Here is a 121,301-nt window from a genome sequence, read left to right as displayed (position 1 = left end):
AAATTTTTTGGACTGCTGCACGTTTCATCTGAAACGCTTTTAGCATCTGCATTTTATTGAATTTTTAACATCTCTCTTTGCAAATACTGTTTCCTTTGGCTAAATAAATAAATATTATTTTTATATTTTATTTATTATGAACAGCAGATGTACAGTAGTGTGATACAGAACCAGGGCAGCAAATATGTACAAAATACATTTGCACAATGAGACAATCTTGCAACATTTTAAATTTTAATCTGAATTTTTAACATCAGAAATTAAATTTTGAGTGATATTTTTATTAGAAGCAATGTACAATAGTATAAACCACAGCATATGACAAAATACATTTAATGTACATCTTCCATTTTAAATTTAACAAGAAAGAAAGAGAACAAGGGAGAAAGAGAGAGTGAAATAAATAGTGACGTGTAAACCCATAGACTACCAGATAATGCAGTCCAGGAGTGAATGAGTAAAAGCCTACAGAAGAATAAGAAGACAAAAGCCAAAAATAATAAAGAACAATAAAAAAGTGACCTTTGCATGTTGATATACCTGCTTCATTTCTCACCACACCCATGACCCTGTCCGTGAATCGGTTTATTTCCAGAGTTGTGTTGCACCATACTGTACTTGTAATGAATCAATGAAAGGAGACCATATCTTTAAAAATGGCTGATTTTCGAATCATGATTTAAAAGTATTTAACATTGATTCAGTTTCCCAGCCGATAAGAAGGGCATTCGGCTTGTTGTGTCCAGTTGAAAAAAAGGTTACACCTTCCAACAATTGATCTACAGCCCTGCCATTTACAATTCTCTAAGTGCCAATGGATTGGAATGTGATGAACATTTCTACCTCCACCACTTTTGCAGGCGGTCGGCTACTGTCATTACCAGCCTTTTACGGTGCAAATATTTTAAAGGCCTTGACAGAATTGAAATGAGGAGAATGAACTTTTGTTAAAAGGAGATGAACTTTTGGAATTCTCTTCCTTTGGGCGGCTGCAGAGCCAAGTTATTGATTTCATTCATAAGTGGTAGTTAGATCGTAGTGGAATCAAATTGTCTGCGGATAGGACAGGAAATGGTGTAGAGACAGAAGATTAATTAGACGTTGAATGGAAGAACAGGCTCAGGAGGCTGAATGGTCGGCAATTCCGTTAGATTGTTAAGAACATTTTGTTGCAATTTTACACGAAGGGGAAAATATGTCTCCAAAGTAGGGGATGCACTCAAGTTTCTCACTCCCTGACAAACCTTGCGATTTCTTCTTCTGATGTCTTGAATATTGTAATCAGAATAGTGCATATTACTGCTAAACTTTGCCTAAGCATTCTCGACAAATTAAAACATCAGAAATATTAGATTCCTCCTTCAAAGTTCACGAAGATCATCACCTGTAAGTGAATAGCACTAAACTCTGTTTAACTCGTGTTGTTCTGGCATCCTTCGAATTCACCTATTGAAGCGATGAGAGGCACGTCATTTCCTTCGTTCAGTAGCCGTGGGTAGCCGGCTGCAGCTGTGGAGTTGGCTGTTGTTTGCTGCGGATGGGAAGGAGTAATCTTTGCATAGTAAAGTTTGGAGGTTGCTGGCGATCATTGCGCTAGAATAAGGGGGTTTGGAGAGCGGCGGGTGTGATTGACGGCTGCTGAGAGCGCTCCTTTGTCCCGGGCAGACGCGGTGTTGCATTTGTGGGGCTCACGTGGCGGGCCCAGCGCAAGCGGCAGACACTCGGCGCAGGGAGAAGTTGCACGCTGCACGACAGAGGATGCCAGGCAAAGTTGCAGTTGAAGAAATGGCTCGGCTTTATTTGGAAGACGGCACTTCTTTTGAAGGCAGGCTTTTCGGCGCAAGTGCCGACGTCTCTGGCGAAGTGGGTAAGTGCACCGAGAGCAATACGGCTTTTAATCCACGAACACCAACGTGGAGGACTTAAATCGGTGCTGCAGATACGCAGATGTTACTGTACCCAGGGCAGGTTACGTTAGGTGTTAACGTTTTCCATGATATCTCGGTGCGCATTAGATTTAAAATCACTGTTTAGCTTAATAGGATTTTTAAATCTTTAAATTTAATGTCTATGTCTATGTTAGATAGAGCCTATGTCTATGTTAGATAGAGCTCTAGAGGCTGGTGGAATCAAGGGATATGGGGAGAAGGCAGGCACAGGGTACTGATTGGGGACGATCAGCCATGATCACAATGAATGGCGGTGCTGGCTCGAAGGGCCGAATGGCTTCCTCCTACACCTATATTCTATGTCTATGTAGTCTATAAATTGTTCTGTATCAATCGATTTTGAATAACAAATATCGAAGCTGCAAGATAAGGGCGGCTCTGCATCTTAGAAATATATTGCTGCTGTTTTTGGAAAGGTCAGTGTGAAGCTGAAATACATTTTTGTGCTTCATGAAAATGATACATCGGCATTTTTCCTTAAACCTACAATATTAATAAAATCATGGGCATGCAATACAGAAACAAGCCCAACCTGTCCATGTCGCCCAAGATTGCCAATCTGAGCTATGGGGGGGGTTGCACGTAAGGCCATCGGGTCAAAGGGTGTCACGCACGGAGCAGTTCAATCCATGTGGACACACACTGTTGATAGGGAGGTTGTGCGGCAGTCGGGTCACGACCCATGACCCGTACTGTTGCTACGCTGCGCCAAGTGGAGTACACTCGATGAACTGCAGGTAAGCACTGACACTCGTTTCCAGCGTAGCGGGCCTGTTAAAACCCGCCAAAATGGTCAATATTTGCGCTGTAAATAATTATGGAAATCGGGATAAGCGTGAGAGCCTACTTCAGAATTCCAAAAGTGAGGAGAAATTATGGTAGATAGAAGTGAGAGCTGAAGGGACAACAACAGCCAGAGTGCTTGCCGAACATTGGCCGTTTGCTCACTGCATTTCATCAACTAAGGCATTAATTGTGTTTTTTTCTTGATTCCTTTGGCATCTAAAAAGTTTCAGAAGTGATAAATCTGGCTGTAAGATTTTTAAATCGCCCATGGTTCTCAAGTGGGTTTTTACATACAAAAAGAAAACGCCTCTGAAGCCAGATTTAGCACTTCTGAGACTTTTTAGATACCAAAGGAATCAAGAAAAACTACAAATAATGCCTTACTGTTGATGAAATGCAGTGAGCAAACGCAATAATTTATAATATTTTTAATTCCGATATCTGCAAGGCCAATGTTCGCCAAGCACTTTAGCTGTTGTTGTCCCTTCGGCTCTCGCTTGTCTTTACCTTCATTTCGCTTCACTTTTGGAATTCTGAAGTTGGGTACATGTCTCTCACACTTACCCCGACTTCCACAATTTTTACAGCGCAAACATTCAACATTTTGGCGGTTTTTAGCAGGTAGGAAGGTACGTGTTTCTTGCATTAAGAACATATACCGGAAGTTACGGATGTCCTCCAGATGGATTGAGCGGCTCCGTGCGTCAAGCCCTATGACCCAGTGACCTTACGTGCACACCCCCTATACACAGAACGCATACCTTCTTACCTGTTAAAAACTGCCGAAATTGTAATTCTTTGTGCTATAAATATTTGTGGATTCTGTCATTGAAAGCGGGAAGGTATGATCTGAACCCGAGCACCAAGGTGTAAGCGGCCGAAGGAGCACATCCCTCAGGACAGCCCCCACTCTCCCCCCGCAGTCAGCGCTGTCCGGCCAGGCCGCCCTCCGCCCCGCCTCCCCCTGTGGGCCGCACTGTCACGGGTTGTGGGTCGGCAGCGCACATGTGGGGTTGGGGCGGATCGGGTCCCGGTGCGGGGGGGGGCGGGCAAGGGGCTGGGGGGGCGAGGGGCCGGGGCTGGGTGGTGCGAAGGTCCGCGGCCGGGGGAAGGAGGGTCCGGGGCCGGGGCGAAGAAAGGCCGGGGCCGGGGGGAGAGGGGCAGGGGCGAAGAAGGGCTGGGGGGAGGGGCGAGGGGCAGGGATCTTCCATCACCCCACGGTCAAATTGCTGCGTTGAGGTGATTGAGGTTCCCGATGTTGAAGCCCCCACCGGGCGATGGAAGTTCCTGAGGCCGGTTTTATGCCGCGCAGGGCGATGAAAGGTCCCGCGAACGGGCTGATTGAAGCACCACGATTCGGGGCGGACGAAGCTGCTGTTGCTGCAGTTCGGAGTCGGTCACCAACCAGGTCAGCTCCCAATGTTATCATCCATAGGGCTGAAGCCTCGCGTGTGTGTGCGCGTGTGCGGCCACCACAAAATGGTGGTTCTTCTCCCCCCCCCCCTTCCCCAATGTTTTGATAATGATTTCTGCCCCTGATCTGCTCTACAACACACCCCAGGGCTCTACTCTTCACTGAAGGTCCTGCCCTGGTTCAACATGGGACCTTGCAACACCTTACACTTATCTGAATTAAACCCAATTAGTCATTTCTCTGCCTACTTGTTCAGCTCTTGCTGCAATTTTTGATAACCATCTTCTTTACCTAGTTTGGTATCTTCTGCAAACTTGTTTCTTACCATGAAGTCAATTCCAAGTTCAGTTAGTTAGCTCTCCATAGATCCACGCAATTATAATCTTTCAGAGCAACCTACCATGCAAAAGTTTAGTAAAGGCCTTGCTGCAAATCATAAACACTGCATCTACACCCCTCCCCTCGTCAAGGGTGAAGTCTGTGATTCATGGACATCACCAGATGCTGGGTGTCTTTTTTGGTGATGCTCTGCCAGGCCTATAAATGATGGATCTTTGTACCAAACATTATGGAGGGCACTGTATATTTCTGCAGTATCTCTTAATAACCTTTCATGCTACCCACAACTCTTCCAATATTCTGGTTGTTAGAAAACTTACTAATCAGCCTACCTACATATATATTGTAGAGGTCCCAACACTTGAGGAACTCGCTGATCAAAAACCTCTAGTTAAAGAATCATCCTTTCACCACTTTCCTCTGTTTTGGGATTGTAATGTCCTATTTATTCCAGAATAATTTTGTTTTAATGGTGCATTGTTTTTGCTGCTAAATAACCTCTCTGAATTTGGACCACAAATTTTACATATCTAATCTCATTCCAGCAGTTCCCCCCCCCCCCCCCCCCCCCCCCCCCCCCAAATTTAGGTGATTTCTAATTAAATATTAGTTTTGTTTTTAATGTTTTGTTTAGATTTGTATGCTTCCTTGTCTTTATTTTGATCTGTGTAAGATTAATTATTATTCCATTTTAAAAAATGTTTGTGTTCATGTTTGAAAATTCTGTACAGTTGATCCATTACCAACCTTGTAGCTTGGATTCCATACGACCAAAGTGAAAATGATATCTGTCCTAAAACCATTTCAGCAGCTATTTTTCACACAGAGAGTTGTGAGTGTGGAATTTTCTACCTCAGAGGGCAGTGGAGACCAGTTCTCTGGATACTTTCTAGAGAGAGCTAGATAGGGCTCTTAAAGATAGCGGAGTCGGGATATGGGGAGAAGGCAGGAACGGGATACTGATCGGGGATGATCAGCCATGATCACATTGAATGGTGGTGCTGGCTCGAAGGGCCGAATGGCCTACTCCTGCACCTATTGTCTATTGTCTATTTCTAGATTACCGGCAAATTATGATTTTGCCACTTTTAGCAATTGTAAAATCCTTATGCACTTTCATTAATAAATGATGAGTTTCTGGACCAAATACATTAAAGTATATTGAGCTGTAGCATTGTTACACATTGGCAAACTCTGTATGGAGGGGAAAGTAAGTTTCTCATCGCAATTATTTTGTCATTATCATATATTAAACTCCGACAAGGTGCTTTCTAATGTGGGAAATGAAAGTTTAAAAGGTTGTGGCAGGAAATTGTCCAGCAAATACATTTGTAGAGCTGCAGATTTAGTGGAAAATTAAATGAAATTGAAATATGCCTGGTGATTAAATATGCTTGTAACAGAATCAAGATATTTGACTGTAACACTTGTCATTTCATCCATTTATCCTTGACATATTTTGTTAGTTTTCCAGACGGGAATGGTCGGTTACCCTGAAGCTTTGACTGATCCATCTTATTATTCCCAAATACTTGTCCTTACCTATCCATTAATCGGGAACTATGGTGTACCAAAGGATGAAGTTGATGAACATGGGCTCAGTAAGGTATGTAACATGGGATAAGCTAATTTGCACCCTGATGCTTAAATGAGTGTAATTATTGGTCTGTAATTATCATAATCAATTTCCTTTGATATAGGTAATCTGATCATGAAATTGATGTTTTCTTTTACTCAATCATGTTGAAATGTACGACAGTGTTAAGGAATTGGTTTTGTATTATGCCTGAAATGTGGTTATTGCATCTATGTCAATATTTCAATCCCTTGTCCAAGAGGCAAAATGGAGTTCTCGTATTTGAATTCACTAGGTTTAATTGACCTTTTATTTTTAGTGGTTTGAATCTTCCAAAATTCATGCTGCTGCACTGGTGATCGGTGAACATTCACAGAATCCAAGTCACTGGAGTTCAGTTCGTTCATTGGGCCAGTGGCTGAAAGACCAAGGAATTCCAGCATTGGAGGGTAAGTATCCTATTTTTATGCTGCCATTGCTGAATGGCAGGCTGGATTGAACTGAAGTGAAGGAGAGGAGTGGAAAGGGACAGAAGTGGAGTGGGATCACGGGCACATAGATTGGGGCAGACGCACAAAAAATCAAATTACGGGCAAGTTACGTACAATTCTTTCATAAAATAAAGATATTAGTGCAGAGACAAAATTAGAAGCAAAAACAAGTCTACAGTGGTGCAAGCGGTTTGTAGTATTCTGTTGTCAAGGTTGAATTAGGGATAGCGTGAGGGTTGGTTCAAGAACTAGATAATTATAGGAAAGCCGCTCTTCCAAAACCTGGTGGTGTCGGACAATGGTAGCAGTGAGAAGAGGATATGGCCTTGACGGTGGGGAATCTTGATGATAGTTACCACCTCCCTGAGGCAGCACCAAGGACTAGGCTAACTCCACCACCCTCTGCAGCCTCTTGCGTTCTTGTTCATTAGAATTGCCATCCCAGGCCATGATGCAACCAGTCAGGATATTTTGTCTGGACAAGGGTCTCGACCCGAAACGTCACCCATTCCTTCTCTGCAGAGATGCTGCTTGTCCCGCCGAGTTAGTCCAGCTTTTTGTGCCTTTATTCAGGATATTTTCTACAATACATCTGTAAATGTTTGTTAGAGTATTCTGAGACGTATACCAAATCACTTAAATTCTAAGAAAGTAAACCTTCTTTGTAATTGCATCAATGTGCTTGGCCCTGGACAGGCAATCCAGGATGTTAACATTCTACGCCACTGACTCATCAATAAATACTTGTATGTGGTTTCCAGACTTTCCTTTTCTGAAATCAACAATCAGTTCCTTCATTGATGTTGAGCAAGAGGTTGTTGTGGCAGTATCACTCAACCAAGTGTCCAACTCCACTCCTGGACACTGACTCGTCATCATTAGAAATTCGGCCAACCACATTGGTGTTGTCGGGTATTTATATTTGGCATTGGTACAGTGTTTAATCATGGGATATATGGCTGTGTTCTTAGCCACCTGGTCCGAGATGCATCTGTGTTGATAGTCAATGAGGAGATGTTGCTACTTATCTGCACTGATTGAAGTCTGCTGATGAGGAAGTCGAAGATCCAACTGTAAAGCGTCGTGCAAAGCTCCAGAAGAGCAGTGATACAATGCCCCATTGAGTGATTGACGCGACAGGCCTGCAGGGGTAGCTCCACAAAACATACAGTATCTCAAGATATGGGTATGATTTTAACATTTCTGCAAGAGGGCGAAACACTCATTGGCATTAAAAAAAATCATGTCACGCCAAATTGGGGAGAAATCAATTTGTATTCTGTGACTGGAATACAATTTTAAATTTTCTACCGGTGACTGAAAAGTTTTCCCTTGTCCTTTCTGCCCAAATACAGTTTTTAGGACCAATTGGAAGCCATAGTCCTTAAACTTCACAGTTTTTGTCACTCTAGGAAACAACGTACCTCGGAAGCCATAGTCCCCCCCCCCCCCCCCCCCCCCCCCCCCCCGAACTTCAACGTGATATGACTTTCAGGGAGATGCAAAGCATTTCGTTGTCTCTGTACTGTACACTGACAATGACAATTTGTGAAGATTAGTTGCAAAGTTTCTTGTTCTCTTTGTGCAGATTATGTGTGCTATTAAAATTGATTGCAGCAGCAGCAGCTCAGGTTATCTGCCAGCACTTCTTCCTCTAAAGCCTTTTGCTCCTCTAGGGAGCATAGGCCATTGACAAATGTCCTCCATATCACTCAGTTGTTGGCAGTTCTTTCAAGATATCTCCAGTTGAGCCCACTCTCAGACATTTCTGTCTGGACACTTCTTTTCCAGCTGTTCCAGGGGTGACCTCTTTTCCCTTTTTCCTTGGGGGTTCCATTTCAGGGCTTGCCGGGTGATGTTTGTGGCAGGTTTCCTGAGAGTGTGTCCAATCCAACTCCATTTTCTCCTTCAAATTTGTAAGTCAATGGACTCCTGGCTTGTTCTTTTCCACATTGCCTACTTTGTCTCTCCACCAGATGTTAAGTATTCTCCCAAGGCAGGTGTTAATTAATGTTTGCAGCCTGTTTGTAGTGTGTTTTGTTTTCCATGTCTCTGATCAATACAGCATCACCTGGTTCACATTTGAGTTAAAGATGCGTATTTTTGGGGTTAATTGAGATATGTTTTGAGCTCCAGATCTTCCTGAGCACCCTAGCCTTATTGATTCTTCTTTTTATGTCTGCCTCTGCCCCTCTGGTGATATCCACAACACTGCCTAGGTTTATACTAGGCTGGACTAGCACTGGTAAACCTTCCTGCCAGGATATTGTTTCCTCTCTGTGTACCAATGCACGTCCTGTGTTCATCCACCTTACCTGACCTCTTGCATTGAAATAAATGTAATTTAAACCAACTGTACTTCCTGGCTCCTTGCTGTGCTATCATTCTCCAGGTTTAGAATCCCCGTCAATATAATGGAGTCCTTAGGAATCTGACTGATGTATTTCAGAGTGGTGGATTACCCAGTGTATTATGAGGAAATTGCTGCAAGACTTTCTCTGCCATTGGACTACCTGTGGAGATGAGTGAAGGAGCACAGTGACAGACTGTCATCTGACAGTCAGCTGGTCCTAGACTGACAGCAGATCTATGCAAGTCTCAGATCTACAGAGGAACAGCCGAATGCCAGTGGTTCCTTTTGGAATTATCAGTATAGGAACCACATTTTGTTTGTATATCTTTGCATAAGTACATTTTAAGACATAGTTACTTCAACCAGCTGGTTGTTGTGAGATGTGTAGAATTTTTTTGTTCGAGAATTTTGTTGATGGTGATTTTGGTAGTCCAATACATTTTCTCAATGTTTAGAATGTTAGTTCTTGTCGAGTCTAATTAGATATATAGACTATACTGACTTAATTCTGTGAGATTGCGGTGGTGGGAATGTACCCACATGATGCCCTCCAGGATATGACCTAAACTATATTATAAACTAATGATATAACTTTCTTAAACATACAGGAATAGATACTAGATGTCTAACAAAGAGGATACGGGAGAAAGGCACAATGTTAGGGAAGATTGTGATAAATGGGACTGATCCGAATTCGCTTCCTTATCATGATCCGAACAAACAACATTTGGTGAAGGAGGTTTCTATCAAGGTAAATGTCAGAAATGTGATAGGTTGTTCATGGAGTGTGCTTGCTATTTTTTATCTTCTTTGTGTACTAGCTCCAACTTTTTCCCGATGAATGCTAAATAACTATTTTTTTTTCAACTTAATTTTATTTCCTGAATTAGGCAAGACTACCAAAGTATAGCTGATATTTGCATGTCAACTTAAAAGTGGACAACATCCCATTTGTAATCAAATGGAAAAACAAATCTTATTCAATTGCTTTTGAGTTTATAACCATGCCCCTTATTGTGAACACAACTCTTTACAATTTACACAACCTATTATGTCATTAATTCTGCTGCATTCTAAAATACCATTTCCATTCCTCTCTTCAAAGATGTTGTCAAACCTGCTGAGTTTTTCTAGCATTTTATATTATTTCAAAAAATCACTTGCTGTATTTACTTTTTTGATCTGCTTATTTGAACCCATTTTCACCATTTTGTTCTCAGTCATCTGTACCAGGCTGGTTGTGAGCTGACTCTTCAAGTGCCAGTGAGATTTGGCTAGATGGGATGTGTACTGTCATAGATGCTAAGATGGGCACGGGTAGCTGATTTTCCGGACAGTGGAATATTAAAATTAGCTTTAATGAAGTTGTACATTTTTAACACAGTGAGTGGTAGTGACTTGGATCCTTTCAACATGATGAAATTGGAGATGAGGAATTATTTCAGAAGGCAGTTGAGTAGACACTTGAGAGAAATAAATGTGAATGCCCTGCTCTTATCTGTGATAAGAGTAGGGGCATGGGGCAGATTAGTTTATGGTACAGGGAGCAGGGCATAAGCTGAGTGGAATCCTATGTTGTGTTCTCTAGGACATATATCTGTGCTCCCTGCTCTCAGGAGGTTCAAAAGAGCTGTGTCTGCCGCCATAGTAAAAAAACAATGACTTATTGGAGCTTGGTGGTGGTGGTGGTTGGCGTGGTGGTTCTTTGGCAGGGGGAGGGGAAAGTGAGATAGAAATAATACAAAAATAAATGAAATCGTTTTTGGAATACCTGATGCTTTGATTATGCATGTGACTGAATTTCTGTCGCCCTCTTTTATCAGTATACATTTATGGAGGCTGTTTCCGTTGTAAAAAAAATGTTGAAACACAGTGAGTGATGTGTACAAAGTAGAAATTTTATTTCTTCTAAACTGTCCCAAATGTGGCACATGTGTCTGTCTGTGTCTGTCTATCTTTGACCGGTTTTGGCCATCTGTGCTGCGATTTCTGAGAGAACGCCGCCACCTACGGCCGTCATTTTTGGCCACCTCGCTCAGAGCCCCCCCCCCCCCCCCCCCAATAAAGAGATATTAATGATTTTACAAAATTCCCCATTCTCTCTGCTGCCCCTGCTGGCGGCAGGGGGGATGGACTATAAAACCAGGAAGTGGTGTGCCTCAATTAGCCTGCAAGCTGGAGGAAGGCAGAGGGTCATGTTTCTCTGAGCTGTGAATAACACTGAACACATGTCCACACAACTGTGAGTAAGTACCCTTAATGTGGTTTGAAAATGAAAATATGGTTAAAGTAAAAAAGCACTGCCTGCAAATGGTTGTTTGGGGGGTTTGGGTTGAAATAAAAAGGCACTCTCCCCCCCCCTCCTCTCTCGGTTATGGGGTCAAAAGGAGCCTCCCTTTCTCCTCCTCGCCACCCCCTCTCTCCTCTTGCCCCTCTCTCTGTGTCTCTGCCCTAATACTGCAAGTTGGGAGCTAGTAGATATAATATATTAATATAATATCAAGGGGGTTAATTAGCATGAGTGCCGGGTGGGGGGGGATAGTTAGTGTGTGTGAAGCTGCATGCCGCCCCCCCCCCCAACCGCACGTTGGGGGAACAGACCCAACGGGTCTGCACGTGGTCTAGTATATATATAAAACTGTGTGTGGCTGTGTGTGTTTCTGACTTGTGGCTGCCAGCCTTTGATTCGTTGCCACGACAACACCCGACCCACAAACGCCCTGATTTTTTCCATTACGGTAGAGATTTCTACCATTATGGTGGACTTTTCATTCCAAGTATCCATTCCTCATTAAATTTTGTCGTGTTTATGTACAAATCCTTCTCCCCCTCCCACTCACTCATTTTGTCGCCTCCTGCTGGCCAGCGACCATAACGGCTTCTGGCGCCTGCACCTCGCCTCAAAGACGCCATTTAAAAACAGCCGCACTGCTGATTCCTGAGCAGCTTGAGTTGGAGGACCACGTCTCCCGTGGGGGCTACGGGTAGGGAACGGCTGCGTTGGGGGAGCAGACCTGCACTGTTGGGGTCTGCACTTGGTCTAGTATTCATTAATACTTGCACATTTCTGCTGCTATTTCTTAACTTGATTTATGTGGATGTGTGCAATGAAATTTCATCCAGGTTTTTATTCTTGCAAGAAAATATTTTCATGGTTTTGTTAAAGTTATGCAAGTAAAAGAGAACTTACCAGTGAGCCAACATATTGTGTTTATAAAAGTGGATTACTTTTTTTTTCCCTATCTCACCACCAGGAGCCCAAAGTTTACAATCCCTCTGGAAGTGTGAAAATTATGGCAGTGGACTGTGGGATGAAGTATAACCAAATCAGGTGCTTATGTAAGAGAGGAGCTTCCGTAATTGTGGTGCCATGGGATTATCCTTTTAATAGTAAAGGTGAGTGTAAGCTGAGAACAGTTTATGCCTTTAGAATTCGGGAGCACCAGGAAACAATTATTTTTCTAATGTTGTTGCAGCTTTATAAAGCACTCACTCTTCAATTAGGAACTGAAAATCTAATTGTTAAATTGAAATATTTTTCATTGCATTTTCTGTGTTTCGTGAACATTTTTGTGGTTTGTTGTGATTGATTTTCAGACACCTGCAGAATTTTTTTAATCTACAGAATTTTAATGTTCATGAAGTTGATTTTTTCCCTTCTGTTTAATAAAGACCACGTACTCATTTTGTTCACCACTGCATAAGTTATAAACCATTAAAGTAAAAATCCACATCTCATCATAATCATATTTTATTGGCCAAGCATGTTTTGCAACATACGAAGAATTTGATTTGCCATAGAGTCATACGAATAAAAAGGAACAGAACACACAAAATACATTTTAACATGAACATCCACCACAGTGACTCCTCCGCATTCCTCACTGAGATGGAAAGCAAAAAAAGTTCAATCTCTCAGTTTTTTGTTCTGCCGCGGTCGGGGGCCTCTAAACTTCTGTTGATGGAACGATCTTACTCCCGTAACCAGCGGTGAGCCACCTCGTCAGGGCGATCAAGTTCCTGCATCGGGGAGGAAGAATTTCAGCTCCCCGCAGCAGGTGATCTCCCCTGGCTGGGGCTAGTCAAACGTCGTGTGGCTTTTGGAGCTTCCCGACGACTGTCTCAACCCGAGACTGAGCTCCTTGATGTTAAAGCCTGCAGGCCACGGTTGGAGCGACGATCCCAGGCAAGGATTCGGCTCCGATGGTAAGTCCACACCCCACGGTGGGGCTCAAAGTTGGTCCCGAGCAAGGCCTCCAGCTCCACGATGTTAGGCCACAGAGCGACCGGAAGTACGATCCAGAAAACAATCGTATCTCAGGCAAGGTAAGAAATTGAAAAGAAGTTTTCTCTGAGCCCCCCCCCTCTGCCCACCCACCACATAAAACAAACCAGAGAATATTAACACATACTTTTTAAACACACTCAAAATAACAAAAAAAAGACGAACAGGACAGACAGACTGTAGGCGAGGCTGTCATCGAAACGCCACCCGGTGGAATCTTAGATAATGAATTCTGTGTAGAGGCGAGAAATGAAACAACCTTCACTCAATATATATATTTCGAGTCATGTCTATGTCTGTCTCACTTGTGGAAAATGATGAATGATTGTTGGAAATATACAGTGTTTTTGTTTTTTCCATTTTAGAGTTTGATGGTTTATTTATTACCAATGGCCCAGGAGATCCTGAGTATTGTCAAGAAACAATTAACAATGTCAAAAAAATAATTGCTGAAGAAAAGCCAAAGCCGTTATTTGGAATTTGTATGGGACATCAGATTCTTTCATTGGCAGTTGGACTAAAGACTTACAAAATGAAGTGAGTGAGCTGCAAACGAGATTTGCGTAGGAGGTTGAATTTGTATGTGTTATTTTGTGTTATTTTGTTATAACATATCTTTTACTAGGAATTGAATCACAAGTACTTTCTTCAGTGATCGTGCTGGTAAAGTAACTGTCTGCTTCTACACTTAGAAGCAACAACCAGGTTCTGGAATAGCTACTTCCCCTTTAGCTACTATGTTCTGTGTGCTAAGCAAAGCAAGAATTTAATTGTCCTATCAGGGACACATGACAATAAACTCACTTGAACTTGAACTAGATCAAATCGACGTGACTGCCTATCTTTGTGCGGACAATCGCCTCTAACCTTTGCTTCATGAGGCAAAGATTGTGAGGCAAGGATCACATTATTAATTTGCAGTGAGGATAAGGTTTAAAAACGATGTGAAATGTACTATAGCCACTTCAATTCCTTTCCCATCCTTCACTGATGTGCTTCCCCTGCCTCTGCTTTCCACCACACTGGTGTCATTATTCATTGGACATCATCTACCATTTTATGCCACTTCTATTGTGATGCAGACATCCGATTTATCTTCTCCCTTTTCTGAAAGATAATTCTCCCTGGAATACTTTGTTCCTACTTTGTGAACACCACCCCTGGCCTTGCCACAACATTTTTGCATTATAACATAGAAGAAGTAATGCCGATACTTTCATTACTTTACAATATCCAGCCCCACAAATACTTCATCCCAGTGCACTGACATTAAATTGTTTTTAATTTAACATGCTATATTCACCATTCACAATATAATATATATTATAATATATAGGATAAAGGATCAAGGACAATAAAGGATCTAAAGGATCTATATATCTATCTATCTATATGCATTGAGGAGACCAAATGCAAGCTGGGTTATTGATCAGCAGAGCATCTTTGTTTCTTGTATATCCATGTTCTAATTCCCCAACTTTAGTTTCCATTTCTTCCTGTGACTACTCTGTCCTTGGCCTTTACCCTCAACCATTAAAGCACCTTTCGGCTTGGGCAATGCTATCTTCTCTGTTAGAGATTTGGGCAATATTCACCATTCCAAATATTAGAGTTCAACAGTTTAAGATAACGATAGTCAGTCTTTTATTACCACATCTAAACCCACTAATTGCTTTCTGCTTGCTTGTTTAACCTTGGACCATCATCCCTTTTGACATGTGATTTTTTTTTGCCACCTTGTCACAGAATATCAGTTTTGTCCTTTCCTTGCTTCAATACTTGTTTAAAATCTCAGCCAATAAGAACACTTTTCCCTTTCTAAGGCTCATTCACTTGAAACACTGATGCTGCTTCATTTTGTGGCTGCTCTCTGATCTCCCAAGTAGCTCCGAAATTTACTATTTTCCTCATTCTGATCAGTAAGTGCGTGGCATATGAAACATTGTTTTGTGTGGCATATGAAACATTGAGCAAACTACCTGAGCATTGCCAAGACTAGTGAGTGTGTACCCCAGTATAAGAGTTGGCATAAAGTGGGAAAGGTGGTGTTGAAAGATGTAGAAGTGTTCTGAGTGTTTTTATTACCTTAGACGAATTTGTATGCATAATATACATTACTGATCCTAAAACCAAGCAAGACTTCATTACGTAACAAGTAAAATATTGCATATTAAAATATTGTAGGTAAAATAAGTCCATGTGTATGCAACAGTTAAACAGCAGGTTGAATGTGTCATAACTTGGGTTATGCTCTAAACAAGACAAGTATTAAATATTTTTGGCCGATTATTTTGATAATGTCATTCAGTCTCCGATCCACATGTTAACCAAGTGATTGAAATTACAGCTGCAAAAGTAAACCTTGTGAATTAAAAATTGTAGTAGAATTAATTAAGGAATGTTGATCTTTGTGTGGCATATGATGAGATGTTTCTCTATTCCCTTTGGAGATGAGACTTCCCCACTCCATCAATATTGGAGAACAAAACAGCTACACACTTCATTTGTAAATTACTTTAATTTGTGAAAGTGCTTTTCAAGTATTCCATGATCTCAAAGGCTCAAAGTGATAAGAAACATAAGCCTGCACTTTTCTGGTAAATGCCAACGGTTCCAGGCTGATGGAAAGCAATTGTCCTAATTACAGTGCCCTCCATAATGTTGGGGGAGTCCAGAACCAGGGGCCACAGTTTAAGATTAAGGGGTAACCCATTTAGAATGGAGATGAGGAAAAACCTTTTCACACAGAGGTTAGTGAATCTGTGGAATTCTCTGCCTCAGAAGGCAATGGAGGTCAATTCTCTGGATGCTTTCAAGAGAGTTAGATAGAGCTCTTAAGGATAGCGGAGTCAGGGGATATGGCGAGAAGGCAGGTATGGGGTACTGATTGTGGATGATCAGCTATGATCATATTGAATGGCGGTGCTGGCATCTGCACCTATTGTCTATTGACCCATCATTTATTTATTTGCCTAGGTACTCCACAATTTGAGATTTCTAATAGAAAAAATCGCATAGAGTGCACATTGTCAGATTTTATTAAAGGGCATTTTTATACATTTTGGTTTCACCATGTAGAAATTACTGCAGTGTTTATACATAGTCCCCCCATTTCAGGGCACCATAATGTTTGGGACACATGGCTTCACAGGCATTTGTAATTGCTCAGGTGTGTTTAATTGCCTCCTTAATGCAGGTATAAGAGAGCTCACAGCACCTCGTCTTTCCTCCAGTATTTCCATCACCTTTGAAAATTTTAATTTCTGTTTATCCACATGAGGACCAAAGTTGTGTCAATGAAAGTCAAAGAAGCCATTACTGAGAAACAAGAATAAAACTGTTAGAGACATCAGCCAAGTATTAACAAGACAAGCTTTAGGCTTACCAAAATCAACTGTTTGGAACTTCATTAAGAAGAAAGAGAGCAATGGTGAGCTTACTAATCGCAAAGGGACTAGCAGGCCAAGGAAGACCTCCACAGCTGATGACAGAAGAATTCTCTCCATAAAAAAGAAAAAACCCTGTCCGACAGATCAGAAACACTCTTCAGGAGTCAGGTGTGGATTTGTCACACCTGTGTGGATGACCACTGTCCGCAGAAGACTTAATGAACAGAAATACAGAGGCTACACTGCAAGATGCAAACCACTGGTTATCCACAAATGGGATGGCCCGGTTACAGTTTGCCAAGAAGTACTTAAAAGAGCAACCACAGTTCTGGAAAAAGGTCTTGTGGACAGATGAGACGAAGATTAACTTGTATCAGAGTGATGGTAGGAGCAAAGTATGGAGGAGAGAAGGAACTGCCTAAGATCCAACGCATACAACCTCATTTATGAAACACGAGGGTGGGGATGTTGTGGCCTTGGCATGTATGGCTGCTGAAGGAACTGACTTACTTATCTTCATTGATGATACAACTGCTAATGGTAGTAGCATAATGAATTCTGAAGTGTATAGACACATCCTATCTGCTCAAGTTCAAACAAATGTCTCAAAACTCATTGGCCGGCGGTTCATTCTACAGCAAAATAATGATCCTGCTAAAGCAACAAAGAAGTTTTTCAAAGTTAAAAAATGGTAAATTCTTGAATGGCCAAGTCAATCACCCGATTTGAACCCAATGGAGCATGCCTTTTATATGCTGAAGAGAAAGCTGAAGGGGACTAGCCCCCAAAACAAGCATAAGGTAAAGATGGCTGCAATACAGGCCTGGCAGAGCATCACCAGAGAAGACACCCAGCAACTGGTGTTGTCCATGAATTGCAGACGTCAAGCAGTCATTGCATGCAAAGGATATGCCACAAAATACTAAACATGACTACTTTCATTTACATGACATTGCTGTGTCCCAACATTATGGTGCCATGAAATGGGAGGCCTAAGTATAAACATTGCTGTAATTTCTACATGGTGAAGCCAAAATGTATCACAATGGTCTTTATTAAAATCCGACAATGTGCACTTTAACCACATGTGATATTTTTCTATTACAAATCTCAAATTGTGGAGCACAGAGGCAAATAAATTAATGATGGGTCTTTGTCCCAAGCATTATGGAGGGCACTGTATCTCCCTGTGAAGAAGAGTACTGGTACAGGCTTGACTCATATTGTTTTATTCTTGTGATTGTGATTGTGAACCTTCAACTATTTGGATTTTCTTCCAAAATTTCTAAATTCTTTTCGTCTTGAAATCAGGTTTTAGTTGTGGATTCTGATGAATTACACAGGCATTTATTTGGATTTTAAAGTAAATTCCATATTGACCACCATCATGCAAAAAATGTACACATTGGTTTTTCATGGAATTTGGAAGAATGATTTAATCTACAAAAACAGTTTTATAATTTTTGCAGCTTTCTCACTGTATTAGGAGGTAGCTCGAATGTCGGTGTAGCATCACTCCCTGACGAGCTCAATGCGTTTTACGCACGCTTTGATAGGGAGAACACTGATGTGCCTTCTCTAGCCCCCATTCGCTGTGATGGTATTTCAGTCACAGTCACAGAGGCCGATGTCAGAAAATCCTTCAGAAGGGTGAATCCTCGAAAAGCGCCTGGACCTGATGGTATACCCGGTCGTGTTCTAAAAACCTGTGCGGACCACACTGGCTGGACATTTTACGGACATTTTCAACCTCTCACTTCTGAGGTCCCCACCTGCTTCAAAAGGGCATTAATTATACCGGTGCCCTAGAAGAGCAAGGTGACGTGCCTCAATGACTATCGACCAGTGGAACTAACATCGGTGGTAATGAAGTGCTTTGAGAGGTTGATCATGGAGCAAATCAACTCCTATCTCGACAAAAACCTGGACCTACTGCAGTCCGCCTACCACCAAACCAGATCAACGGTGGATGCCATCTCGCTGGCTCTCCACTCCGCTCGACCACTTGGACAACAAAAACTCATATGTCAAGCTGTTATTCGTTGATTACAGCTCGGAATTTAATACAATCATCCCCTCCAAACACCGTAGAACTGGGGCTCTGCGCATCCCTCTGCAATTGGATCCTCGACTTCCTCATTCACAGACTGTTCGAATTGGTGGAAAGGTGTCAACCTCGATAACAATCAGCACGGGAGCACCGCAAGGCTGCGTGCTCAGCCCCCTGCTGTACTCTATACTCATGACTGCGTAGCCGGTATAGTGCGAACACCATCATCAAGTTCGCTGACGACACAACAGTTGTATCACTTGTGGGGACGAGTCAGAATATAGAAGAGAGATCGACCGACTGACCAAATGGTGCTAGCACAATAACCTGGCCCTTTCTGACCGACATACACTATAAACCTTCTGACCGACATACACTATAAACCCACTGACTCCCATGGCTATTTGGACTACACTTCTTCCCACCCTGCTTCCTGTAAGGACTCCATCCCCTACTCCCAATTCCTCCGTCTACGCCGCATCTGCTCCACGGATGAGGCGTTCCACACCAGGACATCTGAAATGTCCTCACTATTCAGGGAACGGGGGTTCCCCTCCTCCACCATAAATGAGGCTCGCACCAGGGTCTCCTCCATACCCCGCAACACTGCTCTCTCTCCCCATCCCCGCACTCGCAACAAGGGCCGAGTCCCCCTAGTCCTCACCTTTCACCCCACCAGCCGTCACATACAAAAAGTAATCCTCCGTCAGTTTCGCCACCTCCAACGTGACCCCACCACTCGCCACATCTTCCCATCTCCCCCCATATCTGCCTTCCGCAAAGACCGCTCCCTCCATAACTCCCTTGTCAATTCTTCCCTTCCCTCTCGGTCCACCCCCCCCCCGGGCACTTTCCCTTGCAACCGCAAGAGATGCAACACTTGTCCCTTTACCTCCCCCCTCGACTCCGTTCAAGGACCCAAGCAATCGTTCCAGGTGCGACAGAGGTTTACCTGCATCTCTTCCAACCTCATCTATTGCGTCCGCTGCTCTAGATGTCAGCAGATCTATATCGGTGAGACCAAGCGGAGGTTGGGCGATCGTTTCGCCGAACACCTCCGCTCGGTCCGCAATAACCAAGCTGACCTCCCGGTGGCTCAGCACTTCAACTCCCCCTCCCACTCCGTCTCCGACCTCTCTGTCCTGGGTCTCCTCCATGGCCACAGCGAGCAGCACTGGAAATTGGAGGAACAGCACCTCATATTCCGTTTGGGGAGTCTGCACCCCGGGGGCATGAACATCGAATTCTCCCAATTTTGTTAGTCCTTGCTGTCTCCTACCCTCCCTCAGCCCCCCTGCTGTCTCCTCCCATCCCCCAGCCTTCGGGCTACTCCTCCTTTTCCCTTTCTTGTCCCCACCCACCCCCGCCCCCGATCAGTCTGAAGAAGGGTTTCGGCCCGAAACGTTGCCTATTTCCTTCGCTCCATAGATGCTGCTGCACCCGCTGAGTTTCTCCAGCTTTTTTGTGTAACCTGGCCCTCAACACCAGCAAAGCCAAGGAACTGATTGTGGACTTTGGAAGGGGTAGGATGGGGACCCACAGTCCCGTTTATATCAACAATGGTGGAAAGGGTCAAGAGCTTCAAATTCCTGGACGTGCACATCTCTGAAGATCTCTCCTGGTCAGAGAACACCGATGCAATTATAAAGAAAGCACATAGAAACATAGAACTTAGGTGTAGGAGTAGGCCATTCGACCCTTCGAGCCTGCACCGCCATTCAATATGATCATGGCTTATCATCCAACTCAGTATCTTGTACCTGCCTTCTCTCCATACCCCCTGATCCCTTTAGCCGCAAGGGCCACATCTAACTCCCTCTTAAATATAGCCAATGAACTGGCCTCAACTACCTTCTGTGGCAGAGAGTTCCAGAGATTCACCACTCTCTGTGTGAAAAATGTTTTTCTCATCTAGGTCCGAAAAGATTTCCTTCTTATCCTTAAACTGTGACCCCTTGTTCTGGACTTCCCCAACATCGGGAACAATCTTCCTGCATCTAGCCTGTCCAACCTCTTAAGAATTTTGTAAGTTTCTATAAGATCCCCCCTCAATCTTCTAATTCCTAGCGAGTACAAGCCAAGTCTATCCAGTCTTTCTTCATATGAAAGTACTGACATCCCAGGAATCAGTCTGGTGAACCTTCTCTGTACTCCCTCTGTGGCAAGAATGTCTTTTCTCAGATTAGGAGACCAACATCAGCGCCTCTACCTCCTGAGAAGATTACAGAGAGTCGGTATGTCAAGGAGGACTCTCTAACTTCTACAGGTGCACAGTAGAGAGCATGCTGACCGGTTGCATCGAGGCTTGATTCGGTAGCTTGAGTGCCCAGGAGCGGAAAAGACTACAAAAAGTAGTAAACACTGCCTCGTTCATCATCGGCTCTGACCTCCCTACCTTCGAGGGGATCTATCGCAGTCGTTGCCTCGAAAAGGATGGCAGCATCATCGACCCACACCATCCTGGCCACACACTCATCTCCCCGCTACCTTCAGGTAGAAGGTACAGGAACCTGAAGACTGCAACGTCCAGGTTCAGGAATAGCTACTTCCCCACAGCCATCAGGCTATTAAACTCAACTCAAAACAAAATTCTGAACATTAATAGCCCATTATCTGTTTATATGCACTTTATCTGTTTATTCATTCATGTGTGTATATATCTATATAATGGTATATGGACACACTGATCTGTTCTGTGTTCATGCCTACCATATTCTGTTGTGCTGAAGCAAAACAAGAATTTCATTGTCCTATCTGGGACACCAGGGCTCGAAATTAGCGGTTGCCCGGTTGCCATTGACCACCCAAAGTGCCGCGGGGCAACCTAAACGGCGACTCATTTTGCCCGGCTTGGCACGCAGATACTGGTTTATACCGATAGACACAAAAAACTGGAGTAACTCAGCGGGTCAGGCAGCATCTCTGGAGAATAGGAACGTGACGTTTCATGTCGGCGATGGCTGTATTGTGGGGCAAAGATACTTGGTGCATGGTGATGAAGGGTCGGAGCGAATGACGGGCGTCGAACAGCGGCAGCAGCGGCCGCGACAGCGGCTCCACCGCCGCATCCTCCTGCACCGTGCGAGAGGGGTTGTTTTGAAAGCGCCGTTGGCGGATTTGCAAGCAGCGGCCGTTATCAGGGCGATAGTGGCCGCTGCTTGCAAATCCGCCAACGGCGCTTTCAAAACAACCCCTCTCGCACGCCGAGGCCAGGAGGAGAGAGAGGGAGAGGGAGGTCTCCTTCGGCTCTCTGAAGCAGCTGCACCAAAGATCCTATAGCTATAGGATCTTTGAGCTGCACCACTCGGCCCCTGCAGCTTCCTGTCGGCTGGCGGAGGAGTGGCGGCGGTGGCGAGGATATCCCAACCGCCTCCCCCTTTGGCTGCGGCAATTTGGCGTTGGACAGGGACGGCCAAGGCAGCAGGGCGATGTTGTCCGAGGAGCGCTGACTTTCCTTCCTCCCCACCTCCTCTGCCCCTCTCCCCCTCTCCCTCCCCCTCTTTCCCCCTCTTCCTCTCAACACCTTTAAACATATTACAAAAAGAACATTTGCTGCAGTTATGTCCTTTGGCCATCTCTTTTCAGTTAGTGTAATGTTTAACCTGTCAGATGGGTATAATTGGTTTTAACAGCTATTATCATAAAATGCCTTTAGAAATTTCCTTGCAACCTGTATATTTTATGGATAAATTATGTGGGAAGCCAGAGTGTTTCTGTGCCAATAGCAATAACGACCCATGCTATGGCCATGTCATGGTAATTTTTGGTCCTTCACAGAAAACATGCTTGCATCAATCTGTAGTGTGCATTGTTAAGCATATATGTTACCATGGTCCAGGATTTATTGACACAGGTTGATCATATGCTGAATAATCTAACCACAGTTTTGTTTGGAAGTGGAAAGAACTAATAGAAATTGCATTAATTGCAATGTGTAAAAAGAGTTGAGATATTGTATTATAATTTTGCTGCATGTCATTGTGGGATATATTATGTCTTGATTGATGAATATGTTGAGTTTGTGAGTTATTTGAAACAGAAATAATATGTGAATGTAGACAAAAGTGCTGGAGAAACTCAGCGGATGCGGCAGCATCTATGGAGCGAAGGAAATAGGCAACGTTTCGGGCCGAAAACCCTTCTTCAGACTGATGGGTTTTGGCCAGAAACGTTGCCCATTTCCTTCGCTCCATAGATGCTGCTGCACCCGCTGAGTTTCTCCAGCACTTTTGTCTACCTTCGATTTTCCAGCATGTGCAGTTCCTTCTTGAACATAGTATGTGAATGCTTCATTGAGCATAATTCCAACTGGTAACTACATACTTCGTCCGAGCACATTATCGCACGCGTCATGCAAACTGTCTTAAATGACCACCTAAACTGTCATTTGGCAACCTAAAAAGCTGTCGAGGTTGCCTGACTGGCAACAGGGAAAAAAGGTTAAGTGAGAGCCCTGGACACATGACAATAAACTCACTTGAATCTTGAATCTTGTATTGGTGTTTTGAGGAATGTAACACTTGTAGAAAGGTGTTGTGTCATTGGTATTGTTTTGATTGTACATGCACATTGATAGATGGATACTGAAACTTTCTCTGATTATCTATGCAATTAAGCAACTTTGCAAAATTAAGTTTTTGGTTGGTGCAGCGGATGCTCCATTTATTTGTTTTTGATGCTGGAAATGTGGAGTTTGTGCATTATCCCTGTAACTACATGGGTTTCCCCCTGTATATACTCAGTTTCTTCTACTTACAAAGATGTGCTGGTTGATGAGTTATTTGGGTACTGTAAATGTAGGTGACATTCGGAGCACAGTGAGGATGGAGTCTGTTGATGGCAATGTGAAAAGGAAATTTGAATTAATGTTGTTGCGTACATGATGGAAGGTTCAGTTGCGGTGGGCCAAGTGTTTCAATGCGGTATGACCCAGGCTCTGCAGGTACACAAACACTTTATTTTGCCATTTCCTTTTGAAAGAAAGGCATGATGATGTGTTGTAAATTGTGGGTGTGACCTTCCTTCCTTGCGCTCTGGAGAATACATTTTTTTTTCTCATCTGAATCAATCCAGCAAAAGTTCAAAGGATTTTAGTTCCAATTTTCTCCATTAAATTGTTTTATAAATGTGTTGCTGAAATTCTTCTATCTTAATAATTTATTGGAGAGTTGTGTCTTTCTCATCCTTTTACTAATCTTCAGATTGGATTTATTTTCTCAGTTCAAAAACAAAATCATGTCTATCTTAAGTGATAGGAGTAGAATCAGGCCATTCGGCCCTTAAGTCGACTCCGCCTTTCAATCTTGGCTGATTTATCTTTCCCTCTCAACCCCATTCTCTTGTCTTTTCCACCATAACCCCTGACACCCGTACTAATCATGAATTGCATAGAATCACCACCCTCTGACAAAATAAATTCCTCAGCTCCGCCCACAAGTAACAACATGACGTACAGTGACAGTTACGAATGACTCGGAAAACACTAAACATTAATGATAATAATAAGACATTAATGATAAAACACCATTGATCAATCATGTGAACCAACAAAATACCAGATCAAAGAGAGGCTACAGATTTTTGGCTGTTGAATAGAGCAACTACTCGTGGATAAAAACTATTTTTATGTCTGGCTGTGGCAGCTTTGACAATCCGGAGTCGCCTTCCAGAGGGAAGTGATTCAAAGAGTTTGTGGCCAAGGTGAGAGGGGTCAGAGATGATCTTGCCCGCTTGCTTCCTGGCCCTTGCAGTGTACAGTTCATCAATGAAGGGAAGGTTGTAGCCATTCTTCTCTGCTGATCGGACAATTCGCTGCAGCCTCCAGGTGTCGTGCTTGGTGGCTGAGCCAAACCAGACCATGATGGAGAAGGTGAGAACAGACTCTACGATTATCGTGTAGAATTGGACCATCATTGCCTGTGGCAGATTGTGCTTCCTCAGCTGCCGCAGGAAGTACATCCTCTGTTGTGCCTTTTTGACTGTGGAGTCGATGGTAGCCCCCCACTTAAGGCCCTTGGAGATGATGGTTCCCAGGAACTTAAAAGACCCCACAGATGTGACTGTGGTGTTGTTGATAGTGAGTGGGGTGAGGGGAGGGGGAGCTCTCCTAAAGTCGACAATCAATTCCACTGTCTTAAGAGCATTGAGCTCTAGGTTGTTGCTACGGCAGCAGGACGCCAACTGTGACACTTCTTGTCTGTAGGCAGATTACTCCCCATCCTGGATCAGTCCAATCAGGGTTGTGTCTATCCAGGCCTTTCACTATTCTTCAATGAGATCCCTCCCCTCAACCGTCTAAACTTCAGTGAACACAGGCACAGTGCCGTCAAACGCTCTTCAAATGCTTACCCAATCATCTCTGGGATCATTCTTCTAAAAAAAAAACGCCTCTGAACCCTCTCCAGAGCCAGCACATACGTCATCTGATATGGGGGCCCAAAATTGCTCACAATACTCCAAATGCAGTCTGACCAGTGCCTTATAAAGCCTCTGCATTATATTCTTGTCTTTATATTCTAGTTCTCTTGAAATAAATGTCAGCATTGCATTTGCCTTCCTTACTACTGATTTGATTTGCAAATTAACTTTCTAGGAATCCTGTACCAGCACTCCTAAGTCCCTTTGCATTGCCAATTTCTGAATTCTCCCATTTAGAAAATAATCTATACCTTTATTCATACTACCAAAATGCATGATGTATTCCATCTGCCCCTTTCCCAATCTGTCCAAGTCCTTCTGCAGTGTCCTTTCTTTCGCTACAATACCTGCCCCCCCCCCCCCCCCTTTCTTTGTATCCATCCATCTATCTGACTGAACTTTATTGCCTACCATCACAGTGGTGGATGTTTATGTGATGTTATCATTTCTTTTAATTGTGTTGTGTTCTTTTAATTGTATGACTCAAATATCACTGTACCTTAATTGGTGCAAGTGACAATAAATGTGATTCTGAATCTATTTCTTGATATTTCAAAATATTAGATCACAGCATGTAGAAATTTTATCAATGGTTGTGAAGAAATGTATAACTCCTGGATACTTTTATGACTAGTTGGGGATAGGTTAAATTTGTTGGGCTATTGCTGTACTTGCTGAACATTTCCTGAATGGAATACATTTGATTTTGTTTTTCTTTTGATAGGTATGGAAATCGCGGGCATAACCAGCCTTGTATTCATGAAGATACGCAACGTTGCTTCATTACATCCCAGAATCATGGTTTTGCTGTTGAGACCAGTTTTCTTCCAAACGATTGGTCTGTTCTGTTCACCAATGCTAATGACAAATCTAATGAAGGAATAATTCATAATACTAAACCAATTTTCAGGTAAGTACTTTGAAAGGCAACATGAATTAAACCTGTTAGTTTTCAATTCTTATTACATCATCGGCATGACACTTGCATTGTGCTATTATTGTAGTAAATTGTCTCTGGATAATTTAGAGATGATTCATTGAACTTTAATATGGGGTGACGGAGGAGCATTCTCAGGAGATGTCATCGACAAAAAATTGAGCAGGTTGCCTGGGCCAAAGAGGCCATTTTGGAGAAGCAGAGGATCTTTGTAGTATTGATTGGATTGAAAGATTTGCTCTGGGTCAGATCATTACAAATAATCATTAACATTTCTTAAAAGTGGAAAGTTCAATTGGATTCCTTTCCTTAATATAGTAGTCATGAACAGATAAGGTTGAGTATTTTTAATTGATTTAAAATACAATATTAGTATTTTGTAGCTCAAAATTAAAAAAAAAAATTATTTCATCCTTTCAAGAAAGATCCACGCAACTGAGTTGATTATATGATTTAAAAACAGAATGCAATATTCTGCATACATAGTCTCACGTGTGGGCGGCGCATGATGTAGGAAAATAGCCAATATGTCATAAATTGCTTATAATCTGTTTATCCTTGTTTTCAGTGTGCAGTTTCACCCGGAGCATATGGCAGGACCAACAGACTTAGTGGATCTTTTTGATATATTTTTGGAGTGTGTGAGCGACACGAAGTTAGGTGTTAATTTAGATATAACTGGTAAGAACCTTGATGTCGGCATCTGAGTGCCTATCATGATGGCATTTAACAGACTGTAATGCACTCAAAATCAAAACTTTCTGAACCATAACGTGATTTTTTTTTAAAAATGCAGTGATTTCTCATGTATTACATGCAAATATTGCCAACCTGTTTCTGGCTGAAAACCCAACATATGTAAATCGCCGATGCATTTGCAGGTGTATTTTTTTTTTGTGTTCTGAGGAATTGCAGCGTGCCGGAGGAAAATATTCTACAAGGAGTAGCAATGTTACAAAATTTTGAGATTTAAAAAATCAAGTCTGCAATTTATCCCATCAGATAAAGCATAACAATAAGTTTAATTTGACACCTAATTCACTTTCATATCTCAAGTAATAAAAAAGTTATGGCCATTTTCATACTCGGAAATTAGCATCTTGTTCCCTATTGATTTTCTATGGACATAACAAAAAAGCTGTGATCGTGGACAGTCAAAAGCCCATAACCTTCTTAAAAATTAAGAGAACTGAATGAAATTTTCAGTTATCATAGATTGAAGCATTCTGAAACAAATATAAAATAATCTTACTTGGATGACCTGAAATTAAAGCATATAATTAGTTAGTTACCCAATTGTAGCTAATTTCAAACTTCAATTACCGAACTAAACATCTATCCATTTCTTAATAAATGATTAACATTTTTAAATAGCCCAAGTGTCCAAATAATATTCACAAATAATTCATAATAAAACATGATTTTTTAAATCTCATTTACATCAATTTATAGGCCAAATGGAAGGAATTTAGTGTTCATTTGCTGTAAATTAAAGTCAATTTAAATCGGCTTTCTAGTGTGTTCCTGTGAACGCGCTGGTTTAGAACGTTCACATTGCGCTGGATTTGTGCCCTCAAGTGCCCAGAAAAATACTGCGGGATATAAAGATCCCAAAATGAGCTACTCGCTATAGAAAACTTTATATACAGAGTTATATACAAGCCCCATTTAATGTAAAAATAAGGTACATACCTTTAATTGTTTGCTTTATAAAACCCTGGGGCTGCGAGAGGTTGCGGAGCGAGAGAGTGATTTTTAAACTACTATAAATATTATACAAGGCCATAAAAATTAATAATACCTTTTACGACGGGGTCTTTCAGCGATTTTCCGTTAATGATTTACTAGGCTGAACATTTTCGATTGGAACAGCCTAGTAAAAATCGCGTTTTAAACCCGCCCCCTCTAAACAGCGCCAAAATCGCGTACACGGGGTAGGGCAGATGCTCAGCCACGATTCTGGTAGGTTTTATAACATACCTACAAGGAGCTTTGTCATAATCATATGAATCATTAAATCCTTCACATTTATTCATTGGGTTCATTATCTTTTTGTATACTGTTAAATCCTGTTGTTGATAATAATGTGCAAAAAGAAAACAAACTTGACAGGTCAAGGAGCATGTTTTTGGGGTGTGGGGGGAGAAGAACAGACGACATTTGGAGTTGAGACCCTTCTTCAGACTGAAGAAGTTGGGGGAGAAAGCTCAAAAGAGAGCTTGGCTTAGGGCAAAATCTGGCAAATGATAGGTGGATACAGATGAGGAATGATTTTCATTGGCAAATGGGTAGAGATAGTGACAAAGGCTAAAGGTGAAAAGGAGACAACATGATACAGAGTAAGGAAAGAAAAGGAGTGAAATGTAAAGCTAGAGGGAGGAATATGGGTGTTGGATGGAAAGAGGAGATATAAGGAAATTGGGGATTGGCCCCAGTTTCTTGTGTCGTGATTATCATGTATTCAACAGCAGGGGTATTTAAATTTTTATGGGAGATTAGTTGTAAACCTTTTGCAACTTGTTCAAATTGAGTTTTACATATTTTCAAAGTACTATTATCTTACTCTAATCAACGGTTATAATTAACTTGTTCATGTTTAAGTATGTATCCAAAAAGTAAATTCTATCCGTTCTGATTCCTAGTCCCGTAATGCAAGGACAAGGTCCGCTTGATACACTGTTACATTAGGGCAATGCAACTTCTAATGCATACCGACCGGCAGGGCCTTCACCCAAAACATCGACATTTCCTTTCCTCCCACACATGCTGCTCTACCTGAGTTCTTCTGGCAGTTTGTTTTGCTTCAACTTATTTCATCTTTCTGCTGAGCTTTAAGGGTTTTACATTTATTCTGGTGCATTCAAAAAATGCTTGGAGCCCAGACAAATTATGATATTGTTGTTTTGCAGTAATAGTTGCAAAAAGAAAATTCTGATTTCTGAGTTTAAAAAAAATACTCGTGTTTCAAATGCACTGGGATAGCTATCTAGTCTACAAATTGTGGGTTTTTTGGTGTAGTCTTTGTACACCAAGGAACATTGTATTGACTATTTGATTTGTGTCATGTTGGGGCTTCTTTGTCAGTCAAATTAAATAGTTGTACCCCTCAAAATCCTTCATGATATTGAACACCAATGAAATATCCTATAAGATTTTTTAGGGAAACAACAAGAGCTATGAATATTTATGATACCTTGCGCAACATTGGGATTTACGGAAGTACTTTATAGTCAAGGAGGTACTTTGAAGTCTTTGTTATAACTGAAGAAATGAGGTAGACAATTTGTGCACAGTAACCTTCAACTGAAAGCAATTGTTAATGACCAGATAACCTTCAACGTTAAAAATAATAATTAAGTATACTCCAAGGAATAACTACTCTGCATTTTGATATGCCTTTATAATTTTTTTTAAAGTCATCTGAGAGGACAGACAAAACCTCTGGTTTGCATCTGATTTGAAATGTGGTGACATCTCATTTGAAAGGTGGTACAAGTGCAGTGCTTCGTTGCCACCAAATGGTAGCTTGCATTTTTGTGCTCAAGAGATGGATGGTGGCACAACATTCCTACTCGGGTGAGAGAGTTACCTGTTGAGTCACAGCTTGTACTCGTCCAGGCCCCTTCTTGCCATTGGAGTGCTAATAAATCTCTTGTTTGCTGCCTCCATGAATATCAGTTTTATGATGATTGTGGTGTAGGAATACCAGTAACTAGGCCTGGTGATGATGAATGCTCAGTGAATAATTCCAAGTAATGATTTTGTATGACTTGGAGAGAAACTGATTTTCTCAGCCTGCCCTACCACCTTCTGAGATTGGAATATTTGCACACCAGCTCTCTAATTCTGTACTGTTTAAGCATTGGCCATGTCACTTTTATTTTTTTAATTTAATTTTTATTTTGCAGCATGTGTCTTGATTGCTGTCTCTTTGTGATTGTAACATTTTACTTGGTATAATTTTACATATCAGCCCAAGTACTTTTAGGAACATCATTTTACTTTTCTTGCAATCTTCAAAAGTGTGTACCACCCCACCAAGTTTTTTTTGTTTATTTATTTTTTGTCAAAGTTACTTTTGCACCCAAGATGCCACCAGCTCTTTTAATTTTACCATGTGACCGTGCCTGTTTAGTAGTATTTGTCTGAAGCCTGTATAAAGGGTATATTCATGGCAGCACTATTTTCCCCAACTCTCCTTTTCATCAAGCTTAATCATTCAATCCTGATACATGATTTTCTTATTAAGCACATCACTCTTGTACCCTCTACAACCAAAATGTGCTGTAAGCTCTCATCCACGGAGAATTTGTTTCAGCAGCTCCAACACGAGTTTGGTCACCAGATAAGAGAAGTGATTTATAGTCTCCAACAGTTTGGACTTCATTTGATCATAGCAATGAGAGGGAAGTAGGCTAATACACTTTTTTATCTTCAAAGTACTTTATATGAAACGCGCTTTGCTTTGTTAACGTGTTTGTAAAATTATATAGAGGGATAATTTTCTTTTTATGACTATTCTTTAATAACATTAGAAAACAAAATGTATAATTTGGAATTGATGTACAATTAAGAGCAATTATAAAACCTAATTTTGTAATTTATGACAAATTAATATTGTAAATTAAACCTCGCTCTTGTTCTTCAGTTAAAGAACGTGTAAATTCGCATTATACATACAAAACTGGAACGGAGGAGAGTATATCTCCATCTGGAAGGCTGCAATCTCATAAGATCCTTATTCTTGGATCCGGTGGATTGTCCATTGGTCAAGCTGGGGAGTTTGATTACTCAGGTTCTCAGGTAAGTTGAAGAAGGGATTCGAGGCAATTTTGTAATGATATAACATGATAAAGGATAAAGCAAATGAGTGCAACAGAAAATACAGTGTTCTCTTTGCATATTAATTCTTTGGCTGTTTGCAAGAATCTATAAGAGACTTCAAGGAAGTTAGCCGTGCTGCAATAAATTACTATATTTCTGTTCTAAATATGTGTCTCAATGTATTTGTTTTGATGAGATATGTGTTTCTCATATTCAAGTTATGGTTCTATTTCAGGCAATTAAAGCTCTGAAAGAGGAGAATGTTCAATCAGTCCTTATCAATCCAAATATTGCAACGGTACAGACATCTAAAGGACTGGCAGACAAAGTCTATTTTCTACCAATAACCGCAGAATATGTTACACAGGTATAGTCTCTTTCAAAACTAACATTACAATATTTAGTGCCTGTTTTGCTGGACAAACCACAGCAATTAGTTGTTGGGATTATTACTTGTTACATTAGTATTGTGCATGCAGAATAGGAAATTACAAGGATTGGTACTTCTTTTGGGGAAGGTGGGACCTGTACAGAAAGGATGGGTTGCACTTGAACCCGAGGGGGACCAATATCCTGGCGGGGAAATTTGCAAAGGCAACTGGGGAGACTTTAAACTAGAATGGTTGGGGCGAGGGACTCAAATAGAGAAAGCTAGTAGACAGAATGGGAGGCAGGAAGCAGAAAAGGGAAGCACTCGGACACAAGAGGAGAAAGAAAAAAAAGGAAATAAACAGAGAAGAAGAGACGGTTTCTTAAATGTGCATATTTTAATGCTAGAAGCATTGTAAGAAAGGTGGATGAGCTTAGAGTCTGGATAGACACCTGGAAGTATGATGTTGTGGCGATCAGTGAAACATGGTTGCAGGAGGGCTGTGATTGGAAACTAAATATTCCAGGATTTCGTTGCTTCAGGTGTGATAGAATTGGAGGGGCAAGAGGTGGAGGTGTTGCATTGCTAGTCAGGGAAGATATTACAGCAGTGCTTTGGCAGGATAGATTGGAGGGCTCATCTAGGGAGGCTATTTGGGTGGAACTGAGAAGTGGGAAAGGTGTAGCAACACTTATGGGGGTGTATTATAGACCGCCGAGTGGGGAACGAGAATTGGAAGAGCAAATATGTAAGGAGATAGCAGATATTAGTAGTAAGCACAAGGTGGTGATTGTGGGAGATTTCAACTTTCCACACATAGACTGGGAAACACATTCTGTAAATGGGCTGGATGGGTTGGAGTTTGTAAAATGTGTGCAGGATAGTTTTTTGCAGCAATACATAGAGGTACCTACTAGAGGAGGGGCAGTGCTGGACCTCATGTTAGGAAATGAGACGGGATAGGTGGCGGAGGTATGCGTTGGGGAGCACTTTGGGTCCAGTGATCACAATACCATTAGTTTCAATATAATTATGGAGAAGGTCAGAACTGGACCTAGGGTTGAGATTTTTGATTGGAGAAAGGCTAACTTTGATGAGATGCGAGATGATTTAAAAGGAGTGAACTGGGACATTTTGTTTTATGGGAAAGATGTTGAAGAGAAATGGAGGACATTTAAAGGGGAAATTTTAAGAGTACAGAATCTTTATGTTCCTGTTCGGTTGAAAGGAAACAGTAAAAATTGGAAAGAGCCCTGGTTTTCAAGGGAAATTGGACATCTTGTTCGGAAAAAGAGGGAGATCTACAATAATTATAGGCAGCATGAAGTAAATGAGGTGCTTGAGGAGTATAAGGAATGTAAAAAGAATCTTAAGAAAGAAATTAGAAAAGCTAAAAGAAGATATGAGGTTGCTTTGGCAAGTAAGGTGAAAGTAAATCCAAAGAGTTTCTACAGCTATATTAATAGCAAAAGGATAACGAAGGATAAAATTGGTCCATAGGAGAGACAGAGTGGGCAGCTATCTGCAGAGCCAAAAGAGATGGGGGAGATATTGAACAATTTCTTTTCTTCGGTATTCACCAAGGAGAAGGATATTGAATTATGTGAGGTAAGGGAATCGAGTAGAGTAGCTATGGATACTATGAGTTTCAAAGTAAAAGAAGTACTGACCATTTTGAAAAATATAAAAGTGGATAAGTCTCCAGGTCCTGACAGGATATTCCCTAGGACATTGAGGGAAGTTAGTGTAGAAATAGCCGGGGCTATGACAGAAATATTTCAAATGTCATTAGAAACGGGAATAGTCCCCGAGGATTGGCGTACTACGCATGTTGTTCCATTGTTTAAAAAGGGTTCTAAGAGTAAACCTAGCAATTATAGACCTGTTAGTTTGACTTCAGTGGTGGGCAAATGAATGGAAAAGATACTTAGAGATAATATATATAAGCATCTGGATAAACAGGGTCTGATTAGGAACAGTCAACATGGATTTGTGCCTGGAAGGTCATGTTTGACTAATCTTCTTGAATATTTTGAAGAGGTTACTAGGGAAATTGACGAGGGTAAAGCAGTGGATGTTGTCTATATGGACTTTAGTAAGGCCTTTGACAAGGTTCCTCATGGAAGGTTGGTTAAGATAGTTAAACTGTTGGGTATAAATGCCGGAATAGCAAGATGGATTCAACAGTGGCTGAATGGGAGAAGCCAGAGGGTAATGGTGGATGGCTGTTTGTCGGGTTGGAGGCAGGTGACTAGTGGGGTGCCTCAGGGATCTGTGTTGGGTCCTTTGTTGTTTGTCATGTACATCAATGATCTGGATGAAGGGGTATTGGATTAGTAAGACCAGGATGAAGGTAGTGGGTGTTGTGGATAATGGAGGATTTCCAAAGTCTACAGAGTATGCAGGCCATTGATACCTGAAAGATGGCAGGGAGTTTTGCTGATAAATGTGAGGTGCTACACCTTGGCAGGACAAATCAAAATAGGACGTACATGGTAAATGGTAGGGAATTGAAGAATACAGTTGAACAGAGGGATCTAGGTATAACCGTGCATAGTTCCTTGAAGGTGGAATCTCATATAGATAGGGTGGTAAAGAAAGCTTTTTGTATGCTAGCCTTTATAAATCAGAGCATTGAGTATAGAAGCTGGGATGTAATGTTAAAATTGTACAAGGCATTGGTGAGACCAAATCTGGAGTATGGTGTACAATTTTGGTTGCCCAATTATAGGAAGGATGTCAACAAAATAGAGAGAGTACAGAGGAGATTTACTAGAATGTTGCCTGGGTTTCAGCAACTAAGTTACAGAGATAGGTTGAATAAGTTAGGTCTTTATTCTCTGGAGCACAGAAGGTTAAGGGGGGACTTGATAGAGGTCTTTAAAATGATGAGAGGGATAGACAGAGTTGAGGTGGACAAGCTTTTCCCTTTGAGAATAGGGAAGATTCAAACAAGAGGACATGACTTCAGAATTAAGGGACAGAAGTTTAGGGGTAACATGAGGGGGAACTTCTTTACTCAGAGAGTGGTAGCAGTGTGGAATGAGCTTCCAGTGGAAGTGATGTCGGCAGGTTCATTGGTATCATTTAAAAATAAATTGGATAGGCATATGGATGTGAAGGGAATGGAGGGTTATGGTATGAGTGCAGGCAGGTGGGACTAAGGGAAAAACGTTGTTCGGCACGGACTTGTAGGGCCGAGATGGCCTGTTTCCGTGCTGTAATTGTTATGTGGTTATATGGTATAGACATGGATAAAGGATGGGATGCATACTGTATGAAACGGGCATTGGATGAAATCTACAATGGGGCAAATCTTCCAATAGCCTGAATTTGCCCAGTTGTCTGCATCCCTACTTCTTCCAACATGGTCCAGGGCAACGTCTTCCACAGTGCAACCTCATTTACTGCTATTTAAATTGGATAAATTGTGAGTGGTTTTGTTATTCATACGCAATTGCAATGGATTAGGACCTGTCAAAAATGAATGTCAAAATGAATATAGAATTAATACATTCATGTTAAAGTAAAACACACTTTTCTCACTCATCCCCTCGTTTAGTTTATTGTCACGTGTACCTAGGTACTGTGAACAGCTTTTGTTGCGTGCTATCCAGTCAGCAGAAAGACAATACATGATTACAAAGCCAGCACGATAAGGGAATAATGTTTAGTGCAATGTAAAGCCAGCAAACACCAATTAAGGATAGCCCTAGGGTTACCAAAGAGGTAGATAGTAGTTCAGCACTGCTCTCTGTTTGTGGTAGGATGATTCAGTTGCCTGATAACAGCTGGGAAGAAACTGTTCCTGAATTTGGAGGTGTGCGTTCTATACCTTTTGCCGGATGGAAGAGGGAGTGAGCAGGGTGTGACTCGTCCTTGATTATGCTGCTGGCTTTGCTGAGGCAGCGTGAGGTATAAATGGGGTTAATAGAAGGGAGGTTGGTTTGTGTGATGGTCTGAGTTGCATCCACAATTTGCTGCAATTTCTTGTGGAGTTGGATGGAGCTGTTCCCAAACCAAGCTGTGATGCATCCTGATAAAATACTTTGTAGAAATCGGTGAGAGTTGTAGGGAACGTGCCAAACTTCCTTAGCCTTCTAAGGAAGTAGAGGCGTTGGTGTGCATTCTTAATCGTTGCTTCAATATGGGTGATCCAGGAGAAGTTGTTGGTGATATTGACTCCTAGGAATTTGAAGTTTTCAATCAACTCTGCTTCGGCACGGTCAATGCAAATTGGGATATGTGTACCACTTCACTGCCTGGAGTCGATCACTATCTCCTTTGTCTTGCTGACTTTGAGAGAGAGGTTGACAAAAAAGCTTGAGGAACTCAGCGGGTGAGGCAGCATCTATGGAGCGAAGGAATAGGCGACGTTTCGGGTCGAGACCCTTCTTCGGACTGATGTCGGGGGGGAGGAAGGCGGGAAAAAGAAAGGAAGAGGCAGAGACAGTAGGCTGTGGGTGAGCTGGGAATGGGAGGGGAAGGAGGGAGAAAGCACGGACTACCTGAAATTGGAGAAGTCAATGTTCATACCGCTGGGGTGTAATTTACCCAAGTTAAATGAGGTGCTGCTCCCCCAATTTGCGGTGGGACTCACTCTGGCCATGGAGGAGGCCCAGGACAGAAAGGCTGGATTCGGAATGGGAGGGGGAGTTGAAGTACTGAGCCACCGGGAGATCAGGTTGGTTATTGCAAACGGAGCGGAAGTGTTGGGCGAAGCGATCGCCAAGTCTCACCGATGTATAGAAGTTGAAACCTGGAACAGCGGATACAATAGATGAGGTTGAAGGAGGTGCAGGTGAACCTCTGCCTCACCAGGAAAGAAGGCTTGGGTACTTGGATGGAGTCGAGTAGGGAGGTAAAGCGATAAGTGTAGCATTTCTTGTGATTGCCAGGGAAAGTACCAGGGGAGGAGATGCGGAAAGCAGAAAGGGGAGGAGATGGGAAAATGTGGCCTGTGGTGGGATCCTGTTGGAGGTGGCGAAAATGTTGGTGGATTATATGTTGACTGAGAACAAATCCTTACGGTGCACCAGTGTTGAGGATTATCGTAGAGGATGATTTGTCCCTTATCCTCACTAACTGGGGGCTGTTGGTCAGGAAGTCGACGATCCAGTTGCAGATATGGTCATATGGACAGATGTTCTTTTCCAAAACAATTAAAACTTTCAAAGTAAATCAAATCAAATTTTTTTTTTTTTTAACTTTCTTCCCTGTTGCTGATTTCTGTGATTTATATTGGTTGCTGTGCTTGCAGCTATTGAGTTCCCATCCTGTTGACTGGACCTGAGCAATGCAGAAGAATTGCCCTTGATAAATGCTGTGGAGGATAAAGGCTGGCTGCACTACAGCGATTTTGTGCCAATTGGCCAAGTTATTGCTGATCCCCTCAAAACAGTCCTTCTCAGAAATCGTGTTTAATCCTCAGGAAACTGCATTATGCATCTGAATGAAATTCTGCACACAAGTGTCTGCACCAGTTAGAGGATCAGGGTGGAGTGAACTGCATATGTAGGAAGGAACTGCAGAAACACAAAGCTGGATTAACACAGCCGGTCAGGCAGCATCTCTAGAGAAAAGGAATGGGTGATGTTTCGGGACGAGACCCTTCAGACTGCAGATGCAGATGCTGGTTTACACAAAAGAAGAAGGGTCTCAACCTGAAACATCACCCATTCCTTCTCTCCAGAGATGCTGCCTGTCCTGCTGAGTTACTCCAGCATTTTGTGTCTATCTTTGGGGTGAACTGCAGTTTGAAAGGGAAAAGAAAAATAATTGTGATTTTATATGTGCACAATAACTGACTGCCCATATTTGTTATTCTGTAGCAATTAGATAATTTAAAGGCAAATAAATTCTGTATTTATTCTCTTCATATCCCTTTGTGGCAATATAATCATTTCAAAGAATAACCACTGCAGTTTTGATGGACAAGGGGCAATCAGTTTGTGTACAGTTTGCAAGAGTTTGTGAAATTCTTATACTTTGCTGGTGATTGGCACATGGTTGGCTCAGAAGTTTCTTGCTCTTCACTAGCTGTGAAATGTTTAATGCATATCTGAACCTGTAAATGAGATTGTGATTAATGAATCAATTGAAATCTAGTTTCTTTTGAATGCTGGACCGATGTGTCGGATGTGCTTATGTGCCCAAATACTGAAGTAGGATTTGAACTTGTGCTCTTGGAGGAGAAAGTGCAGCTGCTGAACATGGGGTAGTTAATTAGTAGCTTATATAACACATCTATGTTTAACATTCATGTGATTAATTCTTGTTGCATATCAATTATGTGGTGTTTGGGCCTTTTTTGCATTTCCTGTCCAGGTTATAATGAATGAACGACCAGATGGAATCCTACTAACGTTTGGTGGGCAGACTGCATTAAACTGTGGAGTGGAACTTCAAAAAAGAGGAGTTTTGGAAAAATACAATGTCAAAGTTTTGGGAACTCCAGTCTCTTCTATTGAGATGACTGAAGATAGGAAAATCTTTGTGGAAAAAATGGCAGAAATTAATGAATATGTTGTACCCGGTGAAGCTGCTCTAACACTTGATCAGGTAAAACTCTGATCTATTAATTGTTCAGTTTCATTTATTGCATTAAGTTTGTAACAATAGATGTTGCTGAAAATGTGTTTTTATCATATCTGTTGATGCAATGTTTTGATATATCTAGTTTACGAATCATTTTTCTTTATGAATTGATGTTTCTTTATCTTTGCATGAGTTACCTTGAACTGTCAAAGGTTATTGTTAATTTTATATTAATTGTGCGACAAAATATTCTGCCTAGCAGCTTGATGTATGTATTTTTTTGTATTAATGGATTTTATTGTAAAGTTTAACTTCCTCTTTGTTTATTAGGCTCGAGCTGCAGCAGAGCGCTTGGGATTCCCTGTTTTGGTGCGGGCTGCCTTTGCTTTGGGTGGACTGGGTTCAGGATTTGCTCAGAACAAAGAGGAATTGGTGACCATAGTGACACAAGCATTTGCACATACATCTCAGATTCTAATTGATAAATCTCTGAAAGGTTGGAAGGAAATAGAATATGAAGTGGTCAGAGATGCGTATGATAATTGTGTCACAGTAAGTGGAATAACTTATCCTTCTGCTCCCTTCGTTTAGTGAAACCAGTTAATTTATCTTAGTATGGAGTTGACTCGAGCTATGATTTTTGTGCACCTGCAGGTTTGCAACATGGAAAATGTGGATCCACTGGGAATTCACACAGGAGAATCGATTGTTGTTGCACCAAGTCAGACTCTAAATGATAAGGAATACCACATGCTGAGGACAGCTGCGATAAAAGTGATACGGCATTTGGGCATTGTGGGAGAGTGTAATATTCAGTATGCATTGAGTCCTGAATCTGAACAGGTACTTCAGCGTGATCATTGTGCTTTTATATATATTTAAATTTTTTTAATGTTTTAGTTTATTACTTTATTTGGGCTATCTTGAAACTGTGAAATTAGAATAATTAGAAATGTATTCCTAAATTTCAGTCTTTAATCTGACAATGTTAATTGAGATTATGTATATAATCGATTTCTAAGTATATTGGACTGTCAATTTTAGTTGAAATTGTTTGTCAACATTACTATTTCATCCTTCCATGTATTCCAGTATTTTATCATTGAGGTCAATGCACGTCTTTCAAGAAGTTCTGCTTTGGCCAGTAAGGCAACTGGTTATCCTCTAGCTTATGTTGCAGCCAAACTCGCCCTTGGTATTCCGTTACCTGTCCTAAGGTAAGACCAGTGTGAGCTGCGAGGAGGATGCTATGAGGCTGCAGGGTGACTTGGATGGGTTGGGTGAGTGGGCAGAAGCATGGCAGATGCAGTATAATGTAGATAAATGTGAGATTATCCACTTTGGTGGCAAGAGCAGGAAGGCAGAATATTATCTGAATGGTGTCAGATTAGGAGAAAAAGGTGCAACGAGACCTGGGTGTGCTTGTACATCAGTCACTGCAGATACAGCAGGCAGTGAAGAAAGCTAGTGACATGTTGGCCTTCTTTCCGAGAGGATTTGAGTTTAGGGGCCAGGAGGTCCTACTGCAGTTGTACATGGCCCTGGTGAGACCGCATCTGGAGTATTGTGTGCAATTTTGGTCTAATTTGAGGAAGGACATTATTGTTATAGAGGGAGTGCAACATAGGTTCACCAGGTTAATTCCCGGGATGGCGGAACTGACATATGATGAAAGAATGGGTCGACTGGGCCTGTATTTGCTGGAATTTAGGATGAGAGGGGTTCATAGAAATAGACAATAGGTGCAGGAGTAGACCATTCGGCCCTTTGAACCAGCACCGCCATTAAATGTGATCATGGCTGATCATCCCCAATCAGTACCCCGTTCCTGCTTTGTCCCCATATCCCCTGACTCCGCTATTTTTTAAGAGCCCCATCTAGCTCTCTCTATAGACCAAGTGGGACCTGTTGGCCCCTTTTTCTCCCAACGCAATAATCCACCACTTACCCGTTCCCCCAAAGTAACTCATTTCCACCACTCACCCATTGCCCCAACGTAACCCGTTCCCCCAACGCAATATTGCACCACTCACCCATAGCCCCCAACTTCGCTGGGGCTGCTCATTTGGCCTTCTTCTTCTGTCATATGTCTTTTAGACCTGCAGCTCCATTGAGGCGAGCCAGGCCAACGTGTCATCGTCCAGGTCAATCAGACCTCGTTCACCATTCGGTGGTCGGTGTTTGGGGCAACTGGTGACTATGTGCTCCACTGTCTGTGTTGGGTCCCCACAATCGCAGGAGGCGCTGTCCACCTTGACAACAGAGACACTTATGTAAGAATGCTGTTCATCGATTACAGCTCAGCATTCAACACCATTATTCCATCAAAACTGATCACCAAACTCGGTAACCTGGGCATCGACCCCTCCCTCTGCAACTGGATACTGGACTTTCTAACCAACAGACCCCAGTCTGTGAGGTTAGACAAGCACACCTCTTCAACCCTCACCCTGAACACCGGCGTTCCTCAGGGCTGTGTGCTGAGCCCCCTCCTCTACTCCCTCTTCACCTATGACTGCACACCTGTACATGGTACTAACACCATCATCAAGTATGCAGATGATACAACGGTGATTGGCCTCATCAGCAACAACGATGAGCTAGCCTACAGGGAGGAGGTCCAGCACTTAGCAGCATGGTGCGCTGACAACAACCTGGCCCTTAACTCCAAGAAGACCAAGGAGCTCATTGTAGACTTCAGGAAGTCCAGAGGCGGCACGCACACCCCCATCCACATTAACGGGACGGAGGTGGAACGTGTTTCTAGCTTCAGGTTCCTGGGAGTCAACATCTCCGATGACCTCTCTTGGACCCACAATACCTCTACTCTGATCAAGAAGGCTCATCAGCGTCTCTTCTTCCTGAGGAGACTGAAGAAGGTCCATCTGTCTCCTCAGATCCTGGTGAACTTCTACCGCTGCACCATCGAGAGCATCCTTACCAACTGCATCACAGTATGGTATGGCAACTGCTCTGTCTCCGACCGGAAGGCATTGCAGAGGGTGGTGAAAATTGCCCAACGCATCACCGGTTCCACGCTCCCCTCCATTGAGTCTGTCCAAAGCAAGCGCTGTCTGCGGAGGGCGCTCAGCATCGCCAAGGACTGCTCTCACCCCAACCATGTACTGTTTACCCTCCTACCATCCGGGAGGCGCTACAGGTCTCTCCGTTGCCGAACCCGCAGGTCGAGGAACAGCTTCTTTCCGGCGGCTGTCACTCTACTAAACAACGCACCTCGGTGACTGCCAATCCCCCCCCCCCCCCCCACGGACACTTATTATTTTTTTAATTCAAATCGTTTGCTATGTCGCTCTTCAAGGGAGATGCTAAATGCATTTCGTTGTCTCTGTACTGTACACTGACAACGACAATTAAACTTGAATCTGAATCTGAACGAGGCCCCACCTCTTCATCGCTACTCCATAGCGTCCGATGCCTGGTCCTCAAGCGGTTGAGGGTTGTCCACTGCTTTCAGGGGGCAGGTCCTGGCCAGGGACGTCCATGGGGTCATCGATGTAATGGTGTAGCCTAGATGGTTCCGCTGACTTCCACTGGTCTCTCCATCTCACCTTGACCCAGGCGGCCTTAGAAGCGTCAGCCGTTGTTGAGCAGCTCTTGGGCTTGCGTGGCAAAGGTGTTGCCGTGACTTGAGGCGCACTCGTCGTGGTGTCTCTGTGACGATCTGATGGAGGAGGTGGGATTCACTGGTCTGCACCTTTCGAGAGAGGGCCAGCGTGGCTGCTTCTCGTCTGATGTTGGCTGGGGCAATGCCAGCGAGGACGGGCAGTTGGTTTACTGGAGTGGCTCGTAGGCATCCGGAGACAGCCCGTAGGGCACTGTTGAGGGCAGCATCCAGCTTCTTGGCGTGAGGGCTACGGCACCAGACCGGGGCGCAGTACTCGGCGGCTGAGAACACCAGGGCCACTGTGGACATGCGCAGTGTCTTCGTCGTGGCTCCCCATGTGGTGCCGGCTAGGCGGCGTATCAGTGCGGCACGGGCGCTTGTCTTTGCCTTGGCACCTTCCAGGTGTTGTTTGAATGACAACGTTCTGTCGAGCTTCACACCGAGGTACGTGGGGACGGGCTGGGACCGTAACCGGGCGTTATCCACCATGACGCTCATCTCGCGGGTCGCTTCCCTGTTGTTGAGGTGGAACATTGAAGATGTTGTCTTACCCATGCTGAGCTTGAGGCGCCTGTTCCTCAGGTATGAAGACAGAATGTTCATGTCTTCAGAGAGGCCTCTGCTGCTGCTTCCCAGGATGGTTTACTAGGTAGGATGGCCAGGTCATCAGCATAGCCATACTTCTTTGACTGGGTTGCAGGCAGGTCATGGATGTAGATGTTGAACAGCATTGGTGCCAGTACTGAGCCCTGTGGGACGCCGTTCTTAAGTTTCCTCACCCTGCTGCATTGCCCGTTGCTGGTGTGTAGCCTGAAGCTGCGGTTGCTCAGCATCTCCATGATGAAGCTCATCATGTGCTTGTCTGGGATGGTTTCCAGAAGCTTCATGTGTAGTCCACGCAGCCAGACAGTATCATATGCAGCTGTGAGGTCCAAGAAGACAGCGCCTGCCTTCTCCCTGCCTGGAAGCTGTCCTCTAGGTCTTGGCACAGGAGGTTCACCTGGTCTGCCGTTGACCTACCGCTTCGGAATCCAGCCTGTTCTTTAGGCAGCTGGGGGTCGATCACTGGATTGAGACGTGTGTGGAGGAGACGTTCCAGGAGCTTGTATGGAACACACAGCAGTGAGATGGGTCAGTATCCCTTGGGGTCATCGCTAGGTTTGTTTGGCTTCGGCAGAGCGATCACCTTGGCACGGCGCCAGATCTTTGGCTGCTTCAGGCAACGGAAACACGTGGAGAGGAAGGAGCACAGCCAGTCAGTTGCCTTCTTGCCTTGGTGTTTTATGTATTCCGGGTGGATGCCGTCGGTGCCTGGTGCCTTACCGGTTTTCAGCCGTCGGATGGCCTGCTCGATTTCTTGTGTTGTGAAATCGTGGGATAGGTTGGAGTCGCAGCTCGGGGCCCAGTGCAGCTCATGGACTCTCGCCAATGTTGTTCTGGTGAAGTCCTTGTCTGCGTTGGGGAAATGGCCGTTGTTCAACAGTAGCGACGCAATGGAATTTGCAGTGATGGGTCACTGTGCTGGGGTTGTCCACCTGCCCAGCAGCTTATTCATGGTCTGCCATGCCTGACGGCTGGAGTGTGTGAAATCAATTGATTCCACTGTCTCTGTCCATCTTTGCCTGCGTTTCTCATCTAGTTGCAGATTAGGTCGTTCGCTGCTTTGTCCCTGTCTTCACTGGTTTGTGATTCTGTGTGGGCACGAAGTAGGTCTTCACATTCGTCATCCCAGCAGGGAACATAGGCTTTACGTACACCGTGGGGGATGTTCTTCTTGGCAGCGGCCAGCAGCATCATTTGGCCTTATTCATACTCACTCATTTTAAACTTTAAAAAAAATTCAATGTACTGTGACTTTAAGAAAAATGCTTTTGCACCTGCTAGAGCTAGGAGGGCCGCAATCCCAATGTGACTTAATTGGCAGCATATGTAGATGAGATCCCATTGTGATTGGACGACTGTGAGATGCCATTGTGATGTCATCACTGGAAGCTCTCAGAAAAATCTCAAAGCAGAGTCACAGTTCTTCTCAAAGTTGTTTTTTTTAAACTTTAATCAACAATAGCTTGTGAAATATAGCATCAAATCTGAAGGGAGCCTGATTATGGTGTGTACGGGGAAAATGTGAGTAAGATTGTGTAAAAATGTCAACGTTACCGCGTAGTGTTTTGACGAAGTTACAAAAACACATACACACAAACGCACACACAAACATGTACACACACACACACACACACACACACACACGCACACACACACACACACACACACACACACATGATGTGAGTTTTATAAGTATACTAGACCTGTTGGGGCCCCGTCCCCCAGCGCGGGGGGGGCATGGCGTCACATGGGTCCCCAAATGCGGCGTCGGTGCACGCCCCTGAGACGGGCAACCCCCCCACCACAGCCAATCACCCGTTCCCCCAACATAACCCGTTTCCACTCACTCGATCCCCCAACGCAACCCGTTTCCACCACTCACTGTGCAGATAATTTTAAACTTTAAAAACATGCAATTGCACTAAGATTTAATGTGATGTTGGTGCCACCGACAAGGCCATATTTTGTTAGCCAAATCTAATTAAACTTTGCTATGCTGGGTTAGGCTGGCAGATTTGAAGAAATCCAACTTTTAAATGTCACTTTAAAACTTTTAAATCTCCCCCACTCCGTCCCTCTCCTTACAACAGAGATCAGCAGCAGAGAGCACAGAGATCGCTCGAGAACTATTGTGATGTCATTTTCCGTTTTTGGAATGTTCGCTACAATGTAAATGTGATTGGATGACTGTGAGATGGCATTGTGACATCATCACTGGAAGCTGGTAGAAAAGTCTCACTCACAGGCATTTATTTTTTTCAAAGTTGGCTTTTTTAAACTTTAATCATCAATAACGTGAAATATAGCATCAAATCTGAATGGAACCTGATTATGGCCTGGATGGGGAAAATGGGATGTGGAAGAATGTAGAAATTTTTCGTCGTTACCCTGTAAAGTTTTGACGAAGATAGACATACACAGACACACACGTACATACACACATACATACAAGATGAGACTTTTATAAATTTATATAGATAGATATAAGGGGTGTCCAGAACCAGGGGTCACATTTTAACAATAAGGGGTAGGCCATTTTGGACTGAGATAAGGAAAAGCTTTTTCACCCAGAGTTGTGAATCGGTGGAATTCTCTGCCACAGAAGGCAGTGGAGGCGTGTTCACTGGATGTTTTCAAGAGAGAGTTAGATTTAGCTTTTGGGGCTAAGGGAATCAAGGGATATGGGGAAAAAGTCAGAACAGGATACTGATTTTGGATGATCAGCCATGACCATGTTGAATGGTGGTGCTGGCTTGAATGGCCTACTCCTGCATCTATTTTCTATGTTTCTATGTAAGAGTGAAATTGTGTGTAACAACAGGGATTTTATGAGTTTACGTTTCCATTAGTGTTGTCAGGTTGTACGCTCAACTTTGTTTAATGTTAACAATATGACTCTGACAACCATGATGTGAGTACTTGAGTACATTTGGTAATTAGTGAAAACAAAGTTTTCATCGGACTTTGAACACTTGTCATTCTCCAACACTCAAATATAAATCTGATGATATACCCTTGTACTGTGTAGAAAATACGTATTTGTAAAAAGGGAACGAGGATAAACAACTTGACATGCTTTAAAATAATCTCAGCATTGGAAAGAATGAATGCTGACATGCTTGGACTTATTCTAATGCTGAGGCAAGCATTGGACATGTCATGATGCTGCAACATTCTCCACAAATTGTTCATGACTCAATATAGAGGTGGATTTGGGGCATAGAAAATAAATTTGTCAAATGAAGTTAAATCTGACAGGAGATTGTTCATTTTGGCTTGCTGAATTCTTTCTTGTATATGCTTTGTGTAGAAATTCTGTGACAAATTCCACAACTGCAAACTTTGAGCCGAGTCTAGATTACTGTGTCGTAAAGGTACCCCGTTGGGATCTCAGCAAGTTCTCGCGTGTAAGCACAAAAATTGGAAGTTCCATGAAGAGTGTCGGTAAGTTTTGAGCTAATTGCATTTGACAATTGTGTGTTTGTCGCTGATGGAGGATGACAATAGACAATAGGTGCAGGAGTAGGCCATTCGGCCCTTCGAGTCAGCACCAACATTCAATGTGATCATGGCTGATCATCCACAATCAGTACCCCGTTCGTGCCTTCTTCCCATATCCCCTTACCCCGTTATCTTTAAGAGCTCTATCTAACTCTCTTGAAAACATCCAGAGAACCAGCCTCCACAGCCTTCTGAGGCAGAGAATTCCACAGACTCAACTCTCTGTGAGAAAAAAGTGTTTCCTCGTCTCCGTTTTAAATGGCCTACCCCTTATTCTTAAACTGTGGCCCCTGGTTCTGGACTACCCCAACATCGGGAACATGTTTCCTGCCTCTAGCGTGTCCAAACCCTTAATAATCATATGTTTCAATATGATCCCCTCTCATCTTTCTAAATTCCATAGTATACAAGCCCACCCGCATATGACAGCCCCGCCATCCCGGGAATTAACTTGGTGAACCTACCCTGCACTCCCTCAATGTCCTTCCTCAAATATGGGCACCAAAACTGCACACAACACTCCAGGTGTGGTCTCACTAGGGCCCTGTACAACTGCAGATGGACCTCTTTGCTCCTATACTCAACTCCTCTTGTTATGAAGGTCAATATGCATCTTCACTGCCTGCTGTAACTGCATGCTTACTTTCAGTGATTGATGAACAATTTCCCCCAGATCCCATTGTACTTCCCCATTTCCCAATTTGACACAATTTAGATAATAATCTGCCTTCCTGTTTTTGCCACCAAAGTGGATAATCTCACATTTATCCACTTAAACTGCATCTGCCATGCATCTGCCCACTCACCCAACCTGTCCAAGTCACTCTGCATCCTTGTTGCATCCTCTTCACAGTGCACACTGCCACCCAGCTTTGTGTCATTTAAATTGTTTTTTAAACTGCTGTTGTAATGAAAGTATAATACGATTGCAAAACAAAGCCTGCTAAACTATCCACTAAGTTTCCAATTTTAAATTGGTTGAAAGCTGCTTTTTCTATTAGCCATTGCTGTGAGAGGTTTGTGTATAGGGTGCAGCAGAGTGATTGAATCTTTACATTTGGAAGCCAAAAGTGAGAATTTAGCGGCAGCTTTTTTTTAAATTGGCACAGCTTACATTAATAGAGTTTCCTTTTACTGAGGGAACTGAAGAGGAAGCCGTCAAAATTAATACATCACAGCAAGTGACACAGACCACTAATGGAAGCCAAAGAGCAGGTTAACCTCTTGCTTCACAAGGTGCAAGGCAGCCAGATGTTCTGAACATGAATATTAATTTTGAAGTTAAAAAATATATTCATATTCTTTTTGCACAAATATTAAATGTATTTATTGGAGTGTTGCACTAATGATTCTTTTCCACTTATGACATTAAATAATCTACAATTTACATTTCCTTATAGTTCTGGAACAAGCCACTTGGCCCATTGAGACCATGCTGACTCTCATAGCAATGCCATTAATCCTCTTACCAGTTATTTCCCTGTAACCTACTCTCTCATGTATATTAACTCCCACCTGATTCTCTGACCACCTAACCTAAAAGCAGCTGCTTCGCAGTTGCCAAATCGCCTAACAGCGAATGTTTTGGTGTAGAAGGAAACCGGATCACCCAGATGAAACTCACAGGGAGAATGTGCAAACTCCACATAAACAGCACCAGAGATCCAGGATTGAATTCGGGTCGCTGGAGCTGTGCAACTGTACTGCCTTTTCAAATAAGGATAATAAGGATAGAAAATAGTGAAAGAAAATATAAATTTAATTAATACTTTCTTCAGAACTGTCTAAACTCTGCATCCTATCTGTATAAACTTGTTTCAAAACAGGCGAGGTGATGGCCATTGGTCGTAATTTTGAAGAAGCTTTCCAGAAAGCACTGAGAATGGTGGATGAAAACTGTGTTGGGTTTGATCATACATTGAAGCTGGCTTCTGATGAGGTATGTTGGAAGCTATTTCATTTCAGCCACCTCCAGAAAATAAATCTTGATGTTTATTCTGCATGTAATTAATAAATGCAGTAAAAAAAAGAGAAGTTAAAACTGTCTTGAACTTGAAATCGTGTAATATTCTGAGGAGGCTTAATGGCTAAATGCTGTTGGGGAATCTAGAACTAGTTTTCAAAGAGAAGGATCACCAATTTAAGAGGAAGGGTATGTATTATTTTAATAGGTTTGAGAAACTTTGGTGACCAGTGGAAGCTTAGTAATTGCATTTGTTCAAGACAGATATTGAGGGTACTGGTTAATGGTGGGGAGCAGGCAGAAAAATGAAAATGTGGCCAAGATCAAATCAGCCATGACATTGCTAAATGGTGGGGTGCACTCAATGTGAGGGGAAATTGGTGACGCATTATAGCCTATAGATCACATTTCTTGCATTCTTGTACATATCGCTGTTGTTTCTGGGGGGGACCATAGCATCTTCTTGAGCCTTCACTGTGATATAACCATATAACAATTACAGTTGAGTCCGTGCCGAAATGTTGCCGTGCCGTGATGTTGAGTGTAATCAAGATTCTGCAGTGTAGTGGGAGTTGTTATCTCAAACATCTACCTATCTTGCATGTTAGATCATCATTTACATTTTCAACGCCAATTGGAAAGGTTCCAATTGGATGTTGCTTTGGGTTTTAATTTGATATGTACTTTTAAGTGCCGCACTCCAACTATGATCTTGTACTTTTAGTCTTAAATTCAAATTGATTGCTTTACTGTTTATTGATTTTTCTCATAGGATCTTGAAACTCCAACAGATAAGAGAATCTTTGTCCTAGCTGCAGCCTTAAAGGCAGGGTACAAAATTGACCGTCTCTATGAATTGACCAAAATTGACAAGTGGTTTCTTCATAAGATGAAGAATATTGTGGAATACTCAAAGAAGCTCGAGTTGTACACCAAGGATGAAATGCTTCGTCATGATCTTCTGAAAGCGAAGCGTCTTGGTTTCTCCGACAAGCAGATTGCAATGGCCATTCAGAGGTCAGTTACTGATCAATTTGCATTGAGTTTATAAAGCAGATTTTAAAACCCTTGATTAAGTAGCGATTGTTCATATGTCATTTTCACCGCACACTAATTTTAGTAAGTAAATCGTGAATTAGATCTTGTTCGTGATTACATGATGCTAAGGAAATTTGCATGCTGTGTTGTAAATTTCTCTGGTAATACTAGGAAAATTGAAGCTGGATGTTGCTGTAACATTTGAATGACCCCATTTTTTTTGTGCTAGAGTGCTTTTCAGTAGCTTAGCCTATACTGCAAGACCTGCAGGTTGCTTTTGGCTAAAACTGATATTATAGATTGGTATTGCCTTGACCAAACATAGTCCAATAAAATGACTAGTTTGAAAGAAAAATCAAAAATTTAGATTTGCATATTATCTTTGTCGGGATGCTGAACACGTGAAACATTATTTTGTTCTTGATGAATGACATGTTCAAATGCGTCCTTGCGCTTTGATTGTCTCTCTGTAGTACTGAGCTGGCAGTAAGACGATTGAGACAGGAGTGGCAAATCTTTCCTGTGGTGAAGCAGATTGATACAGTAGCAGCTGAATGGCCTGCTCAAACCAACTATCTCTATTTAACGTATAATGGTGAAGAACATGACCTCGACTTTACCAAACCTCATGTGATGGTGATTGGATCTGGCGTATACAGAATAGGAAGCAGTGTCGAGTTCGATTGGTGTGCTGTTGGATGTATCACGCAGTTACGCAAGGTTAGCCTTCAAAATTGTTTTATTGGCTTTCTTAATATTTTAAAGAAACTAAAAGGGAAATGTAGCTTCAGTTCATCGTGTTTCAGATATTTTGCAATAAACGCACTATGCCACATTTTTAAGAAATTTTTCATTTTAAAGTTGTAAGAAGGAACTGCAGATGCTGATTTAAACCAAAGATAGACACAAAAAACGGAGGCATCTCAGTGGGACAGGCAGCATCTCTGGAGAAAAGGAATGGGTGACGTTTCAAGTCGAGACCCTTCTTCAGACTGCGGTCTGAAGAAGGGTCTCAACCCCAAAAAGTCACCGATTCCTTCTCTCCAGTGATGCTGCCTGTCCCACTGAGTTACGCTCACTTTCTTTTGTCTATTTTCATTTTAAAGTTGATGGGTAACTTAAGCTGTTCTTGAGAGCTGGAGGTGAGCACCTACTGATTTTAGTATTCTCCCTCATGAGAGCAGCAGGCAATCAGATGGGGGATTTTCAGCATACAGTTTAACTTTTTCGTCCTCTATTTACCATCCCAGAATAATATTTAGGAATTAAACTCGAGTTTGCACTAACTCCACGAGCATAAAAATTCTAGCGTTAATATTTTCCACCAACTCTCATCTCACAATCGGGATTTGATGAAACAGCAGATGTATTTTATTGGAGTTCAGGTTTCTTGAAATGCCTTTAAACTATGCTTCATTCTGTACAGATGGGATACAAAACAATAATGGTGAATTATAATCCTGAAACAGTCAGTACGGATTATGATATGTGCGATCGACTTTATTTTGATGAAATATCTTTTGAGGTAAGCTACTTTTCAAAGTAGTAGATTCTCTGTAATTCTGGTCGTGTTCCCTTTGTTACAGTTATGGTAATAGTGTGAATTGTATTTGGAAGAAATTATTCAAGATTTTATTGGCTAATAATTTAACTATTTTTTGCGAATCCGGTTAATTGTAATAAGTAACATTTGGGTTTGTGAGAGATCACATTTTTGTCATAGCACTTTTAGTAACATATAAAATGGGTGATCATACAGTATTTTAAGATCTTGGATTATGTCTGTTTTGTTTCATGTTTCATGCTGCAAATGTTTCCTGTCTCTTTATAACTGATGGATATGATAAAATTCTATGATAGAAATTGTTCTTTCCACCATGCTCTTCTATCGTAAAAATACTAAAAGTGCAAAACTCATTCCAACATATATGATGTGAGATGGAACTGGTTAAGTTGCACAGAGCCATGCAGAACAAAGATCTTTGTTTCCAGCCCTTGCCTCTTAACTTGAGTCGTCTCACCTTGTTAGCTACGGAGCTGCAGGAGATGGATTCAGTATACCATGTTTGAAATAGAAAATCTTGATTTTCGTTTTCTCTCCTACATTTGTTTAGGAGATAAATGAGAGGCTATCCACTTTGGCAGCATGAACAAGGAGGCAGATTATTATCTTAATGGTGTCAGATTAGGAAAAAAGGGAAGTGCAATGAGCGGTGCTGATTCTTCCTGCCTCTTACTGTGTATTTACGTATATAATGATATATGGACACACTGATCTGTTTTGGAGTCAATGCCTACTATGTTCTGTTGTGCTGAAGCAAAGCAAGAATTTCATTGTCCTATCAGGGACACATGACAATAAACTCTCTTGAATTGACCTGGTTGTCCATGTACACCAGTCACTGAAAGTAAACATGCAGGTACAGCAGGCAGCAAAGAAAGCTAATGGCCTTCATAACAAGACGATTTGAGTATAGGAGTAGCGGTCCTTCTGCAGTTGTACAGGGCCCTGGTGAGACCACATCTGGAGTATTGTGTGCAGTTTTGGACTAATTTGAGGAAGGACATCCTAGCTATTGAGGCAGTGCAGCGTAGGTTCACGAGGTTAATCCCGGGATGGTGGGACTGTCATATGAGGAAAGATTGGAAAAAACTGGGCTTGTATTCACAGGAATTTAGGATGAGAGGGGATCTTGTAGAAATGTATAAAATTATAAAAGGACTGGACACGCTAGATGCAGGAAAAATGGTCCCAATGTTGGGGGAGTCCAGAACCAGTGGCTACAGTCTAAGAATAAAGGAGGCCATTTAAAACTGAGAGAGAAAACTTTTTTACCCAGAGTGTTGTGAATTTGTGGACTTCTCTGCCACAGAAGGCAGTAGAGGCCAATTCACTGGATGAATTTAAAAGAGAGTTAGTTAGAGCTCATGGGGCTAGTGGAATCAAGGGATATGGGGAGAAGGCATGCACAGGTTTCTGATTGTCGATGATCAGCCACGATCACAATGAATGGCAGTGCAGGCTCGAAGGGCCAAATGCCCGCCTTCTGCACCTATTTTCTACGTTTCTATACCCATTTTTTCATGTGGTTGGGGAACTTAACCACGACGGTTTACTATTTGTCTTGTGATTCTTGGCAATAACTTTGTGCAATGTATCATGTTATCAATGACATAATTCAGCCATCCATTCATCGGGTTATATCAGAAGGTCTTTGGCTAGGGATTATCCACGTAAAAGGCAACATGAGGAAATGGCAATTTTGTAAAAATATTTATATTATTTTCTATTGATATCTTTCAGGTAGTAATGGATATTTATGAGCTGGAAAATCCGGAGGGTATAATCTTATCAATGGGTGGGCAGTTGCCAAACAACATTGCCATGGATCTACACCGCCAGCAGTGCCGAATCCTGGGCACGTCACCAGAATCTATTGATACAGCTGAAAATCGCTTCAAGTTCTCCCGAATGCTGGATACAATTGGCATTAGCCAACCACGCTGGAAAGAATTGTCAGATACAGAGGTCTGTGCACAATCTGGTCATTGCAAGAGATGAAACCTGACAAACTGCGAGTGTAGAAATGTACGAGTGCAGTTGATGGTTTACAAAAGAAGACACAATTCTAGAGTAGCTGGAAGAGAGGAGGGGCAGCAAAAAGACCGGCAGGTAATAGGCTGACACAGGTGAGGAGGGTTATTTGCTGGGCAGGTGGTTGGAGATGAAAGGCCAGAGATGAAAAGAGAGAGTTGGAAGCTGCCATATGTGAAATATGAGGTTGTATTTCTCCAGTTTGCATGTGGCCTCACTATCAACGGAAGAGGCTACGGATGGAAAGGTCATTATGGGAATGGGAAGATGATTAAAATGCATAGCAACCAGGAGACCCTCCAGGCCTTGGCAGACCAAGAGCAGGTGTTCGGCAAAGCGGTCGTCGAGTCTATGCTTCGTCTCGCTGATATACAGGAGGCCACGTATATTCACGACAACCGAGATATTTGAAGAGTTATTGTTTTTTTTGTAACCAGTAAAGTTAAATAGCAAACATTAAAATGTATCTCTTTTTAGTCTTCCAAGGAGTTTTGCACAAAAGTCGGATATCCATGTCTCGTCCGCCCTTCGTATGTGCTGAGTGGGGTTGCTATGAATGTGGCCTTTACTGACAGCGACCTGGAGAAGTTCCTCAGCAGTGCAGTGGCTGTTTCAAGGGAGCACCCTGTTGTCATTTCCAAATTCATTCAAGAAGCCAAGGTTAAAAAGACATTTTCTTCTGACTGTAGATTACTGTACACTTTAAATGTATTGCTGGTACTTTGTAACTTATTCTGATTTATTGTCTTCATTCATTATACTTGCAGGACAATCTCCCCCCGCCCCCCTCTCCTGCCCCCAACCATGTTTACCTATTTGTTTTTTGTCTATCAGAAACCCCGTCTTTGTTTTGGATAATACTTATCACTATTAATTAATTTTGCACATGCAACAAAATCTCTATAAAATCAACAATAATAGTTACAGAAATCTTTAGTTTTAAAAGTTGTAATTTCCATTAGAAGAATAGTAGTGCTCGTATTAGCTAATGGCTCTCAAAGTTTGCTTTGAGAGCATAATATACTTGTACAGCATCTGCATTAGTCAACTGTTTGAGTTGGGTATTTGGATTTTGATTGAAATAACCTGATTTTTACTTGGAATTTTGCATTTTGAAACATTTTAGAACTCGAGATCTAATGTTAAATATAAGCTTTAAGCTACGCGTGTTAGGGGAATCACGGGAATTTATTTTGTTTATGGCATAAAAGCTGGTGTAATGAAGCTGTGTGCTTACTGTGTTTTTTCTTTCATTGTTTAATTATATTCAGTTTCAATGTTTAAAACAAAATAAACAGGCAGAGTAACTCAGCAATTCGAGCAGCATCCGTCAAGGCAAATGAGAGTGTAGAGAGAATGTAGTCAGGATATAGAAGTGTGAGTGAGGAGTGTAAGTGGTACCAGATATGGGGAGGTGGGAAAATGAACAGATGGAACCAGGAGGAATGGTGTGACATTGGCTGTTAGGTAATGCCAAGCAGGGGAGGGATAAGAGTTTTACCTATCTACCAAGGTGCCTTCTCCATTGGTTCATCTTTCCTCTCCCTTTCCCCACTTGGTTCCATTGCTTCTTCATCCATCCCTAATCTGGTCCACCTATTGCCTCCCAGCTACTGTCTCTTAATGCCACCCCATTCCCTTCAATCCCCTACTGACCTTTGCCCCCTTCTACACACTTTTATCTTCCCTCTACACCCTCAATCCAGTAGCAGCATCTTGACTTGAAATGTCGACCATCCCATTGCTCCACAGATATTGTTTGATACATAAGTTCTTCCAGCTGTTTATTTATTTATTTTTAATTGCAGTACAGGTGCACAACCTTTTATCCGAAAGCCTTGGGACCAGACACTTTTCGTAATTTGGAATTTTTCGGCTTTCGGATTGGAAGATTTTTAGCGTAGGTTTTAACGGTTGGCTCAGTGGTAGAGTGCTCGGCTCAAATCCGCAAGGTCGCGAATTTGGACCTCGATCCCGGCAGTTACTCGATCGCGAGTTTGAGTCTTCAATGTAGTTTTTTCTTGCAGAATAGGGAGGGTTAGGCTGGGATCATTCTCTGCGAGATAATCTTAGTGCGGGAGACAAGTATAGGAGAGGTGTACTGACTGTGTGGGCAGAACTTTGGAAGTGATTGCCCACCATTCTCAAAAGCCGCTGTGTCTCCCTGTCCCTCCAACTCCAGAGGAATCCGCTCTCCGATGGGCCGCTACGGCGACAAGTGGCAGTTCGCCCACAGCCCGAGCTGCGCCACCCCAAGAACAAGACGTACCTTGCACACCATCAGCTTCTGCCCCTACGTGTTCCTCTGGAGTTGGAGCGGGGCTGGGCTGGAGTTGCTGATCTGGGATCTCCATGCTTGCAGTGGGCCTGGGGGTCGGTGTCTCGATGAGGGGGTGCAGCTCGGGCTGTGGGCGAACTGCCACTTGTCGCCGTAGTGGCCCATCGGGGAGCGGCTTCTGGTGGTCCTGACCAACAGGAACCCACTCCCCGATGGGCCGCTACAGCGACAAGTGGCAGTTCGCCCACAGCCCGAGCTGCGCCCCCTCATCCGCAACCCGGGTTCCTCTGGAGTTGGAATGGGGCTGGGCTAGAGTTGCTGCTGGCTGTGAGTCTCCGGGATCTCCGTGCTTGCAGTCGGTGTCCCGTTGGTCCTGATGTCTCCGGCCACCCCCCTGGACAGGAGCTGAGACTGTGAATTGTACCGCCCTTGCCCCCTCCCTCTGCAACTGCAAACAACCCCACTCTCCTGCTCACCTGCAAGGGCGGTACAGTTCCCAGTCTCAGCTCCTGTACAGGGGGATGGCCGGAGACGTCACAGCCCGAGCTGCGCTCCCTCATCTGCAACCCCATGAATAATACGTACCTTGCACACCATCAGCTTCTGTCCCTAAGGGAAGCGTGTTCCTCTGCAGTTGGAACGGGGCTGGGCTGCTGCTGGCTGTGGGTCTCTGGGATCTCCGTGCTTGCAGTGTTCCTGGGGGTCGGTGTCCCGTTGGTCCTGACGTCTCCGGTGACTGGCATTGACCTGCTGGCTGGCATCGCCGACGTGAAGACAGTGCAAAGCCCCCACGCTGGTGCAATGGGCGGGGAACTGGAGAGGAGAGGGAAGGGGTCACACACATGGCCGGGAAGCAGAGGGGTGTAGGTGGGGTGAAACTGAAGGGAGCGACAATCTGCTGCTGCCTGCCCGTTAAAACGTTCCCATGCAAGACTCACGATACACTGTGTATCGTGAGTCTACCGTGGGAACTTTTTAACTCAGCGGGTAGGCAGCAGAAGATTGTCAATTATTAACCCTCCCGTGCAATATACCCTCACCTCTTTTATGAATGGGAATTTAGTTCCCCTTTCTTCGAGGACCGACCGGAAGTTCTGCTGTCACCTCTGCGGGCCGCCCTCGTGAACGTCTTCAAGGACCTTTCTTCAAGGACTGGAAAAATGTCCGCTATTCGGAGCTTTTCGTTATTTGGATCTTCGGATAAAAGGTTGTGCACCTGTATCTACAGTCTTTTGTATCTCAATGTGAAATGGAGTTTAGATAACTCTTGCAGATATCTGTTGTAATCTTGTATCTTATGCAGGAGATTGATGTGGATGCTGTGGCCTGTGATGGAGTTGTGATAGCAGTGGCTATTTCCGAGCATGTCGAAAATGCAGGAGTTCACTCCGGAGATGCTACATTGGTAACTCCACCACAGGACCTAAACCAGAAAACAACAGAAAGAATCAAAGCGATTGTTTGTGCAATTGGACAGGAGCTGCAAGCAACTGGACCTTTCAATCTTCAGCTTATTGCAAAGGTCAGATCGTCATTTAAATAGTTACTAATTGTGGTATGTTTGAATTGAATCGCTCTTGAATTATGGAATGACCTGAACTCCAAGCTCCAGACTTATCCTTATTCATAACAATCTTAAAACTTATGGAATTGTGATCACTGTTCCCAAAATATTTTTCCACTGACACGCCAATGTCAGACTCGTTTCCCAATGCAAGCTCCACTATAGTCCTTGAGTTGAACTAGCCACATACTATTTCAAAATACCCTCTTTGATGCATCTAACAATTTCTGCTCTGTCGAAGCTTTTTGCATTGAGGAAGTTCCAGTCAATATTGGGAAAGTTAGTCACCTTCTACGACCAGCCTGTTGCTTTTACTTTCTTTCTCGAACCTGTCCATATATTTGTTCCTCAACTGCTGGCTATTGAGAGGCATGTAGTATAATTCCATTTCAGTGATTGCACCTTATTTTTGAGCCATGGCCATATTTCCTGAAGGGATCAGCTTTACATCTCTTTTTAGGTGCTGCGTTCAACCACTTTTGAAGACTAGAATTCAAAAGAATATGGAATATTTGTCCAGAACATTACACGTTCAACTTATTGGTTCAGAATCTGCTGATTTGGTAACATTGGTCCCTATTCATGTCTTTTATTTCCACAGGATGATCAACTCAAGGTGATAGAATGTAATGTGAGAGTTTCTCGTTCCTTTCCATTTGTGTCAAAGACACTTGGAGTGGATATGATAGCTTTGGCTACACAAGTCATCATGGGTGAAGAAGTTGAGCCTGTAGGATTAATGACTGGTACAGGAATTGTAGGTGTAAAGGTAAGCTGATCTTGATAGATGATTGAATTAGAGAATAGTAATAATGTTCCTATGCTGATTGTGTTTCAGTGCAGTTTTGCCATTTTTTTAAAAAATAATTTAATAGTGGACGGTAGCTAATAGACATTTGATCTACAAAAGAGTTGCCTTGTTTAGAACTCTGAAGAAGGGTTTCGGCCCGAAACGTTGCCTATTTCCTTCGCTCCATAGATGTTGCTGCACCCGCTGAGTTTCTCCAGCATTTTTGTGTACCTCTGTTTAGAACTAATCCTTGCTGGGCACTAGTGTTGAGAATATCGTTTGATTCAGCCTTTGAAGTTAGGAATGTCATGAGACAATCAAGAACTTTTGTCGTAATAATAATGGAAAAATTGGCTAGATATTTAAACTAATCAAAGGGAAAATGTTGTACTTTGGAGAAATCAGAAATAAAAACAGAATAAGTAAAAAGTGTGTCAGTAAAAAAGGGGAAGCAACTGTAGAGAGAGAAGCAATCTAAAATCATGGGTTCTTATCAGACCTAATGAAAGGTAACGTGATCCTTATATTAAACAGTGATATCCTTATCACTGTTTGTCCAGCTTTCATTAAATGAATATTCAGTGAATAATAGTGTCGAGAAACAATCCATTTGTTAACGTAGGATGTTACTTTTTGAATGGTTGTGTTCGTGAGATTGTTTTAATGAACTGTTAATCTTGCTGTGGTAAAGTTTTATTTTGCTCTGTGATCTTGTTGTAGGTGCCTCAGTTTTCATTTTCACGCCTTGCTGGGGCAGATGTGGTACTGGGTGTAGAGATGACAAGTACTGGAGAAGTGGCCTGCTTTGGAGAAAATCGCTATGAGGCTTATCTCAAGGCCATGTTGAGCACTGGCTTCAAAATACCAAAAAAGAATATATTGCTTTCAATCGGCAGCTACAAGGTAAATACAATTTCAAAGTACTATTGGCAAATGTAATAGCTTGATCTTGAATCGCAAATGGTAAAGTTGCACTGGTGTTCCTTGGTTTTGAAAACGACTAACATATCTTGGAAGTGAGAGGATGGGTTGTGTAAAAGAGCTCACAACAGGAGAAACATAGAAAAATAGGTGCAGGAGTAGGCCATTCGGCCCTTCTTCGAGCCTGCACCGCCATTCAATATGATCATGGCTGATCATCCAACTCAGTATCCCATCCCCGCCTTCTCTCCATACCCCCTGATACCTTTAGCCACAAGAGCCACATCTAACTCCCTTTTAAATATAGCCAATGAACTGGCCTCAACTACCTTCTGTGGCAGGGAATTCCAGAGATTCACCACTCTCTGTGTGAAAAATTCCAGAGATTCACCACTCTCTGTTTTTCTCATCTCTGTCCTAAAAGATTTCCCCCTTATCCTTAAACTGTGACCCCTTGTTCTGGACTTCCCCAACATCGGGAACAGTCTTCCTGCAACTAGCCTGTCCAACCCCTTAAAAATTCTGTAAGTTTCTATAAGATCCTCCCTCAATCTTCTAAATTCTAGCGAGTACAAGCCGAGTCTATCCAGTCTTTCTTCATATGAAAGTCCTGACATCCCAGGAATCAGTCTGGTGAACCTTCTCTGTACTCCCTCTATGGCAGCACTAAAGCCATTTGAATCCCATGGGTTCAGCATCTAGGTCCCTGTAATTCCTGTCAACTTTGCTTCTCATATACATTTGATAATGAGAATATGAGTGGCAGAAATAAGATAACGTACATTAAGAAAAGATTCAACTTTGGTGATTGTTTAAGAAGGAACTGCAGATGCTGGATGCTGAGGCAGCATCTATGCAGCAAAGGAAATAGGCAACATTTCAGGTCGAAACCCTTCTTCAGACTGAAGAAGGGTTTTGACCCGAAACTATGCCTATTTCCTTTGCTCAGTAGTTGCTGCCTAACCCGCTGAGTGTCTCCAGCATTTTGTCCAGCTTTGGTGATTGGTGGGACTCCAGCCTCAAGTTGGGTTCTTGTTCTGCTCTAGATATCTAATCTAGGCATATCAAAAGGGTGACACATTGTTTGTTGTGTTGAATCAGCATTGTGTACACTTTGAAGTGAACATTCATTGTAAAGGAGAGCAGGAGGTGTATCTTGGTAGATATCAGCCTCTCATCCAGGATCACCAAAATAGTCCTGATGCAAGCTCCTGACCCAAAGATTCAACCATCCCTTTCCCTCCACAGATGTTGCTTGACCTGCCCCAGTTTTGTTCCAGGCTCCAACATCTCCAGTCTCGTATGTTACTAAAATAATTAATTATCCAGCAACTATTTAGAAACATAGAAAATAGGTGCAGGAGTAGGCCATTCGGCACTTCGAGCCTGCACCGCCATTCGATATGATCATGGCTGATCATCCAACTCAGTATCCCATCCCTGCCTTCTCTCCATACCCCCTGATCCCTTTAGCCACAAGGGCCACATCTAACTCCCTCTTAAATATAGCCAATGAACTGGCCGAAACTACCTTCTGTGGCAGAGAATTCCACAGATTCACCACTCTCTGTGTAAAAAATGATTTTCTCATCTCGGTCCTAAAAGACTTTCCTCTCATCCTTAAACTGTGACCCCTTGTTCTGGACTTCCCCAACATCGGGAATAATCTTCCTGCATCTAGCCTGTCCAACCCCTTAAGAATTGTGTAAGTTTCGATAAGATCCCCCCTCAATCTTCTAAATTCTAGCGTGTACAAGCTAGACATGTGAGACGTTATTTGTGAGACGTTACCAAAATTAACACTTGTAGGTTCTATATGATCACATTTCAAAACATTTTTTTGGTTGTTGGCACTTTGACAATCTGAGGTTATTAAACTTTCTTGTTACTTGCACACTTTTGATAAATGACATTTATCTATAATAATCACTTGTTTTGTCTTTTTTTTCATTTAAACCTTTTGGGTAATGAGCCTTCCCTATGTTTTTTAGTTCCAAATTTAATTATTCTATCTGATTGCACTGTGCTTGAATTTTGCACAACAGAATTTGTACTTTAAATATTTGAGTTTTTTCCCCTGAATTTTCTAGAATAAGAGTGAGCTGCTATCCACAGTCCAGTCTTTGGAGCAACTTGGGTACAGCCTATATGCAAGTTTGGGAACAGCAGATTTTTACACTGAGCATGGCATTAAGGTAATGAATGTGTACATGCATGTATTTAAAAGAAAGAGAATATTTTCACTGTACATGATTGCATCTGTAGTTCCGAATGAGCCATTTAATAAAATATTTGAAATTAGATAAATTAATCCCTTGGGTAAAATTCATCAGAAGAATCAAGAACGGTGTAACTAATAACTACTTTGGGAAAAATATTTGTAGTTCATGGTGCAATCTATTCTAATTATGCTATTGTCTTGATTGAAGTTGGCAATAGAGTGAAGTTTGGCATAACTTGGCAATGCTGATGGATGTACGCCTGTTTCAAGGTGGTGTAAGACATTGATTTTAAATTAAATAAACTCTATTTATCTCTCAATGCCAATAACCTCCGTATCTTTGTGATTTATTTTTTCATAGCTGGTATGTATTTTATCACCTAGTTGTTAAATGGTATTCCCAGGTAAAAAGCAGCATGTGACCCCAATAATGTATTTGTATCTCCACCCAGGAAGAGATGCCTTTAAGATGCAAATTATTGGACAATTTTGTGCCACAGAGGAATCTCCATCACGAATTTGCTTTGGACTTATTAGTGAAATTTCAGAAATATTACTTGCAACAGGCAGAAGAAAATATTCCTGAATTCTCACCTTAGTGTTAAAATTATCCTTGAATGCCTTTATTAACTCAACCGGTGCTTGAGGATATTGTGAGAGTAATTGTCTTTTGACCTTGGAATTATTTGCAGATTAAGGCAGTGGAATGGCCATTTGAAGACTGTGATAATGGTTGTCCTTTGAAAGAAAAGCACAGAAGTATTGTGAACTACTTGGAAGAAAATCACTTTGACTTGGTTATAAATCTCTCCATGAGGAACTCTGGTGGAAGACGTCTTTCTTCATTTGTAACAAAGGGGTATCGCACCAGGCGATTAGCCATAGATTGTTCTGTTCCATTAATTACTGACATCAAATGCACCAAACTGTTTGTTGAGGCAAGTTTTTAAAAATATTTTGACCATTGAAAATTGTTTTCCCCCCCCCCCCCATATATCCTTAAGCTTCGTTGATCAAAAGGTGTGCAAACTCTTTGAAATATGTCTTCACTTTCTCTCTAGGCGTTGCGACTGGTAGGTACTAATCCTCCTGTAAAGACCCATGTAGATTCCATGACATCTCATAAATTAATTCGCTTACCAGGTAATGCCAATTATAAGTTTTATTTTTTACTCTTTTCGATTAGTATCTGACCTCTGGACATTGTCTCAAGAGATTTTAATTTTGGTTAGTAATTGGTATTTGAGAAACTGGATTTGTGAAATAGTGAAACCAGACAACATACTTTGTGACTTTAAAAGTAAATGTGTTTTGCACTTTAAGGTTTGATAGATGTCCATGTACATCTCCGGGAGCCTGGTGGGACACACAAAGAGGATTTTGATTCTGGCACTTCTGCAGCTTTGGCGGGAGGGATTACCATGGTGTGTGCTATGCCCAACACAAACCCGCCAGTCGTAGACCTGAACTCATTTGCACTTGTGCAGAAGGTAATTGGCACTTGGAATTTTTATTTTTAACACAGGTTCATGGCTATTGAGTAACCTTTTGAACGATTCAGGCACATTTAAGGGCAAATATTGAAGACGCTCTGCTTCTGATGTATTGATGACATTGAATTATCAGTCCATTTTTTTGTGCAATTGATTGAGGTTTCAAGTTGTACCAAAATAATTCGTAAATCGTCCATTTTGAGCAAAATTAAAATTACAGTATAATTAATGCCCTAAGTCAAATGACAGAGAATCATTTTAAACTAGTTAAAATTTACATTTAGTTTTGTTAATGTAAAGGTTGTAGATCACGAATAACTTTGAAAATATGTTCCCCCCCCCACCCCCAGTTAGCAACTGCTGGTGCTCGGTGTGATTTTGCATTGTATCTGGGAGCATCTCACGACAATGCTGATGTTTTACCATTGATAAGCAATTCTGCTGCTGGTTTGAAGATGTACTTAAATGACACTTATTCAACACTGAAAATGGATAATGTATCCTTGTGGATGGAGGTATAGTAGATTTTAAATTTTCAGTTTTGTAAGATTTAGATTTTGTTATTTTTTTATTGTTTAAATAGAGCTTAATGTAATGGAGTAGCTTCAATTTTCAGATTAAGCATGAATACATTAATGAAAGACACAGTGCCCTCCATAATGTTTGGGACAAAGAACAAACATTTATTTATTTGTGTCTGTACTCCACAATTTGAAATTTGTAATAGAAAAAAATCACATGTGGTTAAAGTGCACATCGTTAGATTATATTTAAGAGTATTTTTATACATTGTGGTTTCACCATGTGGAAATTACAGCTGTGTTTATCCGTAATCCCCCTATTTCAGGGCACCATGATGTTTGGGACACATGGCCACAGGTGTTTGTAATTGCTCTGGTGTGTTTAATTGCCTCCTTAATGCAGGTACAAGAGACCTCTCAGCGTTTAGTCTTTCCTCCAGTCTTTCCATCACCTTTGGAAACTTTTATTACTGTTTATCAACATGAGGACCAAAGTTGTGCCAATGAAAGTCAAATAAGCAATTATGAGTGAGAAACAAGAATAAAACGGTTAGAGACATCAGCCAAACCTTAGGCTTACTAAAATCAACTGTTTGAAACATCATTAAGAAGAAAAATAGCACTGGCGAGTTTACTAATTGCAAAGGGACTGGCAGGCCAAGGAAGACCTCCATGGCTGATGACAAAAATTCTCTCTATAATAAAGAAAAAAACCCAAACACCTGTCCGTCAGATCAGAAACACTCTTCAAGAGTCAGGTGTGGATTTGTCATTGACCACTGTCCTCAGAAGACTTCATGAACAGAAATACAGAGGCTACACTGCAAGATGCAAAACACTGGTTAGCTGCAAAAATAGGATGGCTAGGTTACAATTTGCCAAGAAGCACTTAAAAGAGCAACCACAGTTCTGGAAAAAGGTCTTGTGGACAGATGAAACGAATATTAACTTATATCAGAGTGATGGCAACTTAAGAGTAAAGTATGTAGGAGAGAAGGAACTGCCCAAGATCCAAAGCATACCACCTCAGCAACTGGTGATGTCCATGAATCACAAACTATGTATAAACACTGCTGTAATTTCTACATGGTGAAACCAAAATATATAAAAATGGCCTTTATTAAAATCTGACTATGTGCACTTTAACCACATGTGATTTATTTATATTACAAATTGTAGAGTACAGAGGCAAATAAATAAATGATGGCTCTTTGTCCCAAACATTATGGAGTGCACTGTGGATTGCATCAATGTAAAACATTGATTTGTTTTATTACCATTTCTACATGCTTCACGACCTTTGATTAATATTCCAGAGGAATTGGAGGAGGGTAGATTATTGTTTAAATAGTACAATGCAGTAACTTGCTATTTGGAGACTTCACTATTAGCCCTGGAATTTTGAACTTGTTAGTGGATTCCTTGTTTAGTGCTATACCATTATCCTTGTGGTGAATTCAACTTTTGGTCACATTATAAGACTTCTAGTTGCCTCCAGCCTGCCTTCCTTAACTTTAAACAATAGGTGCAGGAGTAGGCTTTAGGCCCTTTGAGCCAGCCATTCACTGTGATCATGGCTGATCATCCACAATCAGTACTCCTTTCCTACCATCTCCCCATATCCCTTGACTCCGCTAACTTTCGGAGCGCTATCTAACTCTGTTGTTATAAAGACAGCAGACATTTGATCCCATCTTTCAAATTTTATTTTTCTATTTTACAAAAAAAGTTCTTGTGAGATGAAGAGTTCCAGACAACTCTTAAGTTGATTAATCGTTCCGAGTTAAGACTAACATTGATTGCATCCCTTCCATTTCACCAGAGCAAATAGAATAGCATACTGATCCCCTGTTTAAGTCAGAGGTTTGGGATAAAATTTTCTCAGAGATCTTCGTTTCCTCCCACACTCCAAATTGGGTGTAGGATAGTGTTCTTCTTCGTTCGTGTGGCGTGCACAGCCTAAAGTTGTAGGACAACTTGTTCTATTTGATCTTCCGTTTGTGCATGTCGAGTTGATTGCATTAGTCGAAACAGGGCGGACCACGTGAAGGTTGCAATCTTCCATCCCAAGGATAGTGTTAATGTACAGGGATTGCTGGTCGGCGCGGACCCAGCTGGCCAAACAGCCTGTTTCTGTGCTGTATCTCTAAAAAAAACCAAAAAACAGTAAAGTAACAGACCCTTCAGACTCGTAATGTCTGTGCCAAACGTGATGCCAGGATCAACTCTTATCTGCCTACACTTTATCCATATTCCTCATTCCCTGTATATAAATGTGCATATACAAAAGTCTCTGAATGCCGCTATCACATCTGCACCTTGTTCCATGCACTCGCTATCCGCCGTGTCTCCTTTCAACTTTCCATTTCACCTTAAAGCTCTGACCTCTAGTATTGATATTTCAGTCCTCGATACCCTATCTACGCCTCTCAAAATTTTATATAGTTGAAGCATGTTTTAAATGAAATCTCTCGCAGTGAACATATTCCAAATGTTTTTAAATTAGTAAGTGTTCCTATTTATATGAATGTTGCCTAATCATGTAATTTAAATATATTTTACATTTTCAGCATTTTGAAAAATGGCCTAAACACCTGCCTATAGTTGTACATGCTGAAAGACAGACAGTAGCGGCCATTTTAATGGTAGCACAGTTGTACCAGCGTCCTGTTCACATTTGCCACGTAGCCAGGAAGGAGGAGGTAAGTAAAATTGCTAAACTGCACGTTTGTTGTATTATTTAGATAATACATAAATGTTCAAATCTTGTATTTTTAAGATTATTTTATAAACTAGGTGCATTTACAGTGTGTAATAAAATGTGATTTATTTCTATCGAGATAAATATCACTATTTAGAAAATAGGGACAGAAGTACCATTTGTGTTCTTTTGCCACAGGACGTTGAATGGAAGTAATGGAAGCCAGCAGCTTCAACATGCATTGGTGCGGTCACTGTGTTTTGATGCACAAACTTAATATGTTAACGCATACCTTTTGTGAACATTCTTTTAAACTTCGGAAAGTATCTGTACAGTGAGATGATCGTGGCGTTGTGATTGGCAACATGGCTATCTTTGTGTGGTGTGCCAAATACAACTGCCATACTTTTAAAGTAATTTTAACGGTAGTGAAATCTTGATTTGGTTTCAATGTTATCTTGGCAGTGTTAATTTATTTCATGATAAAAGGCCGTGTTAATTTCAGATTTTAAACTGATTGAAATGATGCTTTTATTAGATTACTGGACCAAGTGGGACCCGTCCCCTCAACGTGTGGGGGGGGGGGGGGGGGGGGGGGGGGGGGCTAGAGAGTGAGGAGGGTAGAGGGGGAGGGGGGTTGAGAGTGAGAGTGAGGAAGGTAGAGAGTGAGGGGGGGGGGGGGGAAATGCAAGTGATGTGATGGGGAGGGCATGGGGTGGGGGGGTAAAGAGGATGGGAGGGGTAGAGGCAGGGCGGTAGACACAACCCCACTTACTCCACCCCATCTCCCTCCTCCTCCTCTTCTCCTTCCCCCTCCTCCTCTCCCTCCCCCTCCTCCTCTCCCTCCCCCTCCTCCCCCTCCCTCCCCCTCCCTCTCCCTCCCCCTTCCTCTCCCTCCCCCTTCCTCTCCCTCCTCCCCTCCCTCCTCCCTCCCCCTCCCTCCTCCCCCTCCCTCTCCCTCCCCCTTCCTCTCCCTCCCCCCCCTTCCTCTCCCTCCCCCTTCCTCTCCCCTCCCCCTTCCTCTCCCTCCCCCTTCCTCTCCCTCCCCCTCCCCCTCTCCCCCTCCCTCCCCTCCCCTCCCCCCCTCTCTCCCCCTCCTCTCTCCCCCCCTCCTCTCCTCTCCCCCCTCTCTCTCCCCCCCCCGCCCTCTCCCCCCCCCTCCTCCCCCCCCCCCCCCCCCTCCTACCCCCCCCCTTTTTCCCCCCCCCCCCCCCCCCCCCCCCCCCCCCCCCCCCCCCCCCCCCCCCCCCCCCTTTCCCTCCCCTCTGCCTCCCCCCCCCCCCCCCCCTCCCTCCTCTCCCCCCCCCCCCCCCCCCCCCCCCCCCCCCCCCTCCCCCCCCTCTCTCTCCCCCCCCCTCCCTCCCCCCCCCCCCCTCCTCTCCCTCCCCCTCCCTCACTTCCAGCATTGATTCCAGCACTCTCCTGCCTCTCTCAGCAGTGATCTTAAAAAAAAATTCCAATTGCACTTGCCCTGTGTTGCAAAAGCAATCCAAGTCGAGTCTTGATTTTTTTTTTAACTTTAATCGGTAATATGCCGAGAAATAAAGCATAAAATGTTCAGTGAAAGTGATCACGGCCTCGAGGGGAAAAATGTGAATCGGAATATATAAAAAATCTTGTGAAAGTTGGCATTTTTAAAGCTTTAAGCAAACAACGTGTCAAATATAGGACGTGTCATTCAGGCTGGTCTCTGTTAGCTGAGTCATTTGAAGCTGGTGGTTTTAATTTCAGGCTTTTGATGGTTTTAAACTTTAATCAGTGATAAGTTGAGAAATAAATCATGAATTTGCAGATAAGGTGCTCCCGGCCTCGAACAGGAAAAATGTTATCGTTACCACATCGTTTTTTTGCAAAGATGTAAAGACAGCCACATTTATACACACTAACAAGATCAGAATTTTAATAAGTATATGATATGATATAAGTTGTCCCAAGTTTATGACCGGGTTCCATTCTCGTGCACTGGTTGTAACCCAAAATTCAACCACGGACTGAATTCCCACACATGCTTGCAACCCCTTGGCAGTGGGCAGGTCTCTCAAACACTCATATATATGGGCTGTGTACAAATAGTGATATTTCATTTGTTTTGTCCATCAGATCCAGATTATTCGAGCTGCGAAACAGAAGGGTCTACAAGTAACCTGTGAAGTGGCTCCTCATCATCTTTTCTTGAGTGAAGAAGACCTTGAAATTATAGGCCATGCCAAAGGCCAAGTTAGACCAATGTTAGGTACTAAAGAGGACGTCAAAGCACTCTGGGACAATATGGATGTCATTGACTGTTTTGCGACCGATCATGGTAAGTAACTGAATCGGCAAACTTTTAATTAAAAATTTATTTTTGAATTCAGGGGTAAAGGGAGAAGCAGTAGGAATGCTTTCAGAAAAATCTTAAACCTTTGTACAACTTTGTAATCTGATGCATCCTTTAAAATCTGCAACCAACCGTTTTATTTGCTATAATTTTTGCAGTTGCCATTCTCTGGCGATTTCTCTGGGTGTAGCTGTGCAGAATGGGTTCAAGCTAAAGCAAGTAACTACACAAATGGCAGTATGTAGAACTGAGATATCAAGTATTTTTGCTGCCATATCTGTTTTTACATGGAGCTGCTTTCACCTAGAACATAACTAAATTACATTAGTAATTTACTTTTGCTTTCTTGTTAAAGGATATTCTCACTAACAATTGGTTATTTTATTATAACGAAAGCTTGAAATCATTTCATATTGCTAAACTTAGTACTGTTTGGCGTATATTTCCTTGATTAATTGAATGGTGGTGCTGTGATCATTTGCATTTGATTTACATAAATTAGCTTAACTGATGCCATTGGCTGCCATTGATGTTTTCTTCTTAAGCAAGGATTTGATCTAGATCTGCAACAGTAGTGGGTTAGGTAATTGTGTTGTACGTTAATGTTCATTTTATGGTTTAATCTCCACTTCTTCAGCTCCGCATTCAGTTGAAGAGAAGAACAGCGAGATGCCACCACCAGGTTACCCTGGTTTAGAGACCATGCTACCACTACTCCTCACAGCCGTCAGTGAAGGAAGACTCTCTGTTGATGATCTTGTGAAAAGGCTGTATGAAAATCCTCGGAAGATCTTTTCATTGCCAATTCAAGAAAACACTTATGTGGAGGTGTAGTTTAACTTTTGAGAAATTGTGGCTGAAACTATTGTGAAATAAACTTTTAATTGGTATTTATGCATGTTCATTCAAGCTGATCAATTATTTGTCCCGCTTTTCAAGTATTGAAAAGAGTATAATTTTAGAAAGTGTAAGATTAATAAGATTAATTTGGCTGACCTGCAAAGCATATTCGTAGGAAAGTGCCCAGTTGATTTGTTGTGTGTGAAAAGTATTTGTATCTTGTTTTATAATTCTTTGAAGCATTTGCTAGGGTATACACCTCTCAACACCAATCGATATGTCCACACCAGCTGCTGTCCGCTGGTCAATGCCTTGAAAGAGAGCAGTTGAATTAGTTAAGTTGTTTAATGTTAATGCCAAGGCCTGAGTCAGAGTCATGAGAACAACTGCAGTTGGATGGAGAGAAAGATATGAACAGTTCATTTAAGTGGAAGTGCTTGGAAAATTCATTGCAAAAACTAACATAAAGTGAAGCAGCCTGTACAGCTTGGGTACCACAAAACGTGGTCAAGATTGATGCAGTGTTTTCAGTGAGTTATCCTGATCCACATTGCATCATCTAACATCTGCCTTCCTTCCTTCAGCTGACAAGAAAAGCAACACATAGATTATCCTGATGAAGAGAAACAGACTGTCATGGAAACAGTTCACTCTGTTTTTCAGGATTTCCTTTGCTTGCTTCTGCCAAGGTTGCGTGGGTGTGGGAAAAGTCTGGCTCCCAAGTACTGAATTAAAACATTTTTGGCACAGTGCAGAGTCCATATTTTCACATGAAATGGAAGGCTATTTGGCACGTCATATCCGTTTTGGCTTTCCAGTCTTTTCTGATTTATCCCATTTGCACTTAGATGCTCTTCAACTCCCCTGATTCTCCTGTCATCCACCTACCCTGGTGGCAATTTGCATTAACCAATTAACCCAACAACCATCTTGTTAATGAGATGTGAGAGAAATGGGACACCTGGAGAAAAGGGCGAATGTACCAAGCGCCCGCAGACTGCACTGGAGGTCGGGGTTGCACCTGAGTGTTATTAGCATCACTGCTGTTCGGAGGCCGAGTGGCTGGAATGGGAGCATGATGGCGCTTGGACTGGTAAATAAAAGGGACTATAGCATCTTGCTGACAGAATGAGGGTTAGTCAAGGCCATTTCTCAAACTGCTTTTGATTGTTCTCAGTGTTCTGCACAAGACAGACGCTTTGTCAGGAGGACAGAAACATAGAGAATCTGTGTGGCTCTGGAAAATGGAATATCATTTTTCCGCAAGAAAATGTGGAAAACATTGGGAATATTAAAGAATAGAGAAAGTAGAAACAAAGAACAGCAGATGCCGGTTAATACACAAAAGGACACAAGTGCTGGAGTAACAGCAGGTCAGGCCGCATAAGGCTGCACACAACTCAATATTAAAACATTTAAATGAGAGGGAACACAAAGTGAGTATGAACTGTGAAGGCTGCAGAGATGCTTGAAACAATGAATAGCAGATCTAATGAGCTTAGATCTAATGATCTAATTTGCTAAAGAGCAGTATTTTGTTGTATGCAATTTTCTTTTTATTCAAAAGTGATTTAAAAAATATGTTGGAATTATAATGTCATATTGAAACAAAACTGAGTCTGTGTTTTGTGTATATTTAGGTTGATTTGGAGCAAGAATGGATTATCCCATCATACATGCAGTTCACAAAGTCTAAGTGGACACCATTTGAAGGAAGAAAAGTGAAGGGAAAAGTCAGGAGAGTTGTACTGAGAGGTGAAGTGGCCTACATTGATGGACAGGTAATCTCTGGATTCTGCAGTACTGACAATTTTATTGAGGTCCTACCTAAATCGCAGGATTGTTGAAATGTTATAATATGAGTTCTCAGTCACAGTGGGCTACAGTGTCTGGTCACTCCCAGGGATGTTTAAGTGCCCATCTAATCCCCAAATCTCAAGCGTGGCTTTTTCTGCAGCAAACTGCAAACCAATCAGTTCCTGAATTGAAGCACTAAACTTCAGTGCAACAAGGAATGTGTCATCATATTCAAACGCTCATCATGGGTTAACCTACTCATTCCATAGTATTTGGTGTTAAACTGCTTCTCCTCCTGAAGATAGACACAAAAAGCTGAAGTAACTCAGCGGGACAAGCAGCATCTCTGGAGAGAAGGAATAGGTGATGTTTCGGCTCGAGACCCTTCTTCAGACTGGTTAGGAATAAGGGAAACGAGAGATATAGACGGTGATGTGGCGAGATAAAGAACAGTGAATGAAAGATATGCAAAAAAGTAACGATGATGAAGGAAACGGGCCATTGTAAGATGTGTGTAGGGTGAGAGAGAGGGGAATGCCGGAGCTACCTGAAGTGAGAGAAATCAATATTCAAACTACTGGGCTGTAAGCTGCCCAAGTGAAATATGAGATGCTGTTCCTCCAATTTGCGTTTAGCCTCATTCTGACAATGGAGGAGACCGAGGACAGAAAGGTCTGTAGGAATGGGAAGGAAAATTAGTGTCCAGCAACCGGGAGATCGGGTTGGTTCACGCGGACTGAGCGAAGGTGTTCTGCGAAACGATCGCCCAGTCTCCTTCTGACATGGTTTCATTTGGTGACAATTAATAAAAGTCAATATTACTTTTTTGCTAATATCCTTATTTGCAACTTGGTTACAATTTGGGTTTTTTTAAACTTCATCCAGTAATTTAGGGAGGACCTTCTGTATTGTCATAAGTGTTTATTATTGTTATCAGCTTTATTTTGGCATGCAGAACGATGCTTTCAGTGAACATCTGTTTGGTCTTTTATTCCTCTATAGTACCAGAGGTTGGAATCTCATAAATTGGCTTTTAGTCTATTTTGTGTCAATTTGTCCATCTCTAAGCTTCTATGTTAGGGTGACTTTGATGTACTATTACAAGATTGATATACTGCTGAACTTCTTTCTTTATTCTGATTCTATTAGTACAAGCCTTGATTTATTAAATCTACTTTAAATGTTAGTGCAATTACTATCTTTTCCAACTTTTTGAGATGTAAAATTTACAATTGGGTCTTGCATCTTGATGCTTTCCCTTGTCACTCACTATCACACATACTGACATGAAGCAAAGCTGAAATATTTATGAAAAACTCATTATAAATTGACTACGTAGATTCTCCAATTATAACTGATAGGAAATGTACTTCACAGCTGCTTGGTTTATTTTACAAACTTCTTTTCAAATCCAATGTTGCCGAAAACATTGGAGTCGGAGTCACAGTGTGGAAACAGGCCCTTCGTCCCAACTTGCCCACACCGACCAACTTGTCCCAGCTACACTAGTCCAACCTGCCAGCATTTGGTCCATATCCCTCCAATCCTGTCCTATCCTTGTACCTGTCTAACTGCTTCTTAAATGTTGGGATAGTCCCTGTCTCAACTACCTCCTGTGGCAGCTTGTTCCATACATCCACTATCCTATGTGTGAATAAGTTACCCTTCAGATTCCTATTAAATCTTTTCCCCTTCACCTTAAACCTATGTCCTTTGGTCCTCGATTCACCTACTCTGGGCAAGAGACTGTGCATCCATGACATTTTTCACACTGATATGTACACTCCATTTAATGGCTCACTTGATAACTTCATAGAATGTGGTTATTCGGAGGAAATGCATAAATCCATGTCACTGATTCTTGGAACCCCCATTTTTACACAATATTCTCATATAATGATCATTGTTCCCTAAATGTTCCATGGCTACAGGGTCATCAATGCACCTATTTCTCATTACACAGTACTATACATGAAATAATTAGTTCCCTCAGTATCTCGTCAAAATAAACTGTAAAAACTATCCCATGAATTTGTTCTTCACACAATAGTATTCCATGTTTATTGTATTATCCTTGTTTAATACACCTCTTATGACCTGAACATCCGATGCACCATTTTACCAAAACTCTTTGTCAACCTGTGTACCACTCCCAGTAATCAATTATCAATCATTGTCTTGCATTAACTTTGTGATTATATTGTAGATCCTTTGTTTCATGCCTATGAAAATGTGCTGGATTGTAATGTCTGATTACAGGTGTTAGTTCCTCCAGGCTATGGACAGGATGTGAGGGCATGGCCTTTGGTGGGTGTCTCATTGCCGATTCCACCACCACTTACTGCAGTAAAGGTAAAGTTTCAATTCCAGCACAGATTATTCTGATTTAATATACTTCATCTAATCTTTTGTGTAAAGCATTTTCAGTTGTGAGGTAGTGGTCAGTACAATTAGTGATCAGAATGTAAAGAATAACTAAATATGATGTTGTACCAATGCTTTAACTTTTAATTTCTTGGTTCTGTGTCAGTAGTTTAGTCATTGGAACATATTGAGGAAACACAAGTTGTTTCTTTCGAGTCAAATTCATTGCTAATGAACCTCATGCACCCCCAAACGAATTTTGACTTGTATTTCTTGAGTGTCCAGAAATAAAAACATGATTTTGTTTGATGGGGGTGGGGTGTGGGCTAGAAAGATGTAGGGAACCCTTTCCAATGACAGCAGGCAATCAAAAATACTCCTGGGCAATCAGTAAGATACTTGCTTAATATTTAGCTCAACCTTGGTACCTAGCAAGTAAGTGATTTTGCCACTTTCAACAGTTTGCAGTGATTTGGTTCTCATTATGTAGGTCTAAGATATTTGGTGACAGTGAATCTTGTTGTTACATGGTTTATATTTGTGCTCGTTTTGAAAAAATTCTGCTGATACACTGGTTTTGCTCTATATTCCAAAGTACTTGTAGGTGAATTGGCTACTGTTAATTACCCCTAATGTTGGTAATTGATAAAAGAATCAAAGGGAGATTGACGGGCACGGAAGAAGGGATAAATTGCAGGGCTTCAGGACATCAGCATGGGAATGGGATGAATAGGATTGTTCTGCTGGGGATTGGCGTGGCCCAGAGGTTTGACTGGTAATCTCTTATGTTAGTTAGCTATTTATTACCATGCATATAGAGATACAGTGAGATGTTTGTTCTGCATGTTATCCAGTCAAATCACATTATACATGAGTACTATGGATCCTTTTCTGGAACAGCAGGTACAGAGTCACCAAGTTCCGGTGTCATTTTGCGACCTGGAAGTCTGAAAAGTCCAAAATGGCAAAAGGAAATATGCAATTTCTTACTTTCTCACTTTAAGTTTGGTGGCACTGGATCAATGAAGTAGGAGTCGGCCTGGCCCAGTGTGATCCCCTGTTTGGCTGCACTTGATTCACTTGCTTATCCAGCTGCTATGTGACAACCTGCACTTGGGCTTTTCTATCCCCCGCAATTTTGGCGCGGCCGTCTTCTCCTCCGATTTATTTACAGCAATCCTAAATTCCTTCCATTGGCCTATAAATTAATGTAAATTAGATATACAAATAATATTCTATTCTGATTCATATGTGCAGAAGGTTAGGACGCCTAGGCTATTTAAAAATGGTAATCTTTCCTTAAGAAATGGGCGTTTGACTATCCAACACACTACCCGTAAAATCACATAAGTGATTTCAAAAAAGATCCTTTTTTTAAACTTTTGAAACTAAAGTCTATCAAACTCCTTCAATATTGCATTGACGTCTTGAACATGACATTTGTGTGGCAGGTATGCAAGTAATTTCCCATAGGTTTCAGTCATTGGCATTTAAGATTTCTCGTTTACCTTATCATACAAGACAACTGATTAATTTACCTGCAAGGTATCTGCATAATTATTTTTTCTTTAAAGACTCCAGAGCATTCAAAGCATTCAATTCAAACTGAAACGATCCGCACTAGGCCAGCAAGCCCACGCAGAATGACTAGTGGCCCAGCTGTGGATGCCAGGTTCCATCTCCCTCCAAGAATCCATCGCTCTTCTGATCCTGGACTTCTAAATGGTAAGTCTTAAATTTCCTCCTCCATTTGTGATGTAACATGGTCTTGCGTAGGATAATATAGGTGGCATAAACAGTATGATCAATAGATGGCCTGGAATTTTTAGTTTTGTTCGGTTATGCAAACAAAATCAACTTAAAATTCAATATTCAGTTCAATATCTAACTTTAAAAAATCTTCTGGTTAAAAAGGTAATTTTCCAGTTTCTTTTATTTGCGTAAGTTTTCAATTGTGTGGTTAGTCTGGTGATCAGCCGTAAAGAAATGCAGCGTATTTAATCTTTTCACTGACATAAGGAAGTGAAATGCAGTTATTCAAGGAGATAGTTGGAATCTAGCAATAATGATGTAATTTACTATCCAAATATCACTTACAGTAAGGAATTCTTACATTCAACAAATCAAGAAGCAATTACAAAATATAAAATGTGATGGACCATTGACGTAATATTATGATAGATGTTAAAATATCAAAGACATTGAAAAAATAATTATTCATTATTTTAAGAAGTGTGGAATGGCAGTATACAAAGAAAAATAATTTAGTCTATTTGGTATGCATCTTCTAAAGCTTAGTTGCATCTCGTGTGACAAACCATTAATGCAAAAAAGGAATAATTGCCAAGTCTAGAACTCTCACACATGTGCAATCGGTGCAGGAATCCTGAACTTGGTATTGTTTGGTGTCTTGTGGTTCAACATTCTCTTCCACTGGACTTCATGTAGAGATCAGCAGCCATATGGTGATCAGCAGTAGGGCTTCCTTAGTCCTGAGATCACCCAGCATGAATGCCCACTGCACATTTCCACCATTAATTCTCCCTGTCTTTCGCTACAGTGCTGGAGTCCCCAAAAGTTTTAAGTCAGCAAAGTAGGCTCTTTCCTATGAGCATCTGGAAAATCTGAACGGTATGCTGCTCAGCAGTGAGCCTGTTCCAAGCCAAATATTTCCAGGCAATGTTATTTACAGTTGGAGTAATTTATAAATGCATTGCAACACCAGTTTTTTTAATTTCCTTGAGTGGGAGACTGCAGATAGGCATTAGTTATTTTAGCTTCACGGTATAATCATGGTCAGTGCAGATTTTCATTATCATTTTCACTGCAGAATCTAGACTGGTGTTTTGTGAATTGGTTGTGTCAGTGTTAGCACTGAATAGAGTACTTCAAGTCCTAACAACTTGGACTTCATCTCAGTCCTAAATGGCCTACCCCTTATTCTTAAACTGTGACCCCTGGTTCTGGACTCCCTCAACATCGGGAACAATCCTCTAAGAATTTTATATGTTTCTATAAGATCTCCTCTCATCCTTCTAAATTGCAGCGAAGACAAGCCCAGCCGACCCATTCATCATATGTCAGTCCTGCCATCCCGGGAATTGACCTGGTGAACCTACGCTGTACTCCCTCAATAACAATAATGTCTTTCCTCAAATTAGGAGACCAAAATTGCACACAATACTCCTGGTGCAGTCTCACCAGGGGCCCGTACAACTGCAGTAAGACCTCCTTGCTCCTAAACTCAAATCCTCTCGCAATGAAGGCTTTCTTCATTCTGCTGTACCTGCATGCTTACTTTCAGTGACTGATGTACAAGCACACCCAGGTCTCGTTGCACCTCCCCTTTTCCTAATCTGACGCCATTCAGATAATAATCTGCCTTCCTGTTCTGGCCACCAAAGTGGATAACCTCACATTTATCCACATTATACTGCATCTGCCCACTCACCCAACCTGTCCAAATCACCCTGCAGCCTTCGCATCCTCCTCGCAGCTCACACTGCCACCCAGCTTTGTGTCATCCGCAAACTTAGAGATGCTACAATTAATTCCCTTGTCTAAATCGTTAATATATATTGTAAACAACTAGGGTCCCAGCACCGAGCCTTGCGGCACCCCACTAATCACTGCCTGCCATTCTGAAAAGGTTCCGTTAATTCCTCCTCTTTGCTTCCTGCCAACAAGTTCTCTATCCATCTCAATACCCTACCCCCAACACCATGTGCTCTAATTTTGCACACTACTCTCCTGTGTGGGACCTTGTCAAAGGTTTTTTTTGAAAATCCAGATTATCAAATGCTGAATTCTGTTAAAGGAAACTTTAAGTCGCATCGCATGTTGAAAAAAGTGAAATGTTGTCAGTTGTATTGTTATTATTTTCTGGCATTTGCTACTTTGGCACATCGTCTAACCACCCAGAAAATATGGGTAGAATAGATGATTCAATTTTTGTAATTTAATTGCACAAATATTGTGGTTAGTACTGTCATTATCCATAATTAATGTTCTCAGAATACTGTTCAGCTCTGTTTAAATTGCTTTTTATTATAAACGTATTACATTATCAGAATTTGTGGATAATAGATTCTAAATAGACAATAGTCCATATTTTTCCCATGTTCTACCCTCATGGATGAGTATGAAATGTAATTAAAAGAGCAAATCAGTCACTGTTCAAGCAATGCATTGTTCTCAGTTTGTAACTTGGAATCTTCATTGTTCAGTTTGCAATGATAGTACAGCTCTCTTCTGGTAGGTATGCATTTACACAATGAATCTTTACTACAGTAACCCTTTTATTTAACACATATTGACACCTAACAATGGTTTAGTTCACTAAGATGAAAGGTAGGGAACATGCTCGGAGATACTATATTTCAAATGCAGATTTGTGGAATTGTTGCTTTGAATGGGTTGGGAAGGAGTCTGAAATGAACAAGCCACTTCTTGCAGTATGCAAGTTTGGATGCAAATCTATAGCTTTATTGCGACAGGCACACTAACGATTTCACACCTTTGTTTTCAGTGGTATAATCACTTGGCTGTGAATCGCTTAAAAAGCTTTCTCACATTAATGGCCTTATATTATATAATGGATTTCATAATGGTATTGACTTTAAAAAAAAATGTATCTAATAGATACATGGATCGCATAGAAGTACGCCATCTCATCATCACATGAAGAAATGTTTTGTAAATTGCAACGCGTGCTTATCTTTTCTAATTGGTATTGCTTGACTCAATCACTTGCTGATTCTGCTTGCTCTGATTTAAACAGCTGAAGGAGAATACAAGGACAAAACAGTCAAGAAATTCATCGAACAAGGTGTGAAATGCAGCAGCAGTTTAAAAATTTCAGTACTCTGGAATGTTGGTAATTCTAACGGCAGATAACCCCAGCTTTTCTTCTCCTCTGAGAATGCTTTGCTGCTTTACTGAAAATTTATTTTGCAGTGTTGAATCTGCTGCTTCTTTGCATGTCATCGTACTGCACAGCCGTCAAATCTCAGTGAAACCTTAGTGAAACGTGCTTGTGAAGCTTTTGGTAGTTCTGATAATTTAATGTTGCTGATTTTGGAGTTGTCTTGTCTTATTAATACTGATTAAGGATTCTGGCTGCTTTTCTGCTTTTGTTTGCAAAATATGGTTTGATGTAGAGGCACATGTGCTTGTCATGATGAGCTTGGGCCCTGAGCACAGTTGTGGATTGTATGGCATTCATAACTGCACAAGGTTTTGAATATATAATTGGGTATTGTTGCAATAATTAATTATGAACTTAACTGTACAAATTTTGCTGCTTTGTTTGAATGGACATGTCATTTTAACTGAAGTTGACACCTTTTCATGATTCAGTAAATAACTTGCATTTTTAACAGGTGAAGCTTAATCAGTTTTCTGTGAATAGGTACGAAATATAACATGTGAACCTATAAGAATGTTGCAAGGCAAACTGAATATTTGCATAAGAGTATGCCTTTAACTTCAACTAATTTTGATCATCTACTTGTTTTTTTCTTATGTCAAAAGATCCAATGAGTCAAGATGGTTATGTATATCCTCCTCCTGTTTCGAGGCTTCTATCGCCACAGAATCTTGCAGCACAGGCTGCTCCTCATCCATACTCTCCTCTTTTACATTATTTCGTTGGGCAGCATGTTCTGTCAGTTAGACAGTTTTCAAAAGACCAGGTGATCACCTTTTATTTGTTTCAATTTATAATTCTGATGATATGTGGTTTCTGTTCTGGTGTTGATCTTTGTGTGTCGTGAAACTGATGTTGATCGACATGCCATCATCTAGAAGAAGGGTCCCAACCTGAAACGTCATCTATCCATGTTCTCCAGGGATGCTTCCTGACCCAGAATTACTCCAGCACGGTGTCATTTTTTGTAAACTATCACCTGCAGTTCGTAGTGCCTGCACCAGTTTAAAATGGAAATGAAAATCCCAATGGTAATATGACTATCCTGTGTTAATCCACAATATTGGAACAAATTCACATTAAGTTTTGATTTTCTTACGAAGCTGACACATTGACCTTGCATGCTGCAAGAAGGAAAATTCTATACACTACCAATTTGTAGAACTTTGTCAGAGGCTTTAAGTCAAAATAAGAAACCAAAGTTTTCCAAAGGGAAACTTAGGAATACAGACTAAGTGATAAGGATTTAACACTTAAACTCTGTTTCAAACACTGAGCACCCAAATAAAGGGCGGCACAGTGGTGCAGCTGGTAGAGCTTCTGTCTCAAGGCACCAGAGACCTGGGTTCAATCCTGACCATGGGTGATTTTATGTGGAGTGTGTACATTGCCCAAGTTTCCTCTGGGTGCTCCAGCTTCTTTGCACATCCCAAAGTCATATGGGTTTGTTGGTTAATTGGTCTCTCTAAAATCACCCTGAATGTGTAGGGAAAATGGGATAATATAAAACAAGTTGGAACAGGTGATTGACGATCAGTGTGGACTCAGTGGGCTGAAGGGCCTATTTCCATGTTGTATCTTTAAATTCTAAAATATAGACAGAATATCATGACATTGAAGTTACCAACTGAGCAGGAAAGCTCTTTTTTAAAAAAAGAAGGTAAATGTTTTAACACGAGTTGCAAGTAAGTTGGTAATACATTTTCATGGTCATAAAGCCATACAGCATGGTGACTTGCTGGTGCCAACCAAGATATAGGGAGGGCTTGGACAGACCCAGACTATATTCCGTGGAGCTCAGGAGGATGAAGGGTGATCTTATAGAGATGTATGCGATCATGAGGGGGATAGATAGGGAAAATGCACAGTCTTCTCAAGAGTAGGAGTCAAGAACCAGAAGATGGGTTCAAGTTGAGAGGGGAAAAGTTTAATATGAATCTGAGAGGCAACTTTTTCACACAGGGCAATGTATATGTGGAACGAGATGCCAGAGGAGATAGTCGAAGCCGGCACCATAACAAGATTCAAAATACATTTAGAGAGGCACATGGACAGGCAAAGTTTAGAGGGATATGAGCCCAATGCAGGCAGGTGTACAGTAGATGGGGCATTTTGGTCGCCCTGGGCAAGTTGGTCTGAAGGGCTTGTTACCGTGGTGTGTGACTCTATGCCTCACTCACCTGCCTACATTTGGCCCGTATCCCCCTAAACCTTTTCTATCCAAATGTCTTTTAAATGTTATTATAGTACTTGCATCAACTACCTCCTCTGGCAGCTTGTTCCATATATCCATCAATTTCAATCTTGATTATAAAGCCCACATAAAAGTAACTAATTGTCATAATGTTTCAACTGCATGAAAAGTTGTAATAGGAGTGTTGATTTTGTGTATATGTACATCTGGAATTATTTGTGGATATTGATTTTCTGATAAAACGTTTTTTCTTGTAGTTGTCGCACTTGTTCAATGTTGCTCATAACCTGCGCTTAACAGTGCAGAAAGATCGCAGTTTGGATATTCTGAAGGTTTGTCTAACAATTTTATTTAGTTTATAATATTTAGAAGCTGGGTGTTTTTGTTTTGTGTGTTTATGTCATTTAGTGTCAATAATAGTGATATTGCTCAAAATGTTGATATCTCTCGTATCCAGAGAATAATCTGAAAGAAAAGATGCAGATTTTGTTAAATTCTACCCCCTAAGATGTTGTATTTGGATTTGACTACATAATTTAGCATGAGTCAATTTATCAAACAAGTGCACATCTTTATTTCTGGTCTATGCAGAACTGAAGTATAACTATCATGTCTGAATAGCCCAGAATGTAAGAATGTAGCAAATGGCAGGGATAAGTTATGTGACCTCTTCGTCAGATCATAGTCCTTGATTTCTCTGTATTCTGGAAATCTGTCGGTATTGTCCTTTCATATATATTTTATGACGATGCCTGTCATTGAAAATTCATATCACTATGAATAAATTTCTTCTCATCTCGGTCTTTGATAGTTGAGACCTTATCAGGAGACTTTGGTATTGGGTGCCATTCCACACTTCTTAAAAGAAACAAAGAAAGAAAGAGGCGGAGACAGTAGAACTAGAAGGAGAGCTGGGAAGGGGAGGGGGAGGAGGGAGAAGACAAGGGCTAACTAAAATTAGAGAAGTCAATTTTGATACCGTTGGGGTGTAAACAATGTAAGCGAAATACCCAAGCTTGTCTCCTCGCTGCATTTACTGCTGGCTCCAATCGCAAATCTGAGTTTTCGAGTGATCTGTGCAAGGCATTCTTGTTGCTGGAATTCCACTGTGGAAATTGGAAAACAAATCTCTCTGAGGTTTTTTTAGAGAAATACACAGTGGAACATATACCGAGCGAGCCATCATTACGGAAAAATTATGTTGACAGCAACTTCAACATTGTTGTGCAGAAAATTAGAGATGAAGTTGCATGCAACAAAAATTGGATTTCAATAGACAAGACAACTGATGCTGTGGGGAGATATGTTGCCAATGCGGTCATCGGTACACTGGAGCCAGGTCAACCATCAAAGGAGTATTTGTTGACATTGGAAGTATTGGAGAAGTCAAACAGCTCAACTATTGCTCAGTTGTTTACATCTTCACTTGCTGTACTTGGTATAAAACACGAGAATGTTCTTCTGTTTGTGACTGATGCAGCTCCGTACATGAAAAAAGTTGCCCGTGCTCTTAAAGTTTTATTCCCCAAAATGTTGCATGTGTCATGCTTAGCTCAAGGACTTCATAGAATTGCCAAGCACATACTTCAGAATTAAGGGACAGAAGTTTAGGGGTAACATGAGGGGGAACTTCTTTACTCAGAGAGTGGTAGCGGTGTGGAATGAACTTCCAGTGGAAGTGGTGGAGTATCATTTAAACATAAATTGGATAGGCATATGGATGAGAAGGGAATGGAAGGTTATGGTATGAGTGCAGGCAGGTGGGACTAAGGGAAAAAAGTTGTTCGGCATGGACTTGTAGGGCCGAGATGGCCAGTTTCCGTGCTGTAATTGTTATATGGTTATACATAGCTTGTTCCCAAATGTCAATCGCCTAGTTTCCAATGTCAAGAAAATCTTCCTCAAAGCACCGTCACGCGTGCAGTTGTTCAAGGAAATGGCACCCGAGAATCTGCTACCTCCTCAGCATGTTTTGACTAGGTGGGGTACATGGCTCTCAGCTGTACTCTACTATGCTGCAAATTTTGAAAAGATAAAATAAATCGTCAAATGTTTTGAAGAAGAAGAATCTGCTGTAGTCAGGATTGTCAGTGAAATCATGCAGAAAAAGTCCCTCAACTGCGATCTTGTGTTTATTGCTTCCAAGTTTGCAAACTTCCCACAAGCTTATCACTTGCCTTGAGAAACGTGACGAAACATTAGTGAATAACTTGCAGGTTTTCAACAAAGTAACTGACGATATTGGTAAAATTCCTGGCGATGTAGGTAAAGACGTACAAGGAAAATTTGAGTGATTTTAGCTAACAAAGATCTTGAAGAAATACAAAACATAGCTAAAGTTCTCAAAGGTAGTTGTAATGCACAAGATATTGACATGAATATAGAGACTGTAGCTTGTTTTGGGTATGCACCCGTGACCTCAGCTGAGGTAGAAAGAAGTTTTTCACAAATGAAGCATATTCTGTCTGACAGATGGCATAGTTTAACACCAGATAATTTGAAAAAAAATGTGAGTAATTATGTGCAACCAGACAACTTTGGTCATTTAATGTAGTGTACCTTTATATTATCATTTTGTGACCATATTTTGGTGGTGAAAATACATGCCTTTTTGGGTCAATAAATGCGTTTTTTGTAATTGTATTATGTCTTTTTGCCTGCCTATTTCAGTTTTTTAGTGCCTAAACATCCTGGCTCTAGTGATCAGAAACTCAAGTGGACTGGGCAGAGCAGGCTACAAGAGCAGATCAGTAACTTAGACGCCATCCATCAACCACTCCATATGCTTATGCACTTCGCTAGTGTGTATTGTTTATAAATGCACTATTGCACATAGCATTGACAGCACCTCCCAAATCAGCCTCTATCACCAAGAGCAAGGGCTTAGACATGAGGAACTATCACCAGCAGTAGGTTCCCTTCCAAATGACACATAATTTGGATCAGAAAATAAGCTTCAATTCCTGATTATTCCTGGTCTATGTCTTCCCTACTACCGCTTACCTACTACTATTGTGGTATAACCCTTGATGGAAGGAATGCAGCAATTCTGGAACATCCATCCCCACCATATCCAGATCTCATGGTAAATGAAGACGGCTGGAAAAAAATTGAAGCTGTGGTTAATGTAAATATGTTAACTTCAAATTCAGATAGTTGTGAGAAGAGGAAAACTAAGATTTGTATCTCGCTCTGTTCCCACATTTCTCCCGGGCTTTGCGATTGTATTTTAGTATGAGGGCGGACTGGAATGTCTTTCCGAGGTGGTTGCAAAATGAAATTATGAAAAGACAATATTCAGGTTTAAGTAAATTATGAAACTTTTAGATAAACAGGAACTGTAATCTGAAGTGCTAAAAGCACTAGGGCAAGTGTCAAAAGAGATATCCCAAATCTGTCCTTTCTCTTCCAACAGGGTAAAGTTATGGCTTCCATGTTTTATGAAGTCAGCACAAGAACTAGCAGCTCATTTGCAGCTGCCATGCAACGGCTTGGTGGTTCTGTGATTTACTTTTCCGAGGCAACTTCATCTGTGCAGAAAGGGGAATCTCTGCTTGACACAGTGCAGACAATGTGTTGTTATGTGGATGTAGTGGTTCTTCGCCATCCTGAGCCAGGTGCAGTTGAGGTATGTATTTGAATCATTTGAATATTGAATTTTACTCCGCAGTTCAATTTTCCGAGTTCACTAGCAGATAATTAGTAACTTTAAATAGACTTGAGTTGTCAGCTGTATGTACATTTGGCCAAATGACTGAGAGCATTGTTTTGTTTTCAACACACAGCACAGTCTACATTAAATCTGAGGTGTTATTTTTGATTGTTGAAAGCTTTTATACACAACTAGTCTGTGGGACCCGTTGGGTCCCAGCTTCACACGGGAGGGCTGGTCCCCCAACGCAATTCCAATATTGCTGGCCAGTGGGGTGGGCTTTCTGGACCGCTAGAATGGTGTTGTGGTCCGAAGGGACTGGTTTCCAGAGGGCTAGTATGGACATTGTGGGCCAAATGGATTATTGGGCTGGCAGCTCAGTCACTGAGACCACTCACATACACACGCTCACACTCACACACACACACACACTCACACGCGTGCACACACTCTCACTCACTCACACACACACACACACACACACACACACACACACACACATCATATATATGGCAGTAAACCTTCTTGAATACTATCACAGTTTCAAGCACAGGCAGGGCAGCAGGCCAAACAACTCATGGCATTGTCATTAAGGGCTAACAAACCATTTATTGCAAGTACATTGCACACTCACAGTTCAGTTGATTCACAGCTTAGAATGAGAGCTGTGGCCTCTCCCTCGCGATCTTGCAGAGTGACTGAGTCACATCCAGGTTTCTGGGGTTTTATAGTCCTGCCCCCCTCCTCCGCTGGAAGGGCCACCTTCATCGAGGTGATTGACAGGCGAGAGGATCTCAAGGTTTTTTAAACACTCATAACTTTTTTATTTTTCATCGATGGGAACAATCCTCAGGGCCTGCTCAGCTGAGGAGGACTGCGAGTAAGATAGTGAAAAATCGTAGCGATACATGGTAGCGTTTTTTTCTAAAATCAATATACAGCGCAGACAGGAAGTGGTCAAGATGAGACTTTTAATTATATACTAGACCAAGTGCAGACCCGTTGGGTCTGCTCCCAATGGTGTGATTCCCCCAACCCAATATTCCACCATGCACCCGTCTCCTCCAATGGAACTGAAGCCGTTCTCAAAAGTAAGATTCCAGCACTGCCCTGCCTCTTTAGAAAAAATCCCTGCCTGCTGCAGCAGTGAAAAGTTCAGTGTTCCTGTCTTGCAACATTGTTTCGAAGTGTGTTGGAAGCTGAGGAAGGAGCAGCCGTCAACGAATCGAAAGGCAGGAAGGGATCCGTACTGCAGGCGGACTGTTTTTTTAATATATACTAGACCAAGTGCAGACTTTTTTATCTGCTAATCCCAATGGTGTGAAAAATATTCCACTCAGGGCCTGCTCAGTCTCCTCCAGGAACTGAAGCCGTTCTTAAAAGTAAGATTCCAGCACTGCCCTGCCTCTTTAAAAAAAAAATCCCTGCCTGCTGCAGCAGTGAAAAGTTCAGTGTTCCTGTCTTGCAGCATTGTTTCGAAGTGTGTTGGAAGCTGAGGAAGGAGCAGCCGTCAACGAATCGAAAGGCAGGAAGGGATCCGTACTGCAGGCGGACTGATTTGAGTTTTATATATATATATAGATAGATAGATAGATACACAAATTTGTTTTTGGAAACATGCATTTTGCATCATCTGCAATCAGCTGTTTTGCTGAATGAAAATTATCCATCTTTAATGGTTATATTCCAAGCACGTGTTCAGACTAGCGACATCAAGAATGAGTCGGTATCCTCCACTTTTCTTCAATCTTCGGTAGAGTCAGCTGATTTTGTTCTGTCCCCTCCCTTTGGCTCTGGCATTGTAGCCTGCTGGGGGACGAGACTGAGTATGTGAAGTGCGCTGCCTCCATGGTGAGCACTGAACCTGTGCCTAAAAAAGGCATCTGGCTCTCTTAATTGTGTTGGCCTGGTGCTCCAACCAGTCTCAGTGTAGTGGTTTCTGCCGCTAGCTTGGATGGGATGATATGCATGCCGGTAGTTGCGAGTCTTACCACAGAGGGTGTCTTTACCACACCCACAGCAGCCTTGAATTCCTCTTGCAAGGTTTTTACTTGGTTGCTCAAATCTTCTCCAAAAATATACTTTGCAGACTGCACATTACATGCCTTGCACAATTGAGCATATTTTGGGTTTATCTCAGGCCTTATACCATCCTTGCGAACACAATTGAGCTCAAACTGTGCATTACATAGAAGTGCTAAGACGTCTTGCTGCAATTCAGACAGCTGAGTTCCATCCACCGACCTTGCAAATGCCGTAATCCCTCTTTTGAGAAATCTCTGAACTCGCTGGAGTTTTAAGTCTTTTGACTTTGTTTTGCCATCAGATTGTCCCAAATGGTGGCATTAATCTTCGGAACATCCAGTGTCTGGCAGTTATCAGGACTAGCATACCTTTCAGCAGTGTCCTGCATGTTCTTCTCATTCAACTGGTGAGAAGTCAAGTAACCAATGCTACTTGCCAGTTCTTCCTCTAATGGTTCCCCTATCCCTGAGGGGATGGCAAATTTTGTCACAAGTGCCGGCAGCTCCTTTTTGGACTTGAGATGAAGCTTATCATCCACTTGTTGGGGGAATTCGAGTTCATTGTCTACTTCCCCGCAGTCAGTCTACTACGTAATAATCCTTAAATTTCCCCGCCTCTGAGTGGGGGGATATCATAATGCAACCCTGGACCAGGTATTGCCGCCACAGACATCTGACTGGAACCACCTGTATCGGTTGCCAGTGTGTGGAGCACATTCCCTTCGACCAGCCTCTCAATCAGGTTTTCCAGTTTTGAGAGCTGACAGATGACATCCTCAATGGATATTGAAGCAGTACCTTCCTGTCGAGTATTGTCTTTTTGGTCTTGGCCTTCCCCGAACTCGGGGTCGACAAACTTCTCCCTTTCGGAGCTTTTGCAGAGGTTTGGATTGGATTGGATTGGATTCAATTTATTGTCATTGTCTTCAATTAAGAGACAACAAAATGCTATTTTCCTTAGTCATACAAATTTAAAAAAGCACAAAACACAGAAGTCTATGGCACAAACACAAACATCCCCACAGCGGCACCAAAGTTCCCCAATGTGAGGGAAGGAACCAAAGTTCAGTCAACTTCCTCGCTGATCTTCCCAGATGTTCACCCATGGTCGGGGCCTCCCGTGGTCGGGGGGTGGGCGAGGATACGACTCGAATAATAGTCGCATCCTCTCCAGGAAGCGACTGAAGGACAGTTTCCTCCTTACCATACCCTCTTCCTCCCACATAAAACAAAACAAATACAAAAAAAGCATACTTTAAACATAACAAAAAATAAAAAAGATACCAGACTGAAGGCGGAGGCAGACAGTAACAGTGCCACTGGATGTCCAGGTTGCTGTGCAGGCTGTGCCTGCCAGTGTCTCCGAGCTTGATACCGACGGCCACCAACCTCTCCCGTTGCCTTTATTTGCCGCTGACTTTTCAGCTGCACGCTTCCTCTTGGTTTTAGGCTTCCCCATTCTTGGGACCTAAACCAGCGTCGAAAGCAATAGTTTCTGTGAAACTTACCTTCCGACTTTAATGATGTACCACAGGGAAATCCCGACGTCCATTTCCCCATCCGAATCTCGCGCCATTCGTCGATGTATTGATGCGCATGCAGGCTGGTAGGTTCTTCATGTAGTCTCGTGACGAGACTTTGAAATAAAATGTCCTGTTTAATTGTACATACTTTTAACTTCAAGTCCAATACTGAATTACTTTTTTTCAGCTTGCTGCGAAAAATTGCCGAAAACCTATTATTAATGCTGGAGATGGTGTTGGTGAGCATCCAACACAGGCTCTGCTAGATATTTTCACTATTCGTGAGGAGCTGGGCACGGTGAATGGAATGACGGTAATAGATTTTCTATTATTTGAGTATAAATGATAATTTTCAGCGGGGTCCTGTGTCTGGTTCTCAGCAAATTAAAATGTGTTTGTATTTCTTGAAATGTATTTAGTACATGGACCGTGAGTAGTGCTGCTTCAATTTATACTAGTTGTGCTGCAGTAATGTTTGATATTGCTAAATCTATCTTAAGCATTAATCAGTTATACCGGTGGTAAGAACTCTTATCAGCAATTGGAATTCTGCACCAAAAATTGCAAATATTCAGCAGATCAGGTAACAACCACGTGGAGAGAGAAAAACAGTTCATCTTTCAGGCCTTTTTTTGTTGTTGTTGCTTTTCAATAACAGATATGCTGTCTATTTTATTTATTTTATACCAATGTAAGATGTTGCATTATGTAGTCATAGAGCTGTACAGCAGAGAAAAAAAGTCATTTGGCACACCTTGTCCATGCTCACCATGCTAGTCCCATTTGCCTGAATTTGGCCTAAGCCTTTCCTGTCCATATCTTTTAAAAGTCACTATTGTAACAGTTTCCTCTGGCAATTCACACTCTTTGAAAAGTTGCCAATGACTTCACTCTTTTCTCACCTAAAGCCAATTGTTTTTTAAACCTCACCTTATCCATGCTCCTCATGATGTTGTCCACCTCAATAATGTCACTCCTCAAAAAGAAGAGAAGTCCCAACCTATGCAACTGCACACAACACTCCCAAGTGTGATCTCACCAATGACTTGTACAGTTGCATCATGATGTCCCAATGTTTGTATCCAGCTATGACCTCCCAGCCATCTAAGGGATTTTTCGAAGTCGCTGCCTCGAAAAGGCAGCCAACACATATAGAATAGATCCATGTCATTGTAACATCCATGTACAACGATGTAAAATGTCCCACAGTGCAGCATAAACATTCACTCATACAAGGTAAAGAAAAGAAGAAACAACTAAATAAATATCCGAACAAAGCATGCATACACAACTGCACACAACACCAGTCCAAGTATCGCCCCTGCGATCCTCGGCAATGACTTGTACAGTTGGTATCAACTGTGTCTATGTCCTTGTCCTTGTTTGTACCGTCTGCCTGACGGCAACAGTTCAAACAGGGAGTGTCCGGGGTGGGAAATGTCCTTTATGATGCTCTGGGATTTTTTGGTGCAGCGGGAACTGTGTAAGTCAAAAGGGATTTTTCGAAATCGCGTTGCAATGGCCCTCTGGAAAGCCGGTGCAGCCACACGCATACACAGTATGTTAGTATGCAGAGACCAGCAGTCCTGATCTTCCTGGCCAAAGGAAGTGCACTCTGCTGGACATTTCACAGCGCATTGCCCACCAAGAAGAAGGTACAGACCATTGCCATCAAAAAGGTACAGAAGCCTGAAAATCCATCCAGGTTCAGGAATAGCTCCTTCCCTTCAGCCATCAGGCTATTAATCACAACACCAAATAAGCTCTGAACTACAATAGACAGTTATTATTATTATTGCACTATAATTGTTTGTTAATTCAGTAAATGTGTATGTGTATACACACTGAACTTTATTTTCCTCCCGTTATGTGTTATGTTTACATATTCTGTTGTGCTGCAGCAAGTAAGAATTTCATTGTTCTATCTGGGACATATGGCAATAAAACACTCTTGACTCTTCACATCGCTGTCCACCTGACTTGCTACTTCTGGGTACATCTGTACTCCTAGATCTCTATTTTCTGCAACATTCTCCAGGGCTCTACAATCTACTTTGTTCGACCTGCACTGGTTTGACTAATCAAAGTGCAACGTCACTCACTTGTCGGGGTTAAATTTCATTTACTTTCCCTGGGCCCACCTTCCCAACTGATTTTAATCCTGTTATAAATTACAATGGGCCTCCAATCAGAAAAACAACTCTTCACAACTATCCTTTGACTCCTTCCGCTAAGCCAGTTTTGAATTCAATTGCTTAGCTCACCTTGGATTCCATGCAATTTAACTTTCCAGACTGCTCCACTATGCCTACCTTATCAAAGGCCTTGTTGAAGTCCATCCAAATAACATCTGCTGTCATTAATCCTCCGAAAAAAAGTCATATATAGGAGGCATGATTTCCCACGCATGAAGCTATGCTGATCATCCCAAATCTGTGGTTGCTTATCCAAATGCTGGCAGATCCTGTCGCCAAGAATCCTCTCCAATAGCTTTCCCACCATTGCCATCAGGATCACCAGTCTGTAGTTTCCTTGGCTTGTCCTTGCTGCCCTTCCTAAATAAAGTACACATTAACCACCCTCCAATCTTCTGGAACTTCACTTACGGCTAAAGATGATGCAAATATCTCTCCAAAGGCCGATTGCAATTTTCCCTCAAACTTTCTGCAAGATGAAAGATGTACTTCTGACGATGTAGTTGGTCAGGCCCAGGTGATTTATCCATCTTAATGTGCTTAATGCGCCATCGTAGTGGCAGACTCGCCAGTCCTTTCACCCTTTTTGTTATTTTTAGTGTGTCTAAAAGTATGGTTTAGATGTTTCTTAGTATGTCTTATGTGGGGGTTGGTGCGGGGAATAGAGGGAAACCGTTTCCCAGTCACTTACCTCGACGGAGATGCGTCTTTTCTCTGGGTCGCATCTTCGCCCCCCCCCCCCCCCCTCGCAGCCTACCAACTGGATAGACGCGGCCTTTCCTACTGGAGACCAGCTATAGCTTCAGTAGCGGGCGCAGCGCTGAATTATCATCGCGGAGCCTGCTGACTTTAACATCGTGGAGCTGTGGTTTGTGGAGCTTCTAGCTGCGGGTGGCGCTGACTTTAACATCATGGCGCGAGGTGATCCCTTGCCGAGGGTCGCCAGTGTTGGAGCTCCGTCCAGCTCGGCCTGTGGAATCGGAAGCCGTGGTCTCCGGTAAGACGTGGTCGATTCGGAAACACCAAACCGTGAGTGTGTTCCGATCCGTTCCAGCGCTGGAGTTCCGATCATCCCGGCGGGAGTGCCTGTACATCGAGCCATCCATAACGGCGACTGAGGATGGTTCAAATGCCCCGAACGGGTGAACAAAGAGGAAGATGACTAAACTTTATTGCGTATTGTGTTCGTGTTATTTGCATGGTTGTATGGTAACTCAAATCTCACTGTACCAATTGGTGCATGTGACAATAAATGTAACTTGAACTTGAACTTTAAAACTGCCAATTTGGTCATTTGTTTGAACTACTGACCTTTTTATTGTGGCAAATAAATCTTTTCCATTGGTATTTGAAATGGGATCCTTGTTGCTCATCAGCTACTATCAATAAGCTGTTTGTGCAGCCAATCTTATTAAAGGATGCTTAAATGGATCAACATGGAAAAGGAAAAAAGCTTAATTAACTAACATAAGTAAATATTCTAAAAGTCATTTTGTTTTAGAATAATCATTGAAAATTGAAGCACAATGTATAAAATATAGTTTTTGTCAGTCTGCTAAATGTTAATCCCGGCTTAGTAAATTATGAAACCCACTTGTATCTCGTGCAATAAAGTGAAATATTTTTATGATACGTTCAGCAAAGGTTTTGCAAAATGACTTCAAATTCATGACCATGCAGCTGGTTTCCAGGGATTATTTCTGGTTGCAAACAGCAGAACCTGTGGATTACAGTAGAATTGTTGAGAGTGAATGTGAAAATCCTTCAGTTGCTGTTGGTTTTATGGTATAATAATGATAAACACCAGTGATCTCACCATATTTACAAATTTTGGCCACATTGAATTCAATAATTAATGAATGCATAATTGAAAAGACCATTGAATCATAATTTTATACATTTTATAAACACCTAGAGGTTTGAATATAGCAGATCAACATTATCTTTATGCTTAAGAAAGAACTACAGATGCTGGAAAAATCAAAGGTAGACAAAAATGCTGAAGAAACTCAGCGGATGAGGCAACATCTATATAGCGAAGGATTGGGTTCCTTCGCTCTATAGATGCTGCCTCACCTGCTCAGTTTCTCCAACATTGTCTTTATTGCATTTTCTGCTCGGCGTTTCTCAATTCGCCGCTTTACTCCATCAAATATTCATCCTGCCTTAGTCCTGCCATCATCTGAATCATGCTCAAGTTCAGAATCAGAGCTAATTTCTTTGGTCAGTTTTGGTTTCGCCATCACTGATCGTTTCAAGAGGAACATTGGTTGCACCATTTTACTGGGTTATACCACCTGATTCACTATCATAGACATGGGTATGACAAAGCTTATCCAAAATTTCAAATGAAAACAGTCTGAAGAAGGGTTTTAGCCCGAAACGTTGCCTATTTCCTTCGCTCCATAGATACTAAGTTTCTCCAGCATTTTTGTGTACCGTAGAATTAGATTGCTGTACTGCTCTGCAATACAGAAAGATTGTGGGTGATATTTTACTTCACCACCACTTTCCCCTCAAACTCTGTAATCTCTTACTGCACCTTTCCTCGGGGACTGAGACTCCACAACCTTTTTAGTTGGAGAATTCTAAAGATGTATGGTTTATGGGTGAAGACCTTTCTTCTAATTTGTCCTAAATCATGACAAGTTGAGGGACCCCAGATCCCTCCATCTATCCTATTGAACCCTGTAAGGATTTTGTATTTTTCAATACGATTACATCTCAATCTTTGAAACACTGATTCTTAGCTCATTCTGTTTAATTTCTCCTTGATAAATGTTTTCCCAAATTGGCAATAAATCTGGTAAACCATTTCCTTTTACAAGAATATTCTTCCTTGGCGTGGCGATCAGACGCATTGATCCAGGTGCGGTGTCATTAGGGCTGCAGATAGTTGCTGTAAAATGCATTTCGTCTTCCACTCAAGATATTTTGCAAAAAAGGGCAGCCTACCATTTACCTTCCTATTTACGTATTCTGACTGAATAATGGTTGCTGATTTGTGTACGAGGCCACTCTGATCCTCTGAATGCCAACACTTCTCAATTTCTCACTCATAAACGACCCTGCTTTTCTCTTGATTCTACCCAACTGAATGACTTCCACAACTTCCCTATTATACATTCTACCTGCCATATCCTTGTCTCACTCAGCATGTCTCTAAAAATTTGGTTCAGGTTCAGGGTTACGAACAATTATTGCATTTATTTCAATATATAGTATGCAAGCAGTGTTAAAATCTCTTAGTTACATTATATTTGCATGTGTTCTGCCTATAATTCTGTTCTGAAAGGAACATTTATTCCCTCGTAGGATCATTTAGATCACAGATTGATGAGAAATGAAATTTAAATTAGGCATTAGGAATATCAACCTGGAGCTACTTTCAAAGCATTCTTTATAATTTGTACCAAATACAATCAAGGCAATTTTTTTACCAATTGTCATTGGAATGTACCTACAGATTACAATGGTTGGAGATCTGAAACATGGACGAACAGTGCATTCCCTCGCCTACCTTCTCACGTTATATCGTGTTAATCTCCGCTATGTTACTCCCAGAAATCTCCGAATGCCCCAAAATATCATTCATTTTCTTGAATCCAGAGGAATTAAGCAGGTAAACAAAAATAATTTGCATTTAATTTAAATATAATTAATGTAAGGAACTATCATAAGATAATTAGTCTAAGAAATTAAGTTGTACGGGATTCACGATGACTTGATTGTATGGATTCAGAACTTGGCTTAGTCATAGAAGACGGAGGGTTATGGTGGAAGGTAGATATTCTGGCTGTAGGTCTGTGACCAGTGGAATTCCGCAGGGATCTGTGCTGGGACCTCTTCTGTTTGTGATATATATATATATAAATGACCTAGCCATAAACGTAGGTAGATATATAACCATATAACAATTAAAGCACGGAAACAGGCCATCTCGGCCCTACAGGTCCGTGCCGAACAATTATTTTCCCCTAGTCCCATCTGCCTGCACTCAGACCATAACCCTCCATTCCTTTCTCATCCATATATCTATCCAATTTATTTTTAAATGATAAAATTGAACCTGCCTCCACCACTTCCACTGGAAGCTCATTCCACACAGCTACCACTCTCTGAGTAAAGAAGTTCCCCCACATGTTACCCCTAAACTTCTGTCCCTTAATTCTGAAGTCATGTCCTCTTGTTTGAATCTTCCCTACTCTCAATGGGAAAAGCTTGTCCACGTCAACTCTGTCTATCCCTCTCATCATTTTAAAGACCTCTATCAAGTCCCCCCTTAACCTATAGATTTAAGATTGGTGAGTAAGTTTGCTGACAACCAACATTGGAGGGGTTGCAGTCCGGAAGGCTATTAGAAGAAACATCGGGACATAGATCAACTGCAGAAATGGGTGGAGAAATGACAGAGTTTAACCTGTGCAAGTGTGATGTGTTGTACTTAGGGAGGTTAAATGTAAGGGGAGAGTATTCAGTTGATGGCAAGACCCTTAATGGCATTGATGCGCAGAGTGATCTTGGAGACCAGGTTCATAGCTCATTAAGACTGGTAGCGCAAGTAGTTATGGTAATTAAGAAGGCATTTGGTATGCTTGCCTTCATTGCTAGACTTTAAATACAGGAGTCAATAAGTCATGATGCAGTTCTATGGGGCTTTGGTTGGACCACATTTGGAGTATTGTGGTCATCCCATTACAGGAAAGATGTGGAGGACTTTGGGAGAAAGCAGAGGTTTACCAGAATGCTGCCTGGATTAGAGGCTTTCAGCTGCAGGGAGAGGTTGCAGAGAGATTTTGCAGATTGTGAAGATGGTTGTGAAAGATTGCTGCAGGATCTGGATCGATTGGCCAGGTTGACGAAGGAATGGTTGATGGAATTTCATACTGCAAAGTGTGAAGTGTTGCATTTTGGGATGTCGAACAAGGGCAGGACCTACAGATGCGGTATAGAATGCATTGCATAGGGTGGTGGTGGTGAAGGCAGATACAATAGTTTAACAAGCTTTTAGAAAGGCACATGGAAGTGGAGTGAATAGACGGATGTGGCTCATGCACACGTAGATAGGATCAGTTTAACTACGCATCATATTCGGCACAAACAATGTGGGCCAAGGAGCCAATTCCTGTACTGTGCTTTTCTATGTTCTAAATGTGAAACCTGCCAAATGGTTGTAAGCATGTTTGGGAACAGCTTATTATGCTTATAATTTAAGGAAATAGAATATCATGACATTCTTAATGTCATATACTGCTGTGCTGCCACAATTGTTTTCTTGACATCTGTCTGTATATACAGGAGGAATTTGACAGTTTGGAAGAGGCCCTACCAGATACAGATGTATTATACATGACTAGGATCCAGAAAGAAAGATTTGACTCGGAAGAAGAATATGAAGCGGTAATGGAAAATGTACAGTAAATAGAATAATAGATCTTTCTGTACCATTGCTCTTTTACCTAAATTATTTTTATTTTGGTTTATTTTAATCAATTTATTGGGATCTCAAAATGATTCATTGATATATTTAGGAAATTCCTTTTTTGAAAGATAATGGAATATTCTTTTTTTGAAAGTAACATTTCAGAGGTTTGGATTTTCTCCCTGTGCTATAATTCTATAGGTTTTGTTTTTGTGTTTTTAGTTTCTTTAACATTTTAAATATCTACAATATAAAAATCAGTGATCCTTATCTATGCCATTTGTTCATATCAACATTCATTCAGCATCTCTTTAATATAAGGAATGTATCTCAATCACTTCTGAGCCTATACTTGCCTCATTGCTATATGTAAGCAAAGGCAGGTAAATTGGTTACATTTAGTTTTTTTATTCAATCTAGATCAACTATCACTCTGAACTAGTGAGTCAAAATCATTTGGAATCCCAAAGATTTTTTTTAAATTCAGTTTAAGAATAAGGGGTAGGCCATTTCGGACTGAGATGAGGAAAAACTTTCACCCAGAGAGTTGTGAATCTGTGGAATTCTCTGCCACAGATGGCAGTGGAGGCCAATTCACTGGATGTTTTCAAGAGAGAATTAGATTTAGCTCTTAGGGGTAAGGGAATCATGGTATATGGGGAAATAGCTGGAATGGGGTACTGATTTTGGATGATCAGCCATGATCATATTGAATGGCAGTGTTGGCTTGAAGAGCCGAATGGCCTACTCCTGCAACAATTTTCTGTTTGTATGTTTCTTCAGTACTAAATTGCTCTGACTGTCCACGGCAATCTTAAGAAAATACTGTATTTTATCTCCAATTAATCTAGTGTTTTGGACAATTTATTCTTACTCCTCACATTATGACGAGAGGCAAAAAGAAGATGGTGGTTATGCATCCACTGCCACGTGTGAATGAAGTTAGGTAAGAGCTTGAGCTAATAAAGTTTGTGTGTGCCCACATGTGCATGGGTCTACTGAAAATATGTGTGTTTACCCGAGGCGTAGCTATGGGCACAAACATGGGCTCGTGCCCATAGATGAGCTCTGTCTGCCTTTTTGTAGGATACGTTGACCAATCCTTGTTCGAGGCTTACTATGGCCCTATCCCCCAAATCTACCTCCGCTACATCAACAACTGCATTGGTGCTACCTCCTGCACCCATACAGAACTCACTGACTTCATCCATTTCACCACTAACTTCCATCCGGCACTCAAATACACCTGGACCATTTCCGAAATCTCCCTACCATTTCTAGACCTCACTATCACCATCGCAGGTGACGGACTACTCACTGATATCTGCTATAAACCCACTGACACCCATGGCTATCTGGACTACACTTCTTCCCACCCTGCTTCCTGTAAGGACTCCATCCCCTACTCCCAATTCCTCCATCTACGCTGCACCCAGGATGAGGTATTCCAAACCAGGGCATTGGAAATGTCCTCATTCTTTAGGGAGCGGGTGTTCCCCTCTTCTACTATAGATGAGGCTCTCACCAGGGTCTCTTCTATACCCCGTAACTCTGCTCTCACTCCCCATCCCCCCCCCAACTCGTAACAAGTGCAGAGTCCCCCTTGTCCTCACCTTCCACCCTACCAGCCATCACATACAACAAATAATTCTCCGACATTTTTGCCACCTCCAACGGGATCCCACCACTGGCCACATCTTCCCATCTCCTCCCCTTTCGGCTTTCCGCAGAGACCGCTCCCTCCGTAACTCCCTGGTCAATTTGCCCCTTCCCACCCAAACCACCCCCTCTCCTGGCACTTTCCTTTGCAACCGTAGGAAATGCTACACTTGTCGCTTTACCTCCCCCTTGACTCCATCCAAGGACCCAAGCAGTCGTTCAAGGTGCGGCAGAGGTTCACCTCCACCTCCTCCAACCTCATCTATTGCATCCGATGCTCTAGGTGTCAGCTGCTCTACATTGGTGAGACCGAACGTAGGCTTGGCGATCGCTTCGCCCAACACCTCTGCTCGGTTCGTAATAACCAACCTGATCTCCCGGTGGCTCAGCACTTCAACTCCCCTTCCCATTCCGAATTTGACCTTTCTGTCCTGGGACTCCTCCATGGCCAGAGGCCCACCATAAATTGGAGGAGCAGCACCTCATATTTTGCTTGGGTAGTTTACACCCCAGCGGTATGAACATTGACTTCTCCAATTTCAGGTAGTCCTTGCTTTCTCCTTCTTTCCCCCTTCCCAGCTCTCCCACAGCCCACTGTCTCCGCCTCTTCCTTTCTTCTTCCCGCCCCTCACCCCCACATCAGTCTGAAGAAGGGTCTCGACCCACAACGTCGCCTATTTCCTTTGCTCCATAGATGCTGCCTCGCCCCCTGAGTTTCTCCAGTATTTTTGTCTACCTGTTGCCTTTTAAAGCATCATTTGCTATTAGAAATCAGAATTATAATGTCATTTATTATGTTAATATTAAATGGCATGGAATTTACTTGTAAATATTTCTAGTGAAAAATGATGGACACATGTAATCTTTGTCAGTTCATGTCATTGATCCATAAATACAAAGTTGGACATCACAAGAGTCACCCAGAATGTAACATTTCTAACATTACTTTCCATCCACTTTTCTAACACACTGCTTTCTGACACTGAGTGAGAAGCCACATATGTTTATAACATCCAACTAAACCTCCTTTTGGCTCCACCATTGGATTATATTTCTAGTCCAGCATCTTGTGTGGGATCTGACTAAGATTGAGACATCCCAGCAATACTGCAGGTAACAGTACCTGAAGGGATGGTGTATTTCACTGAAATTGAAACATTTAGCACATTTGTTTTTCTTTGATTTCCGGAATCTGCATTTCTTTTTATTTTTAACTTAGCTTATTAATGTTTGTCCTCTTTATACCAAATCTATGCGATGCCCTTTATTTTTATGTCTTTTTCTTAATGATTTCTGTTGGAAAGGCTATTTTGGGGATTTTAGGGTGAATTTGGGAGTTTATCCCCCAAGGAATAAAGTCCTAGCTTGCCCAACCACAGTACTCCAAATGTGCCTTCACCAATGTCTTGTACAATTGTAAGAACATCCTAACTTCTAGACTTAATACCCTGAAACAATCTCATGCAACATTTTTTCCCTTTTTCCCCTTTCCTAGTTTTGATTTATCTTCAATTTGAAACATTCAACGTTTTTTTGTTTGTTTTCCAGCATTTGCAGTTCTTTTTATTGTAATTTAGCTTATTAATGTTTGCCATTTTTATACCTCCAGACATTTGTGTCATGACTGGTAATGTTATTGCTCTTCCTCTTCAGTGTGGAAGTTGATTCTGACCCACGGGCAGCTTACTTCCGCCAGGCTGAAAATGGCATGTACATAAGGATGGCTCTACTAGCAACAGTTCTGGGCAAATTTTGAAACCATAGACCAACTGAGAACAAGATAAAGGATTACATTTAAGAGAAAATTCAAAAGTATGTTACTTTTAAAAATTTGAGATGGTTTTCTTGGTGATATTTGGGTTCTCTGGGCTAATAACTTGTTAGAATGTACAAGATAAATTTCATACCAAGGATTCCTGTCTTTAATTCACTCAGCATACAAGATAAATTTCATACCAAGGATTCCTGTCTTTAATTCACTCAGCATGATTAAGTAGTATCTGACTTCTTGGCATTATTAAGTAGTATCTGACCTCTTGGAAAATCAGTCCCTGGTCATCTTTCCATTGATAACTGCAGATAGTTTGTACAGTTTCAAACTTTTGTTTAACTGCTGCCATGTTTTACATGGCTAGGTCCATCTCAGCTTATCCAAAAATATAAATGTATGCGACTTGCAGAGGCACAAGTGCAGCAGTCTCTACAATTATGGATACTCAGGTCTTTGATATATTAAGAATGGTCTAAAACCACAAAGCGACAATCTTAACAGTTCACATAAATCCTTAAAATTGCAGCTGTTTAAAATTAAAAACAAAACTGTTTAACAGTAAAGATAATATACTCAAATTGCTATTTATGATTGTAAATAACTTGCAAGACTATAAACGTGCTTTTATCATTTTTTTCTCTGTTATTTGAATGGGGGCAAGTACCTGATTGTTGTGCCTGTAAAGATAATAGAATTTGGAATATGATATGTACATTAAGTATTGCACTATACTTTTTGAGCCACAGAGCCTGTTCAAAATTACCTTTGTATCCATGCTTTAATTCTTGTTTTGCGAATACTCAATTGGTAACTCGTAAAATACCTACATTCACAAGATAGTTACAAAAGTCATAACTACTTTATTTTTTGATGCTGCGACTTTAGCTTAAGAATTCAAATTTCTTTGACTGTTTTAAATTACGTCAAAAAAATCCAATTGAATCTTAATATTTCTCTATTAACTCAGTCTACTAACAACCTGAGAATATCTAAATGCCATTCTGCATTATTTGGAAATATAACGATTTGGACTCATGACAGTGTCTGAAAATATATTTAGATTAAATTTAGGTACAACATCCTATTGTAATAATGTGGCGGTTGGACCAAGAAAAACATTTATCTGTTTTGGGTAAATCAAGCCGCTGTGACTCAGCAGGTTGAAGAGTTGTGATATTAACAATAGAATTTTTGAAGCGATTCCATCTGAAAAGAGCACCTGGACATATAAAATGTTAACCTGCTGAAACTTATGTAACAAATTGTCATTGACCACAGAACTTGCTCAATAAGCTACTTTACTAATAAAAAATATTCTAAACTGCGATTTTGTTCCACTTTTATAAAATATATTTTTCTGTTGTACGTGAAATTTGTTGTGAACATAACAATTTTCAGTGAAGATTAACAACTTATTTTTAACTTAATAGACCCAGTTCAATAAAAAAATCTTATGCTAAATATGGTGTCCAATTTGATCTAATGTTTCCAGAAATTCAAGATTTAAGATTCAAGAACTTTATTTGTCACATACACATGAAAGTGGCAATGCTTACGGGATTGTGCAAAACAACAGAACCAGTATTTACAATTAAAAAAAGAAACAACAACGTTTACAATATTTACAATATTTCCTGCGGAAAGGAAAACAGTGTTAATGTTCCGTTTGATCGTTCACGAGAACTTGTTCCTCTTTTCACATGCTGCTTGTCCTGCTGAATGTTTACTGCAATTGAATGTCAGATAATATAAATCCCGTTTCAAAAGTCCATATTGAATGTGGTTTGTAATACCAGTCTTGAGAATCCTGATGAAGGGGCTCGACCTGAAATGTCATCCATTCCTTTCCCCCAGAGTCCTGCTGTCCCGCTGAGTTCCTCCAGCATTTTGTGACTTGCCTGTTTTAATGGTTGATCTTGCCTTTCCCAATATAGTTGAGGGTAAAAGTTACCACTTACATTAAAGCAGTAATAACAGCTCTGGAGCTTTATTTTAAATTTGAGATATAATGCAGACAGAGGGTATGTTTTTAATGTCGCCTTATTAATGTATATTACCTTAAATCCCATCCAATGGCACTAACCCAGCATCAACTACTGCAATGCTATTGTTCACTTTGAGTTTTCAGGATCAATTGGGTCCACCCTTAACACAGCCTTGATTTAAACGTGGACTGGAGCTAAGTTCCAAAGGTGAGGCGAAATTATTGGGGATAATTTTTTTATAGTTTTTTTTTAATAATCTATTTCTTAAAAGGTTTAAGGATATCGGCGAAGTTATGGATTACTGATTTTTAATTTTTGAGTTATTTTGGGAAAGCTTGTTTTGATGTGACAAGACAAGACAAGAAACATTTATTGTCACATGTACCAATTGGTACAGTAAAATTTGTGGGCACCATACAGCCATACGAATAAAAAAGAGCGCAGAACACGATAGTCTTTAACATAGACATCCCCACACAGCGGAATCAAAGTTTCCCACTGAGGGAAGGCACCAAAGTTCAGTCATCCTCCTCTATTGTTCACCCGTGATCATTGTGTGTCTTTTAGAATGCAAATGAGCAGCCAGGTTTCCTGTCTCCAGGCAAGTAAATGTGGAGGCTTGAAGCATGTGCTGTGTAAAGGACAAATGAGGGTCCATGCAGTATTGTGCAAGTTAACTACATCAGACCTTAGCTTACAAAAGGGGGTTTGAGGGAACTCATTATGGGGGGTAAAAAGCAGTGATAGATAAAAGTAGATTGGGGAGGAGAAACATATTTGGACAATTGAAGAGAAAAATACCAACTAACCCTGACCTCCTTTCCAGCACTGGGATTTCCATATCTGACTACCATTTGTGCTGTGATGTTGAAAGAAGGGTACAAAAAGTGGCAGTAACAGACCATGAAGACAGAATGAGGCCAGTTGCATGCTGTTCAACTAGGCAAAGTCTGGTGGTAGCTGGGCTGCAGTGATGTGCTTAAGCAAGTGACTACATAAAGGTATTCCCATGCCAAGATAGAACAGCTAGAATTATGACATGGAGTCAAAGAGATAATATTTAGGTGGGGGTCCCTCTTCAGATAGACTCTGATCAGGGAACACGACCACAGGGAAGGTGATGAAGGAGGCTTCTGTCATCAGTCGTTAAAGACCGATTTCACATTTACAAACCACCTGCAGAGTTTTGGATTAGTGGAGGGAATTAATAGGACATTAAAGAGTTTAGGTAAAGCTTTGACCAAGACTGGACAGGAATGGGTTAGTATTCCCTGCCATTCTGATGGTTCAGAACAACCCCAGCTAGAGACAGGATTAATGCCTTTTGAATTGATAACAGGACAAGCTATGAACCTACCAGCAAGATGGCCCTCCTTGAAATGAGGGTGACCCCACGCGACGTACCCCCTGGGGTGCAACTAAGAGTGTGGAAGTTACACCTACAGGCCCTCAGCGATTAACTAATTATGTATGCACAGCAATTAACCCATGCCTTGCCAGGTCTGCATTCCCAGGTACAAGAGGCACAGAAGGCACTACCAGTTGAACACAGGGACGAGTCCACACTGTCAGACTATGTACTGATAAGGTACTGGGACTGGAAGAAATTGAGACTGTGTTGAAAGGGACTGTACCAAGTGCTACCAACAACATCAACCCCCGTGAAGATTGAAGATCACCCTCCTTGGATACATCTGATTGACTGACTGAAAACGGTTTGGAGAACCAAGAAAGGACAATGGGGCTATTAACCCTCCTTTAATTCTGGGGTTGGTCCAGACTGGACTTGGGGAAATAATTTGTTTCTGTCTATGAGTTTTGAATTTGCCCTTCGTGACTATATAAGTGTATGCTGGGTGTGTACGCACATCCCATATAATGATGATGGAGGAGGAATACCTTAACAATATCCCTTTATCTTATTGAGATTCTGGCCTTACACTGTTTTCGCAATAAAACAGCAACTAATGGGTGCCTTCAGAATGGCAAACTTGAGGACTGTCCCATATTTAAAGGATGGCACACCCCTCCCTTTAAACGAGATTGGAAACGACTAAGAGGACCACATCACTGGCAGGGCGCTGTTATGTTGCATATGTGGTCCCACACATGAGAAGCATGAAGTAGCTACACCAGCACACGGGGATTTCCAAGCGAAGCCTAACGAAGGCTGAGCAATTTTTCAAGATCTTACCGTCCTATGGTAGTATCATGGGAACTCATTAATAAGGCCTCCCCTTGGAGACACTTGCTAATGCCACTGCCACCTCCTTGAGTGCAACCCAGAAGCTGAGATAGTAGCTATGAAAAATGTACTATTACAGAACAGAATGGCCCTAGCTTTTATCCTAGCAGTAAATGGAGGGACGTGCGCCATAATTGGCCGAGAATGTTGTACTTTTATCCCAGATGCTTCCTCCAACATTACCGACTTAGTCACCCATATCAGAATGAAAGTGGCTAGAATAAAGGTAGGAGCTGAATTCCATGATTAAAGCTCCAGGGGAGGTTGGTGGCCATTTAATATGTTTGGGAGGACGGGAAATTGTTGTCCAATATGGATTGATTACATTACTAATTGCACTCTTAATTTGTCTGTTGCGATGCTTATGGCCTTTCTTATGTATGCAGCGAGGACTGTAACTGGTATCATCAAAATGATGAGGAGGGAATGAAAAGGTTAAATGCTTTTAAATATATAAAAAGATACATGGTGGAACACTTGACTGTAGGTTGTAACTTGTATTTTTTCTCAAACAGGCTTTCTCTGGTGGAAAAGTACCAATTGATAAGAGAGAGACAAGCCCAGGCTCGTCTCAGGTGGATGTATATTGAGGCCATGACTAAAAAATGTCTTTGAAATGTCTTCTTGAAAGTACCAACTGATATGAGACCGATGCCTTTGAAATGTCTTGTCCTGAAAGTACCAACTGATAAGAGACCGATGCCTTTGAAATGTCTTGTCCTGAAAGTACCAACTGATATGAGACAGATGCCTTTGAAATGTGTCTACTAATTGATAAGAGGACAAGAGAGTCAAGAGTCCTTTTTTAATTGTCATTTGGACCCCTGGAGGACTCCAAACGAAAATTTGCCGTTTCTGCAGCCATACATTACACATCAAATATGATGGTGGAGGAGGAATACCCAGACACAACATAATTACATTTTTCATAAACATCCATCACATAGCTGTGATGGAAGGCCAAAAAAAAAAACTTATCTCTCCCACTTTAAAGGACTGTCCCCCCCCCCCCCCCCGATTCAAACGAGTCAAAGTAGCAAAGCCCCCGGCCCCAACCGGCGATGGCGTATTGTCCCGGGCCTATTGAAGCCACGCGGGTGATGCAAGGTCGCACACCGGGTCTGTGGTGTTGGAGCCCCCATGTGTGCGCTTACGCAAAGTCCCGCGAAGTCTAACCATTGAGCAGCCAAGCGCTTACCGCAGGTGTATCATGTCAGGGCCCCGCTTGGAGGAGCTCTTCCACCCCGCAACTCGGTGTAACCGAAGCTGAGAATTCGCCGTGAAAAATGTACAGGAGCCCAGAAAAGGCGCTTTCTCCCTCCAGGGATCCGCGGGACGTCCCATAATTGCCGACCGTCCGCAGACCCAGCAGCTTCCTCCAACATTACCGACTTAGTCACCCATATCAGCAGCAGCGGCTAGCAGCAGAGCAGCAGCAGCCAGAATTCCATCCACCGCTCCAGGGGCTCCGGTCTCGGCCAGCCCCGCGAGGGCAAAATTGTTGTCCAATATGGATTGAATACACCAGAGTCCCTCTTAATTTGTCCCGTTGGAGGCCCTTTCCTCGTTGCGGCCTCAACGGTACAACTGAGACCCGACGAGAAAAAAGGTTAATGCTTTTCCATATGCAGGGAGAGTAGGTTCAAAAGTAGTTTTTTCCCCCCCCCCTTTCCCCCACCCCCCAATTCCCCCCACACACACCCACCCCAACATGGAAAATAACAAAAAAAATACTTTGAAATAAAGTACCAACAGACCGATGCCTTTTTGAAAATAATAAAAAGTACCAACTGATAAGAGAGAGGCCTGCTGCTGGCTAGAGTACCGCGATATGCCTAAATGTGTCTAAGAGATAAGAGAGACAAGCTCAGAATTGTCCTGTAGTGATGTATATTGGCTGCATCTTGTTACCATGACTAACATCATTGAAATGTGACTAAGTGACACACAGTATAAAACATTGTGCAAATCTTTGTTCATTAAAGTGGCGGCGTGGGGAAGTCAAGTGTCTGTTGCTTACTTGACTGATGTATCCCCGTCACTTCTGCCAGCATATGATCAGCAAAGCTTGAGTTGGTTTATCTAACGTTTTTGTAAGTTGTCTGTTTTTTAAGTAGTGACCCTTATCAACACCTGTTTCGCTGTAGGAAGCGTAGTGCGAGTCTGCCTTGACATAAGGCGCTGAGCAAGGGAACCCAGAATCAGATCATGAGAAATGTTCCGTAAATTGAGTAAGTCGAGAGGCGTCGGAGCAGGCCCGATGGGACCGTTCCATCACTTGTTTGGCACTTCTCACCGTACGTTCGGCCAAACCATTGGACTGCGGGCAGGGCTCTTGCTTAACCTTTTTCCCCTGCTGCCAGCCGGGCAACCTTGGCAGCTTGTTAGGTTGCCAAATGCGTTTAGGTGGTCATTTAAGACGGCTTGCATGACGCGTGCGATAATGTGCTCGGACGAAGCACGTAGTTACCAGTCGGAATTATGCTCAATGTAGCATTGACATATTATTTCTGCTTCAAATAAAGTCATAAACTAAACATATTCACCAATCAAGACATGATATATACCACAATGACATGCAGCAAAATTATAATACAGTATCTCAATTCATTTTACACATTGCTTATTAATGCAATTTCTATTATTTCTTTCCACTTCCAAACAAAAATGTGGTTGGATTATTCAGCGTATGATCAACTTGTGTCAATAAATCCTGGACCATGGTAACATATATGCTTAACCATGCACACTACAGATTGATGCAAACATGTTTTCTGTGAAGGACCGAAAATTATCATGACATGGCCATAGCATGGGTCGTTATTGCTATTGGTACAGAAACACTCACACATAATTTATCCACAACAAAATATACAGGTTGCAAAAAATTTTCTAAAGGCATTTTATGATAATAGCTGTTAAAACTGACTATACCCATCTGACAGGTTAAACATTACACTAACCACCAAGAGATGGCCAAAGGACATAAATGCAGCAAATGTTCTTTTGGTAATATATTTAAAGGTGTCAAGACGCCACATTACCGGGCATTCAGATTAGATGTATGTGTTGTGAACAGCAATGAAGATACCCTGTTTGTAAGCACCAAATTAAAAAAAAATTGTTGATAAACGCTTCCATCGTTCCCACTTCAGAATTAACGTTAACATTTCAACTGAAACATCTCCTGACAAAATTTGTGATGTATATGACGGACCGTTGAAGTAAAACCTGGATAAATCCAACGTGTAGTTGTGAATGTTGCTCATCAAAATAACAGTACTGATACTCCCTATTAACAGCATTGATTTGCCGTTAAAATGAATTCTGTAATAAAGTGTCAACGGTAGCAGTGACAATCGAACACTGCGGTTTTAATGGTTCACGTGATCACAATTTAATTAATCCATCTTTTTGGATTAAAACAAATAATAACATTGGGAATTAAAACATATTTCATTGCATTCCGTTATCAAACATAGTCAATTTCCAGCACAATAAGGTTGGGGGGAGTGAATCAGTGCAGATGGATGGATAGATGGTGGTGGGGGGGGGGGGGGGGGGGAGAAGGCAAAGGCAATCGGTGCAAAATGGATGGATTGAGGCAAGGGAATTAGTGTGTGTTGGTTGGAGTAGGTAGAATTGTGCGGGTGATGACAATGGGGTTGAATGGGGCGGGATCTGTGCAGGATGAAGGGGAGAAGCAGTGCAGGATGGATGGGGACGGGGGGCCAGTACAGGGTGAATTGGGGGACCAGTGTAGGATTGATGGGGAGTGGCAGGAGAAGCAATGCGAGTTGGATAGGGAGATCAGTGCAGGATGAATAGATGGGGGGGCGGGGCGGGGGGCGGTAGATGAGGAGGGGAGCCCACGGGATGTCAGTGAGGACTGAATAGAGGCAGGAATGGGGATCAGTGCGGGATGGAGAGGAGTGGTCTCGGGATAATGGGGGGTGGAGGGGAGCATACGAGAGAGAGAGAGAGAGAGAGAGAGAGGGGCAGAGGAGGTGGGAAGGAAGGTCAGCGCTCCTCGGCAACACTGGCATCATCGCTGCCTTGGCGGTCCCTGTCCATCGCCAAGTGCCACCGCCAAAGGGGGAAATAGTTGGGATCTCCTCGCCACCGCCTCCCCTCCTCCGCCAGCCAACAGGAAGGTGCGGGGCCGAGCGGTGCAGATGCTTCAGACGGCGGAAGGAGGCCTCCTTCTCTCCCTCCCTCCTTCCGGCCTCGGCGTGCGAGAGGGTTTGTTTTGAAAGCGCCGTTGACGGAGTGGCAGGCAGTGGCCGCAATCAGGCCGGGCGGGGTGCGTGAGGAGGTGTGGGGTGCATGACGAGGAGCGGGGTGCATCGCCACTGCTACTGCTGTGCGGGGCCTGTCATTCACTACGACCCTCCGTCACGCCACACTTAGCATCTTTCCCACGCATTACAGCCGTCGCCGCCACAAAACGTCATGTTCCTTTTCTCCAGAGATGCTGCCTGACCTGCTGAGTTACCCCAGTTTCTTCGGTATAAACCAGTATCTGCAGTGCCAAGCCAGGCAAAATGACTCGGCCTTTAGGTTGCCCAGCGGCACTTTGGGTGGTCAGTGGCACCTGGGCAACCGCTAATTTCAAGCCCTGGTGGGTACTCGGGGCTGCTGGTGATGTAGCGAAAATCCCAGCGTTTAGTGAAGTTCTTCAAATGCTGACTGGTGAATTGGCTGCCATTGTCGGAGAGAAGATGAACGGGAGCCCCGTGGACAGAAAAGTGGCATGTCAGCTTTTCAACAACCATGGCTGAAGTTGGACTGCGGAATAGGTCGATCTCGAACCATCCGGAGTACGAGTCGACCAGGACCAGGTACTGATTGCCATGCCACTCGAAAATGTCAGTTGCAACTGTAGACCATGGCAAGTCAAGTGTGGGGTGCAAGAAAAGGGGCTTTTTGAGTTGGTGCGGCGTTAGGCTGTTGAACACACCACAGAACTCTACTTTCTCATGTACAAAGTCGGACATTCCAGGCCAGAAGAACATACTCTGCTCTCAGAACGGTTGCCTCCATGCCGAGATGACCCCTGTGGATGGCATCGTAATATTTGTTTTGCAGTGATGCAGGAACAACTGCCTTGTGTCCTTTCACCACACGCCGCCCTGAAGTACCAGTTCATCACGAACAGGGTAAAATGGGCAAATCAGGGGCGGTAGCCTGTATTGCTTGTCTGGCCATTCGCGTCGGATGAGAGGAGAGTGACTGTAGAGTGTCATCTGCAGCTGTTTGTGCTGCCAGATCAACCAGACACGAGGTTGGGAGGTAGGAGACCATCATAACAACAAAACCATCATCGTCCAACAGGTGTTTCTTGCAGGTGTTGCGCAGAGCACATGACAGTGTGTCAGCTAAGTGCATATCCTCTCCGCGTTTGTAAACCAGTCTAATGTCGTACTTTTGTAATACCATCATCATACATTGAAGGCGCGCAGGGGCGGCATGTATAGGCTTGTTCAGAATGCTGACCCAGCGGATGTTGGTCAGTTTCAACAGTGGCAGGGTTGCCGAAAATAAAGTCATTAAATTTCCCGCAGGTAAAGACCACAGCCAGCAGTTCCTTCCCGATCTGTGCGTAGCGTTGGTCTGTGTCAGTCATGGTGCGGGATGGGTTTATGGCCTCTACCATCGTTCTGGAGACAGGCTGCTCTCAGTCCGTATTGGGAAGTGTCGCAAGTTAAAGTGACAGATAGCTTGACATCGAAGTAAGTGAGTGTTGGAGCGCAGGACACCAGTTGCATAAAGGGCCTGTCCCACTTTCACAACTTAATTCTTTCATCCCGACCATTTTTTTACTCGTGGACATTTTTTATCGGGCTGGAAAAAACGTTCCGACTTATCTGATGCCACGAGTACCCACGGCTAGCATAACGAGCCACTACGATATATCTACAAACTCCTACGACCTCCTACGGACTTGTTACAAACATTCAGGGGAAAACCCGGGAGAATTTGTGAATTACCTCATGAAAGTGGGACAGACCCTTAAGAGTGTCCTCTGCTGATGGTTGTGCCAGGACCAGTCTGTGTCTTTGTGAATCAGTTGCCTTGGTGGGGCTGCGAGTTCACTGAAGTTTGGGATGAAATTTCCCAAGTACTTTACCAGGCTAAGGAACCATTGTAATGCAGTCACGTCTGTGGGCACTGGCAGCTCGTTGATATGATGGTTTTCCAGGGGTCTGGTTTGAGACCGTCGCTGGTGAATACATGACCTACATAGTTCACCTCGTTGACCCGGAACCTGCATTTTTGGGGCTTGAACTTGTGGTTGATGGCTCTGGCACAGTCCAGAACCACCTTTAAGTTTGCGTCGTGCTCCCGACATTCTGTCCGGCGACTAGAATGTCATCTACAATGATAGCACATGGGTATCCAGCAAATAACTGTTCCATGGTGTGTTGGAAAACCTCACTAGCCGAGCTTATTCTAAATGGCATGCGTAAAAATCTGTAGCGTCTGAAATATGTACCAAACGTGGTCAACATGGAGGATTCATGATCAAGTGGAATCTGCCAGAATGAGTTCTTTGCATCCAGGACTGAGAATACTGTTGCTTTTCCCAGGTTAGCCGCGACTTCTTCCACCGTGCGCATCGGGTTGTGTGGGAGTTTGATGGCACTGTTTAAATCCTTGGGATTGATGCAAATTCTTATTTCATCTTTGTTTTTTTTGGTTGCTGCAACCCTGGTCGAAACCCAGGCAGATGGATCATTGACAGGGGCAATCACACCCAGAGTTTCCATCCTATTAAGTTTGGCCTGAACGCGGTCTCGCATCGCATGCAGGACCCGGTGAGGTGCGTGGACAACTGGCGTGACCTCTAGGTCGGTTACAATGGTGTACTTGTGCGGAAGTTTGCCAAGTTTGTTATCAAAGAGGTCTTTGTATTGTGAGAGGAATTGTTGAGCAGGACCCCAGGTCCAAAACTGTTGGCTTCACATACCGTGCCCGAAGTCAACAGGGGGAGGTTCACGGCAGCCATTGGGACCAAACAATATCACCTCTGTCTTCTTTTCATTAAATACTAGAAAGTTTAGGGCCATCCAGGACTTAATGTCCTCAAGACAAGACAGAAGTGATTTGACAGAAAAGGCATCTTCCTTCCTCAGCGGCATATATAGTTGGCTATCATCAGCATAACAATGAAAAGAGATGCCATGCTTTCTAAGAATGGAACCCAGAGGAAGTACAGTGAGAAAAGCAGGGGCCCTAAAATTGAGCCCTGTGGAACCCCATATGACAGAGGAGCGGAGGAGGATTCAAAACCAGCAAGGCTTACACACATAGTTCTGTCTGCCAGATAAGACCTGAACCATCCCAGGGCACTGCCACAAATGCCCACTAGGTGCTGTAACCGAGATATTAAGATACCATGGTCCACTGTATCAAAGGCGGCAGATAGGTCCAGCAGGACAAGAACCACATAATCACCAGAATCATTAGCTAGGAGGATGTCATTAAAAACCCTTAGCAATGCTGACTCTGTGCTATGCATAGTTTTAAACCCAGACTGGAAAACCTCCCGAATATTATGCTCGTCCAAGAAAAGTTTTAGCTGAGCATAAACAACTTTCTCCAGAATTTTAGAAATAAAAGGCAACTTGGAGATCGGTCTAAAATTGGCCAGAACAGTTTGATCCAGGCCAGGTTTCTTAAGTAGTGGTTGCACTACTGCATGTTTAAAACTTACGGGGACAACCCCAGAACACAAGCTGCTGTTGATAATGGCAAGAACCGACTGCCCTATACTGGGGAAAACCTCTTTAAAAAGATGAGGAGGGACAGCATCACAAGGGGAACCCGATGGCTTAATATAGCTAACCACATCCTCTAAACACGACAATGTCACAGGCACAAACTTATCCAATACCACCAGGCATGGGACAGAAACAGAGGGGTCAGAGGCAGAAGCTGAAATGAGAGCCCTTATGGAAACAACCTTATTAATAAAAAAGTGCAGGAAGTCATTGCACATTCCAGACGATGCTTCCAGACAGACAGGCTGTGGGGCATTAAGAACAGTCGATGATTTTAAATAGCACACGTGGGTCGTGACGCTTAGACACACATATAAGGAACATAAGCCAATATATTTGCCTATATTTATATTATATATGATACACACACACACACATATATATTAATGTGATATTGATTTATATAATTATATAACACATACATATTTCTCTAGTTTCTTATCTATATTACTAAAACTCTGTTCTTGACCGCTTTTCCCGATCTGTGCTGCGATTTCCGAGAGAACGCCGCCACCTACGGCCGTCATTTTTTTGGCCACCTCGCTCAGAGCCCCCCTCTGCCGCATGTGTGCCGAGGATTTTTCCCCTTGATAAAATATGACCGAGATATTAATGTTCATGACAACCCCCGCCTGAAGCTGCCCTTGGCTGCACGACATTTACCACCCATAGGGCCGTGTCTTGAGGAGGGGGATGAGTCTGTGTATGTGTGTGTGATTGAGTCTATGTGTGCATGTGTGTGAGTGAGTCCGTGTGTGTGTGTCTGAGTCTATGTGTGTATGAGTCTATGTGTGTGTGGGTGTTTGTGTGAATGTGTGTGTCATTGAGTTTGTGTGTGCGTGAATGAGTGTTTGTGAATATGTGTATGTGAATGTGTGTGTGTGTGTGTGTGAATATGTGTGTGTATGTGTGAGTGTGTGTGTGTGTGTGTGCGTGTGTGTGAATATGTGTGTGTACGTGTGTGTGTCTGAATATGTGTGTGAGTGAATATGAGTGTGTGTATATGTGTGTGAGTGCGTGTGAATATATATATATGTGTGTGAAATAATATAGTATTTCGTAGTTCAGAGCTTATTTGTTAAGTTTAATAGCATGATGGCTGTCAGGAAGAAGCTGTTCCTCAATGTAGATGTTACTGTTTTCAGTTTACAAAAGTCGGACATGACTCCAGAAGTCGGGCATCAGTCAGTCGACAAGCCGTGAGAGTCAGTCAGTCTAAAGGGCATGAGTTAATCCCAAGGCAGTGAGTCCACAGGTCATGAGTAAATCGCTCACTGCCCCCTCTCCTCCACTGACATGCCCCACTTCCGCCTGGCTATAGGATGCACCCCCTACTGAAACCGCCCTCATCCCCTGCATGAGCCACCCCCCCCCCCCATTTCTCATCAGCTCACGAGAACCCCCGCCTGAAGCTGTGCCCCTCCCTTGGCTGCACAATGTTTACCACCCCCTACCCCACCCTGACAGCCCTCACCTCAAAAAAATGTTTTGCACAAGATCTTCAGTGTTCATTAACAACTGAAATTATCTTTATGCTGCTTTTTCAACATCATGTCAGGAAATGTTAGAGGTCAAGGTGATGTGGCTATTGCTGCAGTATCCTCTAGGATAGCAGCTACATTTCTGCCTGGTGGAAGAACTACACATTCTCGATTCAAGATACCCATCCAAGTGGCCGAGGATACATTGTGCAACATCGAGAAGAACTCTAAGACGGCACATTTCACGAGGCAAGTGAAAGTCATTGTTTGGGATGAATGTCCAATGATTACGAGAGAATGCTTTGAAGTTGTGGACAGAACTCTTCCAGATGTATTCAGCAACACCAAGCATTTTGGTGCCCCCCCTGCCAGTACAGGCCTCAGTGACTGAGCTGCCAGCCCTCAGTGACTGAGCTGCCAACCCAAAAATCCATTCCGCCCACAAACTCCATACTAGCCTCTGGAAACCAGTACCTTTGGCCCAACATACTAGCTCAACAGAAATATGAAGGGAAATGTCAAAGGTTTCCTGAAGGATGGAACATCGCCCAAAAATGTTGTCATTAATAGCGTGCTTCGTTGAATGATGACTTCTGAGATAAATTCTTCTTAAAATTTGACCGCTGACTTTCTCTATATTAAAATTGTCTCTTTTTATCAACAGGAAATAGTCATCAAGAGGCAGTGAGCAGCAGAACACAACAAGACGCAACACGACACAACAAGTAAAAACTTAATAAATCTCATCTTTAAAATTTAAATTGTTCTTATATTTTAAGAGTCATTCACATTTTAAACTTTAATAAAACCTTTTTGCACTTTTAATGCTGTGTGTTCTTCATCACAATAGAACCTAATAGGCAGGAATGGCTCTGTGGGAGAGCCACTAAGAGTGCATGGGGCGAGGTTGTTTGCGGATGCACTGAATGTGTGGGTGGGAGGGGGATGGCAAGGAGCACAGTGGGGGGGGGGGGGGGGGGGGGGTGAAGGTAGGTGGGGTGACTGAGTGAACTGCCAGCATACCAGGCAGCGTACCAGCGTAATCCAGGCAAACCATTTTAAGATACCCTCAGGGGTGACGCCAATGCCATCACGATCGTTTGAATGCATACAGATTGATTTTATTGAAATGCCAAGGGCCCAGTGTTATAAATATTGCTTAGTGATTTTAGATTTATTTAGTAGGTGGAGTGAAGCTCTACCAACCACTATTACTAAGGAAAAATGTGCACATTTTAATACCCAACAGCAATTCACTGTACACACCACCCACAGGTATCTGGGATGGTGGAAAGAGTCAATGGGGATTGCAAAACAAAATTACCCCGGAGGTAAATCCTTTTTCTGACAAGCAACTATGTTATACAAAATTGGGGATGAAGGAAAATTCAATGGAGAAATGAGGATAGGATAGGGAGACTGAAAAGTCAAGGGCAGTCTGACTAATCATGATCTGGATCAATGTCCAATTAGGGTTAGGTAACCAGGATTTTGGTAAACAGAAGTCTTGTCAGAAAAAGGGAAAGTAAATTACAAAGAGATGTCTTTGAAGATGAAATATTATATACTGCTGGTAAAACAATGTTTTTGTATATGTACTGCTTGTAAAACAATGTTTTTTGTATGTGGAATGTGTGAAATTAGAAGCAATGAGCAAAGTTGTGTGTCGCTTTAAGAAGTTTGTCCTTTAAAATGCAAATGGACAAAGTCTATGGTGTGCCCCATTAAGAAACAGGCATGAATGGGGGGCGGAGCTATACTCGATGGATAAAATGTGTTGGTTGATTATAAATCTTTTGAACCAAGTTAAAAAAAAAAAGACTCATCCCGATTAAAGTGTTAAATGAGATTGGAAATGTCAAAATTACAGAGAAAAGAAAATGTATTATTGATTACTGATTCTGAATGAGTTCTTTTGGGAAAGATTGTTTTGATATGATAACAGAGGTTGTCTTTTAAAATGCAAATGAAGCAAGATTACTGTTTTCAAGCAAACAAAAAGATGTTGCTGTAGCATGTGCTGTGTGAGAGAAATGAAGGTAGATGAAAAATTGTCTCATGGCTTACAAAAGGAGGTTTGAGGGAACTCACAATGAGGGATGAAAGGTGAGAAGATAAAGTAGATTGGGGAAGAGAACATATTTGGAGAATTGAATATTTAGGTGGGGAGAGCCTCTTCGGATATAATCGGATTAAAGAATAAGTTCACAGGGAAGTGTTAAGAAGGAACTGGAGATACTGGAGGATTGAAGGTAGACAAAAGTGCTGGAGAAACTCAGCTGGTGAACAAGATTCACAACTTTTTATTGATACAGGAAAAGCTGCTCTGTCCACCCCCTGGAGAGTGGGGGGAAGCCACCTACAGGCCCTGGGCAATTAACTAATTATGTATGGTCGGCAATTAACCCATGTCTTGCCAGATCTACATTCCCAGGTTGGAGGAGTTTTTGCTGGAAACCAGTGACCAAGGCCATAAAAGCTATACGATGGGGGTGCTGGGACAAGAAGAAATTGAAATTGTATTGGGTGGCCCAGCCCACATGGACTGCTGAACTTTCTTCAGAATGGCAAACTTGCGGACTAACCCACATTTAAAGGATGGTACACACCTCCTTTTAAACAAGATTGAAGTCAAACATGACAAGCGCAGCAAAGATACCCTGACTACAGACAGTAAGAGGTCTGCAAAGGCCAATTAAATCTACCTGTTTTTGCCACACCCAAGGCACTGGTGTATTTTTAGGAAACAGTATATTTGTGACAGGGCATTGTTATGTTGCAAATGCAGTGCAGACACAAGAGAAGCATGAACCAGTTACACCAGCACACGGGGAATTCCAAATGAAGCCGAATAAAGGCTGAGCAATTTTTATGATCCTTTTCCTGTCCTATGGTAGTATATTAGTGTCACGTCCGGGGGAGGTTGGTGGCCATTTAAAATGTTTGGAGGGACTTGTGGAACGATTGTCCACGGTGAATTGATTATGTTACTAGTGTACTATTAATTTGTCTGATGAGATGCTTATGGTCTTTCGTATGTACTCAGCAAGGACTGTAGTTGTTATCAAAATTTTGATAAAAGGATGGAATGATGAAGCCGAATTTTAGTTAAAAATATAAGAAGATATTAAATTGGCTTCTGGGCTAGCTTACAGCTTATATGTAGTGTCAAATTAGGCTTGCCTTAGGTTGCGGGTGTGTGAGATAATAAATCCTATAACATTGTCTCCCAAGTGAGGAAGTGACAGAGAGGAAGAGAGACATAGCTAGTCACATCTTTGTAAACAAATGGTCTATGTTTATGAGGGACCAAGTGACAGAGAGGAAGCAGCAAAGAGCTAGGGTGATCTCTTTGGCGATAAAATGACCTAAAGCAAATGGCCAATGTTTTTAGTATATCTTGTACCATGTAAACAAAAGGCCCTTGATGTGATGCATTCTGTGGAAACCTTTTCCTGTACCTCTGACCATGACTAATGTCTGTGGAATGTGCTAAGGGGACAAAAAAAAACCCTATTTAAGGCAATGTAATTCTGTTGTTCAGCGAAGAGGACCGAGGACAGTTGAGTGTCTACATTGGTCACTTAGCTGGAATTCTCGCTCCCTTCCATCGGCCGATGTTAAGTAAAGTTTTGAACTGGTCTACCAAACAGTTTGTGTGGTGTCTGTTTATTAAGAAGCGAACCTTGTTTATTAGTTATAAAAGTAACTTTTTCAGTCTCAGATTATTAAATGAGTATCTTTTAGGTATAAACCCCGTTTGATAAGGGTTTATCAATTTACTAATATATTTGCTTAATCTTCTTGCTAAAATCTTTGCTAAAATTTTCTGATCTGTATTTAAAAGTGATATAGCTCTGTATGAGCCCGGATCTTCTAAATCTTTATCTTTTTTTGGAATAAGAGTAATAGTTGATTCTGTTAGTGTTTCAGGTAGTTTGTTTTCTTTAAAAGCATGGGAGTATAAATTAAATAAATAAGGGGCCGTTATCTCATGAATTTTTTTATAAAATTCATTATTAAAACCATCTGGTCCCCGGTGTCTTACCATTTTTCAGCGATTTTATTGTTTCACCTATTTCTTTGATTGTAATTTGAGCTCCTAGTTCCTCTTGTTCCAAAAGGTCCAGTATTGGAAGATTACAGTTATCTAGAAAAAAAAATATTTTACTATCTTCTATTTTAATTTTAGATCTATTATTAATATCTTTAGGTAGTATTAGTAATTCACCTTTCTCTGATTTAATTTTGGTTATAGTATTTTCCTTTTCTTGTTTTTTCAATTGGTGAGCTAAAAGCTTATGTGGTTTGTCACCAAACTCAAAATGTTCCTGTTTTGTAATTTGTAATAGTCTTATTACTCTTGCCGATAAAATTCGATTAAGTTTAAATTTCAGTAGTATTATCTTATTGTGTTTATCTGCTGTGGAATCTTTAGCATTATCTAACTCTAACTCCCTGATTTCTTGTTCTAACAACATTTGTTCTGTCTTATTCTTTTTATTTTGAAAACTTGGATATGAAATTATAATTCCTCACATAAATGCCTTAAAAGGTTCCCATAATAAAGAAGGCAAAGTACCTGGTATATCATTTGTATCGAAAAAAAGTTTCATTTGTTGTTTTAAATATTGATAGCCTTGCACGTCATTTAAAATATGTGTATTAAACCTCCAAAAAAAATTTTTTACCCGGCATTCCCTCAAATTTTACTGAAAATGTCAACGGAGAGTGATCTGAGATACTACTAATATGGTATGTTGGGTTGTTTGTATATGAAGCTTTTACTATCCTGCTTAATATTCTTGGCTAGCTTACCTTCGTACCTCATCTTTTCTCCCTGTATTGTCTTTTTGGTTATCTTCTGTTGTTCTTTAAACATTACCCAATCCTCGTGCTTCCCGCTCATCTTTGCTACGTTGTACTTCTTCCCTTTAATTTTTACATTGTCCCTGACGTCCCTTGTCAGCCGTGGTCGTCCCTTTCTCCCCTTGGAATCTTTCTTCCTCCGAGGAATGAACTGATCCTGCACCTTCTGTATTATTCCTAGAAACACCTGCCATTTCTGTTCCACTGTCATCCCTGCTAGTGTATCTTTCCAGTCAACTTTGGCCAGCTCCTCCCTCATGGCCCCATAGTCCCCTTTATTCAACTGCAACACTGACACCTCCGATCTACTCTTCTCCCTCTCCAATTGTAGATTAAATCTGACCATGTTATGGTCACTGCCTCCTAATGGCTCATTAACCTCGAGTTCCTTTATCAAATCCGGTTAATTACATAACACTAAATCCAGAATTGCCTTCTCCCTGGTAGGCTCCAATACAAGCTGTTCAAAGAATCCATCACGAAGGCACTCTACAAAGTCCCTTTCTTGGGGTCCAGTACCAACCTGATTTTCCCTGTCTACCTGCATGTTGAAATCTCCCATAACAACCACAGCATTACTTTTACTACATGCCAATTTTAACTCCTGATTCAACTTGCGCCCTATGTCCAGGCTACTGTTTGGGGGCCTGTAGATTAGTCCCATTAGGGTATTTTTACCCTTACAATTCCTTAGTTCTATCCATATTGACACCACATCTCCTGTTTCAATGTCACCCCTTGCAAGGGACTGACTTTCATTCCTCACCAACAGGGCAACCCCACCCCCTCTGCCCACCTGTCTGTCTTTTCGATAGGAGGTATACCCTTGAATATTCAGTTGCCAGCCCTGGCCCTCTTGCAGCTATGTCTCAGTTATTCTCACAACATCATACTTGCCAATTTCTAACTGAGCCTCAAGCTCGTCCACTTTATTCCTTATACTTCGCGCATTCACATACAGCACTTTGATCTCTGTATTCACTTCCCCCCTCGCACTTGGCCATGACCTTACTCTGTTGTCCATTCTCAAGCTTTCCTCCCCATTAATTTGAGAATCTTTTGTAATTTTTCCTGTAGCCACTACCCCTTCAACTCCATCTTTATATTCCCAATTTGTCAATCCCCCCCCCCCACACCCACTATTTAGTTTAAACCCACACGTGTAGCCCTAGCAAACCTGCCTGCCAGAATGTCAGTCCCCCTCCAGTTAAGGTGTAACCCATCCCTTTTGTACAGGTCACCCCTACCCCAGAAGAGATCCCAGTGGTCTATAAATCTAAATCCTTGCTCCCTGCTCCAGCCCCTCAGCCACACATTCAGATCTCCTATCTCCCTGTTCCTGTCCTCGCTAGCACAAGGTACTGGAAGCAATCCAGAGATAACCACCCTAGAAGTCCGGCCTTTCAGTCTTCTTCCCAACTCTCTGAACTCATGTTGGAGAACCTCCTTCCTCTTCTTCCCGATGTCGTTTGTGCCTATGTGTACAACTAATGCCGGCTGTTCCCCTTCTCTCTCGTGGATGTTCAGAATTCGCCTCAAACAATTTGGCACTTGTTTTTTTAACAACTTTGGATTTTCAAACTCTCTTGAAATCCGATAAGGACAAAACATTACAGTGAGCCCCGGTGTTGAATTTTGCAATAACCTTGGCATTGGTGATCTTCCGAGTCAGAACTGCCATTCAATATGATGTAGATCAGTGTGTCGATATCATATATATGTTACCACATAGATTATGCATTCTTGCTGGTGAGCTCTCCCTCTCTCTCATTTAGACGATAGGGAGGTTTCACGGCAGTCGTGTCACGACCCATGACCCGTACTGTTGCTACGCTACTCCAAATGGATTACACGTGATGAACTGCAGGTAAGCACTTACCATTGTTTCCAGCGTAGCGGGCCCGTTAAAACCCGTTGAAATTGTCAATTTTCTGCGCTGTAAATAATTATGGAAATCGGGATAAGCGTGTGAGACATTTACCATACCTCAGAATTCCAAAAGTGAGGAGAAATGACGGTAATTAGAAGCGAGAGCAGAAGGGACAACAACAGCCAGAGTGCTTGGCGAACATTGGCCGTTTGCTCACTGCATTTCATCAAGACAACTCTAGGGGCGCTGCAATGGCAGCAGCCTCTGCCTACAGCCTGTCTGTCATTTCTATCTTTTTTTAATTTTCAGTTAGTCCAAAGTCTGTTTTAGGGGGAAACTTTTACTTTTCTATGTGGGGGAGGGGGGCAGGGTAAGGGGGAAACCGTCTCCAAGTCTCTTCCTGGTGGGGACGCGACTATTTCTTCGAGTCGCATCCTCGCCCCCCCACCTCGCGGCCTACCAGCTGGATCGGAGCAGCCTTTCCTGCCTGGGACCGAGTACCGGACCAGGGCTGCTACAGCGGCGGCGCAGCGCTGGAGTCACCGCGGAGCGGGCGATGCCTACCTGGGTCGCCGTTTGGAGCTCCGGAGCATTGGGCCGCTGCTCCAACATCGTGGAGCTCTGGTGCGGAGAGCTTCCAACGCGGGCGGCGCTGACCGTCATCGCGGAGTCCTGGGGCGCCTTGCAGAAGGTCCACAGCAGCAGTCTCCACCCGACGCGGCCTGCGGACTTTGGAAGCTGCCGACTCCGGTAGGAGGGGGCCGACTCTGGTGTCCACGCCGCTGAGGACCTCCCGCAGCCCCGACGTCGGACTTGTATCACCCCGGCGAGCGGTCCTGAACATCGTGCCGCCCGTAGCTGCAACTGCGGAGGGCTTGGGGAGGCCCTGACCACGAGGCCCTGACCACGAGGAACAGTGGAGGAAGAGACTGACTATGGTGCCTTCCCACACAGTGGGGAAACTTTGATTCTGCTGTGTGGGGATGTTTTATGTCAAATTCTATAGTGTGTTGTGTTCTTTATTTTTATTGTATGGCTGTATGGGAATTTCATTTCACTGTGCCATCTGGCACATGTGACAATTAAATGTATCTTGTATCTTGTAAGGCATTATTTGATTTTTTCTTGATTCCTTTGGCATCTAAAAAGTTTCAGAAGTGATAAATCTGGCTGTAATTTTTTTAAATCGCCCATGGTTCTCGGGGGTTTTTACGTACAAAATGAAAACGCATCTGAAGAAAAATTTACAGCCAGATTTATCACTTCTGAGAATTTTTAGATACCAAAGGAATCAAGAAAAAACACAAATAATGCTTTACTTGATGAAATGCAGTGAGCAAATGCAATAATTCCCAATATTTTCAATGTTTACCAAGCACTTTTAGCTGCTGTAGTCCCTTCAGTTCTCGCACTCTATACCTTCATTTCGCTTAATTTTTGGAATTCTAAAGTTGGGTACATGTCTCTCACATTTACCCCGACTCCCACAATTTTTTTCAGCGCAAAAATTCAACATTTTGGCGGTTTTTAACAGGTAGGAAAGTACGCGTTTCTAGCATTAATAACATATACCGGAAGTGACGGATGTCTTCCAGTTGGATTTAGCGGCTCCGTGCGTCGAGCCCTATGACCCGGTGACCTTACGTGCAACCCCCCTATGCATGGAGACGAAAGCACCAAGTGTTACCTCCGCAGAGTAGCTAATAAAAGACTGGATTCTAATCACTATATGTGAGTCTGATCATTTCAACAATGGCTGATCATCTAAAATCAGTACCCCGTTCCTGCTTTTTCCCCATATCCCTTGATTCGTTTAGTCGTAAGAGCTAAATCTAACTCTTGAAAGTTAGATGACGTTTCAGATCGAGACCTTTCAGACATACTGAAGAAGGGTCTCCACGTGAAACGTCATCCATTCCTTCTCTCCAGAAATGCTGCCTGGCCCACTGAGTTACTCCAGAATTTTTGTGCCTAACTTTGATTTAAACCAGCATCTGCAGTTCCTTCCTACACAAGATCAAGGCAAATATAGAATAGTCCATTGTTAGCTAGAAGAAGCTAACAACAAAGCAAACAGAGATAAAAATGTAATCAGGAGGACAGTCAGACTGGTCGGAGAACTGGGGAGGGATGGAGAGAGAGGGAAAGCAAGGGTTACTCGATGTTAAAGAAGACAATGTTCATACCGCTGGGGTGTAGTCATCCAGCTACGACTTCAATCCGGTGAGTGTTTGTGTGTTCTTTCCCGTCCATTCAAGTTTCACACTCACACTGCCCTACTTCGGTGTTGCAGGGCTGCCAACTCTCACGCTTTGAGCGTGAAACTCACGCCCTCAAGCAAACTCACGCCCTCAATGCAAGGAGCATTCATAATAAGGTAGATGAGTTGAATGTGCAGATAGCTATTAATGACTATGATATAGTTGGGATCACGGAGACATGGCTCCAGGGTGACCAAGGCAGGGAGCTGAACATCCAGGGATATTCAATATTCAGGAGGGATAGACAGAAAGGAAAAGGAGGTGGGGTAGCGTTACTGATTAGAGAGGGGATTAATGCAATGGAAAGGAAGGACATTAGTTTGGAGGATGTGGAATCGGTATGGGTAGAGCTGCGAAACACTAAGGGGCAGAAAACGTTGGTGGGTGTTGTGTACAGGCCACCTAACAGTAGTAGTGAAGTTGGAGATGGTATCAAACAGGAAATTAGAAATGCGTGCGACAAAGGCAAAACAGTTATAATGGGTGACTTCAATCTACATATAGATTGGGTGAATCAAATTGGCAGGGGTGCTGAGGAAGAGGATTTCTTGGAATGTATGCGGGATAGTTATCTAAATCAACATGTAGAGGAACCAACGAGAGAGCAGGCTATTTTAGACTGGGTATTGAGTAATGAGGAAGGGTTAGTTAGCAATCTTGTTGTACGTGCCCCCTTGGGCAAGAGTGACCATACTATGGTTGAGTTCTTCATTAGGATGGAGAGTGACATTGTTAATTCAGAAACGATGGTTCTGAACTTAAAGAAAGGTAACTTTGAGGGTATGAGACGTGAATTGCCCAAGATTGACTGGCAATTAATTCTAAAAGGGTTGACGGTGGATATGCAATGGAAGACATTTAAAGGCTGCATGGATGAACTACAAAAATGGTTCATCCCAGTTTGGCAAAAGAATAAATCAGGGAAGGTAGTACATCCATGGATAACAAGGGAAATCAGGGATAGTATCAAAGCGAAGGATGATGCGTACAAATTAGCCAGAAAAAGCAGCATACCGGAGGACTGGGAGAAATTCAAAGACCAGCAGAGGAGGACAAAGGGCTTAATTAGGAAAGGGAAAATAGATTATGAAAGAAAACTGGCAGGGAACATAAAAACTGACTGCAAAAGTTTTTATAGATATGTGAAAAGAAAGAGATTAGTTAAAACAAATGTAGGTCCCTTGCAGTCAGAAACAGGTGAGTTGATCATGGGGAACAAGGATATGGCGGACCAATTGAATAACTACTTTGGTTCCGTCTTCAGTAAGGAAGACATAAATAATTTGCCGGAAATAGCAGGGGACCGCGGGTCAAAGGAGTTGGAGAAATTGAGTGAAATCCAGGTTAGCCGGGAAGTGGTGTTGGGTAAATTGAATGGATTAAAGGCCGATAAATCCCCAGGGCCAGATAGGCTGCATCCCAGAGTACGTAAGGAAGTAGCTCCAGAAATAGTGGATGCATTAGTAATAATCTTTCAAAACTCTTTAGATTCTGGAGTAGTTCCTGAAGATTGGCGGGTAGCAAACGTAACCCCACTTTTTAAGAAGGGAGGGAGAGAGAAAATGGGGAATTACAGACCAGTTAGTCTAA

General features: G+C 42.2%; 1 protein-coding gene across 4 annotated transcripts; it reads left to right on the top strand.

Annotated features, from left to right (window-relative positions):
* Window positions 1-288: 288 nt before the first annotated feature.
* On the top strand, window positions 289-98,543 carry cad (carbamoyl-phosphate synthetase 2, aspartate transcarbamylase, and dihydroorotase). 4 transcript variants are annotated; one of them, XM_055635506.1, is made up of 44 exons: window positions 289-1,867; window positions 5,955-6,094; window positions 6,384-6,513; window positions 9,517-9,659; window positions 12,163-12,304; window positions 13,559-13,730; window positions 25,774-25,959; window positions 26,555-26,667; window positions 30,635-30,789; window positions 31,046-31,177; window positions 37,508-37,741; window positions 38,048-38,269; window positions 38,372-38,560; window positions 38,810-38,934; window positions 45,256-45,389; window positions 47,273-47,385; window positions 48,182-48,426; window positions 48,921-49,167; window positions 49,874-49,972; window positions 51,752-51,976; window positions 52,520-52,702; window positions 55,624-55,842; window positions 56,486-56,653; window positions 57,395-57,577; window positions 59,686-59,790; window positions 60,509-60,754; window positions 60,878-60,959; window positions 61,140-61,306; window positions 61,660-61,824; window positions 64,401-64,532; window positions 66,632-66,833; window positions 67,486-67,676; window positions 69,329-69,469; window positions 71,745-71,837; window positions 73,424-73,574; window positions 76,630-76,677; window positions 77,382-77,542; window positions 79,228-79,302; window positions 82,386-82,598; window positions 86,357-86,482; window positions 91,831-91,986; window positions 93,663-93,764; window positions 94,638-94,732; window positions 97,099-98,543. In XM_055635506.1, the coding sequence occupies exons 1-44, from the start codon at window positions 1,759-1,761 to the stop codon at window positions 97,199-97,201; spliced, it is 6,762 nt and encodes a 2,253-aa protein (XP_055491481.1). In that variant the 5' UTR covers window positions 289-1,758; the 3' UTR covers window positions 97,202-98,543. The 4 variants fall into 4 exon arrangements, with proteins under 4 accessions (XP_055491481.1, XP_055491480.1, XP_055491482.1 ...); XM_055635505.1 differs by having other exon boundaries at window positions 93,663-93,776; XM_055635508.1 differs by lacking the exon at window positions 289-1,867 and adding an exon at window positions 4,047-4,143 and having other exon boundaries at window positions 93,663-93,776.
* The last annotated feature ends 22,758 nt before the right edge of the window (window positions 98,544-121,301 follow it).

Source organism: Leucoraja erinacea, chromosome 5, assembly GCF_028641065.1.
Source record: "Leucoraja erinacea ecotype New England chromosome 5, Leri_hhj_1, whole genome shotgun sequence".
Lineage (NCBI taxonomy): Eukaryota > Metazoa > Chordata > Chondrichthyes > Rajiformes > Rajidae > Leucoraja > Leucoraja erinaceus.
Note: the sequence above shows the minus strand (reverse complement) of the source record. Positions and strands in the feature narration are given on the sequence as shown.

What these genes read in the sequence shown, in the direction of transcription:
- cad (XM_055635505.1), top strand. Translation starts at nt 1,759, where the DNA reads ATGCCAGGCAAAGTTGCAGTTGAAGAAATGGCTCGGCTTTATTTGGAA. An exon ending in ATGAACATGGGCTCAGTAAG is followed by an intron (nt 6,095 to 6,383) that starts GTATGTAACATG and finishes TTTTATTTTTAG; the next exon opens with TGGTTTGAATCTTCCAAAAT. An exon ending in ATGTATCCTTGTGGATGGAG is followed by an intron (nt 61,825 to 64,400) that starts GTATAGTAGATT and finishes TTACATTTTCAG; the next exon opens with CATTTTGAAAAATGGCCTAA.